The sequence below is a fragment of the Staurois parvus genome, unplaced genomic scaffold (assembly GCF_062004578.1).
Source record: "Staurois parvus isolate SC_StPar_1 unplaced genomic scaffold, SC_StPar_1.0 ptg000276l, whole genome shotgun sequence".
In the NCBI taxonomy this organism is placed as follows: Eukaryota; Metazoa; Chordata; class Amphibia; order Anura; family Ranidae; genus Staurois; species Staurois parvus.
The window spans coordinates 1942827-2087005 of NW_028318072.1; the positions used below are offsets into that span (position 1 = coordinate 1942827).

At 41.5% G+C, this 144179-nt stretch overlaps 1 long non-coding RNA gene across 1 annotated transcript; it reads right to left on the reverse strand.

The window, feature by feature from the left end:
- Nucleotides 1-10977: 10977 nt before the first annotated feature.
- Nucleotides 10978-72603, reverse strand: LOC149458774 (uncharacterized). Its single transcript, XR_016313364.1, has 3 exons — nucleotides 72502-72603; nucleotides 72267-72399; nucleotides 10978-12857 (listed from the first exon to the last, which is right to left on the reverse strand). It is a non-coding gene; the product is annotated as an uncharacterized LOC149458774 (long non-coding RNA).
- Nucleotides 72604-144179: the final 71576 nt, after the last annotated feature.

Sequence of the window (144179 nt, forward strand, 5' to 3'; positions counted from 1 at the left end):
CATGAAGGGGGTAAAATCTTCCGGGGGTCAAGTGGTGGAATCACATTATATAATCTAAGCGGATGATATGTGAATCAAAATATACCCCTGTCTGTCTCATTGACACTTTGTGCCAGAATGCAAAAAAAATAAAAATCGCGGCTGTCTGTATCCATGAGTAACATGCCATGGCACACATCCCGTCACCTCACTTGTCCTGAACACTTTCTATTGAATGCTCCTCAGTTTCCCTCCATGCTGTCTGCTCAGTCTGGTATAGGAGTGAATATGATTAGGTAAATACTGTGAGTTTACCTAATCAGCCAGATGATCATTAAAAAAAAACTGACGTCTATTAGTAAATTGATGAAAGGTACAATACAATCTCCTCCAAAGTATAGGAGTAGTAAGCACTTCTGAAATATAGACAGCAAGGGCCGTCTAGATGCAGTGCATTCTCCCCTGAGGGTTAGGGCTCCCAGGAGGAAGAGGTGCAATGTCCAGCTCCACTTCATGCTGCCTGTCAAATTCTACAGCAGGCTGCAGCTGGACTGAAGGCTGTACCAAGCGGTGCCTTCCGTGGGCATGAGCATACATCACTTCTGCTTTCCCTGGATGTAAACGGAGCAATTTTTAAATATAGAAATTATTTGTTTGATCAAATGCTTTTAAGGGCCTAGGAAGGATTTGGGGTCTTACTGACCCCCAGATCCCTCCATAAAGAGTACCTGTCCCTGCCTATTGCTATCACAAGGGATGTTTACATTCCTTGTGACAGCAATAAAAGTGATTAAAAAAAATGTAAAGGATAAGTTCACCTTAATAAAAAATAATACATGCACATCTTTTTGCAGGTATTTCTTTCTTTATTTTTCACTAGGAGCCTAGAATGCATTTCCTTGTGATCAGCAGATCACAGATGCCATGCAGGACTCCTGCAGACCTGTCAGTGTATCTGTACCTCATACAGGCAAGCTGATACACACTGAGCAGAAGAGAAAATGAACTACCATCATGTACCCTATATGTATACAATGTATTATATAATGGACCATGTATGTATACAATGTGTTATATAATGGATCCTGTATGTATACAATGTATTATATAATGGACCCTGTATGTATACAATGTGTTATATAATGGACCATGTATGTATACAATGTGTTATATAATGGACCATGTATGTATACAATGTGTTATATAATGGATCCTGTATGTATACAATGTACTATATAATGGACCATGTAAGTATACAATGTGTTATATAATTGAACCGGTATGTATACAATGTACTATATAATGGATCCTGTATGTATACAATGTGTTATATAATGGATCATGTATGTATACAATGTACTATATAATGGATCCTATATGTATACAATGTGTTATATAATTGATCCTGTATGTATACAATGGATTTTATATAGTGGGCCCTGTATGTATACAATGTGTTATATAAAGGATCCTGTATGTATACAATGTATTATATAATGGACCCTGTATGTATATAATGTGTTATATATTGGAACCTGTATGTAAACAATGTATTATATAATGTATCTTGTCCTGGAGCAGTTGGCGAAAAAAGAGAGGTCCAAAATTCCAGTAGAGAGGTGTAAGAAACTCACTGATGGTTACAGAAAGAGATTGATTTCAGTTATTTTTTCCAAGGGGTGTGCTACAAAATATTAAATTGTGGGTGCCAATAATTTTGTCCAGTCTATTTTTTGGCTTTTGTGTGGAGTGTGTCAGATTTGGCTTTTTGTTTCTCTGCTTTTTTGTGTCATACCAATAAAAACAAACGAAATAAACTTGAGAATGCCTTAAACATTTGTAATTGCAACGATTTTCTGGGCGAAGTGGTGCATTATCTGACAGAAATGCCATGACTGTACATGGGTTCTCAGCTTACTGACCACAAGCAAATTGTTCATATTGAATTAAATAACGCATTGAATTAATAATTCTTGAAATATAGGTTAATATACAGTATAAGTCAGGTTAATATATATCTGCTTAAAAATGTTGCCTCCCCTTTTCCTACCCATGCTGCATAGTGTTTATAAAATGAAAGCATGTAAATATATTCAGCTTGGATGCAGGTCTGCGATTAGTCTAAAATGATAGTATCACAAAGCCCCCAGTACCAACTTACTAGCGATGCACTCTCACTCTTAAATGTTATAACTCCTTTTGGACTGCTTCAGTTTTAAACTTAAATAGACTAATTCTAACCTGCTTCTTGCTAATAGGAGTGGGACAATCTGTAATCACTTCCACCTTATTTATTTGGGGTTTTATCAGTTCATCTTTAGGGCGGTCTGTAGCATGGCGGGATAACTCTCCCAGTCAGCGCTAAAGACCACTACATCCTCTAGGTAGGCCACTGTGAGGTGAGAATGAGGACTAAGGACTAATCCATCATTTGCTGAAATGTAGCCCCTGTAGGACGCTATTCAACATATTGAAAAGAACCCTGTGGGGTACTGAATGCTGTCTTTTCTTTGGCATCCCACATTGGTGACACTTTCCAATACTCCCAGTAAGGTCAATGATAGTTTTGAATATTTTCAGTGCCAACCTCTCAATGAGTTCATCAACCCTTGACACGGGGTGGGTTTAAAAATGTAATACCTTTTTCAATTTTCTGAAATCATTGCAGAACTTCAATGAACCATCAGGCTTGGGAACCAGGACTATTGGGCTACACCACTCAACTTTGGTCTTCTTGATTACCCCAAAGTCTAACATCCTCTGTTTCCTCTCATCTACTGTCAGTCTGCGGAATACAATATGGTTAATGCCAGACTCAACCAGTGGAGTCCATGATAATGTCACTTAAACTGTATACCAAGTGGGGAAAAAGATGTGGCCATTGGTAATTCCCTGACTACCTCATAAAATGTCAGAGTCTATTCAACAGGTAAACTCCCTCCATGATTCTGCTCACAGAAGCACCGTTCTCGTGATGCTCACATGCCCCATGTCTGCTTATAACCTGGGAGCAGCAGTGGTGTCAGAACAAGGCTTTCGTGAATGGTAAACGGACATGACAATGTGAGCAGCACAGACCAGCACTAATGTGAGCATGCCAGAGTTTTTCAGTGTCAAACTGACATGCCCCCCCATTCAGTGTGATGCAGCTTGTGTTAGGAAAGCACAGGGAGGATGACACAAGTGCTGTCAATCATACTATACATTCATCTTCGAGAAATGTTGTCGTTAGAAACCTATGGGTGGTTCAGTTCTAGAGCTTCTACAGTTCCTAGAAAGATGAGACAAAGTGTTATATGGACATAACTTTGTACCCCAGGAAACTGAAACATAAAATAATATTTGAAGTGATAGTTCTCCCTTAATGTACAGGTCATACACAGAAGGATAGGGGGGTGAAGGTGGTAATATACTCTCCACATAAAGAGAGCATGGATATGCACAGGAGAGGATTGGGGGGGGTGAAATGGTTAAAAAAACAATCCCACAATCAATTACAACCTCCTCACTATGATTCTGCAGCTGCTGATTCCTTCATTCATAAATCTTCATTCCCAATTCCTCTCTTCCTCCCTTTCATCCATTGTGACAGGAAGGTAAGGGCTCTCAGATGTAAATATAGGGAGTGTTTACAATTAGGATCGCTATCATTGGTCATCAAAGCGATCACAATGTACAGAGCTGCTCTTATTGGCTCTGCACATTGTTTCAATAATCTGAGGCATCTACTGATGGCTTAGATCAGTCATTTACAGCCACCCTGATTAGTTAACCATTAATAAATGGCACTCCAGAAATACATGTCCACCACTCCACCATTGTTAAATGTACAGCGGTAAAATATTACCTTTAGAACTGTAGTTGGTTACTTTAAATCTAGCTTTTATTGCAACTATATAAAATGTTACATAATCTTAGCAAGGTGAAAAAGGAATCCTAGACAGTTTTGAGCTATCGTGGGCTGAAGTGCAAATGAAAATCCTGCACTACTTGATCCCCACCTAAGATTCAAATCCTGTGCACATTATTTTCAATCATATGAAAAAGACTAAAGACAAAAATTCTTTATTTATACTGAATGGATACTTTTGTCCTGTCAACAGGGCTCTAACCCTTTCTTTGAACACCCACAATAAATATTATTTAAAAAAAATGCATCAATACATCAGGCAAAGCAAACTGACAAATACAAATATAGTATTAATAAAAGCTAGAAATATGTAGAAATTATTCAATGTGGAAACATATTGAAATAAAAAAAATTAAATTTTTGCATTTAAAGCTTTGAAAAGGAGTGAATGAATGCCCTTTGCACAAGCCAAAGTTTGTAATGTATCCTTCCACATAAGCTAACTGTGGTTTGAACCTTTGTACAGACTGTCATGCAGATTTGAACAACAGATTCTCTCTATACCTATAAACAAAAACCATTATCATAAAGGGACATATCCCGATTTATGAATATAATTGATATTTCCTGAATGTGGTTATTTCAGCTTGTGCTGGGTTTTTTAACATGGTATTAGAGATGTTAACTTGCTTTCATTGATTATTCTATTTCCCTCAGCTTTACACGGAATGTACATCCTATATTTGTTGGAATAGCAGATGGTTTATGTAAATCATATGATGACTGCTTCTGTCAGTGCACCTGGCTATCATGCAACTACTTATGTTGTACCCTGTGTAATCCAAACCTTCTGCTTGGATCTTCTATTGTGTGGGAAATGTTTTCCCAAACTAGTAACTTACTGCATATAGGATAAAAAGAATTTGATTTTTTTTACATTTGCAAATAAGTGCTAAACCTTAATGAAGATTAAAGAGACACTGTGACTTTGTCTATGCAGAGCATAGTGACTGTCTCTGCAAAGGGCCCTCCTGAGCATATTTAATACCCCTTACCAGCCCTTCCTCATCAAATTTCTATTTGTCACTGCTAGAGCTGAAATCACCGATGTCAGCATTTGGCTATGTGACAGTGCCCGGGCCTAGCAATTGGAGGAGGTTTTGGAATAGTGCCCATGTCCAAAAGAATGCACTTTTGATGGTAGATTCTGAGGCATTTATTGAGAGTAACCATAAGTACATCAAGTCACCCACGTTTCAAGAGAAAAGACTCCCTTCTTCAGGGCTCTTGCTGCACACAATTAAATTGGAAAAACTCCCACATCGGTTATATATTTTCCTGGTTTTGTAGGAAAAAACTAAAGAGTGACCACTGTCATTACAGGGGAGATGACATGCTTCCCTATACCATAAAGTGCTGGGTTGTATTGCCAGCTGTGATGGAGGATGGAGCAGTGAAGGACCACAGGCAAGGCGAGTATAACTGGGTCTGGAGGTAGTTTTTGTACAGATAATGTCACTGTGTCCTGCATAGGCAAGGTGACATTGTCTCTTTAATGCGTGTGTATATATAGTCAAACCTTTTTTTTTTTTTTTTTTTTGGATAGAGTTGGGAATGGTTAAAACCCCTGTTTTTTTTCTTGCTCTCTGTTTCCCCCTTGGTAAGATTTCCCCTTACTTCCTTTCACAGAGGCACAACAGAAAATGAATACTTTTCCTGGTGACAACCGTAGCATTTTAAATTTACCATTGCTTTTTGTCCTGGTGTAAGGTTGCCATTTGTCCCCATTTGGCAGGCACAATCCCTGTTTTGAGGGGTTGTCCCCAGCAAAGGAAATTACCTGCCATTGTCTCTGCCAGGTGCTCAGGATCCCAACACTGCGATTGCTTGGGCCTATTTTTCCGCTATATGTTCATTATGCAGCTGTCAGTCCCTGCCCTCCCTCTGCCTATCAGACATGTAGCACAGAGCTGGGTTTCAGAGCACAGGTCTGTGCTACAGACCTGATAGGTGGCAGGCAGGGACAAGAGCTGGCAGCTGCATAATAGAAGATATAGAACATAAAGAAGAAAAATGCAAGATTTGGTAGGTCTGACCGTTTCCTGACCCTGTATCTAAAAATGTTCTGTTATATGTGGGAATTTTCCAACAAAGGATCCATGGTCCAGCTTGTACATATATTTCCTGTGAATGTCCCCTGGGCTACATGCATGTAGCTGAAGTAAGCCTACATTCCTAGATAGCTGGACAGTGATGTATTTGATGGTGGTGTGTAATGAGCTCTGGGTGATTGGGATCATTGCTCAGTACATTTGGTGAAAGGCCTGTGTCTGAGAGGAGGATAGCACAGTACGGCAGTCATAATACTATGTGACACACTCCTGACCCTTGCACTCTCTGTGTTATGCACTCTTGACTCCTGCACTCTGTGATACACCCTTGACTCCTGCCTTTCGCACTCTTGACCCATGTACTTTGTTCATTATGAACTTCTGATCCCTGAATGCATTTTGAAAAAGCAAAGCTGCTCTCTCACTTTGGAAAATAATAATTAAAGCATTTGTATGTTTCCAAAGTGATTGCTTTGCCTTTTTCATATTGGATTTACGGCGGATGGGAGCCTATTCAGAGCTTGGAACACTTGCACAACAATACATGGTTGACCAGGTTGGTTGGCGGTATTTTGTTCAACTCTGTGCATTACACTAGATTGTAAGCTCGAAAGAGTAGGGCCCTTGACCCCCTCGTGTTTTGTTTTGTTACTGTATTGTCTCATGTTCTGTCACCCACTATAATGTACAGCGCTGAGCAAACCTTTAAGCGCTATATAAATACTGTATAATAATAATAATAATTACACACTCTTGACCCAATGCAGAGTAGGCTCAGGTTTTATTTAACCATATCCCTTTGAATTCCTATGTGTGTTTCATCCTATTACTTACTGGTGATTCTCTAAAGCCAGAAACCACAGGTCATTGTTGATGGGGGAATCCCTCCGGCCAAGCCATTGTATTCTCCTGGTGGGGGGTGGAGGGGAGCCTTTCCTTCTGGGAAAACACAGTGACTACTGCTAGTGGCTATAATAACCACTAGCAATAAATGCACATAAAACCTGACAGGCTGGTTGTACCCAAGTTGATCGATCATTCAGCCTGTCCATACATGGTTTGAATCTCGGCCATTCCCTGCTGAACTGGCTGAGATTTGAACCGTCTATGGCCGGCTTTAGTGCAGCTAGAAATGGGGTACATATTGTGGGTGTGGTTAATACTGTGTGTAGTCAGTAGAGTGTCCATGGATTTCATTTTGAAAATCTGGTAACCTTATCCTGGCCAAAAAGTCAGGATAGAGTGCAGATAAAGAATTTGAATCCTTCTCTACTCTATCCAATTCCAATAAACTACAATTGTGACTTTATTTTCATTTTGTAATCTTTTCTTCTTTTTCTCTGTAACAAAATAGATTCAAACATTATTGGTTTTATTATTAGTATCTAAAGTTTGTATCCACAGTCATGGCACTTTTCCTTTATTGGTTAAGCAGACTGTTTTGTTGGCTTGTCTATACAGCTCCCATTGCTACACCAGCTGCTAAGTGCCATTGGAAATGATTCCACTACACAGCATTGGCATTGGGAGCTGCATAAGTATAACATGACACGGAGCAGCTTTACCAGACATTTTGCAATGTTTGTTATTTGATCTCCTTCAGTGCCATTGTTTTAGATGCCTGCGGAGGGTGCAGCTTGATTGTAAGAAGGGGCCAACAAAATCAAACCCTCTAGTCTTAACATGCATTTTGCTTCTAAGTTTAAATTGGGGTCATAGCTGTTTAAATCAGTGGGCACACCTAGTAGAAGAACATTACTAACATACCATGTTTAGCATTGAATTACTTTCTGTAGCGAAGCATCCTCTTCACATTCAAAGCATTGCTGCATTGAAAAACATGTAGTCCCATGCTTAAGGAATATTATAAACAGAAGATAACCTTTTGATATATTTCAATGTCACTTTACCATCAAACTCCTTCAGAGTGATTTCCTGTTATGTGTTGGATACACCAATTGCCTCTGTTCTCTGTCACCTTGGTGTGTCCCAGAGCTTTCAATTCCATCTCCTGCTTGGTGGAATAATAAAAAAAAATGTTCTATGGGTCTTATTTGTCTTCTGTACTAATAATGCTTCATATACTTTGCCTGGGGACAACACTGAGATTTAACAATAAACATCAGCCTTTTTATTAAGCAACTTGGCAGGCTTGTTCAAGGTATAGGCTTAGCAATAGATTATTCTCTCACAGTAGGGAGATCTGGATGGTGTGTGTAAGCTTTCTCCCTGTCCTTACATGCCCGGGACAAAAGGCACATCATGCAAGTTGGCTCTAAAGTTCTGAAGTTTGTCTGGATTTAAAGCCTGAGGCTCTTGTGTTTTTGACCACAAATAGGTTTGATCTGAAAAGTTAATTGATCTTTACTACTTTATATATATTGTAATTATGTGTCATGATTAGTGGTGGCAAAGTCAATAATTTGCCAATCCGCATTTTACATTATGTACAAATGTACCCTCTAAAAATAGCACAATTTAACTTCAAATATTTGTAAAACTTTACTCTGAATAATTTACCAGGGGGAGTGCATGAGGACTTCAGACCTACTGTTTACTGCTTACGGTCATACCTGCTTTCAAGGGCAATATGCAGTGAATTCTTTTGGGTGGTCAACAGTCACTAACAACATGGTCAGCAGTATGGAGGGTGATTAGGCATCAAGGGGTTGCTTGGAGATCAGTATTCACTGACTTCTAATGGTTCCTCTTTGATTCAGGTCCTTAATGGGGATAGTAGTGTCATAGGCCCAAATGATCAACAATGGCTCAAACGGACATGGTCCAGAAACATTTAGACAAAATAAAGGTGAATAAAGCATCTGTACCAAATGGCTTACATCCAAGGGCCCTCAAGGAGCTGAGCTCTGTTATGTCTAAGCCATTGTTTCTAATTTTTCGAGACTCTTAAATGAGTGGCATGGTACCACTGGATTGGCGAATGTGATGTCAATACTTAACCTCCCTGGCGGTATTCCCGAGTGTAGCTCGGGGTAAAGTTTCAGTACCAAAAGTGGTAACCCCGAGCTACACTCGAGCTTACCATGCAGCGTTGCTCAGGGATTCCCTGCAGCACTTATCTTGTCCTGCGCTCCCGCGATGTGTCCCCTGCAGCGTCCCCGGCCATCTCCTCTGGCCAATGCCGTCATCCATCTTTTGGGTTCAGGTCCCTGCGAGCGTCGGGACGTACGGGGGCCGGAACCGGCGGGAGACTTGAAAATTTTAAAAACTGACATTCACAAAATACACTAAAATAACATAGTAAAACATTACTGTTTCAAAGCATTTCACATACATTTTGTCCTGTGCCCTGCCTGCATTTTTACTGTTCTTTCTGCCTGGAAACTGAGAAAAGTCCATGGCGTCCAAAAAGCGTCCCTTTAGGTCAAAAGCGGTTTTAGACCAGCTAGAGAACAGCGATGGTAAATCAGAACCACTTGCAGAATTTTGTGATAATGATTCGTGGGGAAATTCCTCATCAGACACTGAAAACAATTCTGCGACTGAGCTCAGCGATGTGCGAACTTGGCGCTATATTTCAAATTTCAGTGTTTTTGGTTTGATTATATTATTGAATTAAATTTATTATTATATTATTATTTTTTATGATTATTTATTATATTATAATTTATGATTTTGTGTTTCAAGTTTTATTATACCTGGGATGTTTACTAGACTCTTGTTCGACCAGATTTCAGTGAGTTATTCCTAAAAATTACAGGCCTACAATAAAAAAACAACATATTTCCATGCAAAAAAATGTACCGCTTTCAGCACAGAAATATGGACATAATCATACCGCTAGGGAGGTTAAAAAGGGATCAAAGTATTTACCAAGTAACTACAGACTGGTTAGTTTGTCTTCTATATTTGGGAAGATACTGGAAAGTTTAATTAAAAAAAACACATAGAATAGTTTTTGTTTGAAAATAATATTTTAAGCAATAGACAGCATCAAATCATGAAAGATAGAAGTTGTCAAAGAAATCTGATTTCTTTTTATGATGAATAAAGCAAAAACTTAAACAAAGGAATGGTTGTGAACACTGGGCATTATTTACTAAAACTGTGCAAAATCTGGTGCAGCTGTGCACTGTAGCTATTCAGCTTCTAACATCAGCTTATTCAATTAAGCTTTGATAATAAACCCTGGAGGTTCATTGGTTTCTATGCACCAGATTTTTCACTCTCTAGTTTTAGTAAATAGCCCCTATAGTTTACTTTGATTTTGCCAAAGTGTTTGACACAGTTCCCCACATGTGGCTAATGTGTAAGGTAAAGTCTACAGGCTTAGAAAATTCAGTTTTGAAATGGATAGAAAACTGCCTTAAGACTGTATTCAGAGAGTAGTGTTTAATGATTTATACTCTAAATGGTCTATATTAGTGTTGTACCCCTGGTGGGGCCCTTACTTTTTAACATATTTATAAATAATATACAGTCTGTGATTAAAAGTACCATTTTAGTGTTTGCAGATGACAACAAAGAATCGTCCATACAGGATGTCTCCAACATACAAGACAACCTCAATGCACTGTTTAATTGGGAAACTATGTGGCAAATGAGGTTTAATGTTGATAAATGTAAAATTATGCACTTGGGGACTAAAAACATGCATGCATCATACATACTAGGAGGAGAACAGCTGGCGGAGTCAGTGGAGGAGAAGGATCTGGGGGTTCTGGTAGATCATACACTTAATAATAACATGTAATGCCAAGCTGCAGTTCCTAAAGCGAGCAAAATACTTTCTTGTATCAAAACAAGTATAAACTCCAGAAAGAGACATTATTTTGCTTCTGTGCAAATCACCTATAATACTTCATCTAGAATATGAACATCAGTTTGGGGCACCAGTTCACAAAAAGGATATCAGATAATTGGAGAACTGGAGAAAGTGCAGAGAAGGGAAACCAAACTGATAAGAGGCATGGAGGAGCTCAGATATGAGGAAAGATTAGCTGAACTGAATTTATTCTCTGTTGAGGAAAAGTGATTAAGGGGGAATAGGATCAGCATGTACAAATACATAAGTGGTCCATATAGTGAACTGTCTTTATTTTCTTTTTTAAACTGAGATTTTATTTTAAAAACTTGTTTTTAAGACACATAACATATACACAAAATAAGGATATCTCAAAAATACATAGATAAAAAATACAGACAAAGTACATAGCACAAAAAGAGAAAAAAAAAACAGAAAACCCCAACCTAGAGCATGCCCATATGTAATAAAGACAATCAGTGAGTGAAGAGTATTGTAACAGCCAAAAAAAAGCCCGACATTACATACATTAATAAGCTAAACAATGCCACAATACTTAAAAGGGTCAGCTTCCTAACTCGGTACTGAACTTGTGTGAGCTAACCAAGATTGAGGCAACCAGATTAACTCAAACCTCATTGAAGAATTGCTGAGAAAGGAAGTGTGTCTCTCATATAAAATGCACTTACTAAGATCAAATATCCCAATCAGATAAAGTTTGAGGGTGCAGGGAGGTCCACTTAAGGTGATTTCAATTCAAGCTACGAACAGCACACGTATCACAGTAATCAGCTACGGTGACTTGAGTAGTGAAAAAGTCAACATAGCCCAGTAAACATGCAACAGGATCCACTGGAAGATCCATATCTAAAAACCCTTCAAATGTGCCCACAACTGTTGCCTAATACCCCTGGAGGTTTGGGCAACGCCACTGTAGTTGTATCAAGGACCCTGAATTACCACATCAAGGGCCCTATATCCTGTTCCTACTTTACTCTAGAGGGTAGATTAAATTTATGAAAGGAGCTCTCTAAAAGGGTAACTGTAGGTAATGAAAATAACACCTTTGGTGGACTACTCTATCCAGCACTGGCACGGGGGAAAACCAGTGGTAGATTGTTTAAAAAAAGGGCTGGGTGCATTCCGAAATGCACAAAATATAACTGGATACAAATTCTTAGCGGTAATAAAGTCAGGGGTAGTTGATTCAGGGAATATCTAATTGCCTCCTGTAGGATCAGGAGGAAATTTTCCCCCACTGGAGAGAATTAGACCATGCTTTATTGGATTTTTTTGTCTTTCTCTTGATTACCAATGGGTATATGGAGGTTTCCTGTCTGCATTTTTTTCTCGGTTCTAAAGGATGGACTAGTGTCTTTTTTCAACCTGACTAACTATGTAACTATGATTAATACGCTGTGATTTCCTCTGATGTTTCTCCAGTTGCTCTCCCTATGTCTTTTAGGTCATTTGCTTCTGTAGCTTCCCTGAGTGTTATTGCATTCTGGAGTTCTTCGCTGTGTCCAGGTGTGTGCACCAATATACACCGTACACCTGGAGTAGAGTGCCCAGGCATGCCCCCACATAAGCATTGCTGCATAGTGAACAGAATGTGTCATTTTTTAAGGTCTTGTATTCCATGCTGACTTCTAACACCCATATTCCCCTTCCTATGTGGTTTTACTGAACCCTATATGAAGCACTGACTCATTTTCATTCCCCTTGTTGTTAATGGAATAGTAAAGCAGTAAATGGTTTATCTCAAGCCTCTAACTGCTACATCTGCAGGACAGCTTGTTCTTTTGAAAAACAACAAACATACTGGCCAGATCACCAGATGAAAATAAAAGAAACAAAAAAGAAAATGAATGCAACCATCACATCTAAGAATGGCTGAGCTGAAATATAATACATGTTTGCTCTTAGGTTTAATACCACTTTAAGCTAATTTTATTTCTTTATCAAATATAAAAAGATTTCCTGCTCTATTTAGCTTGGATATTGTATGCAAAATGTCACTTTTTTTCTTGGCATGGAAAGAATAAAATCATCAGATAACTATAGGTTGAGGTGTTCGTCCTATTCAGAGATGAATCTGTTGAAAACATAATTCTTTATTGAGGGGGTCTGTGTATTTCTCTTATGTTCTCATCTGAAAAAGATGAATGAATGAAAAGTGTGCTTAAGAAAAGTTCCCATTGCCTATAGCAAACAGTCAGCATCCAAGGTTTAACTGTGCTGATAGAACTGAAACAAGAATATTAATTGGTTACTGTGGACAAGATTGTTTTTGTTAGTCTGTTTTTTATATATAAGACCTAACACAAAAATCTGGCCTTACTAAAAGCCAAGGACAATATAACAGAATTTAAATGGTGGTCCCTTCATGAAACTGTAGGTTTGATAGTTTTAAATGTAGTTTGATTATTTTAGTTAGCTTAACATTTTATACATTTTGGAATCTATCTGAAAAAAATCTGCAGACCCTCTATCCCCAAATGCTCTCAATATGTATTGGTCACAATATGTCCAAGAATAGCATCTTTCTGCAGCTTTAACAGTTGGGCTGCTAAGGAACGTTAAGTGGGTTTTCCAGAGAAGGACACTGTAGATATTATAGAACGGTGATCAGTGCTAAATATGACCAACAGATAATTGTGATACTTCTTGGCCCTCCCCGCCTTACACTGTATCCCTTACACCCACCTCTCAGATCACAGCACATTTCTCTCTCCCACCTTGCTTACTGAGATTGAGATGTGGCCCCTCCATTTGACTTATAGATGCAAATGTGTAAGACTTGGAGATTGGGTAAAGTGTCCCACCAATTACACTGTTTCTGCCAACATCAAAATAATAAGACAAAAATCAAAAAGAATATTTACTGATATCTCCCTGGGACTTTGTATGACAAGAATGTGTGTACAACAATATAAAACAATAAGTCTTTATTACAAAAATTGATAAAAGAGTCAACAGACTCAATAAAATCAAACTGCAATACAGCAATTCATAACTCAAAAAATGGATAACATTACCATTGTAAAGTATATAAATACATATAACTTGACAGTCTGTAATGTATCAAATGACAAGCAGGCTGTCAGCCCATGTAGGCTTGAACTATGATGATAAACAGACAAATCCAATGCGTTTCGAAACTCATGTTTCCTTCTTCAGGGAATAACTATGTCAAGTCAATAACATAGCATTGCAAAACTTCAAATAGATACATATAATATTGTAAGGAATATCAGATTCAAAGTGTACAAAATGGCTGATTACTTAGGCACTTACTTATTATACTGCATCAAATACTGTTTTCTGATGGTGACAGAAAACTGGGTGAAGATGCCTCCTGGGTATCACATCTGAGGGAGGATGTGCCTTGGTACACCACACAACAGCAAGGACAGCACTACAACAGCCAATAAATGGAGAGGTAGAAAATCTGTAGAGTACAATGAAATAAAAACTAGAGCATATGTAGCCCAGGGGAGGAAGTGTCAGGGCTCCCAGGTATGACCAGAGGTGTGTGACTGATGCAGGGAAACGCAGACTTCAGATATGTGATAAACAATACAATTTATTAACACTAACCATACAAACATAAACGCAGTGCAATAATAAACATAATACAGTGCAAACAAACCAAACCAACCACCCACAGATAACAGTACATACAAGCAAGCGTCGTCAGGCAGGCCGGGTCAATATCAATTGGGCAGGTAGGTACAGGGGGAGCAAGCAGAGAATGGTCGGGGTCACAGGCCAGGTTCAGCAGGTAGCAAGCAGCGTAGTACAGAGGGTCAGGCAGAGGGATGGTCAGGGTCACAAGCCAGAGATCAAAACAGGTAACAAGCAGCGTAGTACAGAGGGTCAGGCAGAGGGACAGAAACAGGATGCAGGACAGATACAGGGCCCAGGACAAACACAACACCAAGGCAGAGTCTGTGGGTCTGGCCATCCCTTAAATACCCCAGCATCATCAGTTCCAGGTGTTAGCTGGCTGAAAGGTTGAGTCTCTGATTGCTGGGAGCACCCGCTGGCCAGCCCTGGTACTGCAGATCAAAAGGCAGGTGAGTCCCACCATTGCTGGCCAGTCCATTCCTAACAGTACCCCCCCCCAAGGAGCGGCCACAGGACGCTCCAAACAGTCCTAGCTGGGCAAAATGTTCCACCGCCCGGGTCTGGTAACTGGCGGGATATCAAAGACTGGCACACCGGGCAGGACTCCGGGCAGCGGCACACCGGGCTGGACACCGGGCAGAGGCACACCGGGCTGGACTCCGGGCAGAGGCACATCGAGCAGAGGCACACCGGGCAGAGGCACACCGGGCAGAGGCACACCGGGCAGAGGCACATCGGGCAGAGGCACATCGGGCAGAGGCACATCGGGCAGGACTCCGGGCAGAGGCACATCGGGCAGGACTCCGGGCAGAGGCACATCGGGCAGGACTCCGGGCAGAGGCACATCGGGCAGGACTCCGGGCAGAGGCACATCGGATTACCAGGCGAAGCAGCAGGCAGCGGGCCACCAGGCGGAGCAGCAGGCACCGGGCCCCCGGGCGGAGCAGCAGGCACCGGGCCCCGGGCGGGGCGACATGCACCGGGCCCCCGGGCGGAGCAGCAGGCACCGGGCCCCCGGGCGGAGCAGCAGGCACCGGGCCCCCGGGCGGGGCGACCGGGCCCCCGGGCGGAGCAGCAGGCACCGTGCCCCTGGGCGGAGCAGCAGGCACCGGGCCCCCGGGCGGAGCAGCAGGCACCGGGCCCCCGGGCGGAGCAGCAGGCACCGGGCCCCCGGGCGGAGCAGCAGGCACCGGGCCCCCGGGCGGAGCAGCAGGCACCAGGCCCCCGGGCGGGGCGACCGGCGTCGGGCCCCCAGGCGGGGCGACAGGCATCGGGCCCCCAGGCGGGGCGACAGGCATCGTGCCCCCAGGCGGGGCGACAGGCATCGTGCCCCCAGGCGGGGCGACAGGCATCGTGCCCCCAGGCGGAGCGGCGGGCGCCGGACCCCCAGGCGGAGCGACAGGTCTCGGGCCCTCAGGCGGAGCGGCGGGCGCCGGACCCCCAGATGGAGCGACAGGTCTCGGGCCCTCAGGCGGAGCGGCGGGCGCTGGACCCCCAGGCGGAGCAACAGGTCTCGGGCCCTCAGGCGGAGCGGCGGGCGCCGGACCCCCAGGAGGAGCGACAGGTCTCGGGCCCTCAGGCGGAGCGGCGGGCGCCGGACCCCCAGGAGGAGCGACAGGTCTCGGGCCCTCAGGCGGAGCGGCGGGCGCCGGACCCCCAGATGGAGCGACAGGTCTCGGGCCCTCAGGCGGAGCGGCGGGCGCTGGACCCCCAGGTGGAGCGACAGGTCTCGGGCCCTCAGGCGGAGCGGCGGGCGCCGGACCCCCAGGAGGAGCGACAGGTCTCGGGCCCTCAAGCGGAGCGGCGGGCGCCGGACCCCCAGGCGGAGCGACAGGTCTCAGACCCTCAGGCGGAGTGGCGGGCGCCGGACCCCCAGGCGGAACGACAGGTCTCAGGCCCCCAGGCGGGGCGGCGGGCACCGAGTCACCAGGCACAACCGTGGGCTCCGAGTCAACTGGCCTAATAGGATCGTCAGGCTGGATCAGTTCATCATGCTGGGTAGAGGCATCAGGCTGAATGCCGGCGTCCGGCTGAGTAGAGGCTTCAGGCCGAGTAGAGGCTTCAGGCCGAGTAGAGGCATCAGGCCGAGTAGAGGCATCAGGCCGAGTAGAGGCTTCAGGCCGAGTAGAGGCTTCAGGCCGAGTAGAGGCTTCAGGCCGAGTAGAGGCTTCAGGCCGAGTAGAGGCATCAGGCCGAGTAGAGGCTTCAGGCCGAGTAGAGGCATCAGGCCGAGTAGAGGCTTCAGGCCGAGTAGAGGCATCAGGCTGAAGAGAGGCATCAGGCTGAAGAGAGGCATCAGGCTGCATACAGGCATCAGGCTGAATGCCGGCGTCCAGCCGAGTAGAGGCTTCAGGCCGAGTAGAGGCATCAGGCCGAGTAGAGGCATCAGGCCGAGTAGAGGCTTCAGGCAGAGTAGAGGCTTCAGGCAGAGTAGAGGCATCAGGCCGAGTAGAGGCTTCAGGCCGAGTAGAAGCATCAGGCCGAGTAGAGGCTTCAGGCCGAGTAGAGGCATCAGGCCGAGTAGAGGCATCAGGCCGAGTAGAGGCTTCAGGCCGAGTAGAGGCTTCAGGCCGAGTAGAGGCATCAGGCCGAGTAGAGGCATCAGGCCGAGTAGAGGCTTCAGGCCGAGTAGAGGCATCAGGCCGAGTAGAGGCATCAGGCCGAGTAGAGGCTTCAGGCCGAGTAGAGGCATCAGGCTGAAGAGAGGCATCAGGCTGCATACAGGCATCAGGCTGAATGCCGGCGTCCGGCCGAGTAGAGGCTTCAGGCCGAGTAGAGGCATCAGGCCGAGTAGAGGCTTCAGGCCGAGTAGAGGCTTCAGGCAGAGTAGAGGCTTCAGGCAGAGTAGAGGCATCAGGCCGAGTAGAGGCTTCAGGCCGAGTAGAAGCATCAGGCCGAGTAGAGGCTTCAGGCCGAGTAGAGGCATCAGGCCGAGTAGAGGCATCAGGCCGAGTAGAGGCTTCAGGCCGAGTAGAGGCTTCAGGCCGAGTAGAGGCATCAGGCCGAGTAGAGGCATCAGGCCGAGTAGAGGCTTCAGGCCGAGTAGAGGCATCAGGCCGAGTAGAGGCATCAGGCCGAGTAGAGGCTTCAGGCCGAGTAGAGGCATCAGGCTGAAGAGAGGCATCAGGCTGCATACAGGCATCAGGCTGAATGCCGGCGTCCGGCCGAGTAGAGGCTTCAGGCCGAGTAGAGGCATCAGGCCGAGTAGAGGCTTCAGGCCGAGTAGAGGCTTCAGGCCGAGTAGAGGCTTCAGGCAGAGTAGAGGCATCAGGCCGAGTAGAGGCTTCAGGCCGAGTAGAAGCATCAGGCCGAGTAGAAGCATCAGGCCGAGTAGAGGCATCAGGCCGAGTAGAGGCATCAGGCCGAGTAGAGGCTTCAGGCCGAGTAGAGGCATCAGGCTGAAGAGAGGCATCAGGCTGCATACAGGCATCAGGCTGAAGAGAGGCATCAGGCTGCGTACCGGCATCAGGCTGAAGAGAGGCATCAGGCTGAGTAGAGGCATCAGGCTGAGTAGAGGCATCAGGCTGAGTAGAGGCTTCAGGCTGAGTAGAGGCTTCAGGCTGAGTAGAGGCTTCAGGCTGAGTAGAGGCTTCAGGCTGAGTAGAGGCTTCAGGCTGAACCACGGAAGGCAGGCTCACCGGTTTGGATACTGGCAGGATGGTATTGGTTGGAAAGAATTTTCGCTTTTTTCTGGTTTTAACTACTGGAGCACTGCAAGTAAACGCAGGTCTGCAAACGAATGGAGCAGCTGGAGACAGAGAAGAACTGGAGGATGGAACAGGAGAGGGAGCAGTTGCTACAGAGGGCTTTTTTACAGGGTTAAAGGCAGGATAGGTGCAGCGAGTGGGAACAGGGTACTGACATGCGGTAGATAGCAGGGCAGGAGGAGCTGTTGGGAATGCAGGAATAGAGTTTTGAGGAAATAGATTAGAAGCAGGACTGGGTCTTTGTAAGCTGACTGAGGCTGGGTGCAACAAATCTGTCCATGTCTGCAGTATGGGTTGAACAAAGCTGAGCTTACACAAAGCCTGTCTGGTCAATGACTGTCCTGCGTTTATACAATCTCTTAGTGTCTGTGGTGAACATGTGGAATAACGCTCCAGAAAGTAACCCACATCATCCTCTAATAACCACAGGGACTCTACCTGGTCTGCACTAAATGGTGGCAAAAATTCATCCCTGCATTCGGGGGAACCAGATGAAACCAACTCAGCACAAACCTCAATCAAAGGCTGCACCTCAGAGAACTCTGTGCCCTGATCTACTAGAACATGAGCGAGCCGTATACATTCTAGCAGTTCATCCCGGGTATACTCCTTCAGAGTTTGATAAGCATACTCCCTGTCATCAAACACTAGCAGATATAAATATTCAACCTCATCAAGATCCATCCTTCCCATCAACAAGCCAAGATGGCTTCCCTGTGCAGCCACTTCTGGTCAGGATTGGCCTTGGTGTAATGTCAGGGCTCCCAGGTATGACCAGAGGTGTGTGACTGATGCAGGGAAACGCAGACTTCAGATATGTGATAAACAATACAATTTATTAACACTAACCATACAAACATAAACGCAGTGCAATACTAAACATAATACAGTGCAAACAAACCAAACCAAACCACCCACAGATAACAGTACATACAAGCAAGCGTCGTCAGGCAGGCCGGGTCAATATCAATTGGGCAGGTAGGTACAGGGGGAGCAAGCAGAGAATGGTCGGGGTCACAGGCCAGGTTCAGCAGGTAGCAAGCAGCGTAGTACAGAGGGTCAGGCAGAGGGATGGTCAGGGTCACAAGCCAGAGATCAAAACAGGTAACAAGCAGCGTAGTACAGAGGGTCAGGCAGAGGGACAGAAACAGGATGCAGGATGCAGGACAGATACAGGGCCCAGGACAAACACAACACCAAGGCAGAGTCTGTGGGTCTGGCCATCCCTTAAATACCCCAGCATCATCAGTTCCAGGTGTTAGCTGGCTGAAAGGTTGAGTCTCTGATTGCTGGGAGCACCCGCTGGCCAGCCCTGGTACTGCAGATCAAAAGGCAGGTGAGTCCCACCATTGCTGGCCAGTCCATTCCTAACAGGAAGTAGCTACAGAAACTATACAGGAGTATCCTCATCAGTGAAAAGGTATTGGAAAGCGGACAAACCAAGCACAACAGAGGAGTAAAAGTCCACCTATGTGTGGAAGGAAAAATGTTGGTCACAGATGATGCTCACTACCAGTAGAATGGTATCCTATTGGACCAGGCTATGCTCATTCAGAAAGAGAACAAGTGCAAAAAATGACTAGTTTAAAAAGTGACTAAAAATGCCCATAAACCAATGGATGTCTGAAAACAAATGGCACCAAACAAGATATAAAATTATTGGGTCATAAAAACGCCCCTATCACTTACCTGGTGACAGAGGCCAATGGAGAGAGGGCTTCCCTTGCGGCTAAGTTCCAGACTCCCCTGAAGGTGGGGCAGCAGGAGTCAGGCCCAGAGTAGCACAGGTCACCTGTGGGAGTGCTTGTTTGGTAGTCCACCCAGGAGCACGGCTGATGCGCTGAGATGGGGTCTGCAGGCAGGGGGCACCTGTGCGAGGTATGCAGGTCTTCCAGAGAACAGAGGATCACAGGATAACCAGTTCGAGCCAAGGTCGGATGCCAGGTGGGGATCGGAGCAGATGTAGTCAAAAGGGATATCCGAGGTCATACACAGAGAGCAGGTGAGAAGATCCGTTAGACAAGCTGGGGTCAGGTTGGGGTTAAACAGAGCAGATAGGTCCAGGAGCAAGCCGAGTCATTAACAGGAAATCACAAGTCAGGATAGCAAGGGAACAAAGGTACTAGGGAGCAAGAGATCAACCAGCACCTGAGAGTAGTGCAGGGCTTCCTTATAAAGGCCGTTTGGTGCCAAATTTGAGCCGATGTGAACTTCTGCGGCCATGCATTGTACTGGCAGTGGTGCCAGGTCTCCTAACACCTCTGCAGAGGACAGAGCCCTGACAGCCCCATTAAATAGGAGCCTCCACATGGCTGTCAATGGCAGTCCCCGGGTCCAATGTGCGTGCAGTACTGCCCTGCACGCACAGCAAAATGACATCCCACGCAATGAGCGATGATGTCACATGTACGTACGGCATGATGTTTCACGCACAGAGGATCACCAGTACACCTGACTGGTCGCAGTCTCCACCAGGGGATAGAGCGGTAGGCCAACCCTGTCCTCACAGAAGCCAAGGGTGAAAAAAACACAGTGGCCCTGGTAGAGAGGGGGCACAGTGCACCCGCACAACACCACGGCCAGGGAACGAGAGCTCCCCAAACCGATCGCCAGGGTAGCCTGAGCATGCCGGGTGATGAGTGACAGCCATGCAGCAGCCCCCACCCATGACCTCCAGAGGTGACAGAAGAGGCATCTATCCCTATAAATACAATAAGTCCATAATCATGCACGATAATATTCAGGTTATAAATCCACCTCAGTTCACACTGTAAAAGGGACCTGTTAAAGTCATGCCCCAGGGCTGGGGTGAATATGATCCAGCTCTAGAAAATTATTTTTTTTTAAAAACACCCACACCCAAGAGAGCAGATAGACAACCCCTGGGGTTTTGCAATTAACAAAATGTCTGAGGAAAAAGGTCTTGTCATTAGGGAGTCTAACATGTGTCCATGAATTTGCAATAGGAACAAGAACCACAGGGAAAGGTCCCCTGTCTTTTGCATGGATCTCCCCTGTTGGCCCCCCTGTATTCACTATGAACCAGTCGATCACCCACCGAGGGGTGATGGTGATGGCTGGCATAGTGAGCACATAAGGGGCCACCATGGAATCCATAGTGAGTAAATGCTAGTATTTATTATATTAGTATTTATTTTTCTACAATCTGTCTGACTTGTTTGTGTTGTGTAGAGTAGAGGGTGATAAGCCATAGAGTGTCATCAAGTTTTTTAGCTTTGGTTGAAAAGAGAAGATCATGGCGTGTAGATGCACATGCCCTCTATAGGCTCTTTTTAAACAGGAGTTTGTATAGTCATGTTCTCAAAAGGTCAGCTTCCTTTTTGAATAGTATGTCATTAGAACAGTTATGTCTGGCACGAAGATACTGACTATAAGGGACAGAGGCCACCAATGCTTTTGGATGGAAACTGGTGGCATGCAATATGGAATTCCCAGATGTTGGTTTGCAAAATAATTCGCTCATCAATTGGCCATCAGCTGTTCTTTAAATACAGACATCTAAGAAAGTAATTTCAGACCTGTCAAATGCCATTGTAAATTTGAGGTTGTAATCTTTGGTTTTCATGGCTGCTATGCACTCCCTAAGTGGATCTTCAGGGCCCTCCCACAGAACGAAGATGTCATAGATGTATCCGTACCACATAAGAATGTGGTCCACATACATCAAAAATATGTCGTCCATGAGCAACAGACACTCCCACTCCCCCAAGTACAAGTTGGCATATAAGGGTGCACAGCACGTCCCCATGGCCACACTTTGCACCTGGAGGAAGTAGGAGCCATTAAAGGAGAATACATTGTGTCTGAGTATGAAATCCAGAGATGCCAGAATAAATTCATCCAGACGGCGTTGTGATTGGCTTTTTTGTGATAAAAAATGTTGTATCACCGCTAGTCCTTTTTCATGCCGTATGGAACTATATAGGACCTCTACGTCGATAGTGACAAGGAAATGTGGATGCCATCCAAGATGATTAGTAAATGGATGGTATTCCAAATGTAAGATGGTAAACTCATAACAAATGGTCTCAAGTGGGAGTCAACAAAATGAACCAAGGTTCTAAGTAAGTGCTCCCCTTCCTGAGATAATCGGTCTGCCAGTAGAATTGGAAATACTTTTATGAACCTTAGGAAGAGCATAAAAAGTAGCGACTGGGAAAGTCCATTCAAATAAATTCCCATGTGTGTTTAGGGATAATATTATCATAGTAGGCCTGATCAACCAAAAGATACAATTCTTTACTGAATTTGTCTATTAAAGATGTGCAAATAGGACAATACCAGCTGTTATTAGTCAAAATATTGTTAAACATCTGGACATAGCCCTTGTTGTCCATAAGGACAACGTTGCCCTCATTATCCGAGGGCCTAATCGTTATATTGCTATTAGCAGTCAATGACTCCAGGGCTAGTCTTTCCCCCACACTCAGTTTACTATTTTTGTTGTAATATGGTTTAAGGGTACAAACATCTCTACAGACTAATTTCAGAAAAGATTCCACATTATTGTTAGTACTAGTGGAGGAGTACTTGGCAGATTTTCTCTTCATGGTTGTAACTTTAGGGGTCCATGGTGTTATCTAATGTCTATCTAGATATCCAAACTGTAAATTAAATCAATTGATTCACTTTCTTCCAAAAGTGAAATCAAGCAATCAATGATCTGTAATTCACTACTGGAGTGAACAATCTCAGAAGGATAAGCATTTTTTGAATAGAAACTTTTCAGAATTACATCACGAGCAAAAATATGTATATCCTTGATGACCTCAAACTTGTCCAAACGTTGATCTTGGCAAAAGATGAGTCCCTTGGATAGCACAGTGGCTAAATGGTTAGCACTTCTGTCTGGCAGTACTAGGGTCGCTGGTTTGAACCTGCCTGGCACTACCTACATGGAGTTTACATGCTCTTCCTGTGCCTGCGTGGGTTTCCTGCAGGTACTATGGTTTCCTCCAACACTCCAAAGACATGCTGGTAGGTTAATTGGATACTGTCGAAATTGGCCCTAATATAAATGAATGTAAGTTATGGACCTTTGATTGTACACCCCTTGAGGATTAGGGACTGATGTGAATGTACAATATATATGTAAAGCGCTGTGTAAATTGATGGCGCTATATAAGTACCTCTAATAAATAAATAAAAATAAATAGCACACTAATTTCATCTTTAGCCAATACATGGGTGGACAAATTTACAATATTTAATTGGGTTTGGTTTTGGATGTCTTGAGTGTGTGTTTTTGATTTGCTTTTTTGTGTGATTGTATTCCCCTGGACTTGGTCTAAAAAAATGGTTCCTGTAGGGAACGGTGAGTAGTGATATGATTGTGAATTAGGGCCGCCTTAATGGAGCCGGAGGCTTGTACTACAATCATGTCACCACGTGCAAAGTTTTGAGTGGAATATCTAATGTATTACCTCCTGATACCAGGGATACGCTGTCAACCGTTTGTTTTTTGAGAGAGTTGTCAACAGACCCATTACCATGTTGACGACGTTTAAAGCATCGTGTATCTTTAGATTGCTTGGAAGAAAATTGAGAAGGAGAAGAAGACATAACTGAAAAACCAGAAAAACCAGGAACCATATGACTATTAGCAGATATGGGTGCATTTGTGCGAAAATTATTGGATCTAAATGATTGGTGCCACTTATAGGATTTCCCCTTCTAAAAGGCTCTTTTTTAGTTAGTATTCCTTTGTTGAAATTTTCTAAATGAGCCTTTAATTTTGCTTTCAATAGATTTTTTTTATTAAGATTTTAACAGAGTACAGTGAATAGCCATCAGCAATCTCAATATTGAGAAACATAAGGTAACAAAGAACAAGGAGCATAGATAGATGCAGAGGAGTGCATATATTCCACAAATGTCTAGTTAGAGCCGTGTACAGCAGGAAAAGCCAAAAAAAACATGGGCAACATCCCCAAAGTATCCCTCAGTAATCTCCTCAAAGGAAATCTACAATACCAGACACCAGGCATGTCTATGACACGCACTTTGGAGGGGACACCATAGCAAATAGTCAAGCGTATACCCTGCCAGTCTTTCCATATAGACCTAATCTGGTTGATCCCTGGTTGGGCCAATTGAGCTGACTGATAATACCTATAAAAGTCCGGGAGTCCCAAACCGCCCTTAGTCTTAGGACTAAAAAAGGATCTTTCTAGCAAAATGATGGCCCCTATTGCCCCATATATATCGAATAACCCAGGATTGGAATTCCTCCAATACTACCCGCGAAATAGGGATGGGGAGAGACCAAAAGAAGTATGGAAGTCGTGGGAGTAAGGTCATTTTAACTGAATGCAGTCTGCCTAGCCAAGAGAGAGGATGGGCTGACCACTGTTGAAGATCCACCTCAAGGTTAGGAAAAAGTGGCAGATAGTTCCATACAGAGATTTCATTTGTCTGTCAGTTGTATACCCAGATATGGGATATGAGAGTCACTCCATCCAAAGAGGAAAGATTCCCGGAGTTGAGCAATCAGTCCTATCGGAACAGATGCATTCAACGCCACCGACTTGGTCATATTAACCTCCAAAACCGACACCCTGCCAAACTTTCATAAAAAGCGTATTAATTCAGGGGTGGAGGTCAGCGGAGAAGTCAAAAACAGTAGCAGATCATCCGCAAACAGGGCACACTTGTGTTCTTGTAACCCGCAGTGAACCCCTCTGATGTCGGGGTCCCATCACATTGCCGCCGAAAGAGTTTCAATGGCTATAGCTAGAGATCAATGGAGATAAGGGGCACTCCTGTCGTGTACCCCAAGAAATCCTGATCGGCTGAGAATACTGTCCCTGAAGATGAACCTGTTCTATCGGAGAAGAATAAAGGGCCTGTAGAAATCTGGAAAAGATAGGGCCAGGATACTGTGTCAAAAGCCTTCTGTAAATCTACGGATAACATAAATCCTTCCTGGGGGGGGGGGGCACCATCCCATTGGGATTGTAGCAGGGATACCACGTTAATTGCTCTATGGATCTGATCTTGTCCCAGCCTGCCTGACATGAACCCAACCTGATCCTTGTTTATATACGCGACTATGAACAAGGATAGGCGATCAGCTAAAATTTTAGTCAGGAGTTTCAAATCATTATTAATTAGCGAAATAGGTTTATAAAAACCCACATCTCCAGGGTCCTTAACTGGTTTTGGGACCACAGTAATATAAGCCGTGTTCAGCGAGGGGTCCAGGGCCTCCCCATCCCGTAAAGAATTGAAAAAACGAGCTTAACACATAAGGAGGGTGGGGGCAAATTTTTTGTAATGTAGCAAATAGAAGATATCTGGGCCTGGGGCAGAGCTCCTCTTGGCAGATTTAATTGCCGCAGCAACCTCCTCCCCATATATAGGGGCCTCTAACTTAGCCTTGTGAGCTATAGTTAAATAAGGTGAAGGTACATCCTGCAAGAAGCCATCAATCACCTCCCTGGACACAAATGAACCCAACCAATATAATTTTGAGTAAAAAGCCTGAAATTCCTCCATTATATTTTGCTGATTTTGGGTATATCCCTCTACAGCCGACCGAATTTTGGGTAGCGTTTGAGATCGCATTCTAGGTGTCAACTTACAAGCCAGCAGCGAGCCAATTCTATCACGTTGGCGCTACAACCATGAGTTAGTCCACCTTAAGTCCTTCTCGGCCCTAGTTGTCAACTCCAAATTTAAGGCTAGCAGATCCGATTCCAGTTTGGTGAGCATATCCCTATTTGGGTTACGTTTATGGAGTTTGCTAAGGGACTACAGTTCAGCATCTAATTTCTCTATATCTATCCGGCACTCCCTCTTAATCCGAGAGGAGATTTGTATTATTTTTCCACTAATATTAGCTTTATGGGCCACCCACAGGGTAGCCAGAGATTCGTTTGACGTGTCATTATATTTAAAATATTCACCCAATATGTCTCCTTACATATATCGGGGTCACTCAGAAGCGACTCATTCAGACACCAACAAAATGCACCCTGCTGCCTCTGAGGCTGTGATAAGAGCACACAAACCATAGAGTGACCAGACAATTGCGTTTCCCGAATGTAGGCTCTAAGCACTCCCGGGACGCTCATACTGGATAAAAGGATGTGATCAATGCGTGTATAGGTGGCTTGTGGGGCCGAGTAATGTGTGGGTTTCCCTCCAGATGGCCACTAATCCCAAAGAATTAATCATTTTAGCAATGGCTATACTCCGTTTAGGTGGCCTCCTCAGTTGCGTAACCGATGGTCTAGATTTGTCTAAGCTAAGATCTAACGTGATATTGGAGTTGCCCCCCAGAACCACCATACCTTCCAAATGAGTGGAGAGAGTACGTAACATATCCGAAAAGAAGGCCAGTTGACCAATATTAGGGGAATAATATGTCACCAGTGAATACAAGTGGCCAGCAATGGTCCGTCTCAGAAATACGTAGCGCCCATTAGGGTCCTTAAGCTCCATAAGGGGTGAAAAAACATCTGCCGTGCAAAAAGGATAGCAACCCCCTTAGTCTTATCTGCAGCATTTGCGAGGACAAAATTAGAAGATTTAGCAAGAATAAATTAGGGATTATGGGTGCTGGAAAAATGGGTTTCCTGAAGGAAAACAGCATCAGCATGCTGCGAATAGTAGTACTGAAGGATTTTCTGCCGTTTAATCGGAGAATTTAATTCTCAATTGTGTGTTATTAGGAGGATACATAATAACTGGCCCAGAGAAATACTCGCATTGTCAACTGACCACCACTTACCACTCCCGCACTCCCGAACAGCAGACCAGTATAAATCTCGGACCATAGGAAGGATGTGTACGGGAAGAGGATCTCTGCCTCTGGACTACAGAAAAAGAGTAATGAACAGAATGAGATGAAAGTACCAAGATAGAAAAAACAAACATACAGGCATACTATGGCAAGTGGGGGAGGACTGGCCTACCCCCACCATCTGCAACTCAAAAAGGTTCGGTTCCCCAACAAGGGACCACTGCCTGCGCCACAGTGTCCCACAAGGCACAAACACAGTCAATCACAAAGAACTTAATACTCTTAGAATCAAAGTGAAAAAACAAAATAAGGTCAGGTCCAACCTTCGCAAGCACCCCCCCACCACACCAGGCAAGGGCGCTCACCTAGACCTCCAAAACCCCGGGACCCCCCAAGACAGTCAGTGATCCCAGAGCCAAGGAGACCTCATCTATGTCCACACATCTGAGAAACCCCAACCAAAATGCTCAGTCTAAAACTTAGAAGTTAACATATGAGAACTACTAACAACATACTGAGACCCACAGACACCCTTGGCTTAATTATTTTCACAGTGCAACCGGCAAGAAGTCAGAAAAAAATGGGCAACCAAGGGAGGAGTACACGAATAATCATGGAGGCCTAGAGTCCCTGGATCTTCCAGACTTGGATCTTTGCCACAACGGTGAAATCAGCCGTGATGGTAGGCTGCGTTTAGGCATCCCGGATGTAGTCGGATGTTGTCAGAGCCGAAGACGAAGCAGGAGGTTTTTGAACCACGATACCCAGCTGAAAAAGTAGACACTCCCCCTCCTGGAATGATGAAAAGCTGTAAGCCTTATTCTGGAAGGAGAAAACCAGACAGAAAGGGAAGGACCAGCGATATTTAATGTCATTTCTCATGAGAGTCTGCAGTACAGGTCTAAGGGCCAGTTGTCGCTGGATAGTATACGGGGAGAGATCAGCGAAAATCTGGATCTAATGTCCCTGGATTTGTAAGGAAGGGGTATCTCTAGAACATCTCATCACGGCTTCCTTGACTGAGTAGAAATGTGGTTTCACGATAATATCCCTCGGTAACCCATCTGCCCAAGGTAATTGCAAAGCTCAATGTGCTCTATCTACCTCCAGCTTATGGTCAGGGATTATGGGGAAGAGGCCTTTCAGGAATTCCTGGACTACTGTAGGAGTATCCTTCACAGTTTAGGGGAGCCCTCTAATTCTGAAATTATAACGCCTGGCTCTGTTCTCCAAATCATCAATTTTGGCAAAGGCAGAATCTAGCTGATCCTGGAGGTCCTGGATGTGTGCCATATTCTGCTTTATTCTGGCTACTGTCTTATCCATCTTGGTCTCAATAGAATCAATGCGAGAGCACAGGCCCTGCAAGTCCACCTTACTATCTATAGTAATCTGTGTGGCTATCTTAGTCAGACCCTTGTCGAGGAGGTCAGAAAATCTAGAGAACATGCTGGTTATGTCCATGCCGCATGGAATATCAGAGCCCCCAGCAGGGTCAGGCAGGATAGGGCTGGCGGGCCTACATTCAGCAGGAGCCAAATCATCCATGCATGATCACTGAGGGACTCTAGAAAAGCTGGCGATTCTCTACAGGAGGCAGGGGTACTCACGTGGGTACTCTGGGTGTCCGGAATCTCCATTAGGTCCCCCCCTGCAGCACCTCATGAGGAGACAGACTGCATGGCTGTGTATAGGGTCCGGGCGCCATCTTGGAATTCCCGGCCCAGAGGGATCCTGTAGAATGGTGGCGAGATCATGTCCTCCGCTCCTTCTCCCCAGATCCATTAGGTGCTCTCTCCCAGGCACCAGATCCACCCAGGAGCTCAGTTCGAGGGCTGTGGGCACCGTGGCAGGGTAACAGCAGCTGGCCTGGGGCGAAGCTCTCGGCTTAAACGGCCATCTTGGAGACCTCCACGCATGTGCTTCTCTGAGCCTTTAATTTATTGTCCAGTTCTTGATAGGAGGTGTCTTAAGTGTCACCAATTGTGTTTGTAGTTCATCAATCTGTTTGTCCAGATCAACTAGCCGTGTCTTGTATTACTTGATTAAAAGTGTCATTATATTCTCTGAGCAATGTTTAAGATTTTTCTCCCAAACTAACTTAAACTCTAGATTAATGTTCTCAAAAGAGGGAAAGATTTGAACACGTAACCCAAATGGGTTAAGTTTTTTTGTTATGAATAACTGTATAGCAGTTTGATTTTATTGAGTCTGTTGATTCTTTTATCAGTTTTTGTAATAACGACTTATTGTTTTATATTGTTGCACACACATTCTTGCCATACAAAATCCCAGGGGGGATATCTGTATATATTCTTTTTGATTTTGTCTATAGATGCAGATGTGGCCTCTGAGTCCTTTTAAGTTGGACACCTTTGGTCTAGAATTAAACCATCCAGAAATGCCACCAGAACGTACCAGAATTTGCACATAGAATATGGACAAAAATAGAAAATGGCTCCATGTTTTCTACAGACCTGAAATACCACATAATCTACCAGGCAAGGGCAGTCATAACTGCCTATAACCTAGTGTACAGTATAAATATGTATTATATAAATTTTCTACAGCTAGCAAATATAACTCAACAATTGGATGTGTGCAAAATAGTGTTGTTTGCAGGTTTAGAAAGCCTACAGCTTTCAAAAATGGCCACACCACCACAGTGCATAGTCATAATACAAATATACTAATACAAATAAGTTCTGCTCCTATAAAGTATGATTTGACAGCATGCAGGCATTGGACACTACAAGTATATACGGTACACATATTTTTTTAAAAATAGTAAGTCCTGGAAACCTTCAGCCTTACTTTATTTCTAGATAATATGTATCTCTACTTTTAGGTCCATTAACAAGAGATATGCTTTGAAAATAGATTTTGATCAAATTTAATGTAATCAGATTTTAATTAAATTTAAATTAGTTGCATAATGATATGTAAAATTGATCAGAACAGAAGAGTGTTTTAAAGTGATTGCACCTACACAACAATTTATATTGCCAGCCATGGGAAAATCAACTACAACTTTGGAAGATAAAACTCATAACCAATGTGCCTAATTCACTTAGATTCATCTATGCCTATCCAAAATTCCAGGCAGTTAACCATGTGGTGTATGCATTCATTGGCACACCTGACTAATTTAATCCCTTAGGAGCAAGCTATTTAACCAAAGTGTTGTTAATGGCTTAGTTGCTTAAAGTGGCCATGTCATTACAGAGTCACTTTTACAAGAAGGCCCACGTATAAAGGTAGCACTTATTTTCTTACCTTTATGGCAGCCTGTGTGATAAAAAGCCACTGCTTCTCAACTCACCAGCAACTGCAAACATTCAAGCATCAGATAAGTCAAATGCTTTTACGTCAGTAAGTTAAGGTCTATAGGATTACTAAAAGTCAGTCTGTGAATGGATAGAAAACTGGCTTAAAGACTGAATTAAGAGACTAGTGATTAAGGAATCAAACTCTGAATGGTTTAAGATTGTTAGTGGTGTACCCCAAGATTTAGTGTTGAGAAGGCCAACTAATTTAATAAGGTGTATGGTGGAGTTCAGTTAAGAAGACACATGATGGATCTAATGTAGCACCACCTCTAAAGGAGCAGCTGGATTTATTGGTTTCTCTGCCTCACCTGAGAAAACTCAAAAGGGATGTTTCCCTGCACTTTCCAAAGCACCTGCTTCTCCATGTGGATCTGGGAACTCTGTCCTGTGCAGGCTTAGTGCAGCCAGAGGCCAAATCACAAGTCTCTTGGTTTTGTGGCCTATCAGTTTCCTTTTTGCCCCATTGCTAGGATCTGGCCCAGTCCAGGCTGCACGGCAGCAGCCAGACACAGTCCTCCAGTGCCCTCTTCTTTCCCTGGGCTGTCATTCACCAATGGAGAAGAAGGGGGAAAAAACACAGTTTGTGCTGCCAAGGTGAAGATGCTCTGCTGGGCAGAATTTATAGAGTCCAGGCGGTGCTACATTGGTAAACTTGGTGCAAAGATGTTCACTTTAAGGTCATTGCAAATGTCAAGTGGCACTTTTATGGAATCGTTTATTTACAGTAACAGCTAAGAAAATTTCGAACATGCTGTCACATGAGCTAGCTCTAGGCAACTCTATAGACTGATTTAAAGGACCAGAATTTTTTTTAAATGCACAAAATATGGCTATTAATAACACTAGATTGGTAATCCAGGGAGTATCTAATTGCTTTAGGGGTTTTCTCTATTGAATCAAATTGGACTAAACTTTATAAGGGCTTTATGCAGCAATGGGCAAACTACGGCCCGTGGGCCGTATACGGCCCGGCGGACCTTTTAATCCGGCCCGCGGAGCTAGGCTCCCGCTAGGCTCCTCTCACAGTCCGCCCTGAAGACCGGTGTAGCATGAAAATCTGTCTCCTATGAGGATCTGTCCCCCTCTACGTATCTGCGCATGTGCCGGAGATCGCCGATCGGCTGCTAATGCCTGAAACTGGCACATGCGCAGATACGTCGAGGGGGACAGATCCTCATAGGAGACAGATTTTCATGCTACACCGGAACGGCGCGGGAAGACGGCGAAAGGAACACGCGGAGCAAAGGTAAGTGAATTGACACAGGGGGGACTTAATATGGGGGATGAATTACTATAGGGGGGGATGAATCACTATATGGGGGATGAATTACTATGGGGGATGAATTACTATGGAGGATGAATTACTATGGGGGATTAATTACTATGGGGGATGAATTACTATATGGGGGATGAATTACTATGGGGGGTGAATTACTATATGGGGGATGAATTACTATGGGGGGGTGAATTACTATATGGGGGATGAATTACTATGGGGGATGAATTACTATATGGGGGATGAATTACTATGGGGGATGAATTACTATAGGGGGGATGAATTACTATATGGGGGATGAATTACTATGGGGGATGAATTACTATATGGGTGATGAATTACTATGGGGGATGAATTACTATATGGGGGATGAATTACTATAGGGGGGATGAATTACTATATGGGGGATGAATTACTATATGGGGAATGAATTACTATGGGGGATGAATTACTATATGAGGGATGAATTACTATGGGGGATGAATTACTATGGGGGATGAATTACTATATGGGGGATGAATTACTATATGGGGGATGAATTACTATATGGGGAATGAATTACTATGGGGGATGAATTACTATATGAGGGATGAATTACTATATGGGGGATGAATTACTATCGGGGATGAATTACTATGGGGGATGAATTACTATATGAGGGATGAATTACTATGGGGGATGAATTACTATATGGGGGATGAGTTACTATATGGGGGATGAATTACTATTTGGGGGATGAATTACTATGGGGGATGAATTACTATATGGGGGATGAATTACTATATGGGGGATGAATTACTATGGGGGATGAATTACTATATGGGGGATGAATTACTATATGGGGGATGAATTACTATGGGGGATGAATAACTATATTGGGGATGAATTACTATATGGGGGATGAATTACTATGGGGGATGAATTACTATAGGGGGGATGAATTACTATATGGGGGATGAATTGCTATGGGGGATGAATTACTATATGGGGGATGAATTACTATGGGGGATGAATTACTATATGGGGGATGAATTACTATGGGGGATGAATTACTATATGGGGGATGAATTACTATGGGGGATTAATTACTATGGGGGATGAATTACTATATGGGGGATGAATTACTATATGGGGGATTAATTACTATGCTTACTATAGGGGAATATTACTATACTTACTATGGATGACACATACACATCATTCATCTACTCTTGGTCCGGCCCCCGGGTCCAATATATGAACCCATTGCGGCCCTCAAGTCAAAAGGTTTGCCCACCCCTGGCTTTATGCCTTCTTCTACATCAACTGCAGGTTTAGGATTCTGAGGATGCAGATTTTTAATTAATTTATTTTTGGCTTTTACTTGACCTTGATGGCCATGTGTTTTGGCAGGTTGACATTGGGTCCACTATGTGGCCCACTTAAAACTATTTCTCTTTTAAGTCCTTCCAGGAAGGATGGTGAATTCATTGTATTCCTGGCAGGATACACTTAAATACCTGGGGAGGGTAATTGCACTCTATGGGAAGAGGGAGGGCCATGGGAAAGAATATCAGCTAGAGAGACTGAGATTTATCCTTCTTGCTTTCCTTTGGTGGGGTTTCCTGGAGCTGGGCACAGAGGTACACCACCATTCTCACAGATACGTTCTGCATTTATCTGAGTGGAAGATGATATGCATAGCAGTAGTGAGTAGTAAGTAGTGAGATCATGTGTGGAGACTGTATTACTTGATATTGAAGACACATTTATTACATTGATGGAACTATGACTTGTTGCAATAAAATCCTCGTTGGACAGAGCCTTCTGGATTCCAGTAACCTTGTGGCTGAGTGTTGGGAAAGCAACCTACTGGGCTGAGTTAGGGCTGAGTATCACTTAGTCACTCCCCCTTGGTGATGAAAATCCCGATGTAGCTAGCAGTAAAGCAAATCTGATCTACTGTAGTTAGAGGCCAGTGGTGGATAGGCAAGGAGAGGCACTATTCTAGAACCACACAACTCTTTAGGCCTGGACAGGGGCGGACTGACCATTTGGAAACTCGGGCACTTCCCGAGGGCCCGGGGTCAGTAGGGGGCCCCATGAGATGCCCCTGGTACCTTTTTCATAGGCATTTTTGAGTTTGGGCAAGGACACAGGGGCCCCATGATCCCCTATTGCCTGGGGGCCCAATGAGTTGTCAGTCCGCCCCTTGGCCTGGAGCATTTAGTATCACTGGCACAGATATCTGCAGTTGTCTCTAGAGACCAGAAGCATGGTGAGTGGGTTTGCAGTTTGGTCCCATGTCACAGCACACCATGGATGCGAATGGCAGTCAGACATGTAAATCTGCGAGGGCTCTGGTCGTCACTCACAGTCAGCGAGTGAACCTGCACTAGCTCTCTATATTAGGTGGGCCCAAGTGGAGTGAGTTAGGGGATGCCTCTGGTGCAACAGTTGCCTATGCCTACATGTGTCTTTTTTCAAAATATGTAACTATGACTGATTGAGCTACAAAAACATATAGATCAGGAAAGGAAAAATTCATTACTTTGAAGTTACATACTTTCCCCAGTTAGTGGAAAGAATATACTGAAGCCATTGCATCAATAACAGCCAAAAAATTTGCATTTTCAGATAAAGAAGTCAACAATTGTAACCTCTTTTTCAGGTTGCCTGAAGAAAAAAATATAACAATACAAACAGCATCATCGTCAGAGACAGTATAATTTAGGGAGGAATAAAAGTGCAAAACCTGGACCTGTTTCTGATCATCATGGCTGGTTGGAAAATATCATGGAGCTTTTCCAGTGACATGTGTTTTTGTTTGAGTCGTGCAAAATCTGGGATTTCATTTACTGCCTATGAACCCTTTATTTCAGCCTCTTTACATGTGTCTTTAGAACCAATAGGTATAGCTTCAAGGGAGGAAACCCAGTTCATAATTGAGGGCTGCCTTTGATCCAAGATAATCCCTTTTTGCCTCATTCTGTCAGTCAGGCTTGCACTTGGCCAGCAGAAATTTTACTGGAGTCATTCTCTTATTTAATACTGTTCCTTCTGCAACAGGCAGCATTTTTTTCTTCCTTCTGAAGCATTTCAAAGCTCATATCTCTGCACCCCTCTGATGCGTTTAACAGAGACTGAATTCAGGCAGGTGCTACAAATCTTCTAAGGCAAAAGCCGCTAAATGTAAATGCAGGGTTGCTCTGACAAGCCGTTCATGCGAGGATAAAAGACTTCAGGCAGACAAGATGTTTTTCAGAGCTGCAAATAAGGTGAGTGGAGGAATGAAGGAATTAAAATATAGGAGAAAATGCAAAGATGATATGAAACTAGATCTGCTCATGAAAACACTGATGATCTGCTGGGGAATTGGCCTACTGTTTAGTAGAGACTTTTCTTTTACTTTTTTATCATCTCTTGTGAATGCTCAATGATGTCATACCTGTGTAATACCAAGAATGACATCACACATTCTGAGTTCATTGTCAAAATGGCCCATATATAATTAAATCAAGCTCTTTGAATTGTCTTAGTTGTAGTCATCAAAGTGAAACTCCACCTAAACAGATAAATACACAGTTAAAATAGATTCAAACCCAGCCACTAAAATATCTATACAATCTAAACTACCTTTAACATGTTATGCAGGCCAAGGATGAATTGAATCTTGGCTGGTTCCGCAGGGACTGGCTGAGATTTGATCCATCTATAGGTAGGCTGGTTGTACCCAAGTCAATCCATTGATCAACTTGGGTACAACCAGCCTGTTGGATTTTTTACATGCAATTACTGCTGGCGGCTATAGCCACTAGCAGTAATCATTGTGTTCTGCCATCCGGGAAGGCTCCCTAATGATGGGGGAATCAAGCTATTTTCTTTCCTTCCTCCACGGGTGGAAGGAAAGAAAATCAAATCATCTATGGCTTGCTTTAGTATTGTTTTTAAGTTGTTTGTAATCTTTTCAGATCTGCAGCTTTCATTCAAAGGATTCCTAATGAAGCTCCTTGATCAGACCTCCTGTTATGGGCTGACAACTGTCTTCCAATTGTGTTGATCCGTTGTCACCCTGTCACACACACAACCAGTTGAAACGTGATCCACTGTTATCATTATCAGGAGGCCAGTCCATAGCAGTGATGTGCAGTTGTTGGCAGAACTAGTGCTTATGGACAAGAATGGGCTAAATCAGGCTGGTGCAGATCAGCAGCCTTGATATCTAAATATGAATGGAAAAAAAAATATTTTTTTTAAGTACATATGCATAAACTGTTTTATCAGCCAACATTTGTACTTCTATTTGATCCCTTTCGTGATTCATATACATCTTCCATACTAGAGGGATACATCTTTATTTCTTTTTGTAGCTTTACGGGTGTTACCAAATAAGCATCATAATACACTCCCCTCATTCTGTAAGATGCCCTATTACCTACTCTTCCAGCTCCCAGTGCCTGAAAACATGTTAGATTGCAGCACTATGCAATGTAGTGATTGACTCAGTGCAGCAGGTATCATCTCTTATTGATATCAGCTGTTTAGGAGATTGTGGAAAGATAAGACAAGGGTAGATTACAGTTAGTTATACAATTACTGCAAAATTAATTTAATGATTTTAAATTAATTCATCACTGGACAGTTTTTTTTTATATTTGCAGAGTTCCACTTTAAGATAAACCTGCAAATATAAGTTAGGAAACACTGAAAAACATGCTGCCTTCAAATGGCTTCATGTCAGTCTCATTTCTTGCAGAACACTTCCAAAGCTATGAAAACTATCGAGCTTGGATATGCAGGTAGCAATCAGCTCCCATAGTCACTGCAGTTTGGTTGATGATGTTACCCTGGATTCAGTCAATTTACATTGCCACAGCCGTGAATCTGTCATTTAGTGACAGAAGCATAGCATGTAAACATTGTCAGGAGGCGTGATGATGGATTACATCACTGGACGCCATGATTGACATGGATTGATATGGATTACATCAATGGATGCTGTGATTGATGTTGACCTATTTCTAGGGACATTAATAATATTTGTTTGTGTTTTACTGTAATTAAATGATTTCTCATGGTGTGCATTTGTTTATTTTTACCCATTTTTTGGGGAATGGCAAACGTGTACTATATTACCAAGGAGTGGGCAGATATCTGGGAACCTGAGGGGGGAGGGACCCACTGTGCTCTAATATACAATGGCCACATGGAGGAGCTGCTGTTGCTCCACCTGTCTTCTAAAATGCACCCTCTCCACTCCTATGTGCCCCACCCCCACAGAACCTAATTCCTTCTGGCTCCCCTGCAGCTGCTGGCTTTTCTTCCTCTCCCCTCCTGCTGGCTTCAGGTGAGGGGCTAAAGGGGAGCCACAGGGGACTTGGGGGAGGTTATACTGGGGGACAGATTGACATGGGGGGTAGCGGGAACAATTAGCCTGAGAGACAGACTGACGGGGGGGGGGGGGGGTTATACTAAGGGACAGACTGACCTGGGGAGATTATACTGTGAGACAGATTGATCTTGGGGTGGAAGAGGAAGGATTATACTGGGAGACAGACTGACCGGGGGGGAATTGTGGTGGGAGGACAGTCTGACCCAGGGGCGGACTGACCATTTGGAAACTCGGGCACTGCCCGAGGGCCCGGGGTCATTAGGGGGCCCCATGAAATACCCCTTGTACCTTTTTCATGGGCTTTTTTTTAGTTTGGGCAAGGACACAGGGGCCCCATGATCCCCTATTGCCCGGGGACCCCATGAGTTGTCAGTCCGCCCCTGGTCTGACCTGGGGGTTATTATACTGAGAGGCAGATTGACCTAAAGGAGGGGAAGGATTATACTGGGGGACAGACTGACCTGGGGGGTGATTATACTTGGGGACAGAACTGGTGTGCCCAAAGGTGCCCCAGGTATTTTAATATCCTAGCAACACCCCTGGCACAGTGAAAGCATGTTCACTTTTCACTGTGGTGCACTAAGCACACTGCACTTTAGTTTTTAATCAAGCAATGAGGCCCAACTGGCACACAGGCCCACTGATTTCATAAAACGTTCCTGCTTGCCCCTCAACATCGAGACAAGGGTACTTTTCATGTCCCCCCCAGGTTGAAAGGCATGTGGCCAACCTGTTTGATACAGGTGGGTTGGCTAGGGAGATATTCTTGCTGCTGTCCCTTTCCTGTCCACCTGGACTGCATGCCTGGGTCTAGTTGGAATATTAAGGGGAACCCACACCTTTTTTCCTGGTTGTTGTTTTTTTCTATAAATGGGCACTCTTTCATGGCCCCTTAGTAATGTACAATGTCCCTTCTATAGAGACTGCTGTGATTAGAAAGGTCTGCTTTTTATGAGCAAATGGAAATTGGCCAGTACGATGAGGCTGTCTCTGTTCTCACTAATGCAAAACTGTCCTACCGCTGACCAATTTCTATCAAGCTTGCATTAAGAATTAGGGGGTCAATATAGCAGTGTAAAATTTGCCAGTGGGAGGCTGATTATAACAAGAGAGAATTGGCCAATACGCACTAGAGAGAAAGAGCCCAGGCAAGAAGTGAGAGAGTGCAGATGACACACCAGTGTACAACTGGCCAGCAGAAGGACAATTTTAAATACTAGGGCTAAATTTTCAAATTTCCCGCCGCCGCCGGAGCTCGTACGTCCCGACGTCACGGGGACCGGAACACAGGAGCCGGATGCCGGCATCAGACGGAGGAGATGGCCGGGGACGCTGCAGGGGACACATCGCGGGAGCCAAGGACAAGGTAAGTGCTGCAGTGACTCCCTATGCAGGTAAGCCCGAGTGTAGCTTGGGGTTACCGCTTTTGGTACTGACATTTTACCCCGAGCTACACTCGGGAATACCGTTAGGGAGGTTAATGAGCAAGGCTAGGCCCTTCTTTACTAGAGACATAGCACAGGCTAGTATTTAGCTACAAGAATCAGGAGACTGCATAGGATACTGCAGTGTAAAACTGGTCAACAGTAGGACAGTTTTAATTAGAGATAATTTAAAGATAGTAGGCCTAGCTGGTTGGTGTAACTGTTCCAGCATAGTCTACATACACCCCCCACCAACATTTTTAACATATAGCACCCTACTCATATAGTTGCCAACAGTTAAAAAAACAATTGCCAGGAACACGTTTTGCTTTGCTGTGTATCCAGTGAGCCTTCAAATCATTCAAAAAAATTAAGGGAAGCCCTGGAAAAACCAGTTTGGCTATAAAAGGATGCTGATAAGCTGATCTAAAAGGCTGTTGTTACTGTAGTAGTAGAAGAATACCTCCCAACTTTTTGAGATGGAACGAGCGACACCTATCAGCAAAAGTGTGTAGGCATAGGACACCCCCCCCCCCCCCGATACAGCCTCTTAAAGGATAATTATACAGAAAAATGATTAGGTAAACCCACAAGTACCTTTTTTTACCACTACTATTCCTTTATATTGGCTTTTGAAATGTATAAATGCAGCAATTTAGAAATTGGATGAAAGTGTTTAGCCTTGGCAAACACTTTTTGAAAGATAAAAAGTGCATTTTATATACAACTACATAGATCAGACCAAAATGAGGGACAAATGAGGACGAAAGAGGGACAGAGGGACTTTGTTTCAAATCAGGGACAGTCTCTCAAAATCAGGAACAGTTGGGAGCTATGGTAAAAGCAACTGGGTCTCTCAAAACTTGGGGAAGCAATTTATGTAGGGAGACAAAAAGAGGCACTGTGTGCTGGCAGACTTGTAAGAGAGACATTTTATGTTTTCTTGAGCAGGCACTGCATTCAACCTGACAGATAGGGACTTAATTATATAGTGAATATTGAACTACTATGAATCTCCTTAACAGGGGCACAGACAGTAGTAAAAATGTGTTCTAATCCCTTTCTAACTCTATCCAAAACTAAAAAAAGTTTTGCCTTTGAATAAGGAACAGAGCAGATGAGTTATCCTTTTTGACATGGCTGATAAAGTGTTGTTTAAAATAATGGTCAATCATGGGTCATAATCTCAGAATATAACAAAATCTATGTATAAAGGACATCATGATTTAGGCTATAGATCATTAGGTAAGTGAAATGTAAGTTAATTTCCTTATATTAGTATAATTTACCATAGGATCAATTAAGGTCTGTCTAAACTCCCCACCATGTTAACCTACACTATATTGCCAAAACTACTGGGACACCCCTCCAAATCATTGGATTCAGGTGTTCCAATCACCTCCATGGTCACAGATGTATAAAATCAAGCACCTAGGCATGCAGACTGCTTCTACAAACATTGTGAAAGTCGCTCTCAGGAGCTCAGTGAATTCAAGCGTGAAATTCAAGCATGAAATTTCCTTGCTACTAAATATTCCACAGTCAACTGTGGTATTATAATTAGAGATGAGCGAATCGAACCAGGCGAAGTGGAATTCGTTTCGAATTTCAGGAAAAATTAGATTCGCGTCGAATCCGAATATTAGCATAATTCGGGTGCGCGAATCGGATTTTTCCCGATCAGCCGGCAAAAGTGTCCCTGCAGAGAGCTACGCTATTTCTGACAGTTCTCTGACAGTTCCTTCACATGTACAGCAGTTGAAACATTGTATCTATTTGTTTCCATTTAGGATACAGATGTTTTTATTCGGAAACAGATACAATGTTTCAACCGCTGTAAATGTGAAGGAACTGTCAAAGAACTGTCAGAAATAGCGGAGCTCTCTGCAGATACACTTTTTGCTGTACTGGAATACTTCTTCTTTTCATTCTTCTTTTCATTCTTCTTTTTATTCTTCTTCTCATTCTTCTTTTCATTCTTCTTCTTCTTTTCATTCTTCTTTTCATTCTTCTCATTCTTCTTTTCTTCTTCATGAAAAGAAGAATGAGAAGAAGAATGAAAAGAAGAATGAAAAGAAGAATGAGAAGAATGAAAAGAAGAATGAAAAGAAGAAGAAGAATGAAAAGAAGAATGAGAAGAAAAATGAAAAGAAGAATGAGAAGAAGAATGAGAAGAATGAAAAGAAGAATGAGAAGAATGAAAAGAAGAATGAAAAGAAGAAGACGAATGAAAAGAAGAAGAAGAATGAAAAGAAGAAGAAGAATCTTTTCATTCTTCTCATTCTTCTTTTCATTCTTCTTCTTCTTCTTTTCATTCTTCTTCTTCTTTTCATTCTTCTTTTCATTCTTCTTCTTTTCATTCTTCTCATTCTTCTTTTCATTCTTCTTCTTTTCATTCTTCTTCTTCTTTTCATTCTTCTTTTCATTCTTCTTCTTCTTCTTTTCATTCTTCTTTTCATTCTTCTTCTTCTTTTCATTCTTCTTCTTTTCATTCTTCTTTTCATTCTTCTCATTCTTCTTTTCATTCTTCTTCTCATTCTTCTTTTCATTCTTCTTTTCATTCTTCTTTTCATTCTTCTCATTCTTCTTTTCTTCTTCATGAAAAGAAGAATGAGAAGAAGAATGAGAAGAAGAATGAAAAGAAGAAGAGGAATGAAAAGAAGAATGAGAAGAAGAATGAAAAGAAGAATGAGAAGAATGAAAAGAAGAATGAAAAGAAGAAGAATGAAAAGAAGAATGAGAAGAAGAATGAGAAGAAGAATGAGAAGAATGAAAAGAAGAATGAAAAGAAGAATGAAAAGAAGAAGAAGAAGAATGAAAAGAAGAAGAAGAATGAAAAGAAGAAGAAGAAGAAGAATCTTTTCATTCTTCTCATTCTTCTTTTCATTCTTCTTCTTCTTCTTTTCATTCTTCTTCTTCTTTTCATTCTTCTTTTCATTCTTCTTCTTCTTCTTTTCATTCTTCTTCTTCTTTTCATTCTTCTTTTCATTCTTCTTCTTTTCATTCTTCTCATTCTTCTTTTCATTCTTCTTCTTCTTCTTTTCATTCTTCTTCTTCTTTTCATTCTTCTTTTCATTCTTCTTCTTCTTCTTTTCATTCTTCTTCTTCTTCTGTTCATTCTTCTTTTCATTCTTCTTCTTCTTCTTTTCATTCTTCTTCTTCTTTTCATTCTTCTTTTCATTCTTCTTCTTCTTTTCATTCTTCTTCTTCTTCTTCTTTTCATTCTTCTTTTCATTCTTCTCATTCTTCTTTTCATTCTTCTTTTCATTCTTCTTCTCATTCTTCTTTTCATTCTTCTTCTTTTCATTCTTCTTTTCATTCTTCTTTTCTTCTTCATGAAAAGAAGAATGAGAAGAAGAAAGAAGAAGAAGAATGAAAAGAAGAAGAAGAATGAAAAGAAGAATGAGAAGAAGAATGAGAAGAATGAAAAGAAGAATGAAAAGAAGAAGAAGAATGAAAAGAAGAATGAGAAGAAGAATGAAAAGAAGAATGAGAAGAAGAATGAGAAGAATGAAAAGAAGAATGAAAAGAAGAATGAAAAGAAGAAAAAGAAGAATGAAAAGAAGAAGAAGAATGAAAAGAAGAATGAAAAGAAGAAAAAGAAGAATCTTTTCATTCTTCTCATTCTTCTTTTCATTCTTCTTTTCATTCTTCTTCTTCTTCTTTTCATTCTTCTTCTTTTCATTCTTCTTTTCATTCTTCTTATTCTTCTTTTCATTCTTCTCATTCTTCTTTTCATTCTTCTTCTTCTTCTTTTCATTCTTCTTCTTCTTTTCAATCTTCTTTTCATTCTTCTTCTTCTTCTTCTTCTTCTTCTTCTTCTTCTTTTCATTCTTCTTCTTCTTCTTTTCATTCTTCTTTTCATTCTTCTTCTTCTTTTCATTCTTCTCATTCTTCTTTTCATTCTTCTTCTTTTCATTCTTCTTCTTTTCATTCTTCTTTTCATTCTTCTTTTCATTCTTCTTCTTCTTTTCATTCTTCTTCTTCTTCTGTTCATTCTTCTTTTCATTCTTCTTCTTCTTTTCATTCTTCTTTTCATTCTTCTTTTCATTCTTCTCATTCTTCTTTTCATTCTTCTTCTCATTCTTCTTTTCATTCTTCTTCTTTTCATTCTTCTTTTCATTCTTCTCATTCTTCTTTTCTTCTTCATGAAAAGAAGAATGAGAAGAAGAATGAAAAGAAGAATGAAAAGAAGAAGAGGAATGAAAAGAATGAGAAGAAGAATGAAAAGAAGAATGAAAAGAAGAAAGAAAAGAAGAATGAGAAGAATGAAAAGAAGAATGAAAAGAAGAAGAAGAATGAAAAGAAGAATGAGAAGAAGAATGAAAAGAAGAATGAGAAGAAGAATGAGAAGAATGAAAAGAAGAATGAAAAGAAGAAGAAGAAGAATGAAAAGAAGAAGAAGAATGAAAAGAAGAAGAAGAATCTTTTCATTCTTCTCATTCTTCTTTTCATTCTTCTTCTTCTTCTTTTCATTCTTCTTCTTCTTTTCATTCTTCTTTTCATTCTTCTTCTTCTTCTTTTCATTCTTCTTCTTCTTCTTTTCATTCTTCTTTTCATTCTTCTTCTTCTCATTCTTCTTTTCATTCTTCTTCTTCTTCTTTTCATTCTTCTTTTCATTCTTCTTCTTCTTCTTTTCATTCTTCTTCTTTTCATTCTTCTTCTTCTTCTTTTCATTCTTCTTTTCATTCTTCTTCTTCTTTTCATTCTTCTTCTTCTTCTTTTCATTCTTCTTTTCATTCTTCTCATTCCTCTTTTCATTCTTCTCATTCTTCTTTTCATTCTTCTTTTCATTCTTCTTCTCATTCTTCTTTTCATTCTTCTTCTTTTCATTCTTCTTTTCATTCTTCTCATTCTTCTTTTCTTCTTCATGAAAAGAAGAATGAGAAGAAGAATGAAAAGAAGAATGAAAAGAAGAAGAAGAATGAAAAGAAGAATGAGAAGAATGAAAAGAAGAATGAAAAGAAGAATGAGAAGAATGAAAAGAAGAAGAATGAAAAGAAGAATGAGAAGAAGAATGAAAAGAATGAGAAGAAGAATGAGAAGAATGAAAAGAAGAATGAGAAGAATGAAAAGAAGAATGAAAAGAAGAAGAAGAAGAATGAAAAGAAGAAGAAGAATGAAAAGAAGAATGAAAAGAAGAAGAAGAATCTTTTCATTCTTCTCATTCTTCTTTTCATTCTTCTTCTTCTTTTCATTCTTCTTCTTCTTTTCATTCTTCTTTTCATTCTTCTTCTTCTTCTTTTCATTCTTCTCATTCTTCTTTTCATTCTTCTTCTTCTTCTTTTCATTCTTCTTCTTCTTTTCAATCTTCTTTTCATTCTTCTTCTTCTTCTTCTTTTCATTCTTCTTCTTCTTCTTCTCATTCTTCTTTTCATTCTTCTCATTCTTCTTTTCATTCTTCTTCTTTTCATTCTTCTTTTCATTCTTCTCATTCTTCTTTTCTTCTTCATGAAAAGAAGAACGAGAAGAAGAATGAAAAGAAGAATGAAAAGAAGAAGAAGAATGAAAAGAATGAAAAGAAGAATGAAAAGAAGAATGAGAAGAATGAAAAGAAGAATGAAAAGAAGAAGAAGAATGAAAAGAAGAATGAGAAGAAGAATGAAAAGAAGAATGAGAAGAAGAATGAGAAGAATGAAAAGAAGAATGAAAAGAAGAATGAAAAAAAGAAGAAGAAGAATCTTTTCATTCTTCTCATTCTTCTCATTCTTCTTTTCATTCTTCTTTTCATTCTTCTTTCTTCTTTTCATTCTTCTTTTCATTCTTCTTCTTTTCATTCTTCTTCTTCTTTTCATTCTTCTTTTCATTCTTCTTCTTCTTTTCATTCTTCTTCTTCTTCTTTTCATTCTTCTTTTCATTCTTCTTCTTCTTTTCATTCTTCTTCTTCTTCTTTTCATTCTTCTTTTCATTCTTCTCATTCTTCTTTTCATTCTTCTCATTCTTCTTTTCATTCTTCTTTTCATTCTTCTTCTCATTCTTCTTTTCATTCTTCTTCTTCTTTTCATTCTTCTTTTCATTCTTCTTTTCATTCTTCTTCTCATTCTTCTTTTCATTCTTCTTCTTCTTCTTTTCATTCTTCTCATTCTTCTTTTCTTCTTCATGAAAAGAAGAATGAGAAGAAGAATGAAAAGAAGAATGAAAAGAAGAAGAAGAATGAAAAGAAGAATGAGAAGAAGAATGAAAAGAAGAATGAGAAGAATGAAAAGAAGAATGAGAAGAAGAAGAATGAAAAGAAGAATGAGAAGAAGAATGAAAAGAAGAATGAGAAGAAGAATGAGAAGAATGAAAAGAACGAAAAGAAGAAGAAGAATGAATGAAAAGAAGAATGAAAAGAAGAAGAATGAAAAGAAGAATGAGAAGAAGAATGAAAAGAAGAATGAGAAGAATGAAAAGAAGAATGAGAAGAAGAATGAAAAGAAGAATGAAAAGAAGAATGAGAAGAAAGAAAAGAAGAATGAAAAGAAGAAGAAGAATGAAAAGAAGAATGAGAAGAAGAATGAAAAGAAGAATGAGAAGAATGAAAAGAAGAAGAAGAAGAATGAAAAGAAGAAGAAGAATGAAAAGAAGAATGAAAAGAAGAAGAAGAAGAAGAATCTTTTCATTCTTCTTCTTCTTCTTTTCATTCTTCTCATTCTTCTTTCATTCTTCTTCTCTTCTTTTCATTCTTCTTCTTCTTTTCATTCTTCTTTTCTTTCTTCTCATTCTTCTTTTCATTCTTCTTTTCTTCTTCTCATTCTTCTTTTCATTCTTCTCATCTTCTTTTCATTCTTCTTCTTCTTCTTTCTTCTTCTTTCATTCTTCTTTTCATTCATTCTTCTTTCATTCTTCCATTCTTCTTCTCATTCTTCTTTTCATTCTTCTTCTCATTCTTTTCATTCTTTCTTCTTTTCATTCTTCTTTTCATTCTTTTCATTCCTATCTTTCATTCTTTCATCTTCTTCATGAGAAAAGAAGAATGAGAAGAATGAAAAGAAGAAGAAGAAGAATGAAAGAAGAATGAGAAGAAGAATGAAAAGAAGAATGAAAAGAAGAATGAAAAGAAGAATGAAAAGAAGAATGAGAAGAGAATGAAAAGAAAGAATGAAAGAAGAATGAGAAGAATGAAAAGAAGAATGAAGAAGAATGAAAAGAAAAGAATGAAGAAGAAAGAAAGAGAATGAAAGAAGAATGAAGAAGAGAAGAAAAGAAATGAAAAAGAAGAAGAAGAATGAAAAGAAGAAGAAAGAAAAGAAGAATGAAAAGAAGAAGAAGAAGAATCTTTTTCATTCTTCTCATTCTTCTTTTCATTCTTCTTTTCATTCTTCTTCTTCTTCTTTTCAATCTTCTTCTTTTCATTCTTCTTTTCATTCTTCTTCTTCTTCTTTCATTCTTCTCATTCTTCTTTTCATTCTTCTTCTTCTTCTTTTCATTCTTCTTCTTCTTTTCAATCTTCTTTTCATTCTTCTTCTTCTTCTTTTCATTCTTCTTCTTCTTCTTTTCATTCTTCTTTTCATTCTTCTTCTTCTTTCATTCTTCTTCTTCTTCTTTTCATTCTTCTTTTCATTCTTCTCATTCTTCTTTTCATTCTTCTCATTCTTCTTTTCATTCTTCTTTTCATTCTTCTTCTCATTCTTCTTTTCATTCTTCTTCTTTTCATTCTTCTTTTCATACTTCTCATTCTTCTTTTCTTCTTCATGAAAAGAAGAACGAGAAGAATGAAAAGAAGAATGAAAAGAAGAAGAAGAATGAAAAGAAGAATGAAAAGAAGAATGAAAGAATGAAAAGAAGAAGAATGAAAAGAAGAATGAGAAGAAGAATGAAAAGAAGAATGAGAAGAAGAATGAGAAGAATGAGAAGAATGAAAAGAAGAATGAAAAGAAGAAGAATGAAAAGAAGAAGAAGAATGAAAAGAAGAAGAAGAAGAATCTTTTCATTCTTCTCATTCTTCTTTTCATTCTTCTTTTTCATTCTTCTTCTTTTCTTCTTCTTCTTTTCATTCTTCTTTTCATTCTTCTTCTTCTTCTTTTCATTCTTCTTCTTCTTCTTTTCATTCTTCTTTTCATTCTTCTTCTTCTTTTCATTCTTCTTCTTCTTCTTTTCATTCTTCTTTTCATTCTTCTCATTCTTCTTTTCATTCTTTCTCATTCTTCTTTTCATTCTTATTCTCATTCTTCTTTTCATTCTTCTTCTTCTTCTTTTCATTCTTCTTTTCATTCTTCTTCTCATTCTTCTTTTCCTTCTTCCTCTTCTTCTTTTCATTCTTCTCATTCTTCTTTTCTTCTTCATGAAAAGAAGAATGAGAAGAAGAATGAAAAGAAGAATGAAAAGAAGAAGAAGAATGAAAAGAAGAATGAGAAGAAGAATGAAAAGAAGAATGAAAAGAAGAATGAGAAGAATGAAAAGAAAGAATGAAAAGAAGAATGAAAAGAAGAAGAAGAATGAATGAAAAGAAGAAGAATGAGAAGAAGAATGAAAGAAGAATGAAAAGAAGAATGAAAAGAAGAATGAGAAGAAGAATGAAAAGAAGAATGAAAAGAAGAATGAGAAGAAAGAAAAGAAGAAGAAGAATGAAAAGAAGAATGAGAAGAAGAATGAGAAGAATGAAAAGAAGAATGAGAAGAATGAAAAGAAGAAGAAGAAGAATGAAAAGAAGAAGAAGAATGAAAAGAAGAATGAAAAGAAGAAGAAGAAGAAGAATCTTTTTCATTCTTCTCATTCTTCTTTTCATTCTTCTTTTCGTTCTTCTTTTCATTCTTCTTCTTCTTTTCATTCTTCTTTTCATTCTTCTTCTTCTTCTTTTCATTCTTCTTCTTCTTTTCATTCTTCTTTTCATTCTTCTTCTTCTTCTTTTCATTCTTCTTCTTCTTTTTCATTCTTATTTTTTATTCTTCTTCTTCTTTTCATTCTTCTCATTCTTCTTTTCATTCTTCTCATTCTTCTTTTCATTCTTCTTCTTCTTTTCATTCTTCTTTTCATTCTTCTTCTCATTCTTCTTTTCATTCTTCTTCTTCTTCTTTTCATCTTCTTTTCATTCTTCTCATTCTTCTTTTCTTCTTCATGAAAAGAAGAATGAGAAGAAGAATGAAAAGAAGAATGAAAAGAAGAAGAATGAAAAGAAGAATGAGAAGAAGAATGAAAAGAAGAATGAAAAGAAGAACGATTAGAATGAAAAGAAGAATGAGAAGAAGAAGAATGAAAAGAAGAATGAGAAGAAGAATGAGAAGAAGAATGAGAAGAATGAAAAGAAGAATGAGAAGAATGAAAAGAAGAATGAAAAGAAGAATGAAAAGAAGAAGAAGAAGAATGAAAAGAAGAAGAAGAATGAAAAGAAGAATGAAAAGAAGAAGAAGAAGAATCTTTTCATTCTTCTCATTTCTTCTTTTCATTCTTCTTCTTCTTCTTTTCATTCTTCTTCTTCTTTTCATTCTTCTTTTCATTCTTCTTCTTCTTCTTTTCATTCTTCTTCTTCTTCTGAGGATGAGGATGAGGATGAAGAAGAAGAAGTAGGATGAAAATAAGAAGAATTCCAAGCCGGTAAAAAGTGTATCTGCAGATCTCCGCTAAGTGTATCTGCAGAGCTCCGCTAAGTGTATCTGCAGAGCTCAGCGGTTGAAACATTGTATCTATTTGTTTCCATTTATGGAAACAAATAGATACAATGTTTCAACCGCTGTATGGAGTGAATGTCAGAGAACTGTCAGAAATAGGCTATTTCAACAGTTCTCTGACATTCACTCCATACAGCGGTTGAGGAGTGAATGTCAGAGAACTGTCAGAAATAGGCTATTTCTGACAGTTCTCTGACATTCACTCCATACAGCGGTTGAAACATTGTATCTATTTGTTTCCATAAATGGAAACAAATAGATACAATGTTTCAACCGCTGTATGGAGTGAATGTCAGAGAACTGTCAGAAATAGCGGAGCTCTGCAGTGGAGCTGGAGCAGTGGAGACATGTTCTCTGGATTGACGAATCATGCTTCTCTATTTGGCAATCTGATGGATGTGTCTGGGTTTGGCGGTTGCAGGGAGAACGGTACTTCCTGACTGCATTGTGCCAAGTGTTAAGTTTGGTGGAGGGGGGATTATGGTGTAGGGTTATTTTTCAGTTTTTTGGCTTGGCCCCATAGTTCCAGTTAAGGGAACTCTTAAGGCATCAGCATACCAAGATATTTTGGACAATTTTATGATCCCAACTTTGTGGGAACAGTTTGGGGATTGCCCATTCCTTTTCCAACATGACTGTGCACCAGTTCCCAAAGCAAAGTCCATAATCAATGGATGAGCAAGTTTGGGGTAGAGGAACTTGACTGGCCTGCACAGAGTCCTGACCTCAACCTGATAAAACACCTTTGGGATGAATTAGAGAGGAGACTGTGAGCCAGACCTTCTCAGACATCAGTGCCTGACCCCACTTCGTGAAGAATGGTCCAACATTCCCATAGACACACTCCTAAACCTGTTGATTGCCTTCCCAGAAGAGTTGAAGCTGTTTTAGCTGCAAAGGGTGGGCCAACTCAATATTAAACCCTATGGACTAAGACTGGGATGCCATTAAAGTTCATGTACGTATAAAGGCAGGTGGCAATATAGTGTATCTCATATTGAGTACTTACTGTAATTGCTATTTATCTCAAAACCTGACCTGCAGTCTTTGCTACTAATAATTTAGTGGCATGTTGTGGGCGGTAGACTAGCAGGGTCACTGTGGAACTGCACTTTCTAATGCCTAAACCATAGGCAGGGGCCTCAGTCAGGTGAAATCAGCTTTAAGGCTTAGAAGAGACCAGGCAACTTGCATAGTTAACACCGCTCCCCAGGTCTGCAACATTTCTGAGCAGGTAATGCAGTACCAGTCTCCACCAACTCACCTCACTCCCAGTGACAATGTACCATATGTTACTAATGAATACAGGAAAAACAGTTCTCCATAATTCCATGTTTATTCTCTTCTCGGAACACCTACTATATCTCTCTCCTTGACTCCAGGCTAAGGCCCTGGGTACTCTCTGCCGTGATGTCTGTGGGGAGCCGATCACTAGTGAAGGGGTCAAGCATAACACCCCTTCACTACCAGAGTATCCATCACCTCTGCCATGTTACCACTTTCCTGGATGTTTGGCTTCTTTAGCAAATGACACAAATATGGAAGTCACTAGCAAAGGCAATATAACCTCCTCAGGATGGCTTCTCTGCTCGTTAGACTTCGGTACTGTATCTTCTTTAACCTCTCCAGTCCTCTGTTGTAAGCCCTGTTCTTTGATACGCCTTACATGCACTTATTTATAGGCTTCAAACCAGGCAGATTAGATGAACCATAAAAATCTTTTACTAAAGTAATTAAAGGTAACAAATAACCAATTCTAACAGACATTTTGCACATATATTCTTGTAAAAAGTTCACTAAGTGCCCCAAGGTAGTGCCCCATGAGGTAGTCATACCTGAATTAGGCAGTAAAACCCTAAAAGAGTCCTTTTCAGCGCAAAAGTCTATAACTGGCAGTAATCCACATGAAGTAGCAATAATCCATAAACAGGGTCCAATTAAGGTAGCATAAGTCCATGCAAAATCCACAGGCTTCATATCCCACTGGGAACCCTGACTGGGCTCCTGCCCAAGGGATAGTGCACCCCGATATCATAACAGCTAAATCTTGGCAATATTACCCTTCTCTGAACCCCCATAGGGCACTAATAATTATTTATTTGGTATGACCTGTAGGGGGCGGTAATCTTCCTTAAAAGAGTGTAAAAACCTGACCAGCAACTTTAACCCTTCCCTCTCAGGACCTAGTAGCTCAACAGGTCAACCAAGAACACTATGCAATGAACCTACATTTTAACAACTGGCTTATCCATATAAACACAATTGAAATAATCAACTCCAGAGCATATAATTCAGCAAAAGAAAATATTTTAACACACAAGACCTTTCAGAAACATCTGCTTAAAAGCTGACTTTAGCCCTATAGGAGGTAGTGAATGTGGGAAGATCCAGTATGTCAAGCATTATGACTTGGGAAGAGGGTCTCAAATGCACTTCTCCTGCATCTACTCTGGAAAGCACCAGTACTGATATTATTGGTAGGTCATTCTTAGTTCAAAAGTGTTTTCCTCTTTCTCTAATAAAGTGGAAACCAGTGCCCTGTGTATGATCGACAAGTTGTTTTACCTGTAACTACTACAATCAGCTGCTGTCCATAATTGAAGACTGAGAGCTGCTAGATTTTTGCACCAGACCCTGGTGTTAGCATTCTGTAGCTTACAATTGTTCTACTGAGGCTAGTTGGTGCATTGAGCCATAAAATTCTGAAGCAGTGCCAAGCATTGAAGCAACTACGGAGCTGCTCATAGAGGCATGGAGAAACACTGCCTGGTGGGATAGGAGCAGCACAATTCCCACCAGTCATGAACAAGACAAGACACTGGTGGAGGTGTTTCCATATTTTCTGGTAAATAGATTAGCTAAGGATTTGTTTTCTGCAGCTTTATTTGTGCACATGTTACACCCATGTGTTGGCAGGCTGGACTCTATATTAAAAATGATGTCATTTGTAATATAGTAAATAACGTTGACTCTTCAGACAGGCAGTGAGCCACATGGAATTCTTATGTCTTAGGCTGCCCAGAGTCATTAAAAGAAAATTGGTTTCTGACCTAAAGAGTTCCATAATGCCCAAAGTCCAGCTCATTTTCTCTGCCCTGCTAGCTAACTAGGTCCAGCACAGTGTTAATACAGTTGTATAAGTTTTGAACTTTAAGTATCTTATGTCTCAAAATCTCAAGTTTCAGAATTCTAAAACTGTCCGTGCCAGCATTTTCATTCCTGCAGAAACCTGAGTTCTGGTTCATGAAAAGACATTAGGGCCCAGGAATTTTGGCCATTTTCTCCTCATTTCATGACTCTTTATTGAAAGCCGAAAGTACATTCTATAACACAAAAGAAGGTAGAGGAGTAAGCAGATGATTCATTCCGCCTCCTGCTGCACTGTGCAGATTGTGTTTCCAAGCTCGGCAAGTGGATATAATCAAGCGAGCAGGAAGTGGCCTGTTTACTGGCAGGCAGCAGATTTAGACTGCTCAGGAGTGACAGAGAAAGTAATTATGAATAAAGAGGCTCCAAATCTTAAAGCAAAACTAAATTTTGTCTATTTTTAATCCTTATGTTGGTAGCATTAGTAAATAGATATAAATATATACTATATTTACTTGTTTAAACTTTTTTTTGTACATTTCTTCAGTTGCTCCTTGGTTTCTGGCCTAGGCCAAAATGATGTCATACATCCCATGAGTCTTCATGGGAATTTTTTGTTCTTTTATCTGGAGGAGGGGCTTTCTCAGCTAAGCACACCCACCTACCTGTGTGCCTGAACTAAGGGCAGATGGATTCCAGAATGATTCCAGAAAGTAAGTGCTACATGAGTCATCTGACCTTACTTAAAATGATGTCTTGAAATTGTAGGGTGTCTTTTTCAAAGGATATCTCAAGAAAATAAAATATGGATGGATGGGTGAGTTTGCTTTGAATATAAAAAATTGATTAAATACTGCAATCAGTTTGTGTTGCTCAGATACCGTTTAGTTCTGCTTTATTATGCTTCAGTTGTATTGCCTTCATTAACTCATTGGTGTATATATTCAGTTTTTAGAAATACTGTTTCTCATTTCTTTTAGGATATTTTCCTATAAATACTCATATGGACAACCTTCTCTTCCTCCCAAGTGTCTTGTCTCTGCACGCGTTTTGTTTGTTTTGCACCGAAATATATAGCACTGTGTAAAATGTTGGTGCTATTAGCATAATATGGTTAGCACTTCTGCCTGGCAACACTAGGATCATCGGTTCAAATCTCAACTATGGTTTTACCTGCCTGGAGTCTGCATGTTCTCCCTGCATGGGTTTCCTCCAGGGACTTTCCTCCCACACTTCAAAGACATACTGGTAGGTTAACTTTCTCCTGTCTAAATTGGCCCTAGTATGTATGTTTATTAATATGAGTTAGGGACCTTAGAGTGTAAGCTCCCTGAGGGCATGGACTGATGTGAATGTACAATATATATGTAAAGTACTGCGTAAATTGTTGGAGCTATATGAATGCCTGTAATAAATAAAGAAATTGGAAATATAAAGTGTTAAAATATAACTAAAGGCAAAACTTGGATACACTGGAGAAGAACTGGAACACCTGTCAAATTTTATTTCTGTCTATGCCACCATTAAGCAGGCCATACATTGGTCAGTTTTTTCAATCAACCAGTGGGGACACTGGAAAACACAGCAAACTCTGTACTCCTGCACTTTGAGATGGACTCGGCTAGGGTTATGGTAATCCTAATCTTAGAATATATCCGCAATGACACATCCATCCATACCTGTGTTTCATGATGAATGGATGATGATACAAATGCTCACACTAGTGCTACTAATAGGGGTACACATATTGATCAGCAGCTAGTAATCATAGAAGAAGCAAGAAGAGCTTTCTTGTGTAAAGGAGAAAAGGAGCAATATAAGAATAAGTGAATGATGTAGACTTGCATGGCTTGTGTGTCTAGGGACATGATGAAGGGTCACTTGGACCTCACAAGATGAAATAAAAGGACACTGTAAGGGTGTTGGTGGAATGGAGGTCACTGTATAAGAGGATGGAACGTACGCCAGTATGTGCGGTCCATAGACACACTGCACACACGCCGGCTTGTGCGCTCTAGTCTACTGAATGCCGCCTCTTGCAACCAGGAAGTGCGGACGTGTGTGCACCTCACTGGGAGCCAATGGGATCACACCTAGAGGTCACATGGCTGGAGGATCTCCAGAAGAGGGCGGGTGCCAGTGCGTTCCACCGAGGGCCAATAAGGGCACATCTGGGTGTCACATGACCGCACCCAAGGAGAGAGCGGGCGCCGATGACTTCATTTTTTATAAAAGTAAAAAAGGACAACATAAAACTAGTGCAATATTTGACATATTTGAATTCTTAAGATGCTCATCAGATATTCTGGTTCTAATTTTTCTTTTTGTGTCTTCATCCTTGAAAACAGTTGCTCACAAATATAGGTGTTGTTGAAAACTGACAACATGAATATGGCGTGATTGTGAAGTGGGGTATTTTTCTTTGGGAAGATAAAACATATAAAAGTCAAGTATAGAGACACTGTCAATTTTTTCTTTGGCTGTGTTTGTTCACTAAGTGCAAACCATTTTTACAAAAAAATTACCCAGAAAATCCACATTTTCAAGTAAGTTTATGATTTTTGTTGGGCCGCATTCATAGCCTTCTTTGACCACATGCGGCCTATGGGCTGCAGGTTGGACACCCCTGAATTGGATGAAGAGCTAGGAGTTCTTTTTATGGTGGTGGTGATGGGGTTAGGTGACAGAGGTAACAGATCAGGGGCATGGGAGCAGACACAAAAAAAAAAATCACATTTGTTTTTGGACCTGAAGGCTGATCTTCTAATGGTGAAATACACTGGCACCTTTTCAAAAGTTCAGATTCATGGCTATCGAGATTATTAGGATACTAGCAATAATAGGTATTAATCTACCAAAACAGCCAGATAAAGAAGATGAACACCAAAATGAATGTTAGAGCCACCCAGCAGGTAGGCTATAATTGCTGAGCAATGCAAAACTTTCAAGTTTGAATGAAGTGCATCTTTAAGCCTCGTTTATCTAATTTGCAGAGTTATCAAAGAACTCTTCTTAATGCCTATGGTAGATTATTTTATTATTACTCCTGTGCAGTGTAGGATAATGAAAGGGAAATTCTGTGGGGGAGACAAAATACCTGTTGTGTTGTGCTGATTGATGTGCAGAACTGTAATAAGGGATGATAGTCAACTAGTATTTTTTTACATTTTACCTACAGGTAAGCTTACAATAAAGCTTACCTATACGTAAAATGAATATCTCCTAAACATGCAACATTTAGGAGATATTCTCTCTTTTCCAAAGCTGGTGAATGTGCTCTGAAGGAACGGCATGCCCATGCCGTTCCTTCAGAGCTGTGTGCCGTGGCCCGGAACTTCAGCGCGCATGCGTAGGAGTGACGTCATCGTGGCCCAGCCTGTTAGATGGCCAGAGTTTGTGAACCCAGAAGGAAGACCAGGTGAAGATGGAAGCCTCTGCAGCGGTGACAGAGTGCCACTGGAGGGATTCGTTTTAAAGTAAGTTTTACATAATGTGCTAGTACATTACAACATTACCTTTCAGGGGACGCTTCAATTTCTTTTTCTTTCCTGCAGTTTACTACCACTTTAATATGTAATCATTCAGTTCTTCTCTCACTCTGAAGGAAAAGCCCAGAACTCCTGTTGTTGAATTATTTGTTCTTTCTGCTTAGCTCTGGTTCTGCTTACAGTTCTATCAACGGTATATTAAAGTTATTGGAAATCTTAGGATGGCTTTTATTTCTAAGCTATAAAATCTTAAAAGTTGTGAAATCATATACTGGAACCTAAGGATAGCTTTTATTTTTAAGTTATAGAATCATATTAGCCTTTGCTTAGCCACGGTCATGCTTTGACACAAAAAGTATACCACTACAGAGAACAAAAGTAATCTTAAAGTATATATCTGCGCAAAATTTTAAAAAAGAGCACAGTACATCTCTGCAATACATGCACATTTCTCCATAAAAATATTTGTTGCTCTTCCAGAAATGCACTCGGTCCTCAGTCCTGTTGTGAGTTAGCAACATATTTATGGATTTAGTGGTGTCAGCCCTGCCCAGATGTCTTTTCCTAAAGGACTCAAACCCATCCCTATCCCATGCTCCACAACATAGAAACTAATTATTGTGGTTCCAAGATAACAATTAGAAGAGCTAATTTGACTCCCTGAGATAACATAGGAATAGTTCACAGGACATAGGGCAGCTCTAACTTTCTGACAATTTTTTTTCTCAAATTTACTGTATATTTAACAGCGCAGAAGGGAGCAAGTTCATTGTTAGGGTTTACATATACTTTAAAGTGACCCTGTCATCACAGGGTCACTTTTACCCAATATCCCACCTGTTAAACTTTTTTTTACTTTTATGACAGCTTCTGTTTTGAAAAGCCATCAATTTTCCACTTCCCTGCTTCTGATAATATTCAACTGGTTGGATTGATCAAAAACTTGCTCCCCCGCTGGCTTGTATGTCCTGTAGTAATATACAAGTTGGCAGAAGGAAACACATTTGGCTGTCTGAGGAGCTAATATTCTACACACACAGAAGTGTAGAATACATGCAACGACTTGGGTGCTGTAAAGGTAAGTATACTTAAGCTTCTTTTTTTCTCAGGGGTGCTATTGGGTAAAAGTGACCCTGTGGTGATTGAGAAAGCTACATCCAGAAGATAACCCCTTAACCTTAGCCTACAGTAAGGCTGCATTCACATCTGAGCGTTTGGTTAACATGAGAAAATACCTATGGCTTTTGCAGTGGCATTCATTGATAGTGGTATCCCAAATATGGCCATCAGATGCATATTTTCATGCATGTCAAAATGCATGAAAAACATGTCAATTCACACAAAATTCCACAAATCTCAAAACCCAAAAAGATAGGGGGTACTCTTTGAAATGAATGGGCTGCCCTATAAATGCAAAAAAGATGCAAAAAAACACTTGTGAAAATGTGCGTTCACGAGATGCTAGCTGTGATCCTGGCCTTACATCATGTAATCAAAATTATTAGATGGATGGATCATCACAGTATGTAAAGAGAACCAGTCAGATTCTCACTAACCTATAAGTCCCAGTACACTTTGAGTTCAGTATGAAATATGCCCATCATGTGCATAGGATGATGGAATGCTTTTGATATATGCATTGATTGATTTATTGCAATAATTATGTGCATGTGCATGGGGGTAGATTTAAAAAAATGGCTGTGTGCATGCATAAAGCCTGACTTCAGGAGAGTTGCCCCATGTTGATTTTGGGATGTGAAGCTTGATACTTTCAACTCCAGTGATATCACATTCCCAGGTACATCACACATTCAGTATTGGCGTCTTCTGCATATATCCAAATGCTAGTCGTTTTTATTTACAGCTGATGTTTAGTGTTAAAGCTGTTCTCTTGAATGAGACCCGTAGAAACAGCATATTTGTTAAGAAACCTTCCAGCTGCAGGCCTAAAACGTTATAGAACATTATTGCTTCTGTCAAACATTCCAAAGCATGAAATCTTTAATTCTGTTAAAACATCTGTGAAATATATGTACATGAATGCCCTCTTAGACTTATGACTACAGTAGTACACACAATGAGAAAATCAGATGAAAAATCCTGCTTTCGAAGCAATCGTCTGATAATCTGATTATTAGTACACAGCTTTCAATAGGCAATCATGACAGTTCATGCAAAAATATCCGAAGGGACAAACACAAAAATGTTTCTCGTTCGATAACAAACAAATGATTTTTGTTTAATCAGAAGAGTATTCGTCCGTAAAAAATGGAGTGACCAAGACCACTCATGCTCAGAAACGAAAGATTACACTACGATACAATACATTACATCACTTCCGAAGTTGTATTCTGTCTTACAAGAATTTTTGCAACTTTAGTAACCTCTTCATTTTCAATATGAGACTAACATGCAAAAAAAAGTAGTCTCATCATTTGTACCAGGCATAAGAAAGGTATTTGATATTTATGTATGAAAGTTTGTGTAGCTCTGATTAAGTACAATAAATGAAATGGCTAAATGTGATTTGGTTTCTGTGTTTTTACTATTCCTGTTCTCCAGGCAATTATCAGGAAGCAGCCAGAACGAGAGAGACTAATCTTCAGAAATGCACTTTGTGAATTCCTAGGGTCAATATCCAATAACATTAAATTATAACATAACTGATTTAGAAAATCTATTCATTAAATTTACAAATGTACTTGTGAAAGTGCTAGCAGTCTACAAAAGATTAATATACTTCAGACAAAAGTTTGATGCTGTGGGGACTGATGTTTTGCCACACATACAAGGAGCTTTGTACGTGCCCCCAAAGAAATTGTGTTTATTTTCTCATCTATGTAAGATTACTGTCCCTTTAAAGATGCTTCGCACAATCTGATTGTTAAACCTCCTTTAGATTTATCTAAAAAAATAACATTGCTATTCTGGCTGCCAGTCTTCTTTAGGTTTGGAACCTGTGGCAGGCAGACTTTGCTGCTGGAGGCCCCAAGAAACAAACTAGAGGTGAATCAACCCAATAGCTTTAAGCACAACTAAACCCATCAGTTTCCCAAAACAGTAAAGCAGGCCATAGTCAAGTTGAAAAATGAAAGTTCGGTCGACTGAAAAACTGAACTAGCTCATACAATTGTGCCATCAATTGGTTACATTTTCTAGAAAAAATTTTAGCATGTTGGATCAGGCATTTTTGAGCTGGCACACTAATGATGCAAAAAACTAACGATTTGATGATCAACACAAATTTCCTCTATGGCCTGCTTTATTACATTCATGCTGTGAAAGATGACTGTAACAGCTACTTGTGCTCTTAACTAAACTGCCAAGCCATCAAATGGCTGGTGTCATAACTGATCACATGTGTAGCACCATGGCAACTGTATGTTAATAAAAATTAAACAAAAAAATCTGTAGTGTAAAGTTAGAAGCGGCCAGCAGGATAGATTGGGCAGTGTGAGCTGGCTGCTGGGAAAGGCTGACTGTGCTTGTGGCTATGGAGAACCTTGGATTGCTTCCACAAGATTTGGACTGGCTACTAAAGGATGTGCCTGGCATCACTATATTGCCATGACAATACCCCTTTTTCATGTCTACAATAATAATATTCACTAAATCAAAGCAACCTATAGAGTGTAGCTATGGCTCCATTGAAATATAAAACTATGCACCCACCATCCATTGTTATATAATATTTTCTAAACCAAAGCAACGTACAGAGTGTAGTTATGAGGTTAGTGATGAACAATAGATTAGTTGATCCACAAACATGAACATGATGGTGCTAATCTCCAACTTTTCATTAAGGCCTCCAGGGGACATACTGTCCGACGTAAAAATCCAGAACGTCTCCCTCTGGCAGAAAATGTTATGTATTCTGACATGTTTGATGGAATACCAAATAGTGTCACACCCTGGATGTCTTTGTTATGATGGATCTAAAAATTATGTGATATGTTTCACACTACCCTGCTCTATAAATCTTTGTGGTGTTCAATGAATCTAGTGCGCATTATGCGTATAGTGCAGCCTACGCAAAAAAGGATGCATGGACACCTGAGGCCGTACACCACAAACTGGGTACTACAGTAAACAAAAACTGTTTGACCTAGAATGTAATCCCACCTTATGCTATAAAGCTTTTTTGGCCATGATGGATAAATTCACATACCTGGCAATTCTTCTTATTGCGCTGGTAGGTGCCCCGGATGCTATAAAAAGTGGGCTTCTCCCTGATGCCTATGTTATTATTTTTGAGTTTACTAGGGGTTAGTCTTTATGTTGTTGGCTCTTCTGAAAACTGTTATGGATTCATCAGGTAAACTTTTTTTTTAGTGCAGTAACATGGGCTGACTATTAAAAATGGGTAATGAAAGTGGGTTTGAATTGATTGGACCAGGAGTGGTCCTTTACAAGGGAGGGAGTCCCTCAAGGTAATGGTTTTGTGCTTCCTGGATGTGTCCTATCCTGTATCACTTTCTAAAAACTTTTTAGTTAGGCCCTGACCCTGGTCAATATAGTCTTGGGTGTTACTTCAATTTCTCCTAAGTCTATGAAACTGGCTTAATGGAATAGTGTCAGCTTTTTTGGTGTAAAATATGAATTGCTTGCTTTTTCTTGAAATGGGGGTTTTGGAGATGATGTTCCTTTCATTATCCCAGGATAAGACTAAATCTAGAAAAACTAAAGATATGGGGTCTACAATACAGGTAAATTGAATATTGTAGTGGTTACTGTTACAAATAACTGACAATATTTTTGCAGAAACATTATTGCAGAAACATTTTTCAAAGGGCCATCCCAGATTATAATAATACCATTAATATATTGTCCATAGAAGGCTGAACGTCTCTCAAATGGATTATGGCTCCAGATACCACTCTTTTCCCAAAACCCCATAAAGATGTTAGCATAACAGAGGGTGGAATGGGTGCCCTTGGCTTTGCCTGACTTTTGTAAGTAGAAAGAGTTGTCAAACTGAAAATAGTTGTGTTCTAATTCAATTTGAGTGCATTGTGATATGAACTAAGATTGAGAAAGAGGGATTGTGATGGTCGTGCAGACTGGGTTAATGACCGGTTGTGTGTGTAGCAGGCATGTTGTTCAGAATTCAACCATTAAATTTTTTTTGTCATCTTCTTTTCTGTTTTAAAACCAGACATCCAGCAGCTATCCCCACCCCCCTTTCTATTCCAGAACATAGCTATAGTTTCAAAGGCGCCTTGAGTAAACAAGGGTCTGGGTCTTCGAAGGACCACTTAGGCTAGAGATCTGGCAAGGCCGGCTAGCAATCAACTTCTATAGTTTATCACTTTCCGGAGGGGATTGGAAGTGACCTATCGTAAAACTATACCAAAATCCTTCAGTTCTGTCACCTGGTTCTGGTTTGTAGGGCAATTAAATCCATTAGGAATACATAGCAAACCATAAAATGTCTACCCAACTAATGAGTATCCTAAAAGCAGTCAGGATTTAGGCAACCTCTCAGAGACCCCCTACCCAATTCACAATTTAACAAAATCCACACACAATTAATTAAATCAGACGGGACCACAACGCATTAATATTAAGTATATAGTTGAATGGGGAATATCATAGCAAACAAATCAAGACCATACACAACAAAGCTAGAGCATACATAAGGGGAGATAGCAGTCTCCTACCTCCTGGGTGACAGGCCCATCTGACATACTCTGTGTTTGGTATCACTGGACAAAAAATTGAATGCTGAACAATAGTCTACCAGTTTCTAAAATGCAACTGCACATATTGAAAGACATTAATATTAGTATAAACTGTGTTTAAAGGAGGGCCATGATACAGTCATAAACACAATGACATCCCATGGCCCCTCCTCAGCCACTTAATGAGTCAGATGGTCTCTGTCAACATCCCTCTGATACCACAGTTAAAGGGAATACCAGGACATTTTTACAGCTCTAGTGTACCATCAACCAAGGAACATCTGTCAAGTTATGAGAGCCCATAACACCTTGCTCACCCTTGACTGAACTCTGCTAAAAACAAAGGACTTTTCAAGTATTTACCTTTTTTCATCTTGTCTTGCTGTTGCTTGTTCTCTTTGTTACTTTGTAATATCTTTGTATTTGTAAGTATTTTATGTGCACCATTTTGAGCTTTTCCTTATTAAACCCTATTTTGAAAAGTGTTCAAATTGTCTCCAAATGCGCTAATGCAAGCTAAAAGAATCTCTGTCTCTTGAAGAGTGCTACTGTAGTATAATCCTCGGAATACACCTGTCTGTGGTGATAGTGTGTGTTACAGACATTTATTCTAAAATCATAGTTGTTATTGCTACGATTGTGAGTTTCCTCCTTCTCAGTAAAAAGGCGGTGGTGGTAGCTTAAAGAGTTATTTGCTTAGTTAATTTAACCCAGTGACAATCACTGTCAGGCTGCTGGCACCTACATTGTGGTCCCATGAGCTGAAAAATCTTTGTGCAGGGTGCAGCTGAGAGTGGCATTGTTACATAAGTGACAGCTTGATATGAGATTGGCCAGTCCTTTGTCATGAGTTGGTGAGAAGGGCATGGGTCTGCCGCATTGGTCACAGGGATGTGTTCTTTAATAGATAGAAAGTGATCTATAGTCGCTAATCCATCGTTGTGTGGAATGAACATATACAATGAGCATACGAGGTAACCATTTGTAGTGTTGCAAACAGTTAACAGATGTGCAGGATCTCTAATGTATGCTGGTAGAGATATGTCTATAGGATGAAGAAAAAATCTACATATTGGAAAATGCCATTTGTGAGGCTCTCCATACTAGCTAAAATTGGTAACCCAGATGGACACAATGCATCTTTACGCACTTTGACAGTGTAATAAAAATGTGGTGTACTATTGTATTTTTTAATGAAAAATATCTTTTCATTCTTATTAATAATACCAATTCCATATGCACCATGAACCAATTCGTGTAGAAAAGGCTTTAAGGAGGGGAGGGGGTCCCTGGGAAGCACCTCATAGGTGAAACAATCTAATAATATCCTGTGGGTTCTTTGGGATAATCATCTTTGTTTTAGATAACTATTTCTCCTCCCTTATGTTCAAGTTGAATTATTAGGTTGATATTTTCCTTTAAGGCTAATACATGCTATGAGAAAATCACATGAAAAATACCGCTTTTGGAGTGACAATCTGCCCGTTAGCACACAACTTTTGCTAGCCAATCATGACAGTTAATACAAAAATATCCAAAGGGACAAGCATGAAAGTTTTTCTCATACAATAACAGAATGAACAATTTTCTCTTAATCTGTACAGTATTTGTCCACAAAAATTTGAGTGACCAAGACTATGCAGGCTTGGAAATGAAAAAATACATTACAGTTCAATACAATACAATACATTACATCACTTCCAAAGAACTCTGAGAATTTTCATAACTTTAGCAACCTATTCATTTTTGATATGAGACTAAAATGAAAAACAAAACAAAACATATGATCATTCGTCTGATATTCCCATTGTGTAGGAGCTTTAGGCTCCTTTCACACGGGGCTTACTCTCTTTAGATCAGCAGGGGATTTATCCACTGATTTTATTTTATTTTTTATTGCAGGTACTTATATAGTGCCGTCAATTTATGCAGTGCTTTACATTTATATTGTACATTCATATCAGTCCCTAACCCTCAAGGGGTGTACTATCCAAGATCCATAATTTACATTCATACATATACTAGGGCCAATTTAGACAGGATCCAATTAATCTACCAGCATGTCTTTGGAGTGTGGGAGGAAACCCATGCAGGCATAGGGAGAACATACAAAGTCCAGGCAGGTGGTGCCATGGCTGAGATTCAAACCTACAACCCTAGTACTGCCAGGCGGAAGGGCTAACCATTTAGCCACTGTGCTGACCCCTGTGATTCCCTGCTGATCAGAACAGAGTGGGTGGATGACAGCTTCCTTGGCTGTAAAGGATAGGAAGGCTTAGTTCCACTTTAAAGTGGAACTAAACCCATAGATTTGACGGTTTCAAAAACAGTTATGCCAAGAATACTAATTGTCACTTTTGCTTGTGCTCTCAAACTATCAAACCATCCAATCCACGGTGTCATAACTGATCACATGGGCAGCACCTTGGCAGTTGCCGATCAAAAAGAGGCTAAGATGGCAGCAACTTTGACTGAAAAGGTTTCACTTTAACTCTTTCCCAAAACAGTTACATTCAAGGCATGCCATCAGTTATAACTGTTGTAGTTACTAGTGTGCTTATGTTAGCTCTCAACTGGACTGTCAAGCCATCACATAGCTGGTGTCATAACTGATCACATGTGCTGCACCATGGCAACTGCAGATCAAACAGAGGCTAAGATGGCAGCTTCCTTGGATTTAAAGGATAGGTTGGTTTTGTTCCATTTTAAGGCAACTTTTAGATGGACTTATGCATTGCTAGTGCTGCATTTAGAATATCTGTATTTGGTTCTTGCACATGTGTAAACTACAGCTTGTGGGTTTATATTCCTTTTAATCAGAAACCTCTGATCTTTTCAAATGTAACTCTTTAGCTCTTTGGTTGTTTTTCACTCAGTGGTTAATTTGAAGTCATGAATTTACCTCGACTCAGTTAAGTACAGAGAAAGTGCATTAACCCACTTGTTGATGGAAGGCACAGCAGTAATGGGGTTACATAAACAGTGGCCGCGCCAGCATGGTCTGCACATAGATCTCATAACCTTGTGCCTGTTTTCTCAGCCTCCCTTTTCCTGCTTTCTTGGAGAAATTTAAGAAAGGCGTATAGCTAGATGCCTTCAAAAAGCAGTATCTTCACCACAGGACCACAAACTTACCTTTTTCTTCATTGTGAGAGATGTATTTTGAAAAGTGAATTAAATTTCAACCATTCTCCAAACAAACTTAAAAATTCCTTCCCATTTCAGCAAAGGGGTAATCATGGTGCTCTGTACTTTGCAAATTAATAGTTTGAGCATGTAGAAACGCAACATGATACTGTGCGTCTCTGCTCCCTGGCAATGAAGAGTTAGAGTGGAGGAGGGGTGGCAGCAAGACTTCAATCCATCGTTTGAAGCTGAGGAATCAAGACACCAGCACAGGGCCCCAAGGGTTAAACTGGAGTTAGCAAGCTTCGTGCTGAACACAGAAACCCTTGTCAGTTTTAATATATACTCTTAGTAGATAATTATATATATATTTTCTTAATACAAATACTATATATAGTTATGGTAAAGTCCTTCTAGAACTAATATGTAGACTATACTGTACAGTATATAACTGCTGATATGAAGTTTTTCCAACATGGTGTTATTCTTTTAGGACAGTTAAATCAACAGTACCAATAATCCATCACTTTCACACTCATTGCCCATGCTGTGTATTCATTACAAGCCATAATCCCTTCCAAGCAGACAGTTACTGCATGAAAAGAAAAAAAGACTAGTAGACTTTGTTTGTCTCTCTGTATTAGATGTGTTAGTTGCATTAGTTTTCTTTTGGGCTTTTACCTTTATTTTTACCTGGTGATCCTGCTAGTAAGACACTTTGTGTACCAGGGTGGATTGGCGGTGGGCTGAACAAAAAAAACGAACTGATTCTTCCATCAACACAGGCGAGGTATACAGAGGAGTCCTTTCTGCTGGGACATTGTATTCTGACAGCAAGACCCTCCACTGTCAGGATACACTGATCAGCGGCTGCAGAAACAATTTCCAACAACCCCGTACTACAAAAGTCAATCTAACAATCAACTTCTGTTGAAGAGGCATGGCCACACATGGATCAAAATTTGGCCTGTCCATGTGAACCTGGACAAATTTCTCTCCATCCATGGTCAGCTTTAGGCTTTAGTAATTAACCCCCCTCCCCCCAGCATTGGTAATCTATGGCAGGTTGTAACAACAGTGATTTACTTACCCTGTGCTGGAGCCTCTCTACCTGTCAGTTTACAATCTGTCAACTTTACCTCTACTGTCAGCTGAAGATCAGCCTGCTTAACAATCATGGTTTCTTTCAGTGCCAGGTACTGAAGCGCAGAGAGCGTCGCATCACATGGAACACAGCTGCCAAACTGCATGTCACTGGCGGCTGCACCAGGGCACCCTCCAAGTAGCTGTAACTGATGCAGACCACCTGGCCACCTTTGCTAGGAATGCCACTGTGGTGGACCAATGTCAAGATCACCATTGGTTGATTAATTAAGTACTGGAGGCATATGGAAATTCAAAAGAATACTAAGTTAAACTTTTTTTGGGGGGAGGGGGATTTTATTAAGGATTATTTACACCATGGAAGTTAAATATTTAAAGGCGTGCTCCAGGTAGATATAACAAACACAAATAAATGCAGCTGTGCATTTATTACACCATTATTATTTTTTTTAATACAAGCAGGGTAAGTACTGGAATGTGAATAAGTACATCTTACTTAGCAGAGTGATGGAGAAAAGATAGTCTGTGCCTCTTTGCATGAGTATTAGTGTTCATAGAATGTCTCTGCATGGGAGGGATCTTGCAGCTGGACTACATCAAAGTGTGCTGACACGGTCATTGTGAATAGAATAGCTTGGGTGGTATTAGTCCTTTGGCTGGTCCAGCAGCTCTTGGAGGGTGCAAGCATGAGACTGACTGGTGAAATGAAAATAGCCAGGAAATTGGAGGATTGCTGCATCTATATGTGAGTGTGAACTGTAATAGTAATATATGCTAATAGTTACCTGATAACATATTAGTACATTGCAGGGGTAGACTGACAACTCATGGGGCCCCCGGGCAATAGGGGATCATGGGGCCCCTGTGTCCTTGCCCAAACTCAAAAAAGCCTATGAAAAAGGTACTAGGGGCATCTCATAGGGTCCCCTACTGACCCCGGGCCCTCGGGCAGTGCCCGAGTTTCCAAATGGTCAGTCCACCCCTGGTACATTGCCTCCAGTTTTAAACCAGTATTTTTAAAGCAAGATCATTTTCTTCTGCATTTATCAACTTGCATAATAATTTGTCATCTTGAAATTAAATAGTTGTATGTTTCTTGTTTTTTTTTACCGCCTTCATTCCTTGTTACTTTGTCTGAAAAATCAGTGATGAGAAATTGGCAGAAGCAGGCCGTTTTGTCTATGCAGTACTCTGTGATCATCTGGAGAATAGCCAAGTATTGAAGCTTTCAACATATGGGATGCAAGATTTGCCTGTGTATGCCTAACATTACAATCTGTTCCTCAAAGCTCCAAGTTCAGTTTTTACTTACCTGATTTCCTTGTTAGCTTGCCTGCTGTTTTGCTTCTGCACTAAATGCCATTTATAGTGGAACTCTGCTCAAGATAAAAATTGCTAGTGGGTTTACATAATATCAGGTTATGAGCACTTTTTTATTGTGAGCTGCAGCACTGGTCAATACTAAAGCATCCAACTAAAAAACGCCATGTCTGAGGGTAAGCCTATAATTGAAGAAGGGCCATTGCTGGGTAGAACTGCATTGTGTGCCATGAATTACATTTTGTCTGAAACAAAGAAGTGGGACAACATCCAGGACAGGTTTCCTTCAACAGCCCCAAAAAACATTGGGGTGGATTTACCAAAGGCAATAGACTGTGCACTTTGGAAGTGCAGGTGTACACATTTTCCCCAGAGCTTAGTGAATGTGGTGAAGCTCTGATGATTTCCATTCCTGATTTTGCATTCTTTACAAAGTGAAGCTTCACCATATTCACTAAGCTCTGGGGGAAATCCAACTGCACAGTTACATAGTTACATAATTACATAGTTAGTCTGGCTGAAAAAAGACAAAAGTCCATCCAGTTCAACTATAAACAAAAAGTTATAATCCTATACCCACAGTTGATCCAGAGGAAGGCAAAACACCCAACAAAGCATGAACCAATTTGCTCCTGCAGGGGAAAAATTCCTTCCTGATCCCCCGAGAGGCAATTGGATATTCCCTGGATCAACTTTACCTATAAATGTTAGTATCCAGTTATATTCTGTGTATCTAAGAAAGAATCCAGGCCTTTTTTAAAGCAATCCACTGAGCTGGCCAGAACCAACTCTTGAGGGAGTCTATTCCACATTTTCACACCTATCACTGTGAAAACACCTTTCTGTGTTTGGAGATTAAAAAAAAAGTTAAATCATATATTCATTTCCGCGTGGTATTCCAATTTTCCACATTTTGTCATGTTACAACCAAAAATGTAAATGTGTTTTATTGTGATTTTATCTGATAGACTAACACAAAGTGGCACATAATTGTGAAGTGGAAAGAAAATGATGTGTGATTTTTAACATTTTTTACAAATAAATATCTGAAAAGTGTAGCGTGCATTTGTATTAGACCTAGGAGTCCATACTTTGTAGAACCACCTTTTGCTGCAATTACAGCTGCAAGTCTTTTTGGGGATGTCTCTACCAGCTTTGCACATCTAGAGAGTGACTTTTTTGCCCATTCTTCTTTGCAAAATAGCTCAAGCTCTGTCAGATTGGATGGAGAGCATCTGTGAACAGTAATTTTCAAGTCTTCCCACAGATTCTCAATTGGATTTACAGTCAGGTCCATAAATATTGGGACATCAACACAATTCTATCATTTTTGGCTCTATACACCACCACAATGGATTTGAAATGAAACGAACTGCAGACTGTCAGCTTTAATTTGAGGGTATTTACATCCATATCAGGTAAACGGTGTAGGAATTACAACAGTTTGCATATGTGCCTCCCACTTGTTAAGGGACCAAAAGTAATGGGACAATTGGCTTCTCAGCTGTTCCATGACCAGGTGTGTGTTATTCCCTCATTATCCCAATTACAATGAGCAGATAAAAGGTCCTGTTGCTGTCAACTCTCAAGATGAGATCCAAAGAGCTGTCACTATCAGTGAAGCAAGCCATCATTAGGCTGAAAAAACAAAACAAACCCATCAGAGAGATAGCAAAAACATTAGGCATGGCCAAAACAACTGTTTGGAACATTCTTAAAAAGAAGGAACGCACCGGTGAGCTCAGCAACACCAAAAGACCCGGAAGACCAGGGAAAACAACTGTGGTGGTTGACCGAAGAATTCTTTCCCTGGTGAAGAAAACACCCTTCACAACAGTTGGCCAGATCAAGAACACTCTCCAGGAGGTAGGTGTATGTATGTCAAAGTCAACAGTCAAGAGAAGACTTCACCAGAGTGAATACAGAAGGTTCACCACAAGATGTAAACCATTGGTGAGCCTCAAAAACAGGAAGGCCAGATTAGAGTTTGCCAAACGACATCTAAAAAAGCCTTCACAGTTCTGGAACAACATCCTATGGACAGATGAGACCAAGATCAACTTGTACCAGAGTGATGGGAAGAGAAGAGTATGGAGAAGGAAAGGAACTGCTCATGATCCTAAGCATACCACCTCATCAGTGAAGCATGGTGGTGGTAGTGTCACGGCGTGGGCATGTATGGCTGTCAATGGAACTGGTTCTCTTGTATTTATTGATGATGTGACTGCTGACAAAAGCAACAGGATGAATTCTGAAGTGTTTCGGGCAATATTATCTGCTCATATTCAGCCAATTGCTTCAGAACTCATTGGACGCCGCTTCACAGCGCAGATGGACAATGACCCAAAGCATACTGCAAAAGCAACCAAAGAGTTTTTTAAGGGAAAGAAGTGGAATGTTATGCAATGGCCATGTCAATCACCTGACCTGAATCCGATTGAGCATGCATTTCACTTGCTGAAGACAAAACTGAAGGGAAAATGCCCCAAGAACAAGCAGGAACTGAAGACAGTTGCAGTAGAGGCCTGGCAGAGCATCACCAGGGATGAAACCCAGCGTCTGGTGATGTCTATGCGTTCCAGACTTCAGGCTGTAATTGATTGCAAAGGATTTGCAACCAAGTATTAAAAAGTGAAAGTTTGATTTATGATTATTATTCTGTCCCATTACTTTTGGTCCCTTAACAAGTGGGAGGCACATATGCAAACTGTTGTAATTCCTACACCGTTCACCTGATTTGAATGTGAATACCCTCAAATTAAAGCTGACAGTCTGCAGTTAAAGCACATCTTGTTCGTTTCATTTCAAATCCATTGTGGTGGTGTATAGAGCCAAACATGTTAGAATTGTGTCCATATCCCAATATTTATGGACCTGACTGTAGGTCTGGACTTTGACTGGGCCATTCTAATACATGAATATGCTTTGATCTAAACCATTCCATTGTAGGTCTAGCTGTATGTTTAGGGTCATTGTTCTGCTGGAAGGTGAACCTCCACCCTAGTCTCAAGTCTTTTGTAGACTCTAACAGGTTTTCTTCTAAGATTGCCCTGTATTTGGCTCCTTCCATCTTCCCATCAACGCTGACCAGCTTCCCTGTGCTGAAGAAAAGCACCCCCACAACATGGTGCTGCCACCACCACCATGTTTCACAGTGGGGATGGTGTGTTCAGGGTGATGTGCGGTGTTAGTTTTCCGCCACACATAGTGTTTTGCTTTTAGGCCAAAAAGTTAAATTTTGGTCTCATCTGACCAGAGCACCTTCTTCCACATGTTTGCTGTGTCCCCCACATGGCTTCTCGCAAACTGAAAATGGGACTTCTTACGGTTTTCTTTCAACAATGGGTTTCTTCTTGCCACTCTTCCATAAAGGTCAGATTTGTGGAGTGCACAACTAATAGTTGTCTTTTGGACAGATTCTCCCACCTGAGCTGTGGATTTCTGCAGCTCCTCCAGAGTTACCATGGACCTCTTGGCCGCTTCTCTCATTAATGCTCTCCTTGCCAACCTGTCAGTTTAGGTGGACGGCCATGTCTTGGTAGGTTTCCAGTTGTGCCATACTCTTTCCATTTTTGGATGATGGATTGAACAGTGCACCTTGAAATTTTCAAAGCTTAAGATTTTTATAACCTAACCCTGCTTTAAACTTCTCCAGAACTTTATCCCTAACCTGTCTGGTGTGTTCTTTGGCCTTCATGATGCTGTTTGTTCACTAATGTTCTCTAACAAACCTCTGAGGGCTTCACAGAACAGCTGTATTTATACTGAGATTAAATTACACACAGGTGGCCTCTATTTACTAATTAGATGACTTCTGAAGGCAATTGGTTCCACTAGATTTTAGTTAGGGGTATCAGAGTAAAGGGGACTGAATACAAATGCATGCCACACTTTTCAGATATTTATTTGTAAAAAATGTTGAAAACCATTTATCATTTTCCTTCCACTTCACGATTATGTGCCACCTTGTGTTGGTCTACCACATAAAATCCCAATAAAATACATTTACATTTGTGGTTGTAACATGACAAAATGTGGAAAATTTCAAGGGGTGTGAATACTGTTTCAAGGCACTGTATTTTTATCCTACCTCTATTAATCTGAATGGTCTTGAAGTAAACTTACTTTGTGAAGATCCTTACACATTTCTTTCCTAGAATACTGTGGCACATAGTTACTGTCCTGTGAGTGGGCACTGCTGTGTCACACATTTCACAGAGCCTGCCTTCTGCAGAGGTGCTGAAGCAACAAGGTACTATGGGATATGTAATCCTTAGAAACTGAAAGAAAACAGCAGAGGAGAAGCTGCAAAGCATGCAGGGAATCCAGGAAGATGTGGAAAGAGATGGACAGCAGACAGATGGCAAGAACTCACAACATTAAAGGAGATTTTTCAAGTAAGCTTATATTTGATCGTCAAACTATCTAGCGTATATATTGCTATTACAATGCTGATGTTATAAAATGAAAGTGTATGCTGTGACCATAGATTTCCTTTAACCGCTTCCGGACCACCCGCACTGTACTGTAGTACGTATTGGTATATCGCTGCCTGCTTCTGGGTATAGGACGCGCGCATGCGAACCCCTCCACTACACCCACTGTGATTGTACACAGCTGTGTCTGTCAGCTAGTCCTTGCCAGTGATTCATCACTGTGATGTGCTGATCGGCTGTGTGCAGTCACAGCCCTGAGCCTCTGTGTTGAAAATCAACACAGGGCTCTGTACAGAGGGAACAGTCTCTCTGTTTCCCATCCCTGTAAAGCAGGGATGAGAAACAAAGAGATCTCTTAGTAAAATGAGCACACTTTACTCATATTACACATAGCCTTAGCCGCACATTTAACTCTGGATTGCCCTAGTTATTAGCCCCAAGACGGGGTACAGTGACAGTGTATAGTATTATCACTGATCAATGTATTAATGTCACTGGTGATGTCAGTGGCAGTTAGTCAGTTCCCCCCAGCAGTAACTAGTGTCAGATTGCCTGCAGCACTATCGCAGTTCCATTATAAGTCACTGATCACCGCCATTAGTAGTATAAAAAAATACCAATATACAGTATATACCATAGTTTGTAGCAGAGGCGGACTGACAACTCATGGGGCCCCTGGGCAATAGGGGATCATGGGGCCCCTATGTCCTTGCCTACATTCAAAAAAAGCCTATAAAAGGTACCAGAGGCATTTCATGGGGCCCCCTACTGACCCCGGGCCTTCGGGCAGTGCCCGAGTGCTCGAAAGGTCAGTCCGCCCCTGGTTTGTAGATAACTTTCTCATGAACCAATCAAGATATACTTATTGAGATTTTTTTTTACTAAAGACATGTAGCAGAATACCCACAATTTTTGAAGCAGTTTGATTTTTAAATGTTTTTTAAATTGGATATGTTTAATAGCAGAAAGGTAAAAATACAGTTTTTTTTTTAATTTATATTGCAAAAAATAAGAAAACCCAGTGGTGATCAAATACCACCAAAATATAGCTCTATTTGTGTGAAAAAATTATATAAAATTCCATTTAAGTACAGTGTTGCTTGACCACTCAATTGCCAGTTAAATTAGCGCAGTGCTGAATAGCAAAAAAATTGCCTGGTCATGAAGGGGTAAAATCTCAAGCTCAAGTGGTTATAAAACATGAAGTGCATATAACCTGGTACATTTACAAACAATGTAGGTTTTCTGGAGTCCTCATTTGTTTACAGAACACAAGTAACAACTTAGAAATACCTGCAAAGGTAAAGAGGAGTTTCAGCCCTGGATCACACTGATGCGGTGTGGAATTTGCAGCGTTTTCTGCGCGAATTCTGCACCGCATCAGAATTGCACCCCGTTCATGTAAACCACTGCTGGTGTGTATGTTAAAGCGGAGTTCCACCTGGGAAAAAAAAAGTCAGCAGTTAAAAAAACTGTAGCTGCTGACTTTTAAAATACAGACACTTACCAGATACCTCGGTCCAGCATTGTCCTCACCACCGCTGGTTTCACTGGCCGTCTTCTCTCTCTGGCGCCGGCATCTTCAGTGTGGGCACCCGGTTGTAACAGTTTGCGGCTTCACAGCTGGGTGCCACTGCGCATGAACGAAAAGCGCTGTGCATTGTGAATGGCCCGTAGTCTTCTGGGACATGTCACGTGTCCCAGAAGACCATGGGGAGGGAGGGTAGGAGGACAACTTCTGCTTCCAATAGCCTAGGTGATCGCAGCTACCTGTTCCCCCCTGCTACCCAAAGGTGCCAATCCTTATTGGGGAGCGGGGGACAAAGGCTTAAAGCGGAACTTCCCCTTTTGGACAGAGCTCTGCTTTAAGTTAACAACCCCCGAAAGCGGTCCGCAAAATGCCATGTGCAGAATCGGATCGCATAGGTGTGAATGCCGAGACGATCAAAGGGTTAACTGTGTGCACCCAAAAAAGGGTCCTGCACTTTTTTGGTGTGGGTGCGGTGCGATTAGAGCCATACAAAATGTATGGCTCCAATTGCACCGCACACAAATCGCATGTGATTTGCACAGGAATGTGGTGCAGTTTCTGTGCGAATCACATGCGATATATCGCACCACATATATGTGAACGCAGGCTCACAGAGGTTCTTGTTGAAATTGTAAAAAAACAAAAGCCAATGTGTATTTATATAGTACATAGTGTTTATAATACTTCAGAATTATACCTTTGCCTTTTCCTCTGTCCATTCATGGGCATCTTGTTCACATTTTGAGTAATATTACACAGGAACCGCTTGGCTGATTAGGTTCTCTGTTCTTGCCTTGGCTCTGTGAATAACCTCAGCCCTTCCGGCACACCTGTAAAATTACAAAAAACACAAATGGGAAAGGTGCAAATGCCTAGTGCATTACCATAACATTTATTGGAAAAATAAAAAAACAGTAAAATTGGGTACTCACAAAGGTACAGCAAATATAAACATGTAAGCCAGAAGATGCCGTGTGGTGCAGGATATAAGGGCTCCAACAACACCCCACTACACAGGAGAGCTGATGTGTTTTGGAGGCGCACTCCCTTCCTCAGAGCTATGTTAGACACACCTTGCTGAGTGAAAACTGCCACAAGCACTTATAAGAACACAAGTATAGATACCTTGAACTTGACTGGGAATCAGTACATGGAAATAGACACAAAAAGCCCTAAAGGGCTCAGTCTCCCTTTCTAGCAGCAGTTGGTAAATGGCTCATCGGTCCCTGCAATATTGCAGCTGACAATCCAGCCTCACACAGCGATTAATTCACCCTTCGCTCTGCACTGAATTAATGCACTAATTCTGGCTGTCAGCATACCTGGACTTAGCTCTCTCGATCAAACTAAGGCTGCCAATGGCAAGTGGTAATGTACACCGGACAGCGATGTCCACTCTCCAGTCCATGCAGCACTTTCCCATCTTCCCCTCAATCTCTCTCTGGGGAATGTAGTTCAAAAATTCTTGGTTACCACAGTAGAGTCTCTCCTCTGGACTACAGTTCCCACAGTTCAGTGCTACCTGACTCAGTCTACTGAACTCTTCCTGCTCAGCAGCTGGAAACAGCTCTTATTCACTTGCAATCTAGCGGATTTACCCCCCTTCTTGACCAGGCCATTTTTTGCATTACGGCGCTGCATTACTTTAACTGACAATTGCGTGGTCATGCAACGCTGCACCCAAATGAAATTTGCGTTCTTTTTTTGCCAAGAATTTAGCTTTCTTTCGGTGGTATTTGTCCAACAATTTTGAGAAAAAAAATATATTTCATCATAAATTTAGGCCAAAATGTATTCTGCTACATGTCTTTGCTGAAAAAAAATCACAATATGTGTAAATTTGCGTGAAAGTTATAGCGTTTACAAATGGCGGTATAGATACTGGATTTTTTTTTCACTAGTAATGGCGGCGATCAGTGATTTAAAGGAGGAGTGCGGCTGGCATTCTGACACTGGGGGGAACTGACTTGGTGTCACTGACATCCCCAGTGACACCAATACAGTGATCAGTGCTAAAAAAAAGCACTGATACTATACTAATGGCACTGGGCAGGGGTTAACCACTTGCCTACCGGGCAGTTATACCCCCTTCCTGCCCAGGCCAATTTCCAGCTTTCAGCGCTGTCACACTTTGAATGACAATTGCGCGGTCATGCAACACTGTGCACATATTAAATTTTTATAATTTTTTTTGTGACAGATAGAGCTTTATTTTGGTGGTATTTAATCACCTCTGGGTTTTTTATTTTTTCTTAAACAAAGCAAAAACCACTGAAAATTTTGAAAAAAAAAAGTTTTTTCTTAGTTTTTGTTATAAAATTTTGTAAATACGTGTTTTTTCTCCTTCACTGATGTACGCTAATGAGGCTGCAGTGATGGGCACTGATAGGCTGCACTGATGGACACTGATAGGTGGCATGGATGGGCACTGATGAGGAGGCACTGGTAGGTGGCACTGATGGGCATTGACAGGTATCACTGATGGGCACTAAAAGGCAGCACTGATATATGGCACTGATAGACGGCATCTGACTGGCACTGATAGGCGGCACTGACTGGCACTGTTAGGTGGCACTGACGGGCACTGTTAGGCGGCACTGACTGGCACTGTTAGGCGGCACTGACGGGCACTGATAGGCGGCACTGATGCACACTGATAGGCGGCACTGATGCACACTGATAGGCGGCACTGACTGGCACTGATAGGTGGCACTGATTGGCAGCACTGATAGGTGGCACTGATTGGCATTGATAGGTGGCACTGACTGGCACTGATGGGTGACACTAAAAGGCAGCTCAGATGGGCACTGATATGTGGCATTGATGGGCACTGGTAGGCACTGATATGTGGTATTGATGTGGCACTGATGGGCACTGGCACGTGGCATTGTTCAGCACTGACAGCTGGCACTGATGGAGACTGACAGGTGGCACTTCTGGGGCCACACTGATCATCAGGGCACACTGATCAACAGTGCCCTGATGATCTGTGTACATGTCCCCTCCACGGAAAGCCGATTACCGTCTCTCCTCTCCTCTCGAACTGTCAGCGTGACAGCTCGTGAGGAGAGAAATGTCAATAACCGGCTTTTCCCTGTTTACATGTGATCAGCTGTGATTGGACACAGCTGATCACATGGCCGAGCAGACGTCTTTGGCTCTTTCCGTGGATCGGTGATCCGCTGTGTCCGAGGGACACAGCGCACTGCCGATCGCCATGCTGCGCGTTCCCGGAGCGAGGAATGCGCGGTGAGAATGGGAGGACGTCATATGACATCCTCCCAGAACGAGAGAACCACCTTGCGCCCGTCATTGGACTATATGGCGGGCGGGAGGTGGTTAACTTGAGGGGCAATCAAAGGGTTAACTGTGTGCTATTTACTGTTTCACAGTAAGCTGTGTGTGTGTGCTTCACTGTAATCACACTGCTTTGGATGATTGATAGTTGTGGTCACGAATGGCGTGCGCACCCCCCTACTCGGAAATGCAAAATCACGTATATATACATGATTTTGCGCACCCATGCCGTCCTGTAGCAGTATATCTGCTATAGGGCGGTCGAGAATCTGTTAATCAGTTTAGCACTGCAATGCAATGGCATGGCCCCTCTCCATCTCCGCTAAAGGGGGTCGTTTAAAAGTAACTACCTGCCTGTATGGCCATACGACTGCTTAATAAAAACAAAACAAGACACTGCATGTTTTTAAAGTTTCATGAACCCAGAAGCCACTGGTAGGCAATAAAAATTTGTAAAATCTACTGGCATAAAATGTCAACGGGAGAGCCTGGCCATGTGACCTGTCAAAGTCACATTACTCCAATTAAGAAAAAAAGCATCCAAGAGGTGCTGGGCATTTGATATGAATTCATACAAAGTAGTGAGAAGACGAAAACATATGGAGAGCTCACTTGCTCAGGTTAGGCTGCTCACAACTAACGGGGCTACCCTCATGTGGGTGCCCAACAGGCTACCAAAAGTACTGTTCTTGTGGAAGGGATCTTTTTTTAACTCCCTAAACATGTTAGCTGCATTTTAATGTAAATCAAATTATTTACACTTTTTTATTGTTTGGCCTGGTGTTCCCTCCATTGGTGCATTTTTTTCTGTGCAAAGTCACATGACTGTCTCTCCTCCATTCACAGACTTTGCTAAACAGAGAGAAATCCATGTTGCTCCACCAACTGCGGTCCAAATTTTTTGAAGATGTACTGCGATGTGCATAGCAAAGCCCAGTGTAACAAAGCAGATAGTGATATCTGCTGTCCTTTATAAGCGAGCTCCTAACTGCCTAGAACTTCATCCTCTCTTGTGAAGGACAGGCAGGTGCACGGCCGATTCTGCTATCCCACATATTAAAGGGGTAGTAAAATCAGGTTGTTGATTTTTACCTACAGGTAAGTCTATAATGTGGCTTACCTGTAGGTACAGTAAATCTCTCCTAAACATGCACCGTTTGAGAGATATTTATTTTAGCAGCATCCGGTGACATCAATGGTGCATGCACACTGGACTCTGTGCCACGGCTGTGATTCTCGTGTGCATGGAAGTGACGTCATTACGGCTCGGCTATTCATAGTTACATAGTTAGTCTGGCTGAAAAAAGACAAAAGTCCATCCAGTTTAACCATTAAAAAAAAAAAATGTTATAATCCTATACCCCTCAGTTGATCCAGAGGAAGGCAAAAAAACCCCAGCAAAGCATGATCCAATTTGCTCCTGCAGAGGAAAAAAATTCCTTCCTGATCCCCCGAGAGTCAAGATCATTAGATATTCCCTGGATCAACTTTACCTATAAATGTTAGTATCCAGTTATATTCTGTGTATCTAGGAAATAATTCAGGCCCCTTTTAAAGCAATCCACTGAGCTGGCCAGAACCAACTCTTGAGGGAGTCTATTCCACATTTTCAAAGCTCTCACTGTGAAGAAATATTTCTGTGTTTGGAGATTAAATTTATTTTCTTCCAGATGTAAAGAGTCCTCTGTGATGACCTCAGGGTGAATAACTACACCGAGTTCACTATATGAACCACTGATGTATTTATACATGTTGATCATATCCCCCCTTAATCTCCTCTTCTCAAGAGAGAATAAATTCAGTTCCTCTAATCTTTCCTCATAGCTGAGCACCTCAATGACTCTTATCAGTTTGGTTGCCCTTCTCTGTACTTTCTCCAGTTCCCCAATGTTCTTTGTGTGAATTGGTGCCCAAAACTGAACTGTATATTCCAGATGAGGTCTTACTAATGATTTGTACCGGGGTAAAGTGATAACTTTCTCTCTGGAGTCTATACCTCTTTTATTACAAGAGAGGATTTTGCTCACTTTAGAAACCACAGCTTGGCATTGCATGTCATTATTAAGCTTGTGATCTACCAGAACTCCCAGATCCTTCTCCACCATTGATTCCCCCAGTCGGACCCCCCCCAGTATGTAGGATGCATGCATATTCTTAGCCCCCAAGTGCATAACCTTACATTTATCAACATTAAACCTAATTTGCCACATAGTTGCCCAATTAAACAGTGCATTGAGGTCGGCCTGTAAATTGGAGACATCCTGTAAGGACGTTATTCCACTGCACAGCTTGGTGTCATCTGCAAAGACTGAAATGGGATTTTTAATCTCAGACCCTATATTGTTTATAAATATATTAAAAAGTAAGAGTTTCAACACTGAACCTTGGGGTACACCACTGACAACCCTAGACCATTCAGAGTATTAACCACTACTCTCTGAATACGATCTTTTAGCTAGACCATTCAGAGTATTAACCACTACTCTCTGAATACGATCTTTTAGCCAGTTTTCTATCCATTTAAATACTGATTTTTCCAAGCCTGTAGACTTTACCTTACACATTAGCCGTGTCTGAAAAACTGTGGCAAACGCTTTTGCAAAATCCAAATATACCATGTCCACCGCCACCCCTCTGTCCAAGGTTTTGTTCACCTCCTCTTAAAAAGAAATCAGATTTGTTTGACAACTTCTGTCTTTCATGAATCCATGCTGTCTGTTGCTTAAAATATTTATTTCCAGTAAGAACTCATCTATGGGGTCTTTTATTGAACTCTCTAGTATTTTCTCAACTATAGAAGTTAAACTAACAGGTCTATATTTACTTGGTAAAAATTTTGACCCCTTTTTAAATATTAGCACCTCCTTGGCCATTCAAGTTGCTGAAGCTTGTGAACCCGGAAGGACGACCACATGAAGATGGAAGCTCCTGCAACGGTGACAGCATGCCACTGGATGGCTTTGTTTTTATGTAAGTCCATCATAATGTGCTATTATGCAGTGCAAACTAGCCCACTATGGCTTAAACCTCCCAGGGGCCCAATTTTGTTTTTCTGGTGCAGTTTACTACCACTTTAATAGAGGAACATGAAGTCTATAACTGGGCTCCTTTCATGTCCACTACGCCCTGCTCCCCTGCCTGAGTTGTCTTGCAAATGATTTGGCTCTGAGTAAAGCTCACCACACGTTATAATCTGATTGTTCAATCTCCTTTAGATCTACCAACAACAATGTAGTGCAAGGGCCAACCTGATTGGATACAAACTGATTTGATGGTTTAGGAAGGCGTTTATATTACGTAGTCTTGGTAAATCTAACGTTGATTGTATACAGACAGCATGGTCATATTGTAATATGCATGGTGACCTTTAGGCTACTCATAAATAGACAGAGATCTCTGAAAGAAAGGCATGCAAAAATCTGCGTGTCCTCAATGGAGTCCCTAGAACACCCTTCCTCAGTTAGGGTTCCGGTTAAACCCAAGGGTTCCTCCAGAGCTGGCTAAGAGTCCTTGAGCAAGGAGCGATTTCTGCCACTCTTTTTAATTATCTGTAAGAGGGGGATTATTTCCACTGACCACAAATATAAGGAGCATTCTTCTCCTTGTCCATTACTCTAATGTACAGTGAGCTGTAAGCGCCGGAATGAGGCCGGAACATTATATCAGGAGTTCCACCATATAAAAAGATTGTGAAAGGCTGGTCTAGAGTGCTAGAAATATGCTGCAGCACTCACCAAGAAATGACTGTGACTCGTGGCGTACTTTAATCTCTTTCCTCTGGTTTATAGCTGCAAAATCTGTGCAAACACAGCTGGGGGTTCTTGGTATTGCCTACAGGTAGCTCAGAAATGGCTGTTCCCATTGGCGGCATAATTTGAGATTATCAGACTTTTTATGGAGAGTGCAGCAGGAAATGTGGCAGGTTACTGAGAGGATTTCTAATGAGAAGATAAAGTAAATAAAATTTTAAAAGACTATTGCTATATAGTAAGTGCAATTAATAGCTGTTTGCTTCATATGTTTTGGATGTAACAGTAAATGTCTAACTTGCCATCCCTTGCTCCTGCGGACTGCTTCATGCTGAATTTGTTTATTCTATGATGGGGAAGTTTGAGGAAATGTTTGCTTGACCTCTCACTCTCAGCCGTTAATTCTTTTAATATTTACATCACACTTGCCTTCCATTGTAACGCTCTCTTGTCATGAACACTTAATCACTGAGCCAGCACAAGCAGATCACAGGTTGTATTCCTCTACTTGAGGCCATGTGGTGTACAGAAGTGCGACTTGTGCCTCATCCCAGGACTTCCAGTGAGTGGACCAAACCCTTTCTGCATTAAGTTGCATAGCTGTTTGCCAGTACAACTGTATTTTAGGGCTCATTCACATGTACCAGGGATGATTTACTAAAATATGAGAGTGCAAAATCTGATGTAGCTCTCCATAAAAACCAAGCAGCTTCTAGGTTTTATTGCCAAAGCTTAATTGAACAAGCTGAAGTTAGAAGCTGATTGGCTACCATGCACAGCTGCACCAGATTCTGAGTGCTCCAGTTTTAGTAAATCTCCCCCACGATGACCATACTTGCCAATTTTCTGAAAATGTTAAAAAAGGACACCTTTTAGCATACAATATGTAGGCAAAGGACACGTTTCTGCCATGGCCCCAGTTACGTGGACCACAAAGATCTAATATGCAAAAAATGATTGGCTAAACCACACAGGTACTTTTGACCTCTATTTTTCCTTTATATTGGCTTTTCAAATTAACAAATGTAGTAATATAGAGGTTGGATAAAGAATTTATTATTAGTCCTCACGCACACGGGATGTTTAAATAATGCTGGTAATGTTAGTTTTGTAAAGTCACATTAAAAACGTGAGTTTTTCAGCTTTTTTTAGTGTTTTTGCATTAGCGTTTAGCAGCGTTTTGCCATGAGTAGTGACATTTTCCCATGTTTGCGGTTTTAAGCGTTTTCTTTGACCAAACAAAAAACTTTGGGTCAAAAAAAGTCCAAAAACGGCGGTTTGCGCCGTTTTTCAGGGTTAGAGCATTTTTACAGCTAAAAAAACTCCTCTAGAAACCAATAAGTCCTGGGTTTTTTTCCAGCCAAAAAACGTCCCAGCCAAAAAATGTTAATTACAGTCTATGTGTGCATGGACATATAGGATAACATGCTGGGGAGTTTACTGGCTGTAGAAAAAAACATCAAAAGCCAAAAACAGCAGCTGTAAAAATGTCAAGTGTGCATGAGGACTAAAAAGTGGAAAATTGCCATCTCCAAACCAAACAAATAAATACAAAAACTCTCAAAAAATATTTTGGTAAAATAAATAAAATCTAAATATAGGTAGCTGGCCGTTCAAGTGTAAAATACACTTTCAATATGCGTGGAATAAGCGAAAGTGGGCGCTAGCCAAATGTACCACAATACTACTTCATATTCAAAGACATATTTCTATATACAATGACACATAAAAACAAAGTGATAAATATTGTATAGTCCAAAATAGTGAAATGGAAAAATCCCAAACACCAAGTATTAAGGGGTTAAGTTTCATTTTAAACTCCCAAAGCATGTTTAACATTTCAGCTGTGGGTCTGTTAATTCAGTAATAATGTTGTTCTAACATTGTACTTATGGTACAAGTAAGAAATATATTGCTTGTTTGGGACCAAAATTGTTTTTATTTTAAATATATTGTCTTATCTCAATATTTTAAAGGCAAAATATAGCAGACTTAATATGGTCTTTGTTTCATGTATGACCAGTAATAGTTTTAAAACAATTATTGTATCTATTAAGTACCAAATATAATCAATATCACTTATCATGACACCAAAATTACGCTTCTGGTAAGTGAAAAGTTATTTAGGTTCTTAATAATTCTGCGTATATGTTTTTTAACTATTGCAAATAATGAACAGACAAATGGTATAAGCATACATGTAAAAAAAATTGCTAGTTGAGGATACAAGGGTTAGTTGGTGGTTAAATAGGAAACATTTACATTTTTTAAAAGTTTTTTTGAAGCTATTAGGGAAAAAAATTAAAAATAAAAGATACATTACAATACCTGATACAGTGTATCAGTGTTTGCATTCTAACAAGAGGCTGAAATTCATATTTCTGCCAATCACTGCTAAAAGTGTTGCTGACAGCAGCTCCTCAATTATTGGAACCTAACTTGTCAGACTGACAAGTTTGGAGTTTTTCGTCAATCCCCTCTCTCTCACAAGGGCAAGCAATCATAAAATTCAAAACATTAACAATAACATATAAAGCTATTTATAACTCTGCCCAAAATTACATCACCAATCTTGTCTCCAAATATCACCCAAACTGTACTCTCTGCTCCTGCTCTCTAGCTCCCTTGTCTCCTCCTCCCATGCTTGTCTCCAGGACTTCCCCAGAGCTTCCACCATCCTCTGGAACTCTCTACCCCAATTTATCAGACTATCGCCTACTCTGCTCACTTTTAGGCAATCTCTGAAAATCTATCTCTTCGGGGAAGCCTATCCTGCCCACAGCTAATAATGGAATCTTCTATTCCTCCTACCAGTCCATCCCCCACAGTTAATACCTTTTGTACCACTAGCCACTCCCTCTTAGACTGAAAGCTCCAAGCTCCTAACCCTCTTGTATTATTTATTTATTTATTTATTTATCGTGTTTATATAGCGCCAAAGGGTTTGCTCAGCGCTGTACAATAGGGGGGGACAATACATGAAACAGAACAGTAACATCAAACAGTACACAAGGGGTTAGAGGGCCCTACTCTTTCGAGCTTACAATCTAGGATTGAACTGTATTGTTGCTGTAATATCTCCCGTTATATTTTAAAGCACTGAACAAACTGCTGATGCTATATAAATCCTGTATAATAATAAACCTAGGCTAAGGGCCAGTTCACACCACAGAAATGCAGTCCAGATGCATTTCCGCATGCGCATTTTTGATGTGTTCCAGTACTGGTTTTGATGTGTTTTTTTTCCTTCATCTTAAATAAGGACAAGCGTGTTTAGGTGCGTTCTGGTGTGTTTTTGATGCATTTTGCCGTTTTCCAGTACAGTTCAGTGCAGAAAAAGGAGCAGGGCCCTCCTAACCCTCTTTTATTGAACTGTATTGTTGCTGTATTGTTTCCTGTTATATTGTAAAGCGCTGAGCAAACTGTTGGCGCTATATAAATCCTGTATAATTATAATAATCCTAAAACGGGGCTCACTGTAATGATGGCAAAGGAAGGGTGGTGACACATTTCAGGAATTGACTCATGATGGAGCCAGCTTCAGCTGTATAAGAAGGTTGTGCAAATTATTAACCATAAGCCTACAGGGCATTTATACCCCCGTCCTGCCCAGGCCAATTTCCAGCTTTCAGCGCTGTCCCACTTTGAATGAAAATTGCGCGGTCATGCAACACTGTATCCATATGAAATTTTTATCATTTTTTGTGACAGATAGAGCTTTATTTTGGTGGTATTTAATCACCTCGGGGTTTTTTATTTTTTCTTAAACAAACCAAAAACCACTGAAAATTTTGAAAAAAAAAAGTTTTTTCTTAGTTTTTGTTATAAAATTTTGTAAATAAGTAATTTTTCTCCTTCACTGATGTGCGCTAATGAGACTGCAGTGATCGGCACTGATAGGCTGCACTGATGGACACTGATAAGTGACACTGATGGGCACTGATGAGGAGGCACTGGTAGGTGGCACTGAAGGGCATTGACAGGCATCACTGATGGGCACTGAAAGGCAGCACTGATAGGCGGCACTGACTGGCACTGTTAGGCAGCACTGACTGGCACTGTTATGCGGCACTGATGGGCACTGATAGGCGGCACTGATGCGCACTGGTAGGCGGCACTGACTGGCACTGATAGGCAGCACTGATAGGTGGCACTGATTGGCATTGATAGGTGGCACTGACTGGCACTGATGGGTGACACTGAAAGGCAGCTCAGATGGGCACTGATATGTGGCATTGATGTGCACTGGTAGGCACTGATATGTGGCATTGATGTGGCACTGATGGGCACTGGCACGTGGCACTGATGAGCACTGACAGCTGGCACTGATGGACACTGACAAGTGGCACTGCTGGGGCTACACTGATCATCAGGGCACACTGATCATCAGTGCACTGATGATCAGTGTACATGTCCCCTCCGCAGAATGCCAATTACCGACTCTCCTCTCAAGCTGTCAGCGTGACAGCTCGAGAGGAGAGAAATGCCGATAACCGGCATTTCCCTGTTTACATGTGATCAGCTGTGATTGGACACAGCTGATCACATGACCGAGCCGACATCTTCGGCTCTTTCTGTGGATCGGTGATCCGCTGTGTCCGAGGGACACAGCGCACCGCCGATCACTGCTCTACGCGCTCCGGGAGCCGCGCATGCGCGGTTAGAATGGCAGGACGGCATATGACGTCCTCCCAGAACGAGAGAACCACCTTGCACCGGTCATATTACTGTATGGCGAGCGGGAGGTGGTTAAAAAAGCCAGAGAACAATTCCTGGGTATATGTCAGCGTGTATGGCCAAATACGTTTGAATTTCATGTCTATTTCTAATGTCCATGGGAGGGTTTAGTTCTGCTTTAACCCTTCCCTACTCTATGCAAAACTGAAAAAAAACACATTTTGGCTATGCATACACTTTAATTATATTGTTTCCTTTCACTAGTAAAAGTCGAGTGGAATAGGTTGAGAAGTTTGCTTGTTGGCATAGATTGCTTGAGCCGGTATTCTAATGCTAATGGTCACAGAAGGGAAGAGAGTTAGAAGACACCCACTGTGTTGGCTTATCTTGGTGGGGAACTTTAGCATTCAACTGAAATGATCCAAACCTGTTGATAGCTATTTCTCCATAGAAGTCTGCAACAAGTACTCAGTAGACTCACATGGGGATGACTAGGCAACAAGATTATTATGTCCCGGTTCTAAGAAGTAGTTGTACTCAGGCAGGCAGGTTTTGTTGGAGACTCATTTCAGAATGAGGCCTGCTGACTGGTGTGACCATTTCATAAGCTGAAGGTAGCTGAAAGCAGACTTCATAACAACAATCACCATTTGAGCATTCTTAGTAGGAATAAACACAGTACTTCTAAAGCCCATAAATGCCTAGTGGATATAAGACAGGAAATACAATTTTTACATTTATGTTATTATAGCATTGCTCTGTACTGCAGAGTCTGAAAGGTAGTGGCACATTTTAAATAAGCAGAGGCCAGCTTAAAAAACAGTCATGGTTGAACTTAAGAATCTATAGATCCTTTTACAGTGAAACTGCACTGTATCTAAGCACTACAAACTAAAAATGCTATTTATTTAATTTATACTATTCAAAGCAAACTCACCCATCCATGTCTCCATGCTTTATTTTGCTAAGAAATCATTTTGCAAAACACCCCCTGGCATTTCTGGCAGTGGCCATCTTGAGTAAGGGCAGGTGATTCATGTAGCATTTACTACCTGGAATCCATCTGCCCTTAGTTCAAGCACACAGGCAAGTGCATGTTCTTAGCTGTGAAAGCATCTCCTCCAGATGAAGGAACAAAAAATTCTGCCCTTAGCTCAGACATTGGTTGAACTGACAACCCTCCCTCCCCTTCTGAAGACTCCTGGGATGTATGACATCATTTGCCTAGGCTTGGAAACCAGGAAGTAACTGAAGAAATGAATGAGCATGAAGCTTCTTTATCTTTTAATCACTGTCTGTTCTCCATTTCAAGCTGGTGCCATGACTGCTACTCCAGATTTCCTGTTTCAGAGTGGCTCTTTTCTCTTGCAGCATCCTATGGAGCACCCCCCCCCCATATGCAGGGACTAAACTTGTGTCTCCTGCACTGTGTACATCAATAGAAACACATAGCCGAAGAGCCTAGGATGGCCAGAGTCTCCTCTGCTGCTCCCTCCTCCCTTCTCCAAACCAACAGACTGGCCTCAGACTGCACTGTCCACTGTTACACGGTTACATCGTTTTTCAGTTTCATAAAAGACAGAATGTCCATCTTGTTCAACCAATAGAAAAAATAAATAAAACTCTGTTAACTTTTTCCTGTGAAGACCGAATGTTCAGGGAAGCAGCACTAAGACAGCAGGAGTTAGCAGCACAGAAAGTTCTGGGGTAAGAATACTGTGAAATGGTTATTTTATTGTTCTCAATGCATTAAACTAAACATTGCTGAGGGTTTAATACTGCTTTAAAGAGGTCCTATAAACTTTTTGTATAATCTTTTTTTTTCAAATTTTGCACATTTATAATTTTTGCTAACTTTATTATACGCTCTGCATAATCATTGCATTACAGAGGTCACAATCATAACAGTTGAGTTTAATAGACTTTATTTTATTGTGTATAAAAGTATGTTAATGTTTGTGGCTTTCTGTGGGCAGCACAGTGGCTTAGTGGAAACAACTTAAAGTGTTACTAGCAGGGCCCTCCTAACCCTCTTGTATTGAACTGTATTGTTGATGTATTGACTACCCTTATATTGTAAAGCGCTGAGCAAATTGGTGCTATATAAATCCTGTATAATAATAATAATAATAATATTAAAGTGCTACTAAACCCAGGACCCTGCATTCACTATATCTGGCCTCCCACAGTACACAGAACATGGAAATGCAATTATTTTAGTAAACTTAAATGGCTAAATACTTTTTCTCATCAGCAGTTAGAGCAGTCTTGTGACTTCTATCAATGTCAGCAGAGCACTGGGTAAAGCTTGCAGGAAGAGTTTTCATTCTCCTCTCACTGCCCTATGAGATTGCATAACCCTTGACCTCTGTCTGGACAGTGCTGATTGAACCTGTGCTGATCACATGCACCCTCCCAAGAAAATAAAAAAAACTCTGCAGCAGTACACAACAAACTGAGCATGTGCAGTGTTCCCGAGGCTGTGTTCTATCAGGAGATGAAATGGGGAACGTGGAAGAAGGGGAGGATCAGAGAAGACAGGATCAAACATCCTTTTTATACAATGCAGAGGATTAACCCCTTAAGTCCCACAGTGAGTATAACAAGAATGCTTTACTGCATATACTTTATATATCTGACAGTTGTGAGTTTATAAAAAAATATACTTTTATCAAAAAAATCTACTTTGTAAATTCTACCTGAAGGCTTTTTCTTTTGATAGCAGAGGGTTAATGCGTCTGACTTGGTCTGCAGTAAGTGACAGCTGCCTGATCCCAGCTGGAGAGTGAAATATTCCATTTGCATGTCACATATGCCCCACCCTCTTCTTTCTCTGCACTAATTGGCATAAAAAGGGTCATGGTGCCCAGTAAAGACATAATGAATTTTCTTTGTCCTTATTATTCCTTTATCTCTCCTCTGGAAGATGCACCTAGCAGGATCACCTTATAGCATTCTCCCAGGCACATCTCTGCTATGCAGCCACATGCACATTGCCATCTGGCTTGGCCCTCTGGCACTCCCTTCACATTGACACAGCTGAGCAGCAGATGTGCCATATAGACTGCACTCCAATGAGCTATATTGAGCCTCTACCAGCAGGGCTCGGCTGGGAGTGCGTTTTAAGCTCAGATCACTGCTGGAACAGTTACTGAGCTGCTTTTTAAACAACGGTTGTCATGATATGTTTACTGATGCTGGTCAAAGACAGCTTGGTTTTTTGGGCCAAAGCAGAGCAGATTTGTGGATCTTTAGGCTCCATGTACACTGCAACTGATAAACTCATGTTTAGGAGCTTTTCTGCGTTTTTTTCAGCAGTCCCTGAACTCACCCTAATGTTTTCCTATGTGCCCATGTACACTATGTCGTTTACAGGCAGTTAAGTTTACAGTTGTTCTTTTTAATGCACCAAACTTGCGTTCAGGAGTAGATTTTATCAGCGTTCCAAACATTTGTAAATGCGTGTAAACGCAGCTAACCGCGTTTATAAGCGTTTGCATTTGGAAATTTTTTTGAACTCTTCCATTTCCAGATGCTGTCCAGAACCTTTTTTCATCATGAAAAATGCATGCAGAGCGTTTTCTCGGTACTCAAATGGACCTGGTACATCATACTTTGAGGTTTTGCATGAAAGAAAATATGTCAGACACTGCTACAATAATTTCTGCACAGAAATGAGCTGGAACACATCCAAACACCACAAAAAAAGACAGCGAATCTCAACACATACTGCTCTCTCTGCTTCTCCTCTCGCTATTTCTCTAAAAATGTCTGAAATAGTTAATTTTTTTTACTGTTTAAATACATTCTGGGCATTTTGGAAGGTCTCCTGAGGTTATCTTTAAAAAACGCTTCTAAACGCAAATGCTCATAAACGCACATAAACGTGGTATGCAACGCGGCAAAACAGATGTTTTTTAACCTTCGTTTTCCAGAAGTCAGTTTCCATCATTCAGAATTGTCCTGTGTACATGGAGCCTTAGAAGGATCTTTCCATTTATAATACTGAAGGGTAAATACAACTGATTTTGAATTGCAAAACAGACTTATAAAGCAAATTAGGGTCCAAATTGGATGCACATCTATTGAAAATCATATTATCTTATTAACTTCTTCAACCTCCTATATAGCAATATGCCCAATTCTGAGGAGCCACCTGGGGCAGGTTTGAAAAGGTGTATCACAGATTTATCACCTAAAAGTGTAAGATCACAAAAAAATTAAAAGGTGAACTAACATCTTATACTTCCCCCTCCTCCCTCTGGTCTCCACTGTGCTTACCTCTGTGGATGATGGACTGTCCCTGCCCATGCAGCCAGTGTGTCGGTCCAGTCCTGACCAATCACAATCACTCTGATCAGTTACAGAAGCCCTACAGATAAAAGGAAGAGGAATTTCAAATCCCCTGACCACCACACCAGCTGCATGGGCAGGGACAACTCATCACCTACAGAGGTAAGTGCAGTAGGGATCGGGAGGGTGGGAGTATAAAGTGTTAGTTCACTTTTTCACAGCCTGCATAGGCACTGACAGGTAATCCTCCAGGTAGGTACAGTTGCAAGAAAAAGTATGTGAACCCCTTGGGATTACGTGGAGTTTTGCATGAATTGGGCATAAAATGTGCTCTGAACGTCATCTAAGTCACAACAATAGAAGAACACAGTCTGCTGAACATAATACTACACAAACATTAGATGTTGCCATGGTTTAATTGCACATAACATGTAAACATTCACAGTGCAGGGAGGAAAAAGTATGTGAACCTTTGGACTTAATAACTGGTTGACCCTCCTTTGGCAGCAATAACCTCAACCAAACGTTTCCTGTAGTTGCAGATCAGACCTGCACAACGATCTGGAGTAATTTTGGACCACTCCTCTTCACAAAACTGTCTCAGTGTAGCAATATTCTTGGGATGTCTTCAGAGCACATTTTATGCCCAATTCAGGCAAAACTCCACATAATCCCAAGGGGTTCACATACTTTTTCTTGCAACTGTAAGTGCAGCAAGTAACAGGAGACTGTGAGGGGTGTAGGGCAGGTGCTTCCGCTAGGCAAAATAGGCAGCTGCCTAGGGGGTACTGCAACCTAGGGTCACCTAGGGGCAGCACAGGCCGGCACTCTATCTGTGTCGGACGTCGCCGCGTCATGAATGATCCTACAACGTAGGGGAGGGGTGGCAGAGGGGAGGAAGAAAGGACAGAGAAAGATGCTGGGTGTCTGAGGCCAGTGTAGCAGCTGAGCTGCAGCTCCTTCCAGTGTTTCTCTCAGACTCAGTCCCTTACAACAGGCCAGCTGGCAGCTGCTGATCACTGTGGAGTTCCATCCAGCCCTTCTCTTCCCATTCATCAGTGAAGGCGGAGCTGTGGCTGCGGAAAAAGGTACTGTCTGACTCTGATGTCTCGTGTCTGTGTCAGTGTGACCCAGTGAGCCATTCATCACATGTGCAATGTGTCAGTGAGTGACATCATCACGATCCCACAGTCTGCTCTTCTACTGCCTGCTGGGCCTGCTGATCTGTGTTAGTGTTGGTGTGTTGTGTTGGATGTGTCACTGTGTGGGATCGCTTAGTTCAGCTGCCTGCTCTCACAGCATTTTATCTCCTCCCATTGCCTGGGGAAGTCCAGCCTGGGATCTGTCAGAGTGTGGATCCATCATCCTCCACTCACTGCAACTGTCACCCTGCTACTGTCACACACAGATACAATCCATCTGTGACACTGATTTTGTCTTTGCTATTGGTGCTGGTAGCATCTTATGGCACTTCTTTTTGCAAATTAAAAGAAATTTAGCAGTTTCATGTTTTGTTGATTTAATATTTTCCACAATTTTTAAAAAAAAATTTTTTTAGGGCACAATATAGTCTAGCACCAGCCCTGAGTGTAGTGGGTGTATCGTGTTAGTTCACCTTTTGATTTTTTTGTGAAAAAGTGAACATATACTTTACATAAGCTGAAGCAATGGTTGGTGATGGTTTTATACTCTCACAGTGCTGCTTAAAGTTTGGTACACACTGGCCAGCACTCATAGGCATTGGCTGCAAGCACTGATTGGATGACAATCAGCTGCTGGTTTTCCAGTATGCTCATTTGACAGAAGCCTGTTGTGAGATCAGCTTCTGTCAAACAAAGACCTGGGCCAAATGTTGGCCGGTATCTACTGTACTGGCTAATTTCAGTCGATATTCAGTCCATGTGCTGGGGCTTTAGAGAGAAATTTGTGAATCCATATCATACCTGTTTCCAGTCTGTCTCATTGTGCCTGTTTAGCATGATCTTGTTGTATGACAGAGTTGATAAATCTCTTTCTGTGTATATGAAAAGTTTAACTCTTTCACTGCCCAAACCAGTTGTGACAATGAAAAGTCCCTAAAGGTCATCAGTTTAGAGTGAACTTTGAATACCGGGCCAATTGTTGCTCTCACTCCAACTTTTTGAGGAAGTTAAGTGCTAGGGTGTAAGTTTAAGGAGATATCAGGGGTCTTTTAGACCCCTGATGCTTCACCCATCCCATTATTGAAGCTAATGGAGTACAGCTTGCAGCAGGGAACAGCTGAACCCAGAAGTACGGTTTTACATGTCACTTCGGAAGGGGAGATTGGGAAACATCTGTTCTACCTCCACTATTCATGTGAGCCTTATCAGCTTCTAATTGGGGTGGAGTTGAATGCTCATTTGAACATCTCCCTATAAATTTAGATCAGCTCATGGGGGGAGATCTCTGATGGGGGGCACAGTCTCTGATGGGGGTGCTGCTTCTGATGGAGTGCGGCTTCGAAAGAGTGCGAAGCAGTTAAACACAGCAGTTGAACTAAAGCAGGAGAAAGACACAACAACAGCAAGAAACTCTACTGCATGCTGGACTGACTGCAAGCAAACACCCTGGGAAACATCTCTTACATGGCTGAGTCCCACTCTGTGTACCTTTATATAATACACTCCTCTTCATACTACTATCCTCTGTTCCCAAATCTCATTTCTTTACCCCTCTGCTCCACCCCAAAACTTGCACATCTCCCCCTCATTGCTATCATCTCCCTACTACTGCTCTCATCACCCCCCAAAATGCCTCTTCTACTCCTTCTCATTTTCCTCTCCTCCATTCCCAAAATCCATTCACTATATCCCTCTGCTCCTCCTAAACATTTGTATATTGTGTCCTCACTGCTTCCTTCGCCCCTCTATGGCATCCACCACCTCCTCCTATTATTCCACTCTCCCACTGACCCGAACACCTCCACTACGAGTTTCTCACGCTCCTGCACATCCCGCTCTCATGCCACCTTTCTCATTCTTCTCCTCCTCCTAGCCGCGGGAGACATCTCCCCGAATCCTGGCCCTCCACCACCTCCCTCACCCGCACAACACCCTCTCGCCTCCATGTCCTACCGCAACCCCCGCAACCTAGTATCTGTCCCCCTGCTCCCTAAAATCTCCCCCCCGTTTTCATGTGCACTCCTGAACGCCCGATCGGTGTGCAACAAGCTTACCGCCATCCACGACCTCTTTGTTTCCCGCTCCCTCAACCTCCTGGCGATCACAGAAACCTGGATCCAGCCCACTGACTCTACCTCCCCTGCTGCACTCTCCTATGGAGGTCTCACCTGGACCCACTCACCCAGACCTAACGGTCGTAAAGGTGGTGGGGTTGGTCTGCTCCTGTCACCGCAGAGCACCTTCCGAGTCCTCCCAAACCCCCCCTCCCTATCCTTCTCCTCCTTCGAGGCCCACTGCGTCCTCCCCAACCCCCCTGAAGATTGCTGTGATATACCGGCCTCCTGGATCCATACCCCGCTTCCTGGATGACTTTTCCTCCTGGCTACCCTTCTTCCTCTCCTCTGAGCTACCCACCATCATTCTTGGAGATTTCAACATCCCTGTCAACCTTGACAACCCAGACACAGCCCGTCTCCTCCACTTAACCTCCTCCTTTGCACTTGCACAGTGCATACAATCCACCACCCACTCCGATGGTAATATCCTTGATCTTGTCTTCTCCAACCGCTGCGCTCCCCACAACCTCACTAATACCCCCTTCCCTCTCTCTGACCACAACCTGATCACCTTCTCTATCTCCTCGTCCTCCAACGCCTACCCCTCCAAATGTCACACTACTACCAGTCGTAACCTCCGCAACCTTAACCCTGCCCCCCTCCACTCTGCAGCTGATCAACTCCACGACCGCATCCTCCCCCTGTCCTGCCCCGACTTGGCTATGACTGCCTACAACAACGCGCTGTCAGCAGCCCTTGACTCACTAGCGCCTTTAACCACACGCAACATCAGACTCCGACCGCTCCAGCCCTGGCAGACTGATCACACCAAAACCCTCAAACGACGCAGTCGTGCCCTGGAGCGACTATGGCGCAAAACAAAATCCCAACAAGCTTTCACCTGCTACAAATCTGCCTTCCGCACCTACACCTCCTCCCTCCACGCAGCCAAACAAGCCTACTTCCTGACCCTCATCAAGGCCCTCTCCTCCAATCCTCGCCGACTCTTCTCCACCTTCAACTCTCTACTCTCTCCACCCCCACCTCCACCCAGCACCTCACTCACCGCCCTTGAGATTGCCAATCACTTCAAAAACAAGATTGACACAATTTGCAAGGACATTGCCGCAACTCACACCCCCTCTCAACCCGTCCCCTCTCACACAGCTACCCCCTCATCCCCCCTCCCCCTCAACATTACCCGCAGGGACTTCGTCACTGCTCAAACTCCCTCCAACCCTGTTCTCCCTCACTCAGCTACCCCCTCATCACCCCTCTCCCACGGCCCCACCACTGCTCTGACCTCCACTCCCACCCCACCCTACATTCCTCATACTGAAGCTCCCCCAACACTCCACACCTTTGACCTTACTACCATCGAGGAAGTCTCCAAGATCCTCTCTGATGCCCGCCTCACCACCTGCCCCCTCGACCCTATCCCCTCACAATTCCTACGACCTCCCTCCCCCTCCATCCTACGCTCCCTCACCCACATCTTTAATCTCTCCCTCTCCTCCGGCACTTTCCCCTCCCCACTGAAGCATGCACACATCACCCCCATACTTAAAAAGCCCTCCCTGGACCCCAATGACCCGAACAACCTCAGACCCATCTCCCTGCTCCCACTTACATCTAAACTCCTCGAGCGCCTCGTCTACACCCGCCTATGCTCTCACCTCAACAACAACAACCTCCTCGATCCCCTACAGTCTGGCTTCCGCCCCCTACACTCCACCGAAACCTCCTTACTCAAACTCTCCAACGACCTTCTAACCGCCAAAGCTAATGGCCACTATTCAGTGCTCCTACTCCTTGACCTCTCTGCGGCCTTCGACACAGTTGACCACCCCCTCCTCCTCAAAATACTACACTCCCTCGGCCTCAGAGATTCTGCTCTCTCCTGGCTCTCATCCTACCTGTCACAACGCTCTTTCAGCGTTACCTATAATGCTACCACCTCCCCCTCACTCCCCCTCTCTGTTGGGGTCCCTCAAGGCTCTGTCCTTGGGCCCCTTCTCTTCTCCATCTACACCTCCTCCCTTGGCCAACTCATACACTCTCACGGCTTCAACTACCACCTCTATGCCGACGACACACAAATCTATCTCTCAACCCCCCACCTCACCCCCTCGGTCTCTGCCCAAATCACACACCTACTGAGCAACATATCAGATTGGATGTCGCTCCACTTCCTTAAACTGAATCTCTCCAAAACCGAGCTCCTTGTCTTCCCCCCAGCCCGAACCCCACCCCCCATTGACTTCTACATCACATCCAACAACGCCAATATCAAACCCGCTCTGCAGGCCAGAGTACTTGGTGTCATTCTGGACTCCAACCTATCCTTCCAGCCCCAAGTCCAATCTTTAACAAACTCGTGCAGACTCCACCTCCGCAACATCGCCAAAATCCGCACGTTCCTAACCCCAGAAACCACTAAGCAGCTCATCCACTCCCTCATCATATCACGACTCGACTACTGCAACTCCCTCCTCACTGGCCTGCCTCGCCGCTGGCTATCCCCGCTTCAGTCGATCCTGAATACGGCTGCCAGACTCATTCACCTTTCCAACCGCTCCATTTCCGCCATCCCCCTCTGCCAATCCCTCCACTGGCTTCCGATTGCGCAACGGATCAAATTTAAAATCCTAACACTGACGTACAAAGCTGTCCACCATACTGCCCCGAACTACATCACTGACCTAATATCCTAGTACCGCCCAGCACGCACACTCCGCTCCTCACAAGACCTCCTTCTCTCTAGTTCCCTGGTCTCCTCCTCCCATGCCCGCCTCCAGGACTTCTCCAGGGTGTCACCCATCCTCTGGAACTCCCTTCCCCAACCCATCAGATTATCACCTACTCTCCTCTCCTTTAGGCGCACCCTGAAAACCCATCTCTTCAGGGAAGCCTACCTCACCCCCTGCTAACTTGCTGATCTCCTCCACTCTTCCTACCACTCTATCCCCCACAGCTATCTCCTCCTGTACCACTATCCCATCCCTTCTAGATTGTAAGCTCGAAAGAGCAGGGCCCTCGATCCCCTCATGTTTTGCATTGTATTGGTATTGTTCTGTCACATGTTCTGTCCCCCTTTGTAATGTACAGCGCTGCGTGAACTATTGGCGCTTTATAAATACTGTATAATAATAATAATAATACCTGGAGGCTCCGGCCATGCAGTAGGCACTTACACCCATGGAAAAGAGCCCTTTCTCCTTAGACTCACCTGGTCACCAGTCCAGTGCTTTTCATTTGCTGAGTTGAATTACACCCTATGTCATTCAGTCCACTTTCTGTGAGCTCATTTAGCAGTTCACAATCCCCTGTCATGCCTTGTTGCCAAGTAAGCAATCTCTATGTCCTGCCTTGTTGTAAGATCTGAAAAACACTTTTTTTCATTCCTGTAATGCTGGGAGTGAGCATCCAATGCTTTTCACATTCTAGCAGCAAGGCAGGATGTAGGGATTGTGAACTGTATGTTTTTCAGCCAGGCTTCTGGGGGAAGGGGTAAGCAAATGGCCTACAGGTATGAAAACAGAAAAACAGAATTTTTTTTGGAAGAAGTCAACTTAGCTTTTAAGTAATGCAGTCCTTTGATTTTGGTTTACACCCATCTATTGACTGTTATATTAGAGAAGTTGATGGATTAGAGTGGACTGAAGAAATTAGAACTGGTTGGGTTTGCCTTATTAATTAATAACCAGCGCACATGAGCATATTCGAATCTAGTATCTATAGCAACTAATTAGGATCCATATGCTGAGTATAGTAAAATGAAGTTTGGTAGGTTGCTATGGATTGTCACACTTTTAATGAAGAACTTTGCTTTTTGTTCTATATATTTAGCAAGCTCATTAGTCTTTATATGTGAAAATTCTTTTTAACTGAAACAAAGTAATTTCATCCTTTAGTTCATCTTTTATCTTCGTATGTCTGAAGGAACCTACAGACACTAATTGCAGCATATGAAAATTCATTGCACATGCATATTCACAATGAGCAGAGCAGTCGTTCTATGACTATAAACAGTCAGACTGGGTGAACATTCTCCTTTGCCAGCAGGCATTTTTTTCCCTTTTTAGCCACGAAGATATATTCTGAAATCGAAGTGTGGGATGGATGTAGTGTTTTGGTCAGCTGGTAAATGAATAGTGAGGGATGGGATAGAGCATCTGTAGCTGACAGCTGTACACGCAGTTGCATATTCTTCACATGTAAGGAATATTTAAAATAGACAGGCTATAGTTTTAATATAAACTAATATCACATATCTCTATAAGTTAGTGGGACAACTGTTTTTTTAATTATTTTAAACATAATTTGGATAATTAAAGCATATGTGAAACCTCACCTTGCAAAACAACCCATTCAGATTAAAAAAGAAAGGAAATGCAAAGCATTTATGTGTACATTGTGTGTACATTATAAATACCCTTTTCCTCCATTTTTCCATATGCAATCACATACCCTCTCTGTTCTCAGCTGCACACATTTTTCAGAGAGCTAGGGAAGGAGAAACAGATTTACACTGATCTTCGCAGTGAATGACTGTGCAGAGGGGCATATCAGAACAAACCTGATCATTAGAGAAGAGCAGGCTGAGTTCCCAGCACAGCCAGAAAACGGATCACACTGTGCGTTCATATCTTTCGTCAGTTTTTCGTTTCCAGTCGTTATTTATTGAAAGTTTACAATTATTATTATTATACAGTATTTATAAAGTGCCAATGGTTTGCTCAGCGCTGTACATTACAAAGGGGGACAGAACATGTGACAGAATAAAAATACCAAAGCAATGCAAAACATGAGGGGATCGAGGGCCCTGCTCTTTCGAGCTTACAATCTAGGAGATACAATGAAATAAACAAGACACCAAATGAGAAGGTAGTAACAATTATACATATAGTCATTCAGGTGCTTCAAAACAGTAGGATTGTTAACAGTACAATATTCCCTGAGTTTAGTATCAAACATTTTTATGAAGAACCATCCAGGTGCAAGGTATACCCTAGTGGGGCCCTAAAATGCCATTAGATCAGCATGGCAGGTGTCTAAATTCACATATGTACTCTGTTGCTTCCAACCCACACAGGTTGGGATACCCAGGGTGGCCTTCCTTTAATCAATTCTCCTACTGATATAGCAGAGAAGCTGAGTAGAAAAGAAAGAGATATACAGTAGTAAAGACAAGAAACAGAAAGGAGAAAGGAAATTAGCAGTGGCTAGCCCCCCCGATTGCCCAATTGGCCCCAGAACATATTTAGGTGGCTGTACCCATCAAATATTTTATCCAGGCAGAGGCGGACTGACCATTTGGAAACTCGGGCACTGCCCTAGGGCCCGGGGTCAGTTGGGGGCCCCATGAGATGCCCCTGGTACCTTTTTCATAGGCTTTTTTGAGTTTGGGCAAGGACACAGGGGCCCCATGTTACCCTATTACTCGGGGGCCCCATGAGTTGTCAGTCCGCCCCTGTATCCAGGTATTGTGGTCAGTTTTTAATAGGAAAGCAAAGGGACTGGCAGGAACAGCAGACATTTTATATAAAGGAGGCAATACAAAGAGAGCAGGATACTTTTTCATACAAGTACATGGTACAGCAGGCACATACAGTATCAGGAATATGAAAAGTTGGGTTTACATATTCAGGCTTCAACTGCCCTTTTGGGAGACTAGTGCAACTTTTCCTATACAGAGCTAGTGATGACTGTTATACAGCCTTTGCCTTTCAATTTTTCTATTAGAATGCAAAGAGTATCGATACAAAACAATAAATTGGAGAGGTATGTATACTGTATGTATACACAAATAGTGCATAGCCAGGACCAGATATTTGTCACTAAACCCAAATCAAAACCTCTCTGCAGGGATCCCCTCTATTTTGAAAGAATTTATTTTTGTCTTATTTCTCCTAACCTGGCTTACAATATTGTGACAAGGTCTGATCGAGCTTTCACGTAATAACTGTTTCTACTGATGGGGAAAAAGAGTCTTTGTCACCTACAGGCAGAGGCCTGTTGTGTTTAAAGCAGATCTTGCATTCCATGCAAATGTACCCTAAACACTGTACTAAAAAAATGTGTAGTGTAGAGAAGACATTACATTTTTGATGCAAACCCCATTTTAATGGTAAATCTTGCCCTGTATATACAGTAGGTACTCCAAAAGAGTTCATACTGACATAGATGTGTGTTTTCAGGGGCGTTGACAAGATACTTTGTGGCTCATTTTCTGAAAATAGTCTGAAAATATTGGAGGTAGTGAGAAATAGCAGAGCTGGATATACTGTATGTTAACGCCTTGTATGGCGGTATAAAACAATCTGCTACTTAACCTCCTTAGTGGTCTGATTATGTCAGTATTTCTGTGCTCAAAGCGGTACATTTTTTTGTATGGAAATATGTTTTTTTTTTTATTGTAGTCCTGTAATTTTTAGGAATAACTCACTGAAATCTGTCTGAACAAGAGTCTAGTAAACATCCCGGGTAGGATAAAACTTGAAACATGAAATCATAAATTATAATTTAATAAATAATAATAAAAAATAATAATATAATAACAATAAATTTAATTCAATAATATAATCAAACCAAAACACTGAACTTTGAAATATAGCGCCAAGTTTGCACATCACTGAGCAAAGTCGCAAAATCGTTTCAGTGTCTGATGAGGAATTCCCCCACGAATCATTATCACTCAATTCTGCAAGTGGTTCTAATTTACTATCGCTGTTCTCTAGCTGGTCTAAAACCGCTTTTGACCTAAAAGGACGCTTTTTAGACGCCATGGACATTTCTCAGTTTCCAGGCAGAAAGAACAGTAAAAATGCAGGCAGGGCACAGGACAAAGCACTAGGGACAAAATGTATGTGAAATGGTTTGATACAGCAATGTTATACTATGTGATTTTAGTGATTTTAGTGAATGTCACTTTTTGTCATTTTCAAATTTCCCGCCGTTCCGTCCCCCGTATGTCCCGGCGCTCGCAGGGGATGGAACCCAGATGACAGATGCCGGCATCCGCCGGATTACATTGCCGGGGACACTGCAGGGGGGACATCGTGGGAGCACAGGACAAAGTAAGTGATCGAGGGATCGGGGTTAACGCTTGTGGTACTGAAACTTTACCCCGAGCTACACTCGGGAATACCGCCAGGGAGGCTACAAAAAGACGAACTTTTGAAATCATACAATAAAGACAGTTAACAGGTTTGACTAGTTTTCCTAAAACTAAACTCCATACAAATATAAAAGAAACAAGTGAATGCAGCTTTGCTATCTTGCAATCCACCCCTTAATGCATTTATTAAATGCAAGCAGTGTACTTTAAGTACCTGGCTTATATCAGCACCTTGCAGTCCGCTGTACAGCAGAGCTCAGACCGGGGGAGAGAAAGGCAGTACAAGGAACAAGCTGATATAAGTAGAATCAGAGAAGGGTGAGCAAATAGGTACAGTATGCCACTTCTCCTTTCAATGTCCAGTCACCAGCTGGGGAGGAACAAGACCTGTAAGTGTTAGTGAACTACACTAGATAAAATTCAAGTCTCCTGCCCTGCCAGACAGGGTTGTGCTGTGTGTCAGAACTGAGTAATCTCAGGTCTGGATGGACAGAATTACAAATCCTTTGACAGCTAAAACAGCTTTCATACAGTATACACATTTCATTTGTGTTTTTTGCTGTATGCCTGGAGTTCAAATGGGAGAATAACTAATGTGCAGTCCAACCCTGACACACATATAAACGCTAAATGGGAAATGCTAAAAAGAAAAACTGAAGCAAAGCTGGAGTTATTACACTGAGCTAAACCAGATTTATTGTTTCATTTGAAACATGAAATGTGATGGATTGCTTTCACAACATCTCAACTTTTCCACATTTTTTATGAATTAGCTTTTAAGTATGTAAGCCGCTCAGCTTTATCAAGCTGGCAGACAGCAGCACCACATCAAGCAGAACTAAGAGCTGTAAAATCAAAAGCTAGAGCAGCACTGCTATCATCAGTAGCAAAGCTGTGGCTGTAGACAATGGAAAGCTAACTTTGCATCATGGGAGCTGAGCAGTTTTCTACTGCTGGTTTAGGCCTACTCAGCTGTGACATGCTAAAATGGAGAACACATGACATAAAATTTAAAGTGCGTGTCCAGTCAAAAACATTTTTGTAGTGTTAGATTATAATGCTTTCTGGGGCTCTATTAGAGAAATTTCCCTTCCCCTTCTGTTCTGCTGACAATGGTTTGAGCTGTTCAAAATTGTGTGGAGAATGGCATTTTTCTGCACTGGAAAACTACCAATCTTTGCAAAGGCACAAAGAAAACTATTATTTTTTATGTGTCCTGTTCACACTAGAATACAGCATGTCTGCAATTTTCCACTCCGCAACTCTATGCCGTACCCTATGTTTTTATAACTGTCAGGGCAGGGCTGTGGAACGGACAGGTAGGCCTAGTGGCAGGGTAACGCACTGGCTGACGACAACCACCACCAACAGACCGAAGTCCCTCAGGGCGCGGAGTCTAAGTCCCAGGCTGCCCTTCACCAGGGCCCCTGATGGTGGGGATGGACTTAAAGCAGCCAGGAACCAGGTCGCGGCCCCCGAGACACCCCGGCTGCGGTAATGGCCGCCGCCAATGGCGTGTAGCTGGTAAGAATGACAATAGCGTAGTCAGGCAGGCCGGGTCGACAACAACGGGACAAAACGGTACAGAACAGTAGACAGAGAATCACAGGTCACGGGCCGGGTTCAGCAACGGAAGGTCAGATCGAAGGAAAACACAGAGAATGGTCTTAGTCACAAGCCGAGTCAGATACCAGAAGAGTCACGAGAGTATACACAGAGCTGTAGCAAGACAAAGACACAAGTGCAAAGAGCATGTGCGGATCACAGGCTTATATGTACTCAGCCACACCCCTCTGGGGGATGGACCTCAGAGACCTGAAGGCATAAAAGATTCCCACCATGCTCAGCAGAAATCCAAGATGGATGCCAGCACATGGAGTAACATAACCTCTGGGAAAAGGTAGGACCTTGACAATAACCCAGCTATTACCTTGCAAAAGTAGCAGTGACATCATCACATAGCTTGTACAGAGAGCAGAGATGTGGGAGGGACCCAGCAGGCTCCACCCACTACAAGAAACTATAAGAGGGGGTGGATACAAGACCATTCACCCTGCACAAGCAGACAGAGCAGCAGTGGCCAATCTTTTTTACAGGAAGCTCCCACACAGAGGCAACATTCCACACTGAATTACTGCATAAATCTGGAATACACACACACAAAGCACCCCAACATTCAAGTATAAATACACATGGCTCTTGTATTTGAACAATATTTGCTTATCCTGGAGTTCAGTTTTAATATAGTATGTTAAAGGCACTTCTTTTTCCGTTTGCCCCTGCCAATAAGAGGTTGGCACCTGAATGGGTTATCCTTCCAATCCAAACAACCTGTAAAGTAGGACATGCTAATAGAGAAAAGCATAGAGGACCAAGGAGGACCATGAAATGGTGTGAATATGAGAATTACTAGAGTTGGACAGAGCTAGTAGCATGATTATACATTGTAAGTTCCCTGCATTAGACCCCAAGAGAAACAATAAAACAATATTTCTAGACATAAATAGTTGTAGCTTTTCTGAAATTCTAATTGGGTTGTGTTATATGGCCCCGTCTCAGACAGAAAGAGTGCGTAGAGGAATTCTGCTTTAGGTAACCCAGTAAATTCACACTTTACTCTTTAATGTTTATAGCACAGCGTTTGGCCAGAGCACAATATGCCTGAGTGTTTATACGTTGCTCAGAGTAGCTTGTACTTCAATACATTTTTATTGAGAAAGATTTTACAGCATGAATGGATTTTACGTTTGTTACTTTGACAAACGAGCTGCCGAGAAGGGACTTGTCACCTTGCATGCAAGCTCACTGGTCAGCTCTACAAATTATTGGGGCTTGTAAACATGGAGCCGGCATGAGTGAATAAAAAGCAAATGAAGCTTATGCTGCAAAATCTTATATTGCTTATGTCTTAAATCCCAGATGCCATGGTAAATGCTGTCCTGGGTAGGACATGGTGCCCTAGGGAGGAATACAGATGAATGGAATTGCAGAATCAGACATTGGAGGACTGTGATGCCCCACCATATAGAAAGAGTAGCTGGACATCTGCATATCTTAAATTGCATTGTCACACTGCAGTTATTTCACTGACCTAATCTGGTATACACATAAAGAACCAGTAAAATTTGAGCCTTGGGTGGCCCTATCGGTACCACTTCCCCCAACATCCTTTGAGCAGAACATCATAGGAGCTAGGCAGAAAATTATCATACAACCAGTGACTGCAGCCAATCAGGTGCAGATGCACCTTCTGTGTTGGTATTCTGACAGCTACAGGTGCTGGCTGTTTGAATACAATAGCCAGCAACAGGAGAGTCATCTATCCATGCTGTTTAGCATATCACATGTCCTATATTCTATCCCTATGTTACATATATGTTCATGAATATGTTTAACAAGCATTCTAGTGGTTCTTGCTATGTACTGAGTCTACACAGGCACTCTAGAACATAGCTCACAAATTTAGTGAAACAAAATAAAGATTGCAAGGAAGTAACGTGGAAAGATGGCTAGAAAGCACAATGAAAATTGATGTAGAAAAATGAGACTAAATAGATTTTTATAAAGGACACTTTGGGGGAGATTTAATAAAGCCGGAACACTCAGAATCTGGTGCAGCTGTGAATAGTAACCAATCAGCTTCTAACTTCAGCTTGTTTAATGAAGCTTTGACAAAAAAACCTGGAAGCTGATTGGTTACTATACATAACAGATTCTGTGTGCACCAGTTTTAGTAAATCCCCACTTTATATCTGAAATGTTTAAAGGTGGATATTGATATAAATTGTTTTATTGATTATTCTTAATATGATTAGTTTTGTAGAATCTGATATTTTCCTTGTTATTTTAAACATAACATTTGCATATATAGTATGTATATACCAGAATTTAACATACTTATTGGAGGATTTATGTGGTTTATTAGGTAGGATATCTATAAATGGGTTACTGTAAGAGAAAATAATTTAAATGTAAACTGATTTCCACCCTGTCAGCTCTTAAGAAAGCCTTTGATGGTAGAATGCACTGAACAGGGGTGATGTCAGTATGTTCTTGGTCTCCATCGATGGTAACCCAGAAGGGAGCAAAGAATTTAATTAACGAGAAAAGCTTTTTTCTACCTTGTATTTTTGTTATGTGTGAGATACTGGTGCTGCTAAAAGCACTTCTCATGTCATTGTATTCATTACCTGTATTTTAATCTTGTTTATTAAAAACAAGTGAGTCAAACTGAGAATGTTTATGTCATGAGGTCACTTTTTGGATATTGAAAGATTTTGACATCTGGAGGAGATGGAGAGGAGATGAGATGATCAAACGATGATACAAGCAAGTGATGTCAGACCTCCAAATATATTAGAGGTTATTTACTAAAATTGCATGGCGCAAAATCTGGTGCAGCTCTGTATAGAATGCAATCGGCTTCCAGGTTTTATTGTCAAAGCTTAATTGAATAAGGTAAAGTTAGAAGATGACTGATTACTGTGCACAGCAGGACCAGATTCTGAATGCTCCAGTTTTGGTAAATCTCCCCCATTGTGTCTAGGGAGCCAGTTTAATAGCTTTCATGTCAATGATGGAGGCACACATGTAGTTTGTGGGACACGTTTGTTGCACCTAAAACCACTATCTTTTAGTAGTAGATAGAATAAATATTTCATTAATTTGTTGGGCCTTTTTGTGGCTTTGTTTTTTTGTTTTTTGTTATATTTGGGGTGGGGTGGGGCGGCATTTGTGATTTTGGAATTATTTGTTTATCTTATTGTGTTTATGTATATGGGACATGTTTCTTAGTCCTCATGCACACTGGATGTTTTTATAGCTGTTGTTTTTGCCTTTTGACGTTTTTTCCTACAGCCAGTAAACCCCCCAGCATGTTATCCTATGTTTCCATGCACACGTTTTTTGGCAGGGATGTTTTTTGGCTGGAAAAAACCCCCAGAACTAGTGGGTTTCTAAAGTTTTTTAGCTGTAAAAATGCTCTAACGCTGAAAAGCACAGCAAAACACAGTAAACACAGTAGATCTCAGCAAACCGTCAGTTTTGGACAAAAAAAGTGCAAACGCAAAAAAACGCTGCTAAACGCTACTGCAAAAACACTAAAAAACTCTGAAAAACTCACATTTTGTACCGTGACTTTGCATAGCTAACGTTACCAGCGTTATTAAAACGTCCTGTGTGCATGGAGCCTTACTGTATCACATAGTAATGTTGTTTTTCATATCTTCATAGGTATAATGGGGTAACTTTAGTAAAACTGGTGCACACAGAATCTGGTGCAGCTGTGCATAGTAACCAGTTTCTAACTTCAACTTGTTCACTTAGAATTTGACAAAAAACCCTGGAAGCTGATTGGTTACTATGCATTGCTACACCAGATTCTGTGTGCAGCAGTTTTAGTAAATCCCCCCCCCCCCAATAAATCACAACACATGTAAATTGATATATTTGGACACCTTTTTTTGATTTATATATAAAACTATATTGCAAAAAAACCACAAAAACAATACACATGAAAGTAATACAAGGGGAAGTGAGGAGGAGAGCTTTCAGTACATGATAATCATTCATTTCACACATCATTGAACGAGCCACACACTAAACCTGTACCATTTAGATATTAGGTAACACCACTGGCTGCCAACGGTGAGTCAGCACGCTGATTCAATACCCTGCAGCGATTCACAGAAATTTGATCTAGGGTATACTATTAATCTAGAGAAAACTTCAGGTGTATAGAGGTTATTGATGCAGGGAGAACCTTATATGAAAGGATACGGCTTCTCAGGAAACTAAAACTCGGCAGCTATTCATTATGGTGATTTATTCCTATTTGATTTCCCTTTCATCAGAATTTTCAGTTTTGAAAAAGGTACAGGTAATTGTATTCCATCATGTCCTATTTTTTATTTCCTGGTTTGTAAAGGATAAGTTCAAAGTTTCCAAAGTGAATTTTCACTTTTCTCAGTGAATGAGATGAAAAAAGTGAAAACTTACTTTGATAAGAATATTCGATCATGTGCAAGGAAAATTTTTTTTAAAAATCACGTTTGCAAAAAAAAAAAAGAGACCGTGTTTTAGTTTTCCTTGCATATGATGGTTATTCTATGCAAAGTACTTGTTTTTGCATATCAACCCTATTGAGCTATACAGGTGTGTGTGTATAAAATAATTACCAGCCCATTAGGGGAAGGCTTTACATTTATAGTGTCCAGCAGCCATTCCTCCCCACTGCCCATCTACCTATGGTATGCACCAGGTCAATGTAAGTATTTTGTCTCATGTAGAGATTCTTCCCACCCTCCAACAAAATGCTTGCATGGAACCCTTTAGCTGATTATTCTTTACTCTATACAAGTTACAAACAAAACAACTACATAATAAAAGCAAATGAACTTCTGCCATGTACATTTCACGACTCCCATTAATTATGTCTTTTTTAATAAAGAGCCCTAAATTCTGTGCCCCAAAAGCTTTTGTATGCAGAAGTATTGCATCAACCAAGAAGCTTTTGAAATACAGATGACATACGGTAATTGAAAAATCTTTATTCAGTGGCAGCACCATGCATGCATCATGAATCCTACAGGATCAGAATTAGCAAGCTCCCTTGGGTGGTGATGTCACCCTTTATAAGCTGCCTTCCCTCTTACCGGTTCATTAAGGGCAGACTTTAAATTTATACAATCCCCAGCAATCATTCTTCTCCACTGCCCATATGGTGTAGCCACAGGACAGTGTGAGAATTTTGTCATATGTAAAGATTCTTCCCACCCCCCACTAAAATTGTCATGCTGGATCTGGGCCTCCACTCAGTGTAGAGTAAGCAGTCAGTGGTTTTACACATGTCAATATAAATTTCTGCCTTTATTAGAGTTTTGTGGTGCAAATGGACAAGACCCCTCCCACCACAATCTAGGTGCTCTTCATCCTGACTCCAGGCTGACTCATGGTTCCCCCCTGAGATGGCAGTTTGCTGTTTTGTTGGTGACTCTTCACCAAGCATAGACAGATAGTACAGTTGTATAACTGTAATTGTACAATTTGTAGCCTCACATTCACTTCTGATTAAAGTTTGTGCAAACTCTAAAAAATGAACTTGTCTTTCCAGTTGTCATTGCTCTGCTGAAAGTACTTCTGCAAGGCTTACACTGAGTGTGGGAACTGGCCTCGGGGGCCCCAGCCTGTAAAGATTTATCCCATATCCAAGTGCACAGAAACAAAGGAAAAAGCAGTGCACTAATAAATTCAAGAAGGTAAAGTGTTTATTAAAAATGACTGTATCTCTCACCAAATGCAATGTGTTGAGCGGCTTGTTTTCTTTGTGGCAATAAGCTTCTCCTATTTGGCCCCTCATATACATATACAGCACACTATGGTGTACCACAATGCATAAATGTACATGTTCTAAGCATTGGGTTGTGGTGCACTGCACTGCCAAAAATTGTGTTGGTGCAATTTTTCATACATTGAGATGTGTTGAAGGACTAGTCAAAATGATGGACTTTTTTCAGTGGCCTGAATATTTAGAGTAGCCATTGTCAACCAGGGTTCTTTGGAATCTTGGGGTTCCTCCAGAGGTTGCTAGAGGTTCCTTGAGCTGTGACTGATTGACCTACCATTTGATGGCTCTTGCAGGTTCAAGAGCCAACAGCACTTGGCAGAGTCAATGGCAGGACACCAACAATCTTTTCAGCTGTCTATAAGTGTAGCATTCTAACCCCTACTATAGGGGGGACATTCTTCCTACTGACCACCAATGAACTGGTTTTAGTAGGAGTTCCCAGAGACCTGAATATTTTTTTAGGGATTCCTCTAAAAAGATTGAGAAAGGCTTAGAGTCTTGGAAACAGGGACATTCTGGAGACTAGGTTAATGGTAGGGAGTTTCAAAATGGGGCATGCTGGTGAACAAAATAAAAATGGACAATAGGCCTAAAATGCAATCAACTTTTGTTTGCTATGTCTATTTAAATGTCAAATTTGCAGTTTTTATTTGATTCTATTTGCATCCTGTTCTGTTGCTTAATATTCCATTATTTGTAATATTTTTTTACACATACAGAGTACATTCATTTATTTAGCCAGGGGCAGAGCTGTGGTTACTGGGTGTCCTTAAACATTGCATGGAACTGTTTAGAAGATTACTCTTTGCTTTCTACAAGTTACAAGCACGATTACTACATAATAAAATCAACTGAACATCTACCATGTATATTTCACCAGTCCCATGAATTATGTCTTTTCTTAATAAAAAGCACTAAATTTAGTACCCAAGTTACAACATTTGTATGTAGAAGTATTGCATCATCCATGAAGCTCTCAAGGTACAGATGACATAATTGAAAAATCGTTCTCCGATGGTAGCCCCATGCATGCACCATGTATCCTACAGGACCAGAATTAGCAAGCTCCCAGATCCCTTGGGTGGTGATGTCACCCTTTACAAGCTGCCTTCACTCTCCCTGTCAGTGATTGGCTTTCCTTTCTTGTTTTCCATTGATGCATGGATATTATATCCTCATAATGCTGACACAGGCAAGGAGAAATGAAAACAGGGAAGCACTGAAAATGCCAGAGAAGGCATAACCTACTAGCTATTCTGTTTGCAGCTTTTATTCATTCTATCTACATAATGTTCTCGATATGTTCTACAAGATAAAGGTTTTCACATACTTCAAGAATAACAATGAAACCAAAAGCCGGGTGCTAAAGTCTATACCAAATCTACTAGGAAGATAAGCCCTGTGAACACTTGAAAAACAGCAAAGTATATGAAAGTGTATGCCAGTGGCATAGTGATAGCTTGTTGTTTTCTTTTATATGTCCTTATTTTGTGCAAGAAAACTTTGTGAAACATTCAAACTTACAGTGCTGTAAAAAAAGTATTTGCCCCCTTTCTGACTTTTTCTGCATATTTGTCACATTTAAATGATTCAGATCATCAAACCAATTGTATTACACAAAGTAAATACAAAATGCAGTTTTTAAATGAAGATGTAATTTATTAAAGGAAAAAAGCTGTCCAAACCTTCCTAGCCCTATGTGAAACTTAATAACTGGTTGTGCCACCCTTGGTGGCAACAACTGAAATCAAGCATTTGCGATAACTGGCAATGAGTCCTTCACATCGCTGTGGAGGAATTGTATGTCCACTCTTCTTTGCAGAATTGTTTTAATGCAGCCACATTGGAGGGTTTTCGAGCATGAACAGCCTGTTTAAGATCATGTCGCAGCATCTCAATCAGATTTAAGTGTGACAAATCTGCACAGAAAAAAAAAATCAGGAAGGGGGCAAATACTTTTTCACAACATTGTACATGGATTTCTATGTGAATACATGCCATGACACGTGGTCTGACTTACAAGAAGGAAAGAACCAAAAGCACAAAGCATAAGGTCCAGAATTTATTCAGAATCATGTATCATAAAATGTCAACACATTTTGGTAGTTTAAAGGTTCCCTCTTAATCAGGGCTTAGTATGGTTGACTGAAGCATGTACTGGACTGATATGTCTGGTGGTGCTGAAAGATCTTGATTGTCTACAGCACACGTGTCAAACTGGCAGCCCTCCAGCTGTTGCCAAACTACAAGTCCCATGAGGCACTGCAAGACTGACAGTTACATGCATGACTCCCAAAGGCAGAGGTATGATAGGACTTGTAGTTTTGCAACAGCTGGAGGGCCACCAGTTTGACACCCCTGGTCTACACCATTCAATTTTTAGTTAAGATGGGATAATGTAAAATATACGTATGTTCTGTTTGTTAAATCAAACCCCTGGTCAGAGAAATTTGCCATTACTGACTTCCTCTGTTAAATGTATTTGCAGGTTTGTAGGTTGTTCCTAGGTTTAGTACTTTCTGAGTCACTGGCCTAGTACAAGCATGCAAATTAGGAAGCCAGAGTATTTTCAGAAGGAGACATAAGCAATGGCAGGCTGTTTAACACAATCTTTATTCATTACTATGGCATAGATGAATATCAAACCACATTTCACAAACTATTCATGAGCAAATTCAGGTTCTTCCAAAGGGTTGCACTGGGCTGGAAGATGTACTGTATGTAACTGTAAATGCTGTTTTAAACTTGAATTATTGGAAGTCAGTGGTAGGTATATTACACACAGCTACTAACTATTAGAATTCTACCATATGCATATGATTGTTAGAAGCATGGAACATGCAGTGAGTATATTGCACAGGAAGAGACTTTTCTGAAATTACAGTGGGGTTATGTTACCAGTTAAAGTGGAACTAAAGTCTGCATTGCGGTGAGTGGGCACTGCACAGCATACTTCAGTGGTGACAGGTCAAAACTAAGATTGTCTCTTGATCCAACTTCACTACTGTGAGGTCAGCACAGGAGCGGACTGAATATTTCAGCACTCGGGCACCGCCCAAGGGCCCAGGGTCATTAGGGGGCCCCATAAAATGCCCCTGGTACCTTTTATAGGCTTTTTTGAGTGTGTTTTGAGTGTGGGCAAGAACATAGGGGCCCCATGATCCCCAATTGTCCGGGGGCCCCATGAGTTGTCAGTCCGCCCCTGGGTCAGCAGTCTCAGATCTTACCACTGCCATCAGAATAAGACTTTTGGGCTATCCGCCTTACCCTATAAAGAGATTTTCCAACTCACAGGACAACAATCCAAGTGCCAACAGCCTGAGAGTAATTATCATTTTGATGCTTAACGCCACAGCTAAATTTTTACACTCACAAACAGTACAGTAGCTGCCACCATGTGTTTTAACAGAAACATGTACTGTTCACAGCATCATAACAATTCTTACCTTAAGAAATGTCTGTGACACTCACTGCCACACCAGACAGGAAGGTAACAGGTTAAAATATGGTAGAGTTCTTCAAATTGACAAGAATTCTTTAGATAATTTAGAGAACTAGCTTGACAATTTTAAATATCATTTTATTGATAGAAAAGAAAAAACAGTGCAAGAAAATAATTACAGAAAAAGATATTACCAAACCAGGCAATAAGCAACAACAAAATAAACAGCATTAAAAGTGAAAAGAACTTAGCAAAGTCTCCTTTTGGTTCCTGTGCAGAGTCAAATTCACTTTAGAATATTCCGATCAGGTGTCAAAGTTACTGACTTTCATTATGACTTTCACCATTTGTGCATAAATTCAATGGATAATTGAGAGCTCTCAGCTGCCAATTGCAGTAACTTTTTTGGACTGTCACTGAGCCAACTCCACCCAATCAAAATATCTGAGAGGCAGGCATAATGTTGGAGTGTTGAATCATTTATGATATTTCAGCAGACACCCCCTCCAGACCATATCTTACAGTACATCAACCAGCATATTACTGAGTAGAATTAAATCAGGATTTGATAGATATCAAACATGATATTGATCTTATTCATATCCTGCTTGAGAGATATAATGTGCCTCATAATAAAAGAGTGTTTGGTATCTCACTATTTTCTTATACATTTCGGTAGATGCTTGTTATAAATGTAATCTTATCATAATTATGAACTATGTGTAGAGTTTGAGACCTTGGAGATATATTGAAAAGACAACTTCAGGTCACGTGGAGCTAGACTCAAATGTGTATTGCTTCTTGATTGTTTTATGACTGTAGGCAGGCTTTGGCCTAAGAGATATTGTGCTAATGGGTATAATGACACTGTACCTATACCCTGTCAAATGTTCTGGAAGCTGCAATGTTTTTATGTATATTTTATGATAGGAGTTAATTAAACGTCTCTTGCCTAGTGCTATTTATGATAGCCAATTAGCCATTTGCAAAGTGAATCCACCAAGAGTTTTTCCAAATTCTAAGTACTGCTTATGTTTATGATCCCCTTGTTCTAGCTTGAGCTGTTGTAGTGGAATTTATGATGCCGTCCTTTGTGTCTGTAGCTGGATTGTGAATGTTGGAAAAGCAAGAGTGGCACTGTGTTTTGTTCATCAGTTTGGGGTTCATCAGAACTCATCATTGTCACAACCACTATCTTCTACGCACTCCTCTCTGGCCATTGGATAGTCACTGGTGCTTTTACTTCTGCACATACACACAGGAGTTACATGGTCTTGAAACCTTGGTCTATTTTTGATATGTGCACTGAATGGTATATGCAAGGGGCAGTAAGTTATCTTTTGGCACAAGAGAATTTGTATATCTCTGTTGCCAAACAAAAAAAGGTAACCTCTTGCAGTGTTTTCAAAGGGGCACCAGAGTTCCACTATTAGATGTAATACTGTATTGTGGAGTAATTTTATTCTGTTCAATGGGAGCGCATAGCTGATAAAACCTGGAGTTTGCATGTTCTCCCTGTGTCTGTGTGGGTTTCCTCCAGGTACTCCAGTTTCCTTCCACACTGTAAAGACATGCTGGTAGGTTACTTGGATCCTGTCTAAATTGGCCCTAGTATATGTATGTATGAATATAAGTTAGGGACCTTAGATTGTACACCCCTTGAGGGTTAGGGACTGATGTGAATGTACAACATATATGTAAAGCGCTGCGTAAATTGACGGCGCTATATAAGTACCTGAAATAATAATAATAAATAGGTAGCCATGATTGGGCCCAGAAGTGGACACTCTCGAAACATCCCTTGGAGTTTAATATATCATAGAAATGTTACAAAGAATGACAACTGGAAGTGGTTGCAATATACACTTTATTTGTAAGCAAGTGTCATATATTAAAAAGATATAATTAGAATAAAGGATAGAATATGTGAGCTGTGAGTACTAAAAAAATACAACCCCCCTTTTACTACACTTGAGCCCCTGCATGACCTAGAGCACCTGCACTACATTAGTATAGTGTATATACCGGAAGAGTCATAATATCACATGCATGAAGTACCACATGGAGAACAAGGCACTGTGCTGTCTATTTTATGGTCACAGCTGCATGTGTCAGTACATTCGATGCTAGCTTTTCTAATCACTTTATTAGTTTGTTCCAGTTACCCTAATCTTCTACTTTATATTCTAGCAGCACCAGTCGCTCCATCATGCCGGCAGCTGCAAAAGCGCAGATATTTGCTGCCAACTCATAACATTTGCATTTTTGTTGCAGCAAGAACATATAATCCTGTTTTGGTGGCTGGTATCACTGATTTCTCTGGAAGCCTCTGGGAAAACACTTGATCTATTCTTATTTATATGAGAGAGAAGGCAGCAGGCAGTAAACACTAAGGCTCATTAATTAATAACTGGAGCAAAGGGAACATGGAGAGGTTGCCCATGGCAACCAGTCAAATGTTCTCTATACTTCTCTACCCTGCAGTAGAATAATGACAGCTGGAGTCTCACTGGTTGCTGTGGGCATCACCTCTACTGTTCCTTTTTTCCATCATTGTAAATTGGTCCCACTGTTCATGCAAGACGAGTTATTTTTTCCTTACACTGTGAATGCAAGTAACCTATATTTCAGAATTAACCATCCATCAAGAAAGGTTATCCCAGTTTTCAGTGCATACTAATAAACTTACCAGTGTATACAGATTATCTACAAAATTCATACAAGGTTACTTCACTGACTTTGTCTATCTTTCTTTTTACAGAAATCACTGTTACATCAGGAAGGCTGTGGTGATGTACTAACACACGTGCATTAACCACTTGCCATCGTGAGGATTTACCCCCCTTCATGCCCAGGTCACTTTTTTCTATTCGGCTCTGCACGTTTTCAACTGGTAATTGCGCGGTCATGCAATGCTGTACCCAAATGAAATTTACGTCCTTTTTTTCACACAAATAGAGCTTTCTTTTGGTGGTATTTGATCACCTGTGCAAATTTTTATTTTTCGTGCTATAAACCAAAAAATACAGAAAATTAAAAAAATATATATTTTTTACTTTCGGCTATAAAAAATATATAGTAAACTTAACCCCTTCCCGCCGGCGCCTCCCAGCCCTTTAAGAGTTTCAGAAGCCGGGAGGCGGGGTGGGCGGGGCGTGGTTTAGGGATCATGTGACCGCCGTGATGTGTCGTCATGGCGGTCACATGATCGGGAAAGGTCCTGATCGAAAGAGCAGACTGGGACCTTTCCGTGAGTACCGGAAATGTGGGCTGGGAGCGCGCAGGGCGCGCGCTCTCAGCACATATGTTTTTTCTTACCTGAACGCAAATGTGTTGCGGCTCGGCGTCTAGGCCCAGACGTCGGGAGGCCGCACATTTGTCTGCAGCCGGCGTAAAGGGGTTAAAAATTAGTCTATATAGTCTGTATTATCTATGAACCCTATGAAGACAAAACAAAAAAAGACCGAAAATTTTGAAAAAAAAACCCAATATTTTCTCATTTCTGTCATAAAAAATATCCAAAAATACTCAAATTTTGTCATGCATTTAGGCCAAAATGTATTCTGCTACATGTTTTTGGTAAAAAAAAATCCCAATAAGTGTATATTGATTGCTTTGTGTGGAAGTTATAGTGTCTACAAATTATGGTATAGATACTGCAATTTACACCATTTTTTGCTATACAGCGCTGCGCTAGTTTAACTGACAATTGCACGGTCATGCAATACGGTACATAAATGACATTTATATTCTTTTTTTTCACACAAATAGAGCTTTCTTTTGGTGGTATTTGATCACCTGTGTGCTTTTTATTTTTCACGCTATAAACAAAAAAATTCAAATGGATACTGCGCTAGGTGAACCCTTAAACCTTGTGAACACTATGAACCTTCACACCTCTGAAAAGCAATCAAAAATTGAAAATCAAACACTGTAATTGTTAAAGTAAATAAGTGCATACATATGCCCTATGAAGACCCTCACCCCTCTGAAGGGCAATCAAAATTTGAAAAAAATTAATTGAATAAACTGAGTGAGTACAGTAGTCATAAATACGTGTAAGAAACCATAATATGTGGTCAAATTAACCTAATATGTCATGTATTATCTATGAGCCCTATGAAGAAAAAACAAAAAAAGACTGAAAATTTTGAAAAAAAAATTATATTTTCTCATTTCTGTCATAAAAAATATCCAAAAAACTCAAATTTCATCATAAATTTAGGCTACATATTCTGCTACATGTTTTTGGTAAAAAAAATTCCAATACGTGTATATTGATTGCTTATTGTGAAAGTTATAGCGTCTACAAACTATGGGATAGATAATTGAATTTACACAGCTGTTACATTCTGACTGCCCATCACATTTCTTTAGGTGCTAAAATACCAGGACAGTACAAACACCCCCGAATTACTCCTTTTTGAAAAGCAGACACCCTAAGCTGTCTGCTGAGAGGCATACTGAGTCCATGGAATATTTTTTTTTTCCACAAGCTTTGGAAAATGACAAATTTTTTTTTTTTTTTTTTAATACATAAAGTTGTCACTTAAATGATATATTGCTCACACAAGCCATGGGTATATGTTGGATTACACCCCAAAATACATTCTGCTACTTCTACCGAGTATGGGGATACTACATGACTATCTTTTCCCTTGTAAATCCAAAACTTATATGTATAGCCTGTTGCCCTCTCACAGGTTTTATACATCTTGACCCCATATCTGGCACGCTTGCTGGGCAGAAATTGTTTGAATGCAAGGCGGCCAGAAAAATTAATGAGGAACTCATCAATGCAGATGTTTTGCTGCGGAGTATAGACATCTGCAAATTTTTTGTTAAGGTGATTTACGAGGGGCTGAGTTTTGTGGAGCCAGTCAAATTCAGGGTCACCCCGAGGGCAACAGATTGTGTTATCATTGAAATGCATAAAACACATTATACTCTCATATCTATGCCTGGCCATGGCAGCAGAGAACATGGGCATATGATGAATCGGGTCTGTGGACCAATACAACCGCAATTCATTTCTTTTAGTAATGCCCATGTTGAGGGTTAGGCCCAAAAAAACTTTAAATTCGGAATGGTCTGGCAAGGTTTGAATTTGGGTTGGCGGCGATAAACTGTTGTGCACATAAATTGCTTTGATCCACAATCAATGCATACAGATCTTGTGTGAAAAACAGCTCCAAAAAATCAAGGGGAGTAGTTAAATTTGCTGTTTCCAGCTGAATTTCGGGTTGGGCAGTGAATGGGGGAAGTACGGGTGCTGCAGAATTTGTGGGCTGCCAATCGGGTTTGAAAGCACATTTGGAATAATACTAGGGGCTCTACGGGCCTGTGTGTGAATTCTTGGTGGCTGCGGGATGCTACTTGTGCTCGCCACTGCACCAGCTTGTACTGCATTTATGGGACTCGCCACGGAGCACCTGGCTGTCAGGGACTGCTTGAACCGTTATACAAAAAATTACCGGCAAGTGCTAAAAGAGATCAGGCCTGATTCTGCGAACACTGCGGTTTTGTGTGCAATGTATCAAGTGACAGTGACCTACTGACACTGCACTTGCTGGAGGAGAAGGGGGGGGTAAGCGTAGGAGCTAAACGCAGGTGCTGGCAGGTGCCGGGGCTGATCCCGCTAATGCTGTTTTTGGGGAAACTATACTAATGTGAACGCTGGTATAGTGCTGATCTGATCAAAGATATTAATCCGTTCAGACACTATACTAGCAATGGAGGTTTATTGTGCATGAGCGTGCTCCTGGCAATCAAGGGGTTTTTAACATTTTTTTTACTGGACATGTTTAACCACTTCCGCGTCACCCTATAGTAGAAATACTGCTACACGGTGGCACGGGTGCGCAAAATCACATATACATATATGTGATTCACGCTCCCGCGGTTTTCGCGCCCCTCCCAGATAGCGTCAGATTGCCAAGATTTCGACAGAGGTTTCAAAATGAGTTCTTTGTAACATACCAGATGGGTTGTTGCCATCAGATGAGGTCAATGAAGTTGGGTATACAAAGAAAGGAACAGGCAGTACCATATCAATATGTGGATGAGAGGGCAGAGAAGAAAACAAAGGACCATAGCTAATTTCTTAAAGGACATACAGTATACAGTCTTCATGTTACTTTCTGTAAAAGCTATTACAGCAGTTGGAGATTTGTGCTAGAAACCTACATAAAATCCAACTTGGTAATTCACAATTTCCACTAGTTCCATTATTTAAACATGAAACGTAAAAGGTAAGAATGGTAAAAAACGACGACATGCTGAGAATAGCCTGCCACTATAGACCTTCAGCATTGTGCTTTGCATTCTCTATCATTTGTAAGCCTTCCATGCTGAATCTGTGGTTACCAAGAAGGGTGTGGGTTGCTTTTTTACCCATACACACTAGCACACTAGTTGGAAGTCATCAGCAGTACCTGAACCCTCAGAGGTACTTCTTTAATTTTGAAAGGTTCAGTTGTAAAATTGAAGTCAGTTTCTAGGTTGAAAGTGTTTTTAGGTACCAAACTATATATATAAACAAATGGCTTAGTTTTATTTACTTTAAAAGCACAAGGAATTATTTTGAAAGCAAAGAAAACATTCAGAGGTAAAAGATGTACAAACTTCATAGGGTATTTGTTGTACTACTGAAGATACATAATGTAATAAACCTGCCTAAACTGATGTAGATCTCTAATCTCAAGTTCGGGAAAAAAACACATCACTCAACAATAAAGGGCATTAATCTCTTCATATGCATTTTTAAGGACTCCTTTGGCAGTGATCAACAGCAATAGAAATATGCAAGGGAGCATGTTATAGTATATTTAAAATAGGGATGCACAAAACGCTGACTTTGAACAGTTTAATGCACCCTGGTAAAAACGTGAATTGTGCATCTTCAATTTAGATGTAAGATGGCCATACACTGAGTGAATTTCTTCTGAAGCCTGGTGGACCATCTGAAAATTGCTCAGTGGGTTGACCTGTCAGCCACCTCTTGCCTGACATTTGTCAATTTAACAATTGAAGAAAAAAATGGTTGATCAAACAGTGCCTGCTTCAAACTAGACGCAGGCACTATTCAGGTAATTAACAGCTGGTAGGGCTGGCTATCAAAATGCAATAGCTACAACAGATGATTCATCCACTGTGTAGCGTGGATGGAGGAATCTGATTTTTTTTCCATTCACATTGTCCGTCTACATAAGACCTTACCAATAAAAAGCAATACTTGAGCTCCAGTCAAAAAATGTTGCATGGACAGAGATGATGTCAACCTTTATCAGCTTTCTGTTATACAGCTGTAGATAGAAATTAAATAGAGCCAGAATTGTTGTCTTCCAAGCTTCATTACTACACAATGGCAATATGAATTCAAGAAGCATAGAATATTTCTGTATTGTTTCCATCTGCTCTGTGATGATATATTAAAAATAGTTCACAGTATACTCTATGTATCTTCATTTCGCTTGCATTTTCTGCATTTTCCAACACAGGCAACATATATAAATTTAGGCCTCGTTCACACCAGTGTGTAGAGACGTCAGTTTTTCTTCACGCAATCTGCAAGATCTCCTCTATCTATCTATCTATCTATTCAGTTGTATCTGACCCTTGGCGATTGCATGGACCATCACTTGTAGGTGACTCTTTCCATGAATTCTCTTAGCAATTATTTTACAGGGTAGGTTGCCAGTTCTTTCCCCAACCCCTACCATGCAGGAGAACCTGCATGGCCAGGGATGAAACTAGGACAATTTAGACAGGAGCCAATTAACCTACCAGCATGTCTTTGGAGTTTAGGAGGCAACTGGAGTACTCAGAGGAAACCCACACAAGCACAGGGAGAACATGCAAACTCCATGCAGGAGGAGCCATGGTTGGGAATTGAACCCATGACCCATTTACTGCACAGCAGATGTGCTAACCACTAAGGCACTGTGCCGCCAATGCTACTCCTCTAGAGACTGCATTATCTTTTTTATTTTTTTTGCAATTTTTTTTTATTTTATTTTTTTGATGCAAGAATGCAGTTATCAAATAGCCACAACATTTGGCCAGTAGGACAATACAAAATTGAAAACATACAGTTATTATAGTATGAGAATCAGATATCAGTGCTGAGTCAAAGGATGGACATTAAGAAAGAGAAGAAAAAAAAGATGAATGGCGGTTGGTCTAACAACTAGCAGATGATGGAATGAGGAGAGGCTTTAGCTGCTAAAGCATAAAATATATTTTCATTTTAATTTGAGGGTATCAATTGGAGGGTCCTGCATTATCTTTTAAGTATTCTGTTCCAGTGATGTACTGCCATGTGAGACCAAGAGTTGCACAAACCTTTACAACAGGGGTCTCCAAACTGTCTAAACAAAGGGCCAGTTTACTGTCCTTCAGACTTTAAGGCGGCCGAACTGTGGCCATTGAGAGTAGAAAACGTCCCAACGTTAGTGAGATTAGACAATGTCCCATATATAGTGTCAGTGGGAGGGATAGTGCCCAAGGGCCAGATAAAAGCAAGCAAAGGCCCGCATCTGGCCCCTGGGCCGCAGTTTGGAGACCACTGCTCTACAGGGATGATGGTTGAAGAGATAGGACTAAGGCCTGAATTTACTCAGGAGCTCCAATCATGTTCCTGTCCATTAGCACCATGAATGGGGAAGTGATTGTCCACTATTGTGGTGCTTAATCCTGAGGTTGTTACTAAGTTAATTGTTGTATATCAGGTTGTGATTGTATTGCATGTTTTTAAACCAAACTTTTATTCCTACAGGGATTTTACTGTTAGTAAAGCCCATTTAAACGTTTCAAGTGTTTTGGTGACACAGAGCAGTACAGAGCAGGTCATCACTGGAGCAGAGCAAGAGGACTCAAACAATCCGGCAGCTCCTCCAGGAGTAGCATTACACAAACATATGCAGCAAGTGAAGTCTGAACATCTGAACTCTTGTCCTATATGTTTATTCCAGAATCACTAGGTAGAGAAGTAAGGATGAAGAAAACAGCCCTGCAGACTGCAAATCTAAACAAGAGGTCAACAATGGCAGCTCCCATAATTCTGTTTTTGCAGGTTTGCTTTAGGCTAAACTCAAGGCACACAGCTAACTGTTAAAATACATATTTAACATCTGTATTACCTACCAATGTCAGCCTGGAGACATGATTTTCTCTGCTGCATTTAAGCAGCACAGCTAGGTCATCCTCCTAGCCCTGGCCTGTAATTGGATAGTGAAGGAACATCAACAGAGAGATGGGATCATACCTCTGCTCTCTCCTGTCAGTATGTGCCTTGTTTGCACATCTGAATGTAGGATATCTGATTGGTCTCAAGAGTTGCCAACCTTAGTACTGCTGGACAGAAGCTTTCAAAAATTGTTTTAAATAAACCTCCTATCCCTGGCCTGTAATTGGATAGTGAAGGAACATCAACAGAGAGATGGGATCATACCTCGGCTCTCTCCTGTCAGTATGTGCCTTGTTAACACGTCTGAATGTTGGACATCTGATTGGTCTCAAGAGTTGCCAACTATAGTACTGCTGGACAGAAGCTTACAAAAAATGTTTTATATAAACCTCCTACCCCTGGCCTGTAATTGGATAGTGAAAGAACATCAACAGAGAGATGGGATCATAGCTCGGCTCTCTCCTGTCAGTATGTGCCTTGTTAACACATCTGAATGTAGGACATCTGATTGGTCTCAAGAGTTGCCAACTTTAGTACTGCTGGACAGAAGCTTACAAAAATTGTTTTAAATAAACCTCCTATCCCTGGCCTGTAATTGGATAGTGAAGGAACATCAACAGAGAGACGGGATCATACCTCGGCTCTCTCCTGTCAGTATGTGCCTTGTTAACATGTCTGAATGTTGGACATCTGATTGGTCTCAAGAGTTGCCAACTATAGTACTGCTGGACAGAAGCTTACAAAAAATGTTTTATATAAACCTCCTACCCCTGGCCTATAATTGGATAGTGAAAGAACATCAACAGAGAGATGGGATCATAGCTCGGCTCTCTCCTGTCAGTATGTGCCTTGTTAACATGTCTGAATGTTGGACATCTGATTGGTCTCAAGAGTTGCCAACCTTAGTACTGCTGGACAGAAGCTTAAAAAAATGTTTTAAATAAATGCATACAGCATTCACTGGTATTTTTTCAATATCTACCTGGAGATCAACTTTAAATTCTATACACTCCAGGTGTTTGTGACATTTCTTAATGGTTACATCAGGCTTTCAAGTGTGGCCAATGTCTAGCTTTACTTCCAAAGTGACAGATGTACTTTCAGGTAGTATTGTATGTGTTTTTATATGGTAGAGTGTTCCACTCTTTGTTTGATACATCATTTCATAGACAACAATTGAAAGTGCATTCATATCTATAGTACAGAAAGTGTAGCTGGCATATGGGCTGCTTTGCATGCTGGTAGAACAAGTGACATGGTAATGATGACATACTGTACATCGGGGTGATATCTGCATGCCACCTGTTTGTAAACAAGTGGACGTATCTCATCAGCTCCATTTTGTTATGTGGCACCTAATGCAGCAATCTGTTCCCTAAGGAAAATACTTGATTGCTAGAAGCAGCCGTGTTGTTCTTTGCAGTGTCAGTTTAGTGATTAGGCGTTAGGTTGGACTAAATCAGGCATGACAGGCCTTTGTATTTGCTTACAGATCTCCTTCAAGCAAAGATATGAAAGAAGCATTTGGGGGGTTTTTTTTAGACTTTAACATCTGATCCTTTTCATTTACTCTCAAAGTACATTGTGACAGGTCAGGAAAGCTGGAATGGCCAGGACTGATAGCTCCAGGCGCTGCTGTGTGTCAAATTGTATTTGTTTTACAAGAACAACAAATACAGCATTCATGAAATCAATCATTGTTAACAATGCAACTCAGTATTTTTAAATTAATATATTTAAAATATGATGTTATATTATTTTATATGTAAAAGTAATATATGTTAAATATCTATTTTTTTTGTCCATCACGTTCTGAGATTTACACGTTCTGAGATCTGATACACAGCATCAGGGACCTAATCTTTCTTTGCTGCATTTTCACTTTCACTTGCAGATCTCCTTCCCACTCTACTATATAACTGGTCAGTAAAAGGAGAAGCAGCACACAGAGGAGAGTCACTCTGCTTTCCCCTCCTATCAGCATAATGTAGAACAGGGGTTTCTGAACTTTCCAAGCAAATGGCCAGATTAGTGTCCTTTAGACTTTAGTAGGCCAGACTGTGGTCAGTGGGAGTAGGAAATGCCCCAGTAACAGTGGGAGTAAACAGAGTCTCAGGCTTGGTGGTAAGTGGGAGTAAAACAATTACATAGCTTATGTGGTCAGTAGGAGGAGGAATAATGCCCTGTTATTGGAATTATTTGGAGGAAAAGCATCCCAATGTTGGTATCAGTGAAAGAATGGAAGAAATGGCCTCTCATCGTTGGTATCAGTGGAAAGAATTATGCCCCACTCTTGGTGCCAGTGGAAGGAATGGTGCCTTATTGTTGGTGTCAGTGGAGGAAGTAGTGCCTCATATCAGTTTAAAGAATAGTCCCCCAAGGGCTGGATAAAAGCAAGCAAAAGGCCTCATTTGGCCCACAGGCCATACTTTGTAGACCACTAATGTAGAAAGACAGCAATTGGCTGATGCTTGGTCAAATTCAGGTACTCATTATGTTTATATTAAAAATATATATATATTTAAAAAGTGCATTGGTTCAGCTTGGCTCAATGTCAGTTTTCATATCTGATATCTGGAGTGCCCTGAGGATGCTGAAAATCACTGTACTGGTCCATGCTACATGTTGCACCAGCGGCTTCCCCTCTTCAAACTGAACATAGGGAGTTGCTTGCTCAGCACTGCTGCCATTCAAAGAATTGTATTTTCTTTCTCTGAGTGCAAGGTTTTCTCTGATTGGATTAGGAGTGGATGATGTCACAATCTCCATCTTTTCTAATCAGAGAATGTCTTGTATTCTATAAGAAAAATACGAATGCATTCTCTAAATGGTGGGAGTGACATGCAATCCATTTCCTGTGTTCAGTGAGCAGAGGGGAAGCTGGTGATGTAGCACCTGGTAGATCATGACTATCACTTTATGTAGCACAGACTAATACAGTGATTTTCACCATCCCCAGCAGACCTCCAATCTGATATGAATACTTACATCGAGCCAAGCTGGGCCAATTTAAGTATGGAAAAAAGATTTCCTGGAGTTCCACTTTAAGGATATATTAATGATTACAGAGCTGTATTCATCTGTGTCTTTTATATCTCTCTGGAATTTAAAGGTCCTGCCTAAACATACCAGGCATATGGTCTTGTTCTTTTGGCTGGGCAAACCACTCCATAGTAATATCTAATGTACATACTATATGTATTACAGAAACACACATTAGAGACCTGGGTAAACTAACAGACTAGCGGCAGCAACATTTCTATGTTCTGACTGTACATTTTCCTTATTCCGAAGCTTTGGGCAGAACTCAAGCATATTTCCAACAGAGTAAACTCAAATAATACGCCTGGCTCCATTCTGAAGAAGAAGAGGATGCAGCGGAAAATCTCATGCAAAAGATCAGATCACTGATGTTTGCTCACATGCTTCTTTAGTTTCATATGTGTCATTTCAACTTTTGAAAGAAAAGTTAAAACACATGTTTTTACCTCTGATCACTAAAAAGATTTCATTCAAGCCTTTGCATAAGAGCATGTCTTTGTCATGCTTTAGGCATGTTTTACATTTATATGGAAGTTGATTTTGATGGAAATCCCACCAAAGATGCATCAAGCACAGGGATGTAAATACTTTCTAAGGCCTAGTACGCACGATCAGAAAATCATCCGAAAAATACCGCTTTTGAAGCAATGGTATGATAATCTGATCCTTAGTACACAGCTTTCGTCTGAAATTATATAAAGGAACAAGTACTGATTAAATGAAAATTGTATGATCTGGTATCATACGATATTCGTTTAATCAGTACAGTTTTTGACTGAACATACAGTACAAATACATTACATCACTTTTGAATCTTCTTTCTGTCGTACGAGAATTTTCATATCTTTAGTAACCTCTTCACTTTCGATATGAGACTACAGTCAAACAAACCCCCAGAAGATATACATCCGATATTCTCATCATGTGTACGGGACATTAGAATCTGTATGACTGAAGAAACATCCAATCTGAGAGACGTAATTTAATGTGTCTTACGTAAAGATAGCAGTGGAGTTATACCTGCACCTATCTACCTATTGTGTTTAAATGTGTATCCCCAGTATGCAGTTTCCTTACTTGTCTAATCTCACCTACCTTATTGCATTTCAATACACCTACCATGAAACACAGAGTTTGGTTTTCTTACATTTCCTAACAGAAATGCTAGTTTCCTGGCTACCATTACTTCATTATTCCAGTCTATAATCTCGAGCAAGTATACAGATAAGAACCTCTGACATTAATCTGACTTTTTTGATCAGCATAGAATGGCTCAAAGAGTTTAGAAACCAGGGGGAGCAGTATAACAGCCGGGAAACTAGCAATTTTAGGAAGACAGTGATGGCAAACCCATCTTCCTTTCATGTAATTACTAAGCTGTATAGTAATTTATAGTTTTAGGTAATACCTCAAGACAAACAGGGATTTTTGTAATCTATTCTTTCTTAAAGCAAAAAAATGCACTAAATGTGTGTTTATGATGGTCTATGTGCTTCCTTATACATTGTCAGGCTGATGTATGCAGAGTATATTGGAAATGCAGTGTGGCCAGGTAAGTGCTGAATGGCCCACAGAAAGGAGTTCCACATAAGGAGTAGGGCATAGAAAAAGTACTGAGTGTAAAAGTGTAAAGAGGTGGCAAGGGTGGAGGAGAGGAAGAAAAATTACAGAAGCTGAACAAAATGATGAAGAACATTCTTTTTTTGTTTCTGTCTGTGTTCTGTTGGGTGAGATTTCTCTTCACTTTTTCTCACAGAGACAACTTTTTCACTCAGAGACACAACAGAAAGTAAGAGGAGATCTCTCCAAAGTAAGGGAACATTTCCACTTAAACTGGCCATACGTTGTTGGGGGGATGAGGCCGGTCAGGTAGGCTGAATAGGACCAGGGAAGGGGAACCTTGCCAGGTAGGATGTACAGGGTCCCATGATTTTCCCTTCCCTTCCGAGTCACATCACCAACAACATCCCCACACTGCAACTTTCTCTCACCACCTCCCTAATAACATCCCTACACACACTGCATCCCTCCCCGGTCATCTCACCAACAACATCCCTACTCACACTGCATCCCTCTCCAGTCATCTCACCAACAACATCTCTTCTCAAGCTGCATCCCTCCCCAGTCATTTCACAAATAACATCCCTACTCACACTGCATCCTTCCCCGACCATCGCACCAACAACATCCCTTCACACACTGCATCCCTCCCCAGTCATCTCACCAATAACATCCCTACTCACACTACATCCCTCCCCGGCCATCTCACCAACAACATCCCTTCACACACTGCATCCCTCCCCGACCATCTCACCAACAACATCCCTTCACACACTGCATCCCTCCCTGGCCATCTCACCAACAACATCCCTTCACACACTGCATCCCTCCCCGACCATCTCACCAACAACATCCCTTCACACACTGCATCCCTCCCTGGCCATCTCACCAACAACATCCCTTCACACACTGCATCCCTCCCCGGTCATCTCACCAATAACATCCCTAATCACACTGCATCCCTCCCAGCTCAACTCACCAACAACATCCCTTCACACACTGCATCCCTCCCCAGTCATCTCACCAACAACGTCTCTTCTCAAACTGCATCCCTCCCCGGTCATGTCACAAATAACATCCCTACTCACACTGCATCCCTCCCCTACCATCGCACCAACAACATCCCTTCACACACTGCATCCCTCCCCAGTCATCTCACCAATAACATCCCTAATCACAATGCATCCCACCCTGGTCATCCCACCAACAACATCCCTTCACACACTGCATCCCTCCCCAGTCATCTCATCAATAACATCCCTTCACACACTGCACCCCTTCCAGCTCAACTCACCAACAACATCCCTTTACACACTGCATCCCTCCCCAGTCATCTCACCAATAACATTCCTACTCACACTGCATCCCTCCCCAGTCATCTCACCAACAACATCCCTATTCATACTGCATCCCTCCTTGGCCATTCCACCAACAACATCTCCTACTCACATTAAATCCTTCCCCGGTCATCTCACCAACAACATCCCTACACACACTGCATCCCTCCCTGGCCAACTCACCAACAACATCCCTACTCACACTGTACCCCTCCCCAATCATCTCACCAACAACATCATTACTCAAACTGCATCCGTCCCTGGCCATCTCACCAGCAACATCCCCTACTCACATTAAATCCCTCCCCAGTCATCTCACCAGTAACATCCCTACTCACAGTGCACCCTTCCCAGCTCATCTCACCAACAACATCCCTATCCCTACTCACAATGCATCCTTCCCTGGCCATCTCACCAACAACATCCCTACTTGCTTTGCATCCCCTTCTCCTCACCAACAATATCATCCCTCAGGTCAAATTCCATAACCCCAAGCCTTCTCACCAGCAACATCCTTCCACTCCCACCGGCTATCTTACCAACAACATTCTGTCCTGGTCATCTTACCAACAACATCCCCTCTACCCACACAGTATATCCCTTGCCACCTCACTAACAAACCAACAACATCCCAGCCTCTAATACTACATAAGCCCAAAACATTTAAAAAAAACAGCATCCACCCCACTCACACTGTATGCCTCCCCAACACCTCACCAATGATATCAACTCCACTCACACTGCATGCCTCCTGGGCCACCTCACCAATGATATCCACCATACTCACACTGTATGCCTTCCCGACACCTGACCAATGATATCCACGCCATTCACACTGCATGCCTCCCGGATCACCTCAACAATGATATCCAACCCATTCACAGTGCATGTCTTCCTAGCACCTCACCAATGATATCCACCCCACTCACACTACATGCCTTCCCAGCAACTTCCCAATGATATCCACCCCACTCACACTGCATGCCTTCCCAGGCCACCTCTCCAATGATATCCATCCCACTCACACTGCATGCCTTCCCAGCACCTCACCAATGATATCCACCCCACTCACACTGCATTCCTTCCCAGCACCTCACCAATGATATCCACCCCACTCACACTGCATGCCTTCCCAGCAACTTCGCAATAATATCCACCCCACTCACACTGCATACCTTCCCGACACCGCAACAGTGATATCCACCCCACTCATACTGCATGCTTTCCCAGCACCTTCCCAATGATATCCACCCCACTCACACTGCATGCCTTCCCAGCAACTTTACAATAATATCCACCCACTCACACTGTATGCCTCCCCAACACCCCATCAATATCAACTCCACTCACACTGCATGCCTCCTGGGCCACCTCACCAATGATATCCATCTCACTCACACTGTATGCCTCCCTGACACCTCACCAATGATATCCACCCCATTCACACTGCATGTCTTCCCAGGCCACCTCACCAATGATATTCATCCCTTTCACACTGCATGCCTTCCCGACACCTCACCAATGATATCCACTCCACTCACACTGCATGCCTTTCCAGCACCTCACCAATGATATCCACTCCACTCGCACTGCATGCCTTTCCAGCACCTCACCAATGATATCCATCCCACTCACACTGCATGCCTTACCTGCACCTCACCAACGATATCCACCCCACTCACACTGCATGCCTTCCCAGCAACTTCCCAATCATATCCACCCCACTCACACAGTATGCCTTCTCGACACCTCACCAATGATATCCACCCCACTCACACTGCATGCCTTCCCAGCACCTCACCAATGATATCCACCCCTCTCACACTGCATGCCTTCCCGACACCTCACCAATGATATCCATCCCACTCACACTGCATGCCTTCCCGACACCTCTCCAATGATATTCACCCCACTCATACTGCATGCTTTTCCGGGTCACCTCACCAACAACTTGCCCCCAATCACACTGAATAACCCCTGGCCAACTCACTAACAAACCAACAATATCCTGGCTGCTCACACACTCATAACCCCCACACACCTCGCCACCAACTTCCACCCCACTCACACTGTGTGCCTCCCTGGTCACCCCCCTTTCCCCCTTCCCTGCTCTTACACCACATCCCCCCTGACCACCCTAACCAACAAACCCCCCTGCAATTTAGGTATTTAGGCTGCATTATTTCTGTCACGATTAAGCATCCATTTTGCCACTATTAGCCCCTCAACCCACCCCAAACTCAGGCTCACTGCTTTTTGAAAGTTCCCAGGCATGTATATGAGTGTCATGGATAATTATCGCTTTTCATAAAGTATAATGCTGGCTGATATGTCAGGAGCTTATAAATAAAATCTAAAGACAATAATAATAAAAATATTTGCAATAAAACCCTTGAAACAGATAGCATAAAACGTCTAATTGTATTGCTTCCTGTAGGCTGTACTAGAAGTATTTTTTCCCAGTGACAAGTAAGCAGTGATATACAGCTTCACATTATTGAGATGATTATTTATTACATTACATACACTAGCTAAAGAGCTCATTAAATTATGCAAATGACAAATACATTTGCACACAAACAGTTGGTGATGCTGGAACACCTGCTGTCTTTTTGTTTACTTCAATACAAGAATTCCATAACTTACTGCTCATTGCAGCAGCCTATACAGGTGATTGCTTGGTGGTGTCAGAATAAGAGAAGATACCCATTTAGATAAGAATATGGTGTTAATATACACATATGTAGCCTCATTTATACATATTATTATTGTTAGAATTATTTTTATTACCGCATTTTAAATGCCTCTTCTTCCATCTTTCCTTTAAAGCACATCTGTCACATGCTCCTTAAAAACTTTGACAGCTACACACAGACACCCTCTAGTACCATGTTGTACCTTCAGTATTCTTCTTTGCCGGCAGCACCCCAAAGATTTTATGACACATCTTTGCATGGATTTTCAGTATACAGTATGTTGGACTTTTATGTATATTGTTTACTTTATTAGCACGGCATATGTTTTAGATTGTTATATATATATATATATACACTGTATATAGTACTTACAGTAAGCTAATCGCATGTTGAAATAGATCTAAAAAAAGACTATAACTAGCCTATGAGTCATAGTGAGCGCAATGAGTCTGTTACTGTTATTTTAAATTGCAAATTACATATGATAAATGTTATAAGCCCATGTAAAGGACACTGACATTTATTGCTAAAATGCCCTCTACTCCCCATCTATATTAGAGTAAATCTACACTATATGCCAGGACATATACATCATTTTGTCTTCAAATTTCCAGAACTGTTCTAGTATAGTAATAAATCACTGCACTTTTTAATTTACTTATGACTTGCAGTAGTAGTGCCACATGTACTGGCTTGAAATTAGTTTTTAGTTAGTGTGGGACTAGTACTGGATAGAACCACATTGTATCAAATGGCTAGTAGAACATTGCTTGCACTTCAAAGCTGAAACCAGGATACGTGAACTGGCAACTGTTCTACCTGTTCTTTCCTTCTCCACCTCTGTGCTTACTCCTTTTCTACGCTCCAGTTTGTAAGTTGGTCTCTTTGTGTTTTTGGCATGTGGGCCTGATTAATGATTATATGAAATCAAAATGATTTTGATGAGATACATTTATTAATTTTCCTTCTTTCTTTCTATTTGTTCAAAAAATTTCTCGCTTTGGCCAATTATGCAGTCGGATGGAAAAGCCATCAGAAGATAAACTGGCAAGTGCATGCCTCAAATGTTAGGATATTTTCAAAGGAATTAACCTTTGCCTAGATGTGTAAAGTGATCCTTGGGCGTGGTGTACCTAGGAGTGTATGGTAAAAAATCTTTGTTCTGTATTGTTAATGGAAATCTAAGTATAGCATTGTGTACATAGAGAAACAGATCAATGTATGCATTGAGCACTGTAGTAAAACTCTAAAAATGTATTATAGAAGAATTCTATGGTAGGCTGTCTCAAATCCTCCTCTGTAGCCTACGGTGTAGAGCAGATGAGTCTAAGGAAAGTTTATTTCTAAAATGTCGAAACACATTTATTGCACAAAATTCTAATTATTACTTCTTAACCACTGGGTTCTTAGGACAACCATTCTTCCCCCAACACACTCACAATGTTCAGTGCATGTCCGAGAGTTCTCCGATCAGGGAACAGAGGTGGTCTATCTCTGCAACATCAACAGAAAACATTAAACATTACCTCACCATTTTCCAACCACTTGATCTATGTGGTATGAGGCAATAGTTTATACTCCATTTTTAAGGAAGACTGGACTGAGAGAAATATGTTGGCTGTTGTCATACTGATCCAATTGCTTTAGCACTTTCTAAGTCAATGACTTGAACAATTTAAAGGCTAACTCCATCTTTTACACCATGTTGCATATTCCAACTGTATGTATGGTGTAACGTAACATAGTGGCAAGAAGAACCCCCAGAACGCCCCATGTTCTCATGACAGTGTGCAGGGGTATATCTCCCTTGCAGAAGCTGTCCCTTTTGAAATTAGCAGGGCTTTGTGTGGCTCCACCCATTTAGCCGAGTCATTCATTAACAGAAATTTGTGAATGAGTGAGCTACAATTCCCGTACGCAATCATGGCAGATAGACTTATAGTTCTCAGTGGAACACAAGTACAGTAATTACACATTCATAGTCCATTAATGCTTCCTCCAACTGAATTTCCATCCATACCTCTGTATGAACATAATGGTAGAGTCTGCAGAACCTGGCTTTGCTTGGAAGCTCCTCTGCAAAATAAAAACATATGCACATTTTCCAGCAAAAATAAGTGCATTGATTATTATTTTTATAAAAGGTGAATTTAGTCTTCAAGTGCATCTACAGCTAACACTAAACTAATTTTTTTTTATTATATAAATGAAAAAAGACTGAAAAATGTAACAAAATATCTACTTTCGGTTATAAAACGTCCAACAATATCAAATTTCTACATACATTTAGGCCAAAATTTATTCTGCTACATATCTTTGGTAAAAAAATAACAAATCTCAAAACGTACAATTAAATTAAATATTACTTGTGAGCCACTTGTATTTATATGAGGTTCGCTGACATCAAACACATCCTCTGACCATGTATGTATACAGTACAAAAATATAATAAGTGAATGTTGCACCCCTAATTAATATCAAGTTATTGCAAATATGAACAAACACAATTTATCACTAAAGCAAATTATTAAAATTGAAAACAATTAAACAGAATATGTTTTAGTGATAACTGAATAATAATAGTCCCAAAAACATAATGTGATCAAAAAAGCAAAATGTGATAAAAAAAAATATATCGTGAATACAGCAAAAAAGGTCTCTGGTGCTAAAAAAAAGGTGACAAATCCCAATAATGTGATTCAAGATAAATAATTGCAATTTCCGGTGATTCCTTATTGTGATTAGGTTATGTGCTCACCTCCTTTTCAGCCTATAAAAGGCTTACTGCGCTTTTTGTTCACACATGGAACTTTGAATCCTGTGTTGCACCTTATGAAGAGTGGTGGGTATCTCTCAATTGTTTCCCAGTACTCCTTTCCTCATTTGCCACTCTCCCTGCAGGGATCTCTCACTCCTTCTGCTACTCTTTACCTCCTCCTTAGATGTTCCTCAGTAGGAAAGAAATATAAAGATAGTGCCTTATCCTGTGATCAATCACAATCCCCTGATGAAGCCGCGTGACCTGCGGCGTAACACGTAGGAGAGGGGCTATGACATCACTCAGCACCTGTGGACGGTGAGTATACACTCTGTGCAGCGCACACAGTGATGTGTATTGATTTTAACAAAAGAGATTTTATACTTGACTTAATGTGAATGCATTTGGGCACAAAATAAAGCATTTGAAACCTTAAAAGGATAAGGCACTATCTTTATATTTCTTTCCTAATGAGGAACATCTAAGAAGGAGGTAACGAGTAGCAGAAGGAGTGAGAGATCCCTGCGAGGATAGTGGCAAATGAGGAAAGGAGTACTGGGAAACAATTGAGAGATACCCACCACTCTTCATACGGTGCAACACAGTATTCAAAGTTCCATGTGTGAACAAAAAGTGCAGTAAGCCTTTTATAGGCTAAAAAAGAGGTGAGCGCACAACCTAATCACAATAAGGAATCACTGGAAATTGCAATTATTTATCTTGAATCACATTATTGGGATTTGTCACTTTTTTTTATCACCAGAGACTTTTTTTGCTGTATTCGCGATATATGTTTTTTTGATCACATTTTGTTTTTTTGATCACATTATGTTTTTGGGACTATTATTATTCAGTTATCACTAAAAGATATTCTGTTTAATTGTTTTCAATTTTAATAATTTGCTTTAGTGATAAACTGTGTTTGTTCATAGTTGCAATAACTTGATATTAATTAGGGGCGCGACATTCACTTAATAAATCTCAAAACGTGTAGGTTATTTTGTTTATGGAAAGGTATAGCGTCTACAAACTATGGTACAGATACTGAAATGTACGCAGCTATATATGCTATACTAGTAATGATGGTGATCAGCGACTTATAGTGTGACTGTGATAGTGTGGCGGCCAATCAGGCACTAACTGACACTGGCTAGGAAGGATACTAACTGACAGTGACAATGCTAGTGTCACTAACACAGTGATCAGCAATAATACTGTACACTGCGCTAATGACAATGTCTGGGAAGGGGTTAACATCGAGGGGCAAGCAAGGGGTTGACTATGTGCCTAACAAGTGTAATGTGTGTTGCTTTTACTTACAGATCTGGCTGCTATTTCCCCCTGAACTCAGAGTTGATTTCAGAGAGAAGAAACAGCCAGATCCCTATTCTGTGTACAGAGTTCTGTGTGCTGGTAAATACAGAACTCTGTGCTGTCATTGGTCACAGCCAATCAGCAGGCATAGAGCAAGAATCAGTGGCTGAAACCTGCTGACAAACTCGTGCTGTATCCAATCAAAACACAGATCAGCAAGGGACACATGTGTACATCACGGTGACTGGCTGTCCTGCCGAGCATATATTAGCAGGTGGCAAGTGGTTAAACTGAAATTGGGCTTTTACAAAAGGTTTGCTTCAAGCAGTCCTGTTCTGTGTGTAAGAACATTAAAAAGAACGCGGTTCCTCTTTAAGGTTCTCTGTTGAAAACAGTTACTCTATTGTGAGATTTAGGAATCCAAAATAGCTGCTGACAATTGTGGCATTGTGCGTTTGCAGCTATCATGATTGTATGTGTCCCTTGTACCAAGGCAAAAATCATCTCCTGTCAGTTACAAGACCAGAATCAGCTGGGACGGCAGAGGAGATTGTCGGTTTTGCAGTGACACGAACACAATAGCACTGCAAAGGAAAACCTTGAACGGTTTTGTTTAAAAATAGTTTAGAGTCTAAGGCATTCATTTGTTCTTGTCCTTAACCAAACTGTTGTAGGCTTCATGTCGGTGGGCATTCTAATCAAACACTGCGTTTTCCATTCAAGAAAAGGCTGCCTTTGACCTGCTTTCCCTGCAGTTCAAATGCACCGTATTAGGACATGCTGGGGTTTATTTACTAACCCTCGGTTCACATCTGTGGGGGTAGTGCTGCTGTGGGACCCGCAAAAATTCCTGCAGCCGCACCACCCACACAGAGGAATGCGGGACCCGCGGGTGGGTGCCATTAATTCTAATAGCACACCGCCCTCACTGGAAATCGCAACTGTACTGTTATTGCAATCAGGGGCACACTGACAACTCATGGGGCCCCGGGCAATAGGGGATCATGGGGCCCCTGTGTCCTTGCCCACACTCAAAAAAGCCTATTAAAAAGGTACCAGGGGCATTTCATGGGCCCCCTACTGACCCCGGGCCCTTGGGCAGTGCCCGAGTGCTCGAATGGTCAGTCCGCCCCTGTTTGCAATAAGGTGAAGGTTACATAGTTACATAGTTAGTCTGGCTTAAAAAAAAACAAAAATCCATCCAGTTTAACCATTAAAGAAAAACTTATAATCCTATACCCACAGTTGATGCAGAGGAAGGCAAAAAACCCAGCAAAGTATGATCCAATTTGCTTCTGCAGGGAAAAAAAATCCTTCCTGAACCCCTGAGAGGCAAACGAATATTCCCTGGATCAACTTTACCTATAAATGTTAGTATCCAGTTTTATTCTGTGTATCCAAGAAAGAATCCAGGCCTTTTTTAAAGCAATCCACTGAGCTTGCCGGAACCAACTCTTGAGGGAGTCTATTCCACATTTTCACAGCTCTCACTGTGAAGAAACCTTTCCGTGTTTGGAGATTAATTTTCTTTTCCTCTGGAGGTAAAGAGTGCCCCCTTGTCCTCTGGGAACCTCAGTTCCCGTGCAGGCTGTAATTTCCCAAGTAGTGCAGGGACTTTTTCCCTGCCTGTCCTGGAGCACAGGAGTCCATTCAAATAAATGGGCTCTCGTGCCTGCGCAAACAGAGGCCTGCATGATCGCACAGATGTGAACCAGGGCTAAGGGAGTGCAAAATCAGGCTCAATTCTGCATGGAAACCAATCAGCTTATAACCTCAGCTTGTTCAATTAAGCTTTGCCATAAAAACCTGGAAGCTGATTGGTTTCTATGCAGACGTGAGCCGGATTTTGTACTCTCCAGCTTTAGTAAATAAACCCTGCTGAATCTACAGAAACAAAAAGCAGGTACACTACCATCCTCCTAGATTGTAAGCTCCAAGGAGCAGGGCCCTCCTATCCCTCTTGTATTGAATTGTATTGTTGCTGTACTGTCTCCCTTTATATTGTAAAGCGCTGAGCAAACTGTTGGCGCTATATAAATCCTGTATAATAATAATAATAATAATATTATTACTACTCAATACTACTAGTACTCAATGACAATCAACTGGATTTTGCTGAACTGCATTTGGCATACACTCACCAGCCACTTTATTAGGTACACCGTACTAGTATCGGGTTGGTCTCCCTGTTGCCTTCAGAACTGCCTTAATTCTTTGTGGCATATATTCAACAAGGTGTTGGAAACATTCCCCAGTGATTTTGGTCCATATTGACATGAGTTTCTGTTGCCTTTCTATCATCTGGAACCAGTCTGCCCATTCTCCTCTGACCTCTGACATCAACAAGGCATTTCATTAGGTACAGCTTGCTGTTGCTAAGAAAATATCTCCCACACCATTAAACCACCACCACCACCAGCCTTAACCGTTGATAAAAGGCAGGAATGATTAATGCTTTCATGTTATTTATGCCACTTTCTGACCCTACCATCTGAACGTTGCAGCAACCAGTCTGCCCATTCTCCTCTGATCTCTGAAATCAACAAGGCATTTTTTCGGCACAACTGCCGCTCACTGGATATTTTCTCTTTTTCGGACCATTCTCTGTAAACCCTAGAGATGGTTATGTGGGAAAAATCCCAGTAGAGCAGCAATTTTTTAAATACTCAGACCAGCCCATCTGGCACCAACAACTATACTAAAGTCACTTAAATCCCCTTTCCTCCCCATTCTGAACTTCAGCAAGTCATCTTCATCACATCTAGATGCCTAAATGCATTGAGTTGCTGCCATGTGATTGGCTGATTAGCAATTTGTATTACCAAGCAATTGAACAGGTCCAGGGGTGGACTGACCATTTGGAAACTCGGGCACTGCCCGAGGGCCCGGGGTCAGTAGGGGGCCCCATGAGATGCCCCTGGTACCTTTTTCATAGGCTTTTTGAATTTGGGCAAGGACACAGGGGCCCCATGATCCCCTATTGCCCGGGGGCCCCATGAGTTGTCAGTCCGCCCCTGAACAGGTCTAACTAATAAAGCGGCCAGTGAGTGTATATACCAAATTAACGCCCATCAATATAAGCCCTTAAGCATTTCACTGTTCACTTCTCTTATCTATAATAACCACTTTTGAGCATTAGAAGAGATCATTATTTCCAGCTGATATTTTCCAGCATGTTAGAGTATCTCTGGGATCAGTCAGGGGGTGTTTTCTTTTCTCTATAACAAAAAACATAATCCCTTTTCCACATATACATACATGTCATCCAAACATTTGCCGAGTAGAGGCGAATATCATGGCACTGCTCAACATCCTCTATCCCAATCCAGCCTCTTGACATTATGACCAGCCTGACTGTTTTTATTTGAATGTGCCTAAAGTTCTGGATTATTGCAAGGTATTATCTTAAATAGGCCCCATTTACTTCTGTCTGGTTACATCCCCATTCTACATCAAAGACAGCAAGCAAGACACTGCACTTTCGTTGTTTGGGTTTATACAGGGGTGGCCTTAGATAATTACAGCTTAGTCATTCCTGACGTCTATAGTTGCTCAGCATCTGGGGAACAATTAAACAATGGTCCCGTCAGTGTGTGACTTGGTGGATGGCTTAGTCACAAGGCACAAGGCTAGCAATATATGTGTCATACATTTATTGTAAAGCAGACTATACTGTTAAAAAGTCACTAAAATAACTATACCTATATATATATATAAAACTGTATTATTATACAGGATTTATATTGTGAAACCAGTTTGCATAGTACATTACAGAATAAAGGGAGACAGTACATTTACAATACAATTCTAGTGGGTTAGGAGGGCCCCGTCTCATCAGAGGAAGCAGCAAGTCATAAAAAAAGGTATAAAAGTAAAGGAGATCTGTAACACAGTTGTTTATTTCAGGCAGAGTTCTCTTTGATGAGTAAACTTTAGGTGGCTGCATTCAGACTTGAATGTAACAAAGGAACACTATTTGGCTGTTCTCCAAAAGATCAAAAGGCAAACTTTGGGAATAATAGGGTAACACATAATAATAGTACAAAAGAGCTACTTAGGTATCAGTAGCACCTTATCCACTGATTTGGTAAATGCCAAGTCAGCACAGTAACGTTTGCAGATATTGTAAAATTGGCTTGTGTTATAAAAATAATTTTTTTGCAACGTGGAGGAAAGAACTTTGTATTAGTACGTAATAAGGATTAAAGGTAAGTGCTGTTTGCCCTAAAGTGTTGCTAAACCCACAACAGTAAAATCAGTCTGTATATGCAGTAAAGCATGCTTGTTATACTCACTGTGGAACCTAAGGGGTTAATCCTCTGCATTGTCTATAAAGGCTGTTTGATCCTTTCTTCTCTGTTGCTCCCTTTTTTCAAGCGACCACCACTTATCTCCAGACTGAACCGTAGGCATGCACATGCTCAGTTTGGTGTATATTTTTAGAGATTTTTTTTCTTGGGAGAGTACATGTGATTAGCACAGGGCCAATCAGCACTGTCCAGACAGAGGTCAGGGGATTTCCATCCTCCTAGAGCAGAAAGAGAACGCCTCCTACAAACTTTAGCTAGTGCTGGGCTGGACACTGATAGAAGTCACAAGGCTGCTCTAACTGCTGATGAGAAAAGGTATTTAGTAGTTTATATTTACTAAAATAATTGCATTTCCATGTTCTGTGTACTGTGGGAGACCAGATATAGTGGATGCAGGGTCCTGGGTTTAGTATCACTTTATTATATATATATTATTATTATAAAGGACTGAATGCATTTGTTCACCCCCTGGACAACTATTTTTGTGCTCATTTCATTGATAATTCTCTGCAGCTAATATAATCTGATTAAATTATCTTCTCTGCTTGCCCACTGTGCTTTGGTGAATATTGTTCTTTAGCGTTTTATCTGAACAATGAAAATAAGGATTTGCTAAGTACAACTTTTTTGGGCTTCATATTCTGGGAATTATGCTGGCCAATGTGCAGTGGATCTGGGCAAATCTGAGCAGGTGAATGTTCCAGGATTCACCAATATGTTTATAAGTAGGTGTCACATTTTAGCCTGCAGTGGTTCACCTAGGTCTTCTGTGCTCACCTATGGGCTTTGCCTGCTATTTTGTTAGTTTACATTTCCTTTCCCCACTTCCTGGCCCGGCTCCCAGTTTGCTTGCCTATATAATACATGCCCATTTTGCCTGTGCAACTTCCCAGTTCTCTGAGCTCCTGTTTGTCTACTATTATGTGGATTCAGTGTCTGACCTCCTTGTACCGACCCCATCTTTGTCTACCATTTGTGCTTGTCTTCCACCTACTCTGACCCCTGCTTGTTCCCTGGATTTCTTTCTTTCTCCTATCGTTTGTACTCTGCACACGCAAATAGGCTCTGCATCCTCAGCTGGGCGTACCTGAAGACCGGGACCTAGTTCTAGCTTGCTGCAAGCCCATCCCCACCATCAGGGACCCTAGTGAAGAAGCAGGCTGGGGCTTAGATTCTGCACCTTGGGGAACCCCAAGTTGGTGATCTCCAAGGGCTCACTATCACAGAAACTTCACAGTAGGCCCCATTGTGAATGTTAAATGATTTTAAGAGATCAATTCATTCTGTTTGAAGAAGTGTGTCTAGTGTAGCAGTTATGCGGATTAATATTAGCACAAGAGGAACATTCCTGCATTACGATTCTGTTAATGAAGGAGGGGGGTATCTGCAGAACAGAGGTATAGGAAGAATAAATAGTAATGTGGACAGCACAGTTCTGGGGATAGGAACATGAGCTCATTGCAGCCATAGTGTCAACCTTCATAATGGTCAGACTGCATGATGAGCCACCCTTTCCAGCTTTGTGGGTTGTAAGCTGCTTACTGAATGCTTTCTACATTTGCTGCATCTTTGGATCCTCTGTTAAATAGGAGTTTATGGGCTGCTTAAAATCTCTCTTTGATCGCACCACTTCCTCTGAGAAAGGGCAGTTTTCAAGACCCCACTGTTGTTATCTCCTCAGTGGGCCTGTTAACCTGCGATGTCTTTACATCGGAGTTATTTTTAACTGACAAGTACATTATGTCTGTCCAGAGAAGTAGATATTGAGCAAAGTCCCACAGGAAGGGCACAGCTTCCTGGTCATCCACAGTTCTGTACAGATGTCGGATACTGTCACACAACAGTAAAAATGAAATTTTTTACACTCTGGGCGCAGTTTTAATAATAATTAATAGACCAAACTACATTTTGACCTTAGCACACCCACTTCCATTATGTTATTCAGGACATTGGCAGGTCTGAAAGAATACAGGTAGGCCTGGAGCAAAAAAAAAAAAATTAAGCGCAGGGACAACATGACTGGGGGGAAATAGAGGGACAACATATAGTGTTAAAAGAAGTTTTGGGAGTATGGCTTACCTGATTGTTGGAGAGGGTTCACAGGGAGGAAAAGGAGTGTCCGATCTCAGGAAATCCAGTGGGGAAGTTGGAAAAAGAAGCTTGCCACCCCCCCTTCCCTTCATGCTTTGGTTTGGATTGCCACGGTGGCCTTGGCGGTGGTTGGTCTTTGGAGGAGGAAAGAATTCTGTATGGAGACAAATTTGGGACCCATCAGTGGTATGGGGACCTAGGTACATTCCGGTTAACAAGGGGTTAACTTGGAATAGGTAAAATGGTGGTCAGTGCGGATAAGTAAGGTTATCTCTGAGCCAGTGTGTTGCGGCTGGGGAGAAGTAGGATTGTCCCCGAGCCGGTGGGTTGCGGCTGGGGGCCTAAGTCGAAGGAATGTTTTCCGCAAAAGTTAAGTTGGGTTTATGGCCCTCAAATGACCAACACATTTTTCCTCTGTTTCTAGTTTTTGGAATGTTATGCTATTTATATTGACATAATTTAGTGGTTATTAAAAGGCTGCTATGGCCATTTTGACTCCAAAAACTTGGTTTGATTATTTTGTATAGCTAAAACGGTGGAGGGTATGGCCTAGCAGACTTGGTTAGGTTGGAAGGTGTATATTCTACCCTTGTCAAGTAATTATAACATTTGTATTATGCATGTTTGTATCCTGATATGATAAAACCAGCTTCTCCAAATTGTCTTCCATGCCACATGGTCATCTGTCCCTGCTCTTCACCCCCATATACACCTCTGATAGAAAACTATTTATAATGTAACTATGGGCAACATAAATTAAAATGACATACAGTATATGATGAAGTCTGTCACGCGCAATAATGCAGCAATCTTCTGTTTGTCCCCCTGTAATATAGGTTTAGTACTTGTAGATCCTGCCTGTAGATCTATAAGGTTAGGGACTGATGTGAATGTACAATATATATATGTAAAGCGCTGCGTAAATTGATGGTGCTATATAAGTACCTGAAATAAATAAATAAATAATTATTTCTCTGCTTCCTTTTTTGTGGTGGCAAAGCTGTTTTTTTCTGTAGTGAAATTGCTGCAGTTTTGTCACTTTGTGAACAGGGTAATAGTGAATGGACCTTTGAGCAAGTGACGAACATATTAAAGGATAAGTTCCCCTTTAAAAAAATTAGAAATGCACATAATTATGCAGGTAAAAACATGTTGCATTTATTATTTTTTTATTAGGAGCATTGCACCCGGGATCAGCAGGTTGGGGGTGTCACCTCTGGCTCCTGCAGACTGTCCGTGTAGCTGTCTGCCCATGCTTCATATTAGCAGGAAGCTACTGAATGACAAGAAGAATCAGTGAACTACCTAGAGAACTCACCAGTGCCCTGGTAGTTCATTGAGAACTACAAGACATCAGCCACAATGGCTGATGGTAGCTATAGTACTCCCATTCACAGAACTCTGTGAATGAATTACATGGGTGGGTGAGTGGAGCCCCGTATGAACCAAGTTTTTTAATTGTGATGGCAGGTACAGGGAAAAGATCCCCAGCCCCCTGTCACAATGAGGGCTCAGGAGGGTGCACGGCTGCTTAATTAGTAACATGTTACCTGGATATGGTTGTAACATGTAACATGTTATGAAATGTGAACTTATCCTTGAAAGCCTAGTTCCAGTTAACACTTCTCAGATAGCGGCAGCAATAGGTTTTAATTTGCTCTAATAGACCATATGAAGTTAAACGAAACTAAACCTTCCTATCCTTGTGCCTGTGAACAAACTGCGACACACATGCAAGCATACTCGCTCTTTTTGCATTGTCTGTAGGAGTTCACTCTAGACCAGTGGTTCTCAACCTTTCTAACGCCGCGACCCCTTAATACAGTTCCTCATGTTGTGGTGACCCCCAACCATAAAATTATTTTCGTTGCTACTTCATAACTGTAATTTTGCAGTAGGAGGAATAGTGCCACGTCATTGGTGTCAGTGGGAGGAATAGTGCCCCGTCATTGGTATCAGTGGGAGGAATAGTGCCCCGTCATTGGTGTCAGTGGGAGGAATAGTGCCCCCTTCATTGGTGTCAGTGGGAGGAATAGTGCCCCGTCATTGGTGTCAGTGGGAGGAATAGTGCCCCGTCATTGGTGTCAGTGGGAGGAATAGTGCCCCGTCATTGGTGTCAGTGGGAGGAATAGTGCCCCGTCATTGGTGTCAGTGGGAGGAATAGTGCCCCGTCATTGGTATCAGTGGGAGGAATAGTGCCCCGTCATTGGTGTCAGTGGGAGGAATAGTGCCTCGTCATTGGTGTCAGTGGGAGGAATAGTGCCCCGTCATTGGTATCAGTGGGAGGAATAGTGCCCCGTCATTGGTGTCAGTGGGAGGAATAGTGGCTCGTCATTGGTGTCAGTAGGAGGAATAGTGCCCCGTCATTGGTATCAGTGGGAGGAATAGTGCCCCATCATTGGTGTCAGTGTGAGGAATAGTGTCCCATCATTGTTGTCAGTGGGAGGAATAGTGTCCCATCATTGGTATCAGTGGGAGGAATAGTGTCCCATCATTGGTATCAGTGGGAGGAATAGTGCCCCATCATTGGTATCAGTGGGGGGGAATAGTGTCCCATCATTGGTATCAGTGGGAGGAATAGTGCCCCATCATTGGTGTCAGTGGGAGGAATAGTGCCCCATCATTGGTATCAGTGGGAGGAATAGTGCCCCATCATTGGTATCAGTGGGGGGGAATAGTGTCCCATCATTGGTATCAGTGGGAGGAATAGTGCCCCATCATTGGTGTCAGTGGGAGGAATAGTGCCCCATCATTGGTATAAGTGGGAGGAGGAATAGTGCCCCATCCTTGGTGTCAGTGGGGGGAGGAATACTGCCCCATCCTTGGTGTCAGTGGGGGGAGGAATAGTGCCCCATCCTTGGTGTCAGTGGGGGGAGGAATAGTGCCCCATCCTTGGTGTCAGTGGGGGGAGGATTAGTGCCCCATCCTTGGTGTCAGTGGGGGGAGGAATAGTGCCCCATCCTTGGTGTCAGTGGGGGGAGGAATACTGCCCCATCGTTGGTGTCAGTGGGGGGAGGAATCGTGCCCCATCGTTGGTGTCATTTGGGGGAGGAATCGTGCCTCATCGTTGGTGTCAGTGGGGGGAATAGTGTCCCATCGTTGGTGTCAGTGGGAGGAATAGTGCCCCATCATTGGTGTCAGTGGGAGGAATAGTGTCCCATCGTTGGTGTCAGTGGGAGGATTAGTGCCCTATCATTGGTATTAGTGACACCAATGATGGGGCACTATTCCCACTGACACCAATGATACTTACCTTGCAGACCCCTGCTCCAGCCTGGGCTCGCTCGCTCCCTCCCTCTCCCATGGTACCAACACTTACCTGTCAGATGTCTTCCTTCTCCGGCCGCTCTCCTCCTCTTCACTAGCTCGATCTTCGCGGTGCCGCTCGGCTCCTCCTCTCCAAGCTCCACCTCTTTGCCGGTGATTGGCCGCCTGTGTGCCTCTCCTGAGCTACAGTGCCGGCGGCCAATCACAGGCGAGGATTGATCTCGAGGTGTGTCCAGATGACAGGGGCGGCATGTCATCCCGCCCACACCTGGAGACGGCGGTGGCGGCGGCGGCGGCGAGGAGCGGTGTCTCGGTTCCTAAGACCATCGGAAATATGTGTTTTCCGATGGTCTTAGGCGACCCCTGTGGAAGCGTCGTTCGACCCCCAAAGGGGTCGCGACCCCCAGGTTGAGAACCGCTGCTCTAGACCAACTTAAATTAGGATTGTATGGATGCTCATTTATTACACAGAATTTGGCCAGACCATTACATCTCTCATACTACAACACCACTTCTTAACTATGGCTTGTCTTTTATTAGTGGTTCATCATTGACTGAGAGAACAACCTCTCCAGCGCTTCAAAGCGATGAATGCCAGAAAACAGACCAGGGAAACGTGCTATTGGTCTAGGAACCAAATCTTAGTGGTGCAGTCCTCCTCTGACTGAGGAATCAGCCAAAAACTGGAAAAAGAAGCACACAGGGGTTGCAAACACCTAGCGCACTATTCAAGGTTTATTGAGAAATTAAAAAACAAAAAACATACTCATAAAATGAGATGCGTGTAAAAGCCTGTAAAACCACTGAAATGGTCCAATGTGAGTACCCAACTGGTGGTAAGGTCGGCCTGCTGACATGTTTCAGGGACGTGTCCCCTTCCTCAGAGCTGAAGCCGATAAAGGATTGTACCCTACTAAATATGTGTGTCATAGGTGTCGCCTATCACAGGATCAATAAAAATAAAAACAAAAACAGACTCATTGTGCATAACATTGTGCCCCAAATTACATCACCGATCTTAATACCACCCAAACCGTACTCTCCACTTCTCACAAGACCTCCTACTCTCTAGCTCCCTTGTCTCCTCCTCCCATGCTCATCTCCAGGATTTCTCCAGAGCTTCTCCCATCCTCTGGAACTCCCTACCCCAATCTATCAGACTATCGCCTACTCTGCTCTCTTTTAGGCGCACTCTGAAAACCCATCTCTTCAGGGAAGTCTACCCCGACCCCAGCTAATACTGGAATCCTCTACTCTTCCAACCACTCCATCCCCCACAGCTAATTACCTTTTGTACCACTATCCCCTCCCTCCTAGATTGTAAGCTCCAAGGAGCAGGGCCCTCTAATCCCTCTTGTATTGTACTGTATTGTTACTGTACTGTCTCCCTCCATAATGTAAAGCGCTGAGCAAACTGTCGGCGCTATATAAGTCCTGTATAATAATAATAATACTTATTGAATAATAATATTATAATGTATGTAAAAAATTCACCTGCGCCTGGCCCTTGAAATGTCCACTAACTGAAAACACTTGCAAGTGGTAAGATATATTCTGTACATATTTAAGATGAATGTCTAAATAGATAAATCTATATACCAATCATATGAAAACAATTGTGTACACATATATATATATATATATGTGCTGGACTGTGAAGCCGCACCTGAAAATGACAGCATACTGTAAAGGGAGAGAAAGGCAACCTCCACCTCCCGCCAGCCCAATAGCACATCTACACACATGGCCCCAAGTGCTGTAGAGGAGAACAAAACCACATGTAGCTGTTTCTATGGCCAAATATGGCCACTGGAGCCCACGCCGAGGTGGACGTGCACCCCATGGTCCAGAAGTCTCCCAGCGGAAATACATCATCATGACATCATATACGCTTTAACCGGAAGACGGCCGCTGAAGCGCATCCATAGTAGGAAAGGTGCTACTGAATTGCACTGAATGGCAAACTGCTGGCAGGAGAGTAATGGCTCAATATACAAAAGAAAAGGAAAAACCACAAAAAGCAAAAGAAGAAGAAAAGCAAGGACCAGGCAGGATGATGTAAATTACTGTGTAAAGGTGTGTAGATGCATGAATGAATTAATGAAATATATAAATAAATGATAAATTATTAATAATAAAAATGAATGATACTTGATTAACATTAATGGGTGAAGTGCACACCAAATGTAGGGAAGTGTACACTGTTGTATACAGGGCTGATGAGAGACCCTGTAACATCTATTTGTATAGCAAACTTCAGTAAAAACATTGAAACAGAAAACAAATCTTTTTCACTATTTGGTGGCATTAATGTCCCAATGGGAAAGTAAATAGAATTGATTAACCCTCCTATCCTTTAGAGTGACGGAAGCTGCCATCTTAGCCTCTGTTTAATCAGCAGTTACCATGGTGCTGCACATATGATCGGCTATGACACCAGATGTTTAATGGCTTGACATTTCAGTAGAGAGATAACATAAGCACACTAGTAACTACAGTGCCTTGAAAAAGTATTCATACCCCTTGAAATTTTCCACATTTTGTCATGTTACAACCAAAATCGTAAATTTATTTTATGTGACAGACCAACACAAAGTGGCACATAATTGTAAAGTGGAAGGAAAATAATAAATGGTTTTCAAAAGTTTTTACAAATAAATATCTAAAAAGTGTATCATGCATTTGTATTCAGCCCCCTTTACTCTGATACCACTAACTAAAATCTAGTGAAATCAATTGCCTTCAGACATCACCTAATTAGTAAATAGAGTCGACCTGTGTGTAATTCAATATCATTATAAATACAGCTGTTCTGTGAAGCTCTCAGAGGTTTGTTAGAGAACATTATTGAACAAAGAGAATCACGAAGGCAAAGGAACACACCAAACAGGTCAGGGATAAAGTTGTGGAGAAGTTTAAATCAGGGTTAGGTTATAAAAAAAATATCCCAAGCTTTGAACATCTCATGGAACACTATTCAATCCATCATCTGAAATTGGAGAGACACAACTGCAAACCTACAAAGACATGGCCATCCATCTAAACTGACAGGCTGGGAAAGGAGAGCATAAACCAGAGATGCAGCCAAGAGGACCATGGTAACTCTGGAGGAGCTACAGAGATCTACAGCTCAGGTGGGAGAATCTGTCCACAGGACAACTATTAGTCGTGAACTCCACAAATCTGTCCTTTACGGAAGAGTGGCAAAAAGAAAGCCATTGTTGAAAGAAAGACATAAGAAGTCCCGTTTGCAGTTCCCGAGAAGCCATGTGGAGGACACAGCAAACATGTGGAAGAAGGTGCTCTGGTCAGATCAAAATTTAACTTTTTGGCCTAAAAGGAAAATGCTTTGTGTGGCAGAAAACTAACACTGCACATCACCCTGAACACACCATCCACACCGTGAAACATAGTGGTGGCAGCAGCATGTTGTGGGGATACTTTTCTTCAGCAGGGACAGGGAAGCTGGTCAGAGTTGATGGGAAGATGGATGGAGCCAAATACAGGGCAATCTTAGTAGAAAACCTGTTAGAGTCTGCAAAAGACTTGAGACTGAGCAGAGGTTCACCTTCCAGCAGGACAACGACCCTAAACATACAGCCAGATCTACAAAAGAATGGTTTAGATCAAAGCATATTCATGTGTTAAAATGGCCCAGTTAAAGTCCAGACCTAAATCCAACTGAGAATCTGTAGCAAGACTTGAAAATTGCTGTTCACAGTTCTCCATCCAATCTGACAGAGCTTGAGCTATTTTGCAAAGAAGAATGGGCAAACATTTCACTCTCTAGATGTGCAAAGCTGGTAGAGACATCCCTAAAAAGACTTGCAGCTGTAATTGCAGCAAAAGGTGATTCTACAAAGTATTGACTCAGGGAGCTTAATACAAATGCACGCCACACTTTTCAGATTTTTATTTGTAAAAAA